The sequence below is a fragment of the Panthera pardus genome, unplaced genomic scaffold (assembly GCF_024362965.1).
Source record: "Panthera pardus isolate Hobbes unplaced genomic scaffold, ASM2436296v1 HiC_scaffold_5, whole genome shotgun sequence".
In the NCBI taxonomy this organism is placed as follows: Eukaryota; Metazoa; Chordata; class Mammalia; order Carnivora; family Felidae; genus Panthera; species Panthera pardus.
The window spans coordinates 17,174,113-17,297,741 of record NW_026526980.1 but is presented as its reverse complement, the minus strand read 5'-3'; the positions used below and the strand labels follow the sequence as shown (position 1 = coordinate 17,297,741).

Below are 123,629 nucleotides of genomic sequence, written 5' to 3'. Positions count from 1 at the left end.
TCTGCCTGCCCATACCATGGTGGGCGACTTCAAAGACCCTCCCACCGACACTCTCCAGTTGCTTTGACTTCTAGGGTCAGCTGTATTGGTTCAACCCAAGCCCACCCCATGAGGAGTCTACACAGAGCTTCTGCTCTGGGGCCCCTGGTAGGGCGACGGGAGATTGAGGGGGATCGGGAGTGACTCTCCTCCCTACGCATTTATGATGGTTTCAACCTTAGCTGGGACCTCACTTTTGCATTCCCTTTGGCATGTGTTCCAAACCTTTGATTCCCCTCAAATCCCTGAGCGTCTCCCAGCTCCTTTGTTTAGCAGAATGATAGCTTTGCTGCTTTGTGGAGAAAATAGGAAACATCAGGGGTGAACCTTTCTTTAACCATTTTTACCTCCTTTCCTCCAGTTTCAGAAATGTCTCTTCTTCCTTTCTGGGGTCAAAGAAAAACCTGTCTCCATATGCCCTTGACCCCATCCTCTCCTGTCTCCCCTGTTTTTTATTCTATTGGTTATTCCCTCTACTCCTCTTCATGTCTCCCCTTCCCAAACCACGCTTTCTAGAAGTAGTCAGCACCCCCTTCTCCCCTTCTTCAGCTTCCATGCACTCACTTGTCTTGGAGGCCAATCCAGCTTCCTCCTGTTTCTATGGGCTCTTGTTGGCCATCACATTCTAAACGGGTGGCACATGCTTCTTCTTCTTTTTTTAGTGTTTATTTATTTCGTGTGTGTGAGAAAGCGAGAGAATGAGCAAGGGAGGGGCAGAGGGGATCTGAAGTGGGCTCTCCACTGAATCAGAGAGCCCAATGGGGGCTTGAACTCACAAACCGTGAGACCATGACCTGAGTCAAAGTCAGATGCTTAACCAACAGAGCCACCCAGGTGCCCCTATGTGGCACATCTTTCTTGATCTCTCCAGAGCACTGACAATTCAGACCACACCCTGCTACTCGATACTCCCTCCCACCTGTTTTCCTCTGATACCACTTGGCCTTGAATTCCTTTCTTCTCTTTCTACCTCCTTTCTTGGCTCTTTGATCCTGAAATGTCGGTGTTCCCAGTGTTTTCTATCCATGGGTCTCTGTTTTTATTCCTCTACCCCCCCCCCTTCCCAGGAAGGCACACGTGTCATCACAAAGGGGCGTAGTCTTCACCAAACTTCAAACAAGGGCTGCCCTTGGATTGCCCCCATTTTTCAAGAGCTGTCAGATACCCTAGGGTTTTATGTGAAATGTTTCAGCTTTAAATATTGGTAATGAATTCAAAATTTTATAAAACTATGCAGGGTAAACAAAACATAGATGGTCTCCCTAGAGCTGTTCTCTTCTTTGAGTGCCCTGGAGGCATTTTATAAAGTATTTTATTAGTAAAGATAACTCACATGGAGGCCTTACTATGCATCAGATACTCTAAGTGGTTTGCACGTATGAACTCCTCTCTTCTCAACGATCCTGTATCAACAATGTGCTATTATTATCCCTGCTTTATAGAGGAGCAAACGTGGATGGACAGCTTCAGTATTTTGTCCTGGGTCTTAGAGATACTGAGTTTAAGAACCAGAATTCAAATCCAGAAAGTCCAGCTCTCCAGCTCAAGTTTTTGTTTTTTTTTTTAAGTTTATTTATTTATTTGGGGGGGGGGAGGGGCAGAGAGAGAGGGAGAGAGAATCCAAACAGGCTCCTCCGTGCTGTCATGGCAGAGCCGGATATGGATGGGGCTTGATCTCACAACCGTGAGGTCATGACCTGAGTGGCAATCAAGAGTCCGATGCTTAACGGACTGAGCCACCCAGCCGCCCCCCAAGCTCAAGCTCTTAACTAGCACAGTCTACGGCTTTCCTCACGCAGCAGACAGGGAAACTGAGGTCCAGAGAGGTTGAGATATTGTCCAAGATCACAGGAGCGGTAACCGCGCAAGTAGAGATTTGAAGTTATCATCACAGAGATAGATGCTTGCACTCTGCTGTTCTGTGATTAGTTACCTGTTTCCCTGCTAGACTGCGTCCCCGGGAACTGGGAGGCAAGCGTTTGTAAAATGAGTGCCCTCGCCTGGCAGAGTCCACTCACTTCTCTTAATAACTTCATTTGCTTCTCCCAACAATCCCTAGTTAAGACAGTAGCACATTTAATCAGCTCTTCCAATGTGCGTGATTTCTTTCAAAACCTCATGAACACACTATTTCATGGGGACTATTATCATCCCCATTTAACAGAAGAAGAAACTGAGGCTCACTGCAGCTCAGTGACTTGCCCAAGATCTGGCAACTAGTAGGTGGCAGAGCCAGGATTTCAGTTCAAGCTATGTGACAACAGGCTGACCCTGAGGCCACAGTGTCGGTTGTACAGATGGGGAAACTGAGGCCCCGGGGCAGCGTACTGGCTTGTGTCCGCGGAGCCATGACTTTTAGGGGGAGGATCCCGCTGCATGCTTCCCCTTCCGACTCCTAGGTCGCGGGGTGCCACTGTGGGGCTGCAGGCGGAGGGAGGCAACCAGGGGCCCAGCCGGGTAAAGCGCGTAGAGAGGCGCGAGAAGAGCCGAACGCTGCATCTAGGGGAGGGCCTCCGCGGCACCATGGCAACGGCGCGGCGGGAAAGCAGGAAGTGCGTCACCAGGGGAGGGACTAATAGGTGACATCCACCAATGGGAGCGCCGCGCCCGCGTTCGCCCCGCCCCGCAGGAGGAGCCGAGGCCGCCTTTCTGCCTGGGCCGCCGGCGTCGGGGGCTACGCCGGGGTACCGCGGTGGGTAATCGGGGCGCGGGGCCGCGAGGCTGCCAGGGATGGAAGAGGGCCGTGCAGAGAGGCGACGGAGGACGGAAGGTGGGGGTCAGGCCCCGGGGTCGGCCCGTGTCTGTACCGGAGTGTGGCGCTGGGGGCCCGGGGGCTTGGGGCTCCTCATTTCCTGATGAGGAAACTGAGGCCCAGAGAGGGGCAGGAAGGCAAAGTAGGCTTGACCCTAGGACCCCCGGCACACAGACATTGTTAAATCGTAGTACCAGGTGGACAAAGCGTTTTGCTCCTAATATTAGGTGAAAAAAAGCAAAATACAGAATTCTGTCCGAACTGAATACGTAAAGTGTCGCCTTTGTGGACCACCTCAGTTATCTCGCCGCCCTCTGCCCTTGTCCTAGAAATCCTTACTTTGTGCAAGTCCACAGCCTCGTATTTTAAAGCCCGGAGGCCAGACGTGGTCAGAATCCCGAATTTCTCGGATTTTCGGGAGGAATATGATGCGTATATTCGATGTTAGGTCATACCTTCAATTAGGGTCTGGGGCAGCCTCTTGTAATCAAATACACTAATATTTTCACAGCTAAATATGTGCGTATTTACATCAAAGGAGGTAAAGAACCGCCATACAGAGTCTCACCTTAGGTCAGGTTTTCAAACTTAAAAGATTTTGGTTTTAGGACGTCTTTTGATTTGAGAATTGTAGGTAGAGCGGTCCTGATTTAATTGTAGGCGCCTGTTTCTCGCTTACCTGGACAGTTCCTGAACTGTTTGTTTTGCCACCCTTATGTCCATCACCTGGGCCCTCCATCTCTCTTAACTCATCTTTTTAACATTTATTTTGGCTGGTATGTAACATATTTACATCCTTTTTTAATCAAGATATATAACATATCTGGGACTTTGGCTCGAGTCATGATCTCACGGTTCGTGGGTTCAAGCCCCGCATCGGGCTCTGTGCTGACAGCTCAGAGCCTGGAGCCTGTTTCTGATTCTGTGTCTCCCTCTGTCTGTCTGCCCCTCCTCTGCTCGCTCTCTGTTTCTCTCTCTCAAAAATAAATGTTAAAAAAAAATTTTTAAGACATATAACATATCTGTAAAAATGTTTGCAACTGTAAATTTAAAGAATAAAAATAAAATAAACACCCATCTATCCACCATCAGGTTAGGAAATCGAACAATTCCATATCCGTAATGCCCAAGTTGAATCCTTTCTTCCCATCACTAAAGACCACCGCCTCCCTGTATTGTGTTACCTAATCCCTTGTTTTTCTTTGTGGCTGTTACTATGCATCTGTAATGACTACCACGTATGTTTTGCTAGGTTTTATATTTTATAGAGGAGGCTAATCTATATTTGTGTGACTTTATTTTTGCATGTAACATTACATATATGAGATATGTCCATGTTGACGTGAGTAGCCCCACTTCACTTACTTTCATTGCTTCGTTGCTATTTTGAATTCCGTGGCCTGATTGTAAATGGAGGCGTTCTTCAACTGATTGTCATTTAGACGATTGCCAGATTTTTGCTATCACATGGTGATATTTTTGCTATCACACATTTCCTGAGGCAGATGTGGAAACGTTTCTGTAAGTTGTACACCTAACAGTGGATTTCTGGGGCTACCCGGGTTTGCTATTAATATCGAATCGTCTGAAGTGGTTTATAAGAAGAGTTTACCCTCTTACCAGCCTCAGCCATTCTGAAGAATTTTTGCCTACACCTGGGGATGAATAAGACATTAATCACCGTGGCTTGAATACTCATTTGCCTGATGACCTTGCGATTGAGCATAATTTTAATGTATTTATTCATCATTTGTGCATCCTCTTTGAACATTTCTGTTGCTTATTTCTTACAGTTGTCTTCCCCTTACTGATATGTAGGGATTCTTTGTTCTGAGTATGAATCTTTTGTGGCTTCACTGTGTGTCAGATACTTTCCAGTTTGTAGCTTTTCTTCTCTCTTTCTCTCCCACCCTCTGCTGTTTTTGGTGAACAGAGGTTTTTAATTTTAGTGAAGTAGAATTTATCGGTATATTCCTCTATGGTTTCTGCTTCCTGTATCTTTTTAAGAAATTCTTCCCTGCCTTTGGCTCATAAAAGATGTTCTCCGGGGTGCCTGGGTGGCTCAGTCAGTTGAGCGTGCGACTCTTGATTTCAGCTCAGGTCATGATCTCAAGGTTCATGGGGTTGAGCCCCATGTCGATCCTGCAGAGCCTGCTTGGGATTCCCTCCCTCTCTCTCTCTCTGCCTCTCCCCTGCTCTCTCTCTCAAAATAAATAATTAAACATTAAAAAATAAAATAAAATCTCGAAAAAAGAAAGATGTTCCCCTGTACTGTTGTCCAAAAGTTTTATGGTGTTTCCTTTCCTACGCTCTTCACCCTCCAAAAGATTTTTATGCGTAGTCTGAGGTGAGGGTTGGGCTCTCTGTGTTTTCACATAAGGGTAATCTGTTGCCCTGGCACCTTTTATTGAAAAGCTTGCTTTGATCTGGAGTTCCATTTCTCCAGCGTATCAGGTATTCATATGTGTGCGTTTCTGTGTCTGAGTTGTCTGTTCTGGCCCTCTGGTCTTCTCTGGTCCATGTCTGTACCGTTGTCCTACATCGTTCCTTACTCGAGCTTCAGAATAAACTGCTAACTGGTGGAACCAGTCCTCCTGCCTTTATCTTCTCCCAGAATGGCGTTGCTGTTTTGCCTTTATGTTTTCCATGTAAATTTTGGAATGATCTCATCAAATCACTCACAGACACAAGAAGCCTATTGGGATGTTGATTGGAATCACACCGATTCCGTTGCATTGGCTCTGTTTGGATTTGAAAGTGGTTGCTTTCAACATTCCATCCTTAAGTATGATGATGGTCACTGTAGGTTTTTGTCGATATCTTTAGTAGATAAAGGAAGTTTCCTTCAATCCAGTGACTGTTGAATTTTATCAATCGTATTTTCTGAATCTATTAAGCTGATAGTAAGCTTTTTCTTCTGTATGCTGTTAATGTGGTGACTCACACTGACTGATTTTTTTCCAGCTTTATTAAGACATTATTGACATAGAACACTTGACTGATTTTTAAATGTTAAACTGCTGCCCGGATAAACCCAACTTGGTTACCGTGTATTATCCTCTTTATGTTGCTAGTTCAGATTAACGTTTTGCTTAGGACCATTGCAGCTATGTTCCTGAAAGATACGTTTTCCTTTCTTTTGAAGTCTCTGTTAGATTTTAATGCCCAACCTATGTCAACCTTATCAGATGATTTGGGGAGGGTTTGCTCCTTTTGGGGCTCTGAGATAGTTTTGTGACATCTGAAATCACTTCTAGAATGTTTGATAGGACTTCTTGATAAATCTTTCCGGATCTGAAGTTTTCTTTGTTGGGGGATAGATTTCCCACAGTGTGTCTTCAATGGTTATAAAACCTGTTAGGTTTTCAGATCATTCTTTAGTTGGTTTTGAATGGATTTCCTATAACTTTGCTTGTTTAAAACTCATGATTATTATAAGTTGTTTATGTGCCTGCAATTAGTGTTCCTTTTTCATTCCAAATATTGTTTATTTGTTAGTCTTCTCTCAGAAGATCTTGTCAGAGGTTGGTCGCTTTTATTGTGTTTTTTTTTCTTAAATTTTTAAAAATGTTTATTTAAAAAAAAATTTTTTTTTAACGTTTATTTATTTTTGAGACAGAGAGAGACAGAGCATGAACGGGGGAGGGTCAGAGAGAGAGGGAGACACAGCATGTGAAACAGGCTCCAGGCTCTGAGCGGTCAGCACAGAGCCCGAAACGGGGCTCAAACTCACAGACCGCGAGATCATGACCTGAGCCGAAGTCGGACGCTCAACCGACTGAGCCACCCAGGCGCCCCTAAAATGTTTGTTTATTTTTGAGAGAGAGAGAGAGATCGATTGTGAGCTGGGGAGGGGCAGAGAGACAGAGGGACCCAGAATCTGAAGCAGGCTCCAAGCTCTGAGCTGTCAGCACAGAGCCCTATGTGGGGCTCGAACCCACAAACTGTGAGATCACGACATGAATGGAAGTCAGAGGCTTAACCGACTGGGCCACCCAGGTGCTCCTATTATGTTTTTTTTTTTTTTTCAAAGACTAATTTTCGTTTTGTTGATCTCAGGTATATGCTAATTTTATTAAATTCTGCTCTTTATTATTTAAGTTTCTTGAAATTCATGAAGAGGACTCAGGGGAAGAAAAGGGTTGAGGAGGGGGAAGGAGGGGTCCAATTTAGGATCTGTCCAGGCTGCATTTCCGGTGAACTGTTCTCAAGGAAGTTTCGCAGGCAGGCAGAGAAACCGGCCATGAGCTGGCGGGTCTTCCTTCCTCCGAGGTCCAGCTGATGTGCTGCTTGGAAAGAAGAGCGAGCGACAGCCCGCCTTGTTGTGTGTCTCCTAGTCCTGTCTCCTTTAACCTCATCTTCTGCCTTAAAGAGAGCTTTTTATTATCCCCATCTTACGGAGGAGAAGACTGAGGCTTGGGGAGATGAAGCTTGTTAGCTAGAAATGTTTTCGTGCCGTATTTGCCCAAGGTAACAGCCAGTTTCTTGTCCGGTCATGGCATCGCCTGGAGTGTGTATTAAAACCTCAGAATTCCAGCCCCTCTGCGGCCTGAACCTCCGGCGAAGGGGCCTGGGAATCTGTATTTTTCACGCACAGATGAGATGATTCTTAAGATGGAGCAGGTCTGGCAGACACTGGTCTCGGCACCACGTGTCTATTTCTAAACCCACGCCCTTTGCCTCCGCACGGTGCTACCACTCCGTGGCAAGGGCAGGCTTTTTGATCAGGACTCATGTGATGCTTTTATCGGCTCTGATCTTTGTGGTTTGTGGAAAGACGATGTTTTAGTAGAGAGCAAGAGATTGAAAAAACACCCCACAGCGACAGTCGTTTCATTAGCGGTTTGGGAGACGAGGAGGAAGCTAGCACTGGTTCAGCCAAGTCTGCTGGGGGTTCTTCAGGCAGCACACACCGTTCTCGTTTTATCGTGAGAAAACGGGGCCTCGGCACACTTGGTCCCAATGAGTCTCGTGAGTGGCCGAACCACGCTTCAGAGCCAGAACCGCCCAGTAGTAAAACTAGCCCACACGTAGGTAGCGCTCATAGGCTTTCATAGGTCCCACCCCTTGAACAGCGTAATTCTCCGGTGGACGTCCTAGCGGTGGGCTCACCTTCTAGGTCAGAAACCGGGCCACTCCCCCTTTCACACACTTGGGTGTGGAGCGGGCTGCGTCCAGGCGAGCTGGCTGGCTCCAGACCCCCCACTCCTTGCCGCCCCCCTCCCCCCCCCCCCCCCCCCCCCCCCCGGACTAGTGCGCTTGCCCCTGACTTGCCTCCTTTCTGCTTCTGTGCTCTTGGGCGGGATGAACTGGGGTCTGCAAGCCGTCACAGAGGGGTAGCTGTGAACGTAAGGAAGCACAGACCCCAGAACTTGGCTTTCGGAGCGCTCAGAGGTGACTGGGTGTCCTTTGCTTCTTTTCTTAGCGCCTTCGTGCACGCAGGGCGGCGCGCGGAGAGCGGGCATCATGACCGACGTCCACCGGCGGTTCCTCCAGTTGCTGATGACTCATGGGGTGCTGGAGGAGCGGGGCGTGAGACGCCTGCAGAAGCACTGCTATCGGGTCCATGGCCGTGAGTACCGTCTCCCTGTCCCCAGGGTGCCCGGGACCGCGCCATCGGTGGCTGGTGACACGGGTGTGAGCCTCGCCACCCGTCAGGCAGCACGCCTCACCTGGGCGTGCAGGTGTCCTCGGGCTCGCGCCAGCCCGTTTCTCACCTCCTCTTTGACCTTTTTTTTTTTGTAAGCACATCTGACATTTAGCCCAGTCGATGGGAACTTGAAGCGGCCTAGCTGTGGTTCACACCAGGGCCCCAGCATCTTCTCCAGCCTGCGTTTCTTCATGTCTCAAATGAAGATAATTAATCATCCCGGACACCGTGGAGGGAGGGGGTTTGGGAGGGTTAAGAGACAAGATGCGTCCAGAGTTCCTGGCCAGGCCCGGGGAACGCGCTCCCTTGGCCGTGGCGGGTGAGAGGGCCGCTCGGCACAGTGGGTGAGAGCACAGCCCTGGACTCAGCCAGACCCGGGGCAAGGGCCGCCCTGCCCTGTGCGGGGGGGTGTGGGCGCTGGAAGCATGTCCTCAGTGGGCTGCTCAGAGGGGAGGGGAGGTAATACAGGCGAAGCACTCAGGCCGGGCCGGGCTGAGTTTTCAGTGACGGGAGGGAGCCGTAGAAACAGCAGAAAGGATGCCAACGTGTCAGTAAGATCCGTATTGGTAGCTCTCGTGGAGTTGAGCGTCAGTGGGGGGAGATCTTGTTGTGTGAAAGAGGAAGTGGATAAATTTCACTCGCTGCACGATGTCACTGCGTTAAGCTTTTTGTAAAACCAGGATTCTTGTTGTTCGTGAACACACACATCTGCACGTAAAGACGTAAGGGTGTACCGGAAGGATATGTGACAGACACACTTGTGAGGTGCTTGCCTTTCTTTTGGTCTTTCATTAAAGAAGAAAAAAAGAGTCGAAGCAAACAGGGTATTAGTAGTGTGGCCTAATAGCAAGCGTCACTTCTGGTGAACGGGAGCACAGGTGTTTGTTTATATTCTTTGTTTTTGTCTTTCTGTCTGCGTGTTTAGTTTTCAAGAGAAGAGCAGAAACTGCATAGAGGGAAGCCAGCCAAGAGGGGTGAGGAAAGGTATGCGTGGGGCGCCAGGGTTACGGGTGAAGGCACACGAGAAGAGGGGCCGCATTTAGGGACCGGCGCCCGGGGCATAGCAGAAGAAGCCAGATCGAGAGAGGTGAAGGGTGGATGGGAGCAGGAAGGGCGAGACAGAGGGTACAGAGACAGGCGCTCTTTAGTGACGAGCGGGAGGGAGAGCAGAGGGTGCGTAGCTTTGGGGGGGACTGGCCCCTCGAGGCATCCCGTGCGAAATTCTGGGCCTGCTGGTCCACGCTGACAAATGAAATGCTTGCAGGGGTCCTACAGTGAGGAACCTTGTGTAACTTTGTGTGATCCCATGTATCCAAACTTCGTTGACCTGCACCTGACATCCTTTGGGAGACCCCAGGCAGGAAAGCATGATGTGTGGGAACAACATATGTTCTTGTGGCGTGTAGGTTTATACATCAGGAACAACCTGTCGTATAGACACCACGGTAATGGGGTTTCTTTTGTACTTAGTTCCGGGGACAGGGTGGACGTCTGGAAGGACTTGAAGCAGGGAAAGCACATCATTAGTGCTGTGCTGGAAAAGTCTCCTTCTGGTGAAAGCATACCCGCTCTACTTGGCCGGCGCTGGGGTGAATAGGGGGCTTTGGTGAGGGCCTCCTTTATGGAAAAGGAACATTACATCTGCCAAGCTAGCTGTCCTTGTTCTGAGAAAACACAAGAGGATTTTAACCACCCACCCCTTGGTATGCTCCAGTGAAGGGCATAAGAATGTTTTTCTTAGTTTTCTGACTACATGGCAGTTCATTTCTGTTCGCCTTCAGTTTCTCATGTAAGTCCTAAATGTGGGCTTTCATGCTAATGGGGAAGTTTCGTAGCTCACTGCAAGGAGCCACATGCTGCCTTAGTACTAAGAATGAAAGTGTTTTTGCCTTTGTTTGACCTTTAAAGCTGTTATGACCTAATTTAGGAAAGTCCTGTACAATATATCTAGGAATTAATTTATTCTTCATGCTTTATGTGCCCTATCCGTGCGTCAAGATAAAGTGACGGCTGGGTCATCAGGATAGAACTGTGGTTCATTTTCCCCTAGCCTTCATTTAAAAAAAAAAAAGAAGGAAAGAAAGAAAAGCTTTTTCTCAAGGAGTGTTGTTATTTTAGAGATTTTAAAGCAAGGAACGTTAGAAAGAAATTATTCAAATTAAGTAAATACTTACAAGACCCACCATTATTATCTGTCTTTTGAAGAGATGCCCAGGAAAGTCCCCTTTTACCAACTGGAAAAACACTTAGCTTCTAAGATAATTATAATTATGAAACAGAAGGGTATTTGAGTCTGCGAGTTATTGTGATTACAGTTTCCCATGGATTTTCATCCAGCTTATCAAAAATACTTCCTATTCTGGGCTCTGGTTTGGGCTGTCTTCTTCCCATCACTAGTGGGAGAAATAATTTCCCCAGTTCTCTTGGCTAGCGAGAGTTCAATTTCGTTCTGGCGTGCTGGCTTTGTAAAGCCTGTGTCTGGACTCTGCGAGTGGCACCGGGGACCCGCGTGCGCGAAGAGGGCACCTTGGGTTGCGAGCCAGAGCTTGCGGACGTGCATGAGGTCACGCAGCACTGCCCGCCGTGGCCTCCTGTGGGGGGCCTCCTGTGCTAGGGACTGGTGACATAGACACACAGCTTTGGCTTTTGCCTTGGGTTTCGTGAGTCATGCGGACCAGACTCGTGATTCCAGGATAAGCCTCCCTTGACGGAAGTAGGGACAGGAAGCCTAGGGAGTGATGGTTAAGAAGACTTGCATTTGAGGATTTCCACTTTTGACCAAGATAGAGTAACAGGGACCGATTTACTTTCCTGTCTGAAACAATTAAGAGACGGACAAAATATCTGAAACCCTAGACTTTGGCCAGCGAAGCACAGTGATACCTCAAGAGACGGGCAGTGAAGGTTTTTTTCCCCTCCTGACACCAAATATGTGTTGTCTTTTCCAGCACCTCCTCTCCAGTTCTCTGGACACCAACTGGATGTTGGTCAGCTCGGTTCTGACACTGTTTACCGGGAGTTGGGGCCAGATCTCACGGTTACAGGGTTTCGCCCCACAAGGCTGCCCCCAGTTCGGACGCCAGTCTCAAGTCTGGGCCACCTATACTTCTGACTGACCGGCTAGCAAGCGGGGAGTCCCATGACCCCTTCCTCAGGTTCAGTAATTTGCTAGAATGGCTCACAGAACTCAGGAAAACACTTGACTTACATTTGCTGGCCTATTATAAAGGATATAGCTCAGGAACAGCCAAATGGGAGAGATGCCTAGGGCAGGGTGGCCTAAGGGGGGTGGGAGGGGGGCACGGAATTTCCATGCCCTTTTTGGGTGCTCTCTCCCGGCACCTTGATGTGGATCTCCAAATGCCATCATTTGAGGGTTTTCATGGAGATTTCGTTACAGACGCGTGGTCAATGATGAACTGGCCATCAGTGATTAGCTCCCTATCTAGTCCCTCTGTCCTTCCCCGAGATGGGGATGAGGCTGAAAGTTCCAGGCTTCCAATCAAGGCTAGGTCTTTCTGGCAGCCAACTCCCATCCTGAAGTTCTTTAGGGACCGGACCTGCCAAGAGTCGCCTCATTAGAACAAAACACTTGTGTTACCCTGATCGCTCAGGAAATTCCAAGGGTTTTAGGAGTTCTGTGCCAGGAACCAGGGATGACAACCAAGTATCTTTTTTATGCCACAGGCAAGAAGGGAATGAGCACTACAGTTGCCTCGGCTCACTTCCCTGAGTTTTCAGGCCAGGGGGCGGGGCGGGGGGGGGGGGCTGCGGAGAACCTGAGCAGAACTAAACAGACTGGCTGAGCTGAGGGGATGGGGATGGGGGCTCAGGGAGACCAAAGCGCTGGCAGGTCAGAGCGGCAGAGGGGGGTGCGCAGAGAGAGCTGGAGGTGGGGGCTGTCAGCTGAGGGCTGAGCTACCCGGTGAGCAGCCTGAGGCTGGGCAGAGATGTGGTGGGAAGGATAAAGAGAGGGGTACCGGCGGGGGGGGGGGGGGGCGGGGGGAGCAGAATCAGTCAGTTGAGCGGCTGACTCTTGGATCGGTTTTGGCTCAGGTCGTGATCTCACTTTTCTAGAATCCGAGGCCCGCGTCAGGCTCTGTGCTGACGGCTCTGTGCTGTGGAGCCTGCTTGGGGTTCTCTATCTCCCTCTGTCTCTGCTCCTCTCTCTCTCTCACTCTCTCTCTCAAAATAAATAAATACATGAATAAATAAATAAATAAATACATAAATACATAAATACATAAATAAATAAATAAAGACTAAGAGTGAAGCAGTGCCTGATGTCCACAGGGCTGGGAATCATGCCCGCTCCAGGCACAGCGGCTTCCCTGGTGAGTTCTGCAAAGTGTTTAAGGAAGAGGTGCTACCAGTCCCACCCACGCGCCTCCAGAAGGTTGAAGACAAGGGAACACTTCCCAGCTCGATTTCTGAGGCCTGAATTATCCTGATACCAGAACTAGACAATGACATTGCAAGGAGAGCAATCCAAAGACCAAGGTCCTTCATGAATATAAATGCTAAAATTTTAAACACACAGTTTTAGCAAATCTAATCCAGCAATATATAGAAAAGATGATTCAATATGACCAGGGTGGGGTTTAGCCCAAGAATGCAGGGTTGGTTTAATATTTGAAAACCAACCCATGTAGTTTACCATATTAACAGACTATAAAAAAGAAAAACCATGTGATCGTGTCAGTAGTGCAGAAGACGCATTTGACAAAATCTGATATCTATCTTGGCACGATGCCCCAAAGGTTTCTTACAGGAAACTACAGGGGAGAAGGAGATTTACAGGACAGGCTTAGAGCAGGAGAGAGGATTCAACAACTCTGCAGAGTTTAAAAACCTCACATGTATTCTTGACCAAAATCCCTTAGCAAAGTAGGAAAAGAAGGAAGGTTCTTTAACCTCCTAAAGGGGTTCTGTGTGCATCCTTCAGCTTCACGTCATACATACTTCACTGTGAAGACTAAATACTTTACCCTAATATCAGGAGCAAGACAAGAATGGCCATTCTAACAATCTCTCTTCTAGCCAGTGCACTTAGGCAAGAAAAAAGAAAAGGCATTCAGATTGGAAGGGAAGAAGTAAAACTGTTGATTGAAAGACATGATCTTCTATGTAGAAAATCTGATGGATCTTCAAAAAAGCTACTAGAGCTGATAAGTAGGTTTGGTAAAGTGGCAGGATACAGGATCAACATCCAAAAATTTGTGGTATTTCTATATGCTTGCAGTGAATCATCAGCAATTGCATTTTAGAAAGTACCATTCAAGATAGCATTAAAAAATACAGAATACTTAGAAATAAATGTGACAAAAGTCTGTAAGGTCTGTGCACTGAAATGCACGAAACATTGCTGAGAGAAGTCAAAGAAGATCTAAATAAATGGAGAGACGCACCATGCTCGTGGGCTGTGAAACCCAATACTGTTAAGATAATCCGTTCTCCTCAAGAGTTGGTCTGTAGATTCAACTCAACCCCAGTCTCATCCCAGCAGCACTTTTTGTAGAAATTCACAGACTGATTCTGAAATTCACGTGGAAATGTAAAGGACCTAGAAAAGCCAAAACAATTTTGAAAAAGACAATCAAACTTGGAGGACTAACACTGATGAATTAAAGTTAATCAAGAGTGACTACCTGATCTTGAGACATAATATATAGCTCCCCTATCAAGACAGTGTGGTATTGACTTAAACTCGTAGAAGAGAGAGTCTAGAAATAAACCCACATGTGGATGGACAGCTAAGTTTTGACAAAAACGTAAAGGCAGTTCAGTGGAAATATTCTTCAAAAAATGATGCTGGTGGGGGCGCCTGGGTGGCTCAGTTGGTTGAGCTTCCGACTTCAGCTCAGGTCACGATCTCACGGTCTGTGAGTTAGAGCCCCGCGTCGGGCTCTGGGCTGATGGCTCAGAGCCTGGAGCCTGATTCCGATTCTGTGTCTCCCTCTCTCTTTGACCCTCCCCCGTTCATGCTCTGTCTCTGTCTCAAAAATAAATAAACTTAAAAAAAAAAATTTTTTAAAAATGATGCTGGCATAATAATTGGATAACCCCATATTTTAATGACTCTCGAGCCATGCTTTGCACCATATAGAAAAATTAACTCAAAATGTAACATAGACCACAACGTAAAACCTGAAACCGTAACGCTTACAGAAGAAAACGTAGAAGAAAACCTTTGTGACCTTGGGTTCGGCAAAGATTTCTTGAGTATAACACAAAGGTATGATCCGTAAGAGTACAAGTTGATAAATTGGGCTTCAGAATTAAAAAATTCTCTTTAAAATACACTGTTTAGGGAATAAAAAGACAAGCAAAATACTGGGAGAAAATGTTTGCAAATCACAGTCCAATAAAGTACTCATATCCGGAATATAGAGAACTCCCCAAATCCAATAGTTAGGAAACATACAGCCAAAAAAAAAAAAAAAAAAAATGAGCAAAAGACTTGAACAGACACTTCGCCGAACAAGTTCTATAGATGGCACATAGGCATGTGAAAAGCGCTCCGCTTCATTAGGGGCAACGCAAAATGAAGCCACAGTGAGATATACTACACGCCTGTTAGGCCAAAATTGAAAAGATTGCGTACTGAGTAGTGACGAGAAAATGAAGGAACCGGAACTCTCTCTGTTGGAATCTAAAATGAGTAGAGCCATTTTGAAAAAACGCAGGCACTTTTATGACACAGCCATTTCTGTTTCAAGTATTTGTTTTTAGACTCAAGAGAAGCGAAGATACATGTCCCTACAAAGGCTTGTGTGTAAATATTCAGAGGAGTTTTGCTCGTAATGGCCACAGAGTGGAAACCTGGCCATCCATCAACAGGCGAGCCTGTAAATGGGCTGTGGTATGATCTGTCTCCTGGAATATACTACCTGGTAGTAAAAAGGAATGAGCTGTTGCTACGTGCTGCTGTATGAATTAATCTCAGAGTGATTATGCTGAGTGGAAGAAGCAGGGGAAGAGATTACGTGTTGCAGCATTTACATGCAATTTACATGCAATCCTAGCCAGTGTGTACCTGGGTGAAGTGACAGGAAGGCCACTGGCTTCCTGGTGATGGTGTAGGGGAGGGTTGTGAGGGGTGAGAGAGAGAGATTACGAGAGTTTGAGGGAACTTTTGGGGGGTGATGGATCTATGTATTGTCTTGATTGTAGTGATGGTTTCTAGGGTGTATACATGTGTCAGAACTTACTAACTTGTGTCTTGAAAGAGGTACGGTTCACTGTATGTCAGTTCTGTCTCTCCAAAGCTATTTTTTTTTTTTAAAAATCTGAATTTGAAACCACTTTACAACTTGGTGGGTGTATAACCTTGGTCAAGTCACTAAACCTCAGGGCTTCAGTTGTCCTAGCTGTGAAGCAGGGCTGGAGATATCTGTCACCCAGGGTTATTTGTGAAGATTAGGAAGATACTGTGTGGCAGGTGCTTAAAGCCTGTAAGTGCCCAAGATGGTGAAATTTAGGGGATAAATCAGGTGCGCGGAATAGAGCTCATTCCTGCGGTCCGGTGAGGCTCTGCGTCCTCTGTGCTGGCCTCTACGGGAATGACTGCACCATCCAGGAAATGTATCCTTTCTGTCCTGTATCCAGGGTGTACCGGAGGAGCACCTTGCTTGAAGTCTGACTCACAAGAGAATTGGGAAGTGGTTATGGAACAGTCACGTAGCCATGGAAAGTTTCTTTGGTTCGGTTTCCTAGAAAACAACGAATGTTGGAAGCCTGAATTCTGAAGCCTTCACAAGTGGCCCAAGGCCCTTGGGGAGGAGGTGCTTAAGCCTGATGATTTGGTCACAGAATGGTGTTGCCCAGTGTGGGGTTTGAGGGTGTGCCAGCCTGGAGGCTGACTCTTGGTTGGAACCTTTATTCCATTTATCATGTGGCTTTACTGAACAGAAGCAGAAGGTTGCCGCGGCCCACAGTTGTCTGACGATTCTGAGTCCCTGGCCTCGTTAAAATGTTCTGGGTCTGGTCTTCTGTGTTTCGGTTGGACAGGTTCGCTTTTTAGGGAATCGCGGGGTCCAGCCTGCTCACCTTACAAACGCGGAAGCGGAGACCCCTGGGAGTCGGGTGGGCTGTCACCCAACACCCAGCTGCTTCTCACACCAGCTCCGGCCCCCCCACGGTCAAATGCTGCCTCCCGCATCAGTGGCGTGCTTGCGGAGGGCCTTCTTCACTGCAGCTCCTCGGGTTGCTTTTTAAACTTGTTTTTTATTTTGAAATAATTCCAAACTCACCAGAAAACCATAAGAATAGTCCAGGGTCCAATAGCCCAATTTGAAGCTCCGTCATTACCACTAAATTCTTCAGGGAATGTCTCCTCCCGGCAAAGACATTCTCCTAAGTCATCATAGGATAACCATTCAAATCAGGGCATCAACGTTGAGGATTCCCTGCCGTCTCATCTGCAGACCCCACTGGAGTTTTCCGGTTGTCTCAATATTGTCTTCTGTAGCAAAGGACCCACCGCAGGGTCACGTGTTGCGTTTGGTTGTCTCTTTAGACGCCTCCAGTCAGGAATCATTCCTCAGTCTTTCCTTGACTTTTATGACCTTGACATTGTTGAAGATTACAGCTTATTTATTGATTTATGTCGATTTATTTTTGAGAGAGAGACAGAGACAGAACACGAGTGGGGGAGGGACAGAGAGAGAGGGAGACACAGGCTCCGAAGCAGGCTCCGGGCTCCGAGCTGTCAGCACAGAGCCCGACGTGGGGCTTGAACCCACGAACTGGGAGGTCATGACCTGAGCCCAAATCAGGTGCTTAACCGACTGAGCCACCAGGTGCCCCAGGTTAATTATTTAGTAGAACAGAGCTGATAGAAATTCAATGTGAGCCACATCTGTAATTAAAGTTTTCTGGCGGCCACATCAAAAGAGGGAGAAAGAAACAGGTGCAATTAATATCCCGAATAGCATTTTAACATGTAACGAATATACAAAAATGATTAATGAGATATTTTCCATTCTGTCATAGCACGTCTTTGAAATCCAGGACGTATTTGACACACAGGACATACCTAATTTGGACGAGGCACAGTGCAAGTGCCGGGCCGCCCCGGGCCCGGTGGCTGCTGTATCAGGCAGCATAGCTGTGGAATGTTCCCTCAGTTCGGGTTCGTCTGGTGCCTCCTCCTGGTTCGGTTATGGGTGTACTTTCTCGTTCGGCAGAAATGGTGTAGAAGTGGTCGTGTCCGCATCCCGCCCGGTGGCGCGTAGCGTTGACTCAGACGCGCCTGCCGGGTCTCTGCGCTGTGACGTCACTCTCTCCTGATTCTGTGACTCTGACTCAGAAGCATTTTGCAGGGAAGCTCTTTGAGGCAAAGCACATGTACTACCCTTACGCCCTAGATGTAGTATCCGTTGGTGTTTCTTCCCCAACGTCCTTTCTTTTCTGGAGCTTGTCAGATGGCCGTGAGTGCCCTCTGTATTCCAGCACTCACATTTTGTCATCAGTTGTATGCTGGTTGTTGTATGTTAAGTGTAGGGGGTCTTTTCATTATCTGTGGTCCTAAGGACAAATTAGGTAGAATATCTACACTTTTAGATGAAACAAATTAAGATCGTTATTTGTTCAGCGAGCAGAACAAATACCATGGCGTTCGAGCGAAAAACCAGTTAACCGAAACGAATGTACCGAAAATAGATAAGTGACCACGGTATGAGAGGAACATTGGGGTTTGACAGATATTTTCCGCTTTTGTCGGACCTCGTGCCTACCTTCATCGTAGCTCTGCTTTTCTCCTGCTGAGTGACACGGCTGTTGGCCTCGCCGTGCCAGTGCCTTCCCAGGACTCCGCGCGCGTTAGCGGAGGGTCACAGCGGCGTTGACACTTGTGGCGTTCATCTCGCGTGTGCAGTGGCATCTGTAAGCGTCTTCTCTTTCCGGGGAGGACTCGGTGGTAGTTAGAAGCTGGCTCCCAATAAACATCCCCCGACTTTTAATGATCCCGTCGTACCGTTTTCCCCCTTGACTGTAAAGAACAGTTGGTAGACTTACCACCGTCACAACCCGCTCGGCTTCCCAGTTAAAGGGGATTCGGCATGTAGTGAGCGTGAAAGGCGACGTCTAAAATGGCACTGGGTGAATTTTTGAACACAGAGAAGTCCACAACTCACTGTGCTTCGACAGGAATCTCGGGTCTCCGCAGGCTCCGTGACCACGAGGAGACAGACGTTGCCCTCACATCCCTGGCTCCTGAAGGACCCGATGGGTCCAGATCCCAGCCCACTCTTGACCGTGTGTAGCTCAGGCGCCCAGGGCGGGATGGATCCACAGCGGCCGGCGCGGATTTCCGCGCGTTCCACGCTCTTCCGAGTGTAGACGTCACTGGTTTTGGGTTGCGTTTTGTACTGGATCCCAAACACGAGGGAGGTCGTGTGTGGGCAGTGGAGGGCTGGGGATGAATCTGGATTGTCACGGGTAAGCTCTGGCCAGAGCAGTGAACCATTTCTTCGGACAGAGGTTTAAATCGGGGACTGGGAAAGTTCTTTCAGTTTCTGAGCCTCAGCTCTCTGTTTGACGAAGGAAGTCTCACCTACCTCATGGGACAGTTGTGAGGGTGTGCAGGGAGACTTCTGTCACATGCCTGGTCAAAGTACTTTCTGGTGTGTGTTCAGCACGTGCCCCTTGCTGCCCCTTCCTTCCTCTGTCGTCATCTGACCCCACGGGCCCGGGGACAATCAGGAGACCCGTCAGGCTGCTAAACAGTGCGATAGAGACCATAGGACTGAACTTCTGGTGCTGCGAGTTTTCTCCAAAAATCGAGAAAGTGTGGTCACGGTCTCCTAGCGGAAGGAAGTCACGCGTGTGGTACTGAGCTGGGAAGGCGCCCTGTGGGCGGGCGGCAGGCCCGCGCGACTGCAGTGTAGAGCCAGGGGGCGCGCCTCGGGATCACAGATGAGCCACCGGGGGCCGTGCGGAGAGGGGCCGCTGGGACCTGGCCCCTCTCTGGCTGGGCGTGGTGACGGGGTAGAGGGCTAGAGTGGGCACCGGGAGACCGTGGGAGGCTGGTCCACACCGCGGGGAGAAGGTGGGGGGGCCGTATGTAGGGAATTGGAGAAAGTGGCCAGTCTCCCCCTGACCGCGCTGGGGGCCCGCTCACAACACCGGGCCGCCTTGCTGACCCCTGCTGGGCACGGGGCCCTGAGCTACGTCTCGCACGTGGACCTGGGCAAAGACCACCCCGAGGCTGCGCATTCAGAACAGAGCGTGCTCGGGCAGGGGAGGCGCTCACCTCACCTGCGTCTCGGTAGAGACTCCAGGGCAGGTAGGGGAGTGGGGAGAGTGGAGGGCTGCGGTGTGGCCTGACCGGAGGCTGGCGGCCCGGGAAGCTGGAGGCGGGCTTCCTAGAAGCGGGACACCCCGCCCCTGGCTAGGGGAACATGTTTGGCTACCTCCGGCTGGCGTCCTAAGTTGGACGCAGGAACGAACACTTAGGGAAGCTGTCAGTTACAGAGCGAGTCCTGGCCACCCCGAGCTAGTTATCACGGGGGCTGTTGTCTGGCGTCCCGGGCCGGTTGCTGGAGATGGCGGTCTGGCCTCCTGCGGGTCTGGCTTCTAGGCGGCAGGCTGGCGCCCCGGGCTGGTTCCTGTGGATAAGGGGTTCCTCCTCTGGGCTGGGTGCTGCGGACTGTGGGTCAGAGCCCTGTTCTTGCACGTTATCTGCCCTTGGCTTATATGCCAATATTTCAGGCTTTTCGTGATTATTACATTGGTTATAGTGATCTGTGATCAGGGATTACCACTCACTCAAAAGCTCAGATGATGGTTAGCATTTTTAGCAGTAATGTATTTTTAAATTAAGGCACACACTGTTTTTGCAGACCTGACGTCATCATGTGTTTAATAGATTCCAGTGTAGCGTGACTGTAACTTTTCTATGCACCGGGAAACCGAAAAATGCATTTGACTTGCTTTATTGCGACGACACTTTATCGTGGTGGTTTGGAACCAAGCCCACGAAAGGTCTGAGGTCTGCCCGTGCTCAGTCTCTCAGAAGAATGAGCGTGACAGTCTGTTCCTTCGGGTTCTCCACCGCCTCTTATCTGGTGGCTCAGGGAACACGGTGGCCTCGTTAGTCATCGTGTCTCTTTACGGCAGGGTCACAGCCCACGTCAGAATTCGAAAACTGGGGACTGTCAGTGGTATGTAGCGGATGGATACAGATTGTTTGCCCTACAGTGTTTTAAAAATTAATTCCCACGTTAAAAAACAAACACTGACAGAGAGACTTCTCACAAAAATCCAAAGACTGGGTCTGTGGCAGGAACAGAGGAAGTCCCGCTCCTCTCGGGGGACGCGTGTTCCCCACGTCACCCGCTGCGCCCGCGCTTGTCCACGTCTGTGCTTCTGCCTGGCGTCTGCGGGCGTCTGATTCTGTCAGGAGCAGCAGGCTGTGCTCAGATGAAAGCTGGGAAGGAGGAAGCCTGCACACCCGGAATGAGGCACAGCCGCTCTGGTTTTAGGGGGTGGGCGGCCACCCCCCGCGGAGCCCCTGCATCAGTTCCTTGGGGATCCCTGGTGGGGGGAGTGGGGGGCCACCGCCGGTCCCAGTGGCAGGTGGCCCACCTGTTGTCAAGGGCGGGGACGAAGTGACATGCGCACGAATGGAATCGGTAGTGAGGTTCTGCTGCAGGCGGCTTAGTTTTCTGTGATGAGTCACGGAATTCAGGACGCTGCCTGGCTCAGCACCGTCCTGAGGAGGCGGCACTGTTCTGTTGCCGACCGCAGCACTGACCAACACACCCCTGGTGAGGGGGCTGGCCGATAGGTGGGTTTACCGCACAGACGGACACGGTAGGCGCACGTCCCCGTCACCACCGGCCGCGGTGTCGTCGTGGGTGTTGGAACACTTGGTGCCTGTGGCCAAAACGCGGGAACTGTGCCAAACAGTGTAAAACAAGTTTTACGTGCTGTTGTTTGAAGCGAGGCCCCAGAGCAGGCTTTCTAACTAAAATAATCTGTTGATTTAAAAAACAAAACAAAGCAAAGAGTCTCTGTGGACTTGCAAACAGATCTCTGAGATTTAAAAACTGTCCGTTACTAAAAGCCTCTTCACCCCGAACCATCAGAGCTCTGAGCGAATCTACCTTGTCAGAGGGCACTGCCCCGTTTCTCTTTTTCGATTCAGAAACCTGAGGGTGAAGGCATCGAGTGATACTGTTGAGCACTGAGGTATTTTTTTACCCTTAAATGGGAAAGTCACACAGAAAAGTCAAAGAATACAGTGAAGCCCGTCCATCACCCAGCCACGGTGGCAACTCATGACTAATTCTGTTTTATCTGCTTACCTCCTACCTCCTTAACCCTGGTTATTTTGAAGTAATTCTCAGACATCGCTGTGTATCTAAGCAACATTTTGTCTTTGTTTTAATGAATGCTCGAGGCCATTTGTCGCTGTGCCGAACTAAAGGCCAGACATCTGATTTCCAGTCTGCACCGTGTCACTTACGGGTCCTGTGATCTTGAGTAAGCCCTTAAGCTCTGACCCTCGGTGTCCGCCGACGTGCAGACCGTGCTGCGTCCCGGCTCCCCCGGGTCGTTGTTCGTGAGGCTCTGCGGAGATCACGAGGGAGAGGAACCGGGGCACCGAGTGAAATGGTGCACAGATACAGAGAGCGACTTATCTAATGTATCTGCCACATGAAAGACAGCTTCTTCCCCCTGCTCTTCTCAGCACCGTTAACCAGCCAGACTTGGGGAGCGGTCTCGTTGTCGGTTCCCAGCTCTCTCCCACGTATCCCAGGGGAGATACGTGGCTCCGGGGAGCCATTTCTCTCCAGGCCGGTGGACGTGAAGGTCACGGGCTGAGACGTGCCCCCCGCCCCCACTCCCGCACTGCCGCCGCCCCGTGTCTCTGCCTGCCAGCCTTTCCCGGCCCCGGGGGCGGGGGGCTGCTCTGCGCCCCGTCTTCAGCTCCGTGCTCAGGGGGGCCGCCCGGCCGGCCCATCAGATGAGAGGCCCGTCACGGGGCGGGTTGGCCTGCAAGTGGTTCCGTCCCTTGGGGTCTTTAATTTTAGGCTGTTATTTCCTCTACCTAAAAATAGCGTTTTCTATCTATAGTGCCTAGTTTGGAACAAAACTGTTTGTGGCTCAGAAGTTAGGGCAGCAGACTTCCTGACCGCCCGCCCGCCCGCCGCCCAAGTGTGCGGTGTGCCCTGGGTTCCAGTAGCCTGCTGGGAAACAAGGACCCAGCTTAGCAGGCAGGGGTTTGTTGGTTAAACTAAAACTGAATTTTAAAAGAAAAGGAAATGGTATATATAGAAGTGGTCAGAGGAAAACAGCCTCCGAGTGAAGCAGCCTCGCTTGTCAGAGGGATGGTGTCCTCTTTGGTTGGTGCTGCCCCAGCCTGTGGACTGCCCTGAGTCCCCTCACCCCCGCCTGTGTTTTAAGTTTATTAGTCTATTTTGAGAGGCAGAGACAGTGCAAGCGGGGGGGGGGGGGGGGGCAGGGAGAGAGAGAGAATCCCAAGCGGGTTCCGCGCTGTCAGCGCAGAGCCCGACGCGGGGCTCGGGTTCATGAAACTTCGAGATCGTGACCTGAGTCGAAATTAAGAGTCGGATGCTTAATTGACTGAGACACCCAGGCGTACCTGAGTCCCCTTTTATAAATTGTCCCATCGGAAGGGCATTTCCTGCTCAAGAAGGAGCTGTTCTGTCCTCTTCCTGGGCCTTGGGCTGTCAACCCCGCAACATGGCAGAGCGTGTGTTCCCAGAGAACACTCGCTCTGCTCTCCAGGGGGCCTGTGGCTCTGTGCCCAGGAGCTTGGGAAGTGGTGTCGGGCAGGCCCGGGTGCCTATCTAAGCCGTGGGAACTCTGGGTAAGTGACTGAACCCTCCCCAAGCCTCTTGTAGAGACAGATGATGCTAACGGCTCACATTATGGGTCTGTTCTCACGGTGCTGAAGGGAGGCGGGCTCCTGAGTGGCGCCCAGCACGCATTAAGGTGAATTCCAGCCACACAAGCGTAGGCTCGCCGTGTGTGGCCCAGTTTTGCCGTAGCCCACGAGGGAGGCCCGGGTACAGCCTGCTCCCACGTAGAGAGGACCCGGAGGGGGGGTGACATAAGATCCATAGACCTTTGCTCGGTTCAGACGTGGTGCTGAGCGTCCTGGTTCGGGTGTCTCCCGCTCCCAGAGGAGACAGCAGGGTGGGGCCAGGGCCGGGCTCGTCACTTCTTGGAGCTGGTCGTCCCATGGTGCTGGTGGCGGGTCGGTGGTGTTGACGGACCCAGGTCCTGACTCAGCTCAACATGCAAAGACAGTGACTTGGAAACTTAGCTCGAGCCTGTCTCTTTTCTCAGTTGGCTCAGGATCCTGAAGGGAGGACTGATGTTATGAATTTTCTGAAGCCCGTCAGTCGTAGAACCAAGAAGTGTGTGATTTCATCTTTTATCTCATGCCCTTTATCATGACCCTGGACTCAGGTTCTGGGGCCAAAGGGACCCTCTGACAGTCCTTTGGCCCAGCGTGTTCGCACGGGTCTACAGAACGTAGCTGCTCCACGGGGGCCTTGGGGACAGGGCGGGGAGTGGGGGCACAGCAGTGAGAACAGCTCACCACAAGACCCGAGATCCAGAAGCTCCCGTCTGGTGGGCACCCTTGACGCTTGACGTGCATGTCAGGGATCTTGGCAGCAAGTGATCGATCCCGGTTCTGGCCAACTTCAAAAGAACCGTGTTGGGAGGCTGGTGGGAAAGGGACACACAAGGGCTGGTTGACAGCTAGGGGCCAGGCTGGGGAACGGGCAGGACCCCAGGGGCACGAGGACACAGGATGACCTTACGGCCAAAGCCTTCCTCGCTTCTCTGTGCTTCCTCCCTGTCGGGGCTGAGCTGGAGCCCCCCGGTGGCCCTCCTCTTGTTGCTTCCTAGACTGGCCCACACCTGGCTGCCCTCTGATCTGACCCCCTCATCTTCCTGCCTCCTGGTTCTCTGGATATGGGTTCCTGGAATTATCCTCCTTCCAAAATCACACATATGGGGAAAGACAGTTTAAAAAAAAAAAAAAAAAGCTAGGGTCTGGTTAGGGATGGAAATTGCTGTCGGCAGCTGAAAATTGTGGGCAGATTTGTAGCTGGAGCCAAGGGATCAGGGAAGGCAGTGCTAGAGGAGGCCTGCACTGGGAGGGGGTGGGAGGGGACATGACCGGGACCCCGGGGCGGTGTGTGTGTGGGGGCGGGGGGAGTGAGGGCTGGCGCTATACAGAGGGTTTGGGGGGTGTGTTCTAGACACATGCGAAGCTGGAGGTGAGGTGCAGGGGGTGATGAGAGAAAGGGGGGACTCGCCTGGGGTCCCCCAGAAAGGTAAGGCAGGACTGGTCCCCTAAAACTCAAATCCAGGAGCGGTGTTACTGAACACAAGAGAAGTTTATTCTTAGGGGATGATCAAGAGGGAGACAGCATGGCACAGGGCCTGAGAAACACGCACAGTGTCAGCAGCAGACAGGGACACGGACGTGGCCTCGACGTAGGAAGCCGTGCGGTCAGGGAGGGTAAGAGGGGAGAGAACGTGAGCCGTGGAGCAGGTGCTTGGTTTCTGCAGTGAGCACGGCAGTAGGAAGTGGTTGTTGTTGGTGTTGTTGTTACATGAAAATCCAGTGAAAATGTTCATGGTTCTGAAAACCGGGGCTGGACAGCACGGCACAGGAGGGTGGGAGAGGGGGAAGGGCCGAGCGGTTCATACCCTCCACGCACACAGGGTATCTGGAAACTCCGACGTATTGGAGTGTTTGTGATCTGCCCACAGGGTACATTTTTTCTGAACGACACCCAGGAGTGGCCTTTCCAGTGGAAAATGTGCAGTGTCACTTTCAGAGGGAGGTGGGACTTGCCATTGTGTCATATTGGGTGGACCGAGTGGCTCCTGCCCGGGGAAGAGCCCTGTCACTTGCCCTGTCGGTGAGGGGTGGCTCCCGAGTGCCCGGTCACCACGCAGCCAGGCTCCTGGGTGGGCAGGCGGGGGGCGAGGCTCTGTGGCAGAAAGGGCTTCTAGGCCCTCACGCTTGGTGTGGAAGAGGAAGAAAGGCGAGGCCACTGTGCACCGGGGGCCGCAGAGGACATTTCGTGGAAAAAAGTCCTGTTTGAGCTGGCTTCCGTAAAGAGTAGGCAGAAACGGGGGGGTGAGGAGGAAGAGGCCTTCCAGAAAGGAGGGGGTGAGCAAAGGCCCGGAGGGAGGAAACGCTGTCCAGGCTCCGATCACAGGCTTTGCAGCAGCTGCGACCAAATTCTGTTGTCCCGCTGTCCTCACAGTTCGTGTCCCTGTACCACCTGTGGATACTGTGGCACCCAGTATCAGTAACAATACTGACTTGTTATTTAAACAAGTTTACTTAAAGAGGAAGCTTTGAGGCCTGCTGAGATTTGCATATTAATGTTATGTCATGGTCTTTGTCATTAGCTCCCGTGGGCCCCCCAGTGTCCTCCCGTACCTGTGTCAGAGCTGTCTCCTTTACGTGGCCCACGTGGCTGTGACCTTCACTGCCACCAGCGTGACCTGCTATTTTGTCAGCCTTGACCATGGGCTTAGAAGTCTCTCTCTGTGTAGGAAGCCTGATACAGGTAAAGCTCAAGTGCCTTGGGATGATCCCCTCCTCTGTGTCTCCCTCCTGACGGTGGCTTTGGTCATCAGCCTAGTGGGTGTCTTTCCAGGCCTTTCTCCTGCAGTGTTGTTTCATTGGTTTCATTGTCGTTCCTAAGGTAAGTGGTATCATATTGTCTGTTTTTATGATGGCTCCTTCTCATAAATCTGTTGAAGTTACTTTAATAAATGAAAACAGTAATAAATACTTCTTGTTTAGAAAAAGGATCACAGTACACAGAAGGGTAATTCCAAGACGCAAAGCCGACTACGTCCTTTCTCTGCTTCCCACTCTGAAGGGCTGCCTGTGGCCCGCAGGGGAAGGTGACACGTTGCCCTGGTCTCCGGGGCCCTGCGCCAGGGCTCCCGCCGCCCCTGCAGCCTGGTGGACCCCAGGTCTCTTCCCTCCACTCACTGCAGCCCCGGGCTCTGTCCGCACACCTCCTCCGTGGGCTGGTGGCCCCGGGTCGGGGGACTGGGCAGCGTGGAGGCGGGACAGCACACGGAGCCGGGAAGGGGCCGGAGCCAGCGAGCCCGCCCTCCTCTGCCCCTTGGCCTGGTCACCGAGTTAGGGGAGGCCGCTAGCACCCGCCTCGGAGGGCAGCTGGCAGGATGGACTCACGACCGTGACAAGCACCCAGCACAGCCTCTCACTGGGGGCCAGGGGTGGTGCTCAGTGCGAGCTGCTGCTCTCGCCCTGCTTGTCGTCGGTCTTCACTGCCGCCCGCTGTCCCCGGGCCCAGCACGTGGGGCCTGGCATGGGAGCGTTCGGTACGCGTCCGGATGGCGGATAAAGGGAAGACGGGATGGAGACGGACCCGGCACACGTGAGGCCGTGCGGGCACAGGCTCCGCGTGGGGAGGGGCGCGGAGCAGGGAATCGGGGGCGGCAGGCCGGGGGCTCCCAGCGAGGACAGGGAGAGCGCGGCAGGCTCGGACGCCGTTTCCCGGCCCTTCCTACGCACAGCGCCCTCCCCGTCTGCACACTCAGGGAGGAAGGGGCCACACAGACTGGCGTTCACCCAAGCGGGCCGGGCCCTCGCCTGCCTCTGGCTTGGCTGGCCTGCGCTGGGGTCGACGGAGTGGTTAAGATGGCCACACTTTCTTGACGCCATCCCGTTTCTCTCCAGGCACTGCCGCCGTGGAGGAGCTGGAGGACTTCATCAACAACATCAACAGCGTCTTGGAGTCGTTGTATATTGAGATTAAGAAAGGGGCCACCGAGGACGACGGGAGACCCGTTTACGCGCTGGTGAGTGCACGCCGGCGCCCTCTCGTGGCTCCTGTGAGGAATTGCGGGAGTGGAGGTGCCCCTGCCCCCGCAGCCCCGGAGCCGGGGACGCGGACACAGCCTGGCCCCGCCTCCCCCTCCACCCCGGTTCCGGTTCACTGGTGCCACCTTACGAATCCTCTGCAGTGATCAGGGCCGGGGGCTGTCACCTCAGTGCTCACCTCCCTGCCCCTGCCCGAGCCCCTGCCCGAGACACCGCAGCACGCGTTTGGCTTTGTTTTGTCTGTCGACAGTTGGCTGTAAGAAGTCATCCCAAATGTATGGAATACTAGGATTAAAGGAGGAAAGCGGTTTCTCATTTGGAATAAGACACAGAGGCTGTGAGAAGAGAAACTGGGGGTGGGGGGGCCCTGGGGACTGAGCCATTCACGTTCCAGGAAGCCCCCCGCCAGAGAGCAAGGGGAAGCACAGGTGGGGCAGAACTGAACACCTTAGGCCATTGGAGGAGACGAGGCTCCCCCCCCCCCCCCCCCCAGCCAGGCCCGCCCAGAGAGGGGCCGTAGCCGGGGGTTCCACACTGTTCCAGGGGAGAAGGGTCGTGGAGCTGAGTAACTGCGGAAAGTCGCGGGCTTCGCGGCGCCTTTTGCATTTGAAGCTCCGTTAAGCGTGCAGACGAGTTCCCCAAATGTGTCTGATTTCGGAAGCTCCCGCACCACCTCTGGAAATCTCCGAGAGTCGGGGATTCTGAGCTAGACACCCAAGTCTGTAACATGCGACTGGTCACAAATCCGGGCCCTGTGGCCGACAGCGCCCACACCGCGGCGCTCAGGGACTGGAGAGAGGAGGGGGCTGGGCAAGCCGGGCGGCGAAGGGCGCCGCCTGACCGTCGCACTGACCTGTCTTTTAGGTGAATCTTGCAACGACTCCGGTTTCCAAAATGGCCTCGGATTTTGCAGAGAACGAGCTGGATCTGTTTAGAAAGGCTGTAAGTACAGTATGGTTGTTTATTGGCCGGGCTTGCGACGGGAAACTTGTCGTCTTCGGCGTTAGAAACGGAAACTGCCGTCGTAGAGGGTCACCACCGCGGCCCCAGACGGCCATCTGCGGGGTCCCTGCCCAGTGCGTCGCCTCCGGGCGCCGGCTCGGGAGGGCGCCGTGGCTGCCTGGGAGGGAGCTTGTCCAGATGTGAACCCCGGTCGGTGGAGCACCGGGCGTCGGGCTGTGTGGTGCAGGCGGACCGGCGTTCCCACCCGGTGCTCGCCGCGCCGCCCAGACCCCCGCGGCGGCGGCGGCGGCCGAGGTGCCAGGGAGCTCCCTGGCAAGGCCGGATCCCAGTCCCCGCCCGGACCGCGGCCCACGGCCCGTGGCCGTGCGTGTTACCAAGGGCACCCCGTGGAACCCTTCCTGTCCGCATCGGAGAGGCACTGCTCTGCCTCCCCGGCTTCAGGGCTCTTCCCTCAGCCCCCTTGTCACTCACCCGGCTGCGCGCCGGGTCAAGGCGGTGCTTCTCATCCCGGGCCGCGTTCCGGGAACCGGGAGGTAGGAGCGTCGAGACATCCGGTCTCGTCCACAGCTGGCGGATCCGGGTCTCCGGTGACGGGTCCTAGAATCCTCCCTTTCGAGCCTCCTCTGACGGCAGTCGGCAGCCGAGGTCGAGGACCGGGCTGTGTGACGGCAGACGCTCCTGCGCGTGCGGAAAGCCTGTCTTCCTGGTGGCCCCGCCCCGCCGTGAGCAGTCTCGGGGGCGCGTGCCCGGCAGCCCCTCCTGGCCCGGGCTCCGGCGTCTCTGCGGCTCCCGAGTGTGCCTGCGCCCTGGCTCGCCCGGGCTTTGCTTTCCCGCCCTCCCTGCCTCCAGCCAGCCCCTCGGGCCCCCTGTCCTGCCCGCGTTCGACTAGACGGGTGCCGCCTCGTCATCCACTCGTTCATCCCTCGGCTTCTCTGCCTTCGGGGAGGTGGGGGCAAGGGGGCCGATTCTGGATCCGGGGGCCTGAGGATCATCCCTCTGGCGTGGTGTCACAGGGTGACCGTTGAGACAGAGGGACTGACCATGGTCACGGCCGTTGACGTTCGCTACTAAACTGTCTTCCTGAAGGATTGTTCCAGGGCTCAGCTCTGCCCGTGATCGGTGGTTTCGCGGCGCCCCTGCCAGGATCGGTGTTACTGCTTAAAGGTTGTTTTTGCCGATCTAATAGATGAACGTGGTACCTGTTGTTTCTTCCAGTTGGAACTGATTATTGATTCGGAGACTGGCTTTGCGTCCTCCACAAATATTTTGAACCTGGTCGACCAACTTAAAGGCAAGAAGATGAGGAAGAAGGAAGCAGAGCAGGTGCTGCAGAAGTTTGTACAAAACAAGTGGCTGATCGAGGTACGGTGTCCAGCGGCTTCCCCAGCCTGGCTCACCGTTCAGGCCGGAGAGCAAATTCTCCCCCAAACCGTATCGTATCCGGTGGTCCGCTGAGCCGGGCCGTCTTGGGCCCCTTGTCTGCCTTCACGCCCGCCGTGACGGTACGAGAAGGGCTGGGGCCTCCCGCTCACTCACGTCACGTGTCCAGGAGGCCCGGCCGGAAGCGCAGAGCACGCGCCACCCGGGCTGGAGCCCCCGGTCCGCAGAGGCGGGGCCGTGTGCACCGTGGGTGAGGGCGCCGCTCTGGCGTTGGGCCCGGGACCCGGTGAGGTGGCCTGGAGCCCCTCTCCTGTAGGAGGGGAGGAGGAGTGTCCCCTCGGGGCGGGGATGGGACGGCAGACGGCCAGAGCCTGGTGCCGGGGTCCCAGGGCAGCTGCTGCCACCGTCAAGGTTACCGGTGGTTGTTATCGACGGCGTTGCGTTATTCGGGGCCAGCGCCCTCGAGCCCTCTCAGGGAGCCGGTGGCCCGCCCGGAGCAGGGAGGACGTGTGGGCGAACTGCCGGAGAGGAGCCGTGGTGCCCGGGAAGGGACCAGACTGCCCTGCACGCTCGCGGTTCGAGACCCCCCCCCCCCCCCCACATCTGCTTCTGCTGACCGGAGCGGGGCAGACGTCTCCGTGCTTTCCCACACAAGGCGAGACCTTCGCCCGGAAACCCGAGCCAGACGGGCGCAGCTCTCGCTCGCCGCGGCCTGTGCCCGCGCACGGTGCGCTCGGGTCAGCCTTCGGCTTCCTCGCTCGGGGCCAGACCGTGGCCGGGGACCACTGCTCGTGGCCGACGCGATCGTTCCTTTCCAGGGAGGGCCCGCCTCCAGTGGCCGGAGCCGCGGCGCTCTGGGCCGTTGCCCTCTGACGGGGCGGCCGTCCTGTACTGAGTGCCGCCGATTACTGAGTGCACGAGTGCTCGGCTCCTGAGGTGCTTTCCTGACCGGAGGGGAGGCCGGACGGGCCACAGAGCTGCGGACAGGGGCGCCAGGGCGGGGGTGCCGGTGCCATGGCCACGGGTCCCCCGCTGCCCCACGGAGACGGAGAGCCCCTTTGCTTTGGTTTTAGCTGAACAAACCGCAGCTCCGTGGTCTGGCTGGCGTCCTGCACCCGGCCCTCGTCTGGGCGACTGCAGCTCCCTACTGATTGCTTTGTCACGGGTTTCCTTCCCCTTGGGGGCGTCTGGCAGTACGGAACATTCTCGGGCGGCTCGGGTGATAACTGACTGAGCTGGGTCAGACCGCGCGTGTTTAAGGACACAGGCTGGCATCCTCGACTTGTTCACTGTGCCTTGTTGCACCTGTAGGCGCGCTATAAATTCTTGCTGAGGGGATGGCCACATAGGTAGGGGACGTGCCAGAGGGACAGAATTTATGTAAGACTTGCCAAAAACTATACCAAGAAATGCTCGCTCCTCAGACGAAGAGGAGATGGTAATTGACCTTCGTGAAGAAACACGCTGCAGTCACCTGGTGTTCCACCCCGAGCCGTTCCGGTAGCCCCCGTGCACCTGCTTTGGCCCCGCGAGTTACCGTGTCGCGATGGCAGGGGCCGGAGGCGGGTGGTCGGGGGTCTGGGGGAGGTCCTGAGTGGCCCAGCTAAACCACGGATCCTCGAAGCGTGGGTGTGCTGACAGCCACGCGTCCGCATGTCGCAGGGACCGGCCCGATGCGAGGCCTGAGCTCAGATTGTAGTGGTGAGGCGAGGCCTGGGAGATCTTGGGAGTCTTGGTCTTTGGGGCGGGGGGTGGGCACCTCACCTGCCCCTGCCCCTCCCTGTGACGGCCCCCGAGGATGAGTAGGGTCATGAACAATAAGCACCGGGCACGGTTTCAGGCGCGGGGTAGATGTTGAGTAAACGTGTCTTGGGCCCGACTGTGAACTCGAACTTTTCACTGGGGCCCAGAGCAATCCTCCGTGGTCTCCACGTAGGGTCGACTTCGTCTTCCCCCGGAGGCTTATCACAGGACCACCAAGCACCTAGCCCCAAGGCTCATGGGACACGAGCGCGTCCCTGCGTCCCTGTCCCCACAAGAGCAGAACCGGGCCTGGTGTGGCATTCACAGGCCCACAGTCTGGGGAGGGAGCTGGTCAGGTAGCTCCCTGCGGGCGAGTTACAGATAGAAGGGAAAGGGGGTTGCAGAATGGCTTTGCCCCAGCTGAGGCTACAGGCTGTGTGGGGGGAAGGGGGGGGGGGGGAGGCGAGCACCGGGGCAGGGGTGGTGCCGAGTTCGCCTTGTGGGGAGACTGCCTCCCTCCCCTCTCCGCCCCGTGTCCTCACCGTGGGAGGGGGCCACCCGCAGACTCGGGATCCGCGCCCGTTGACTCACGGGTTCGGGGAACCCTCCTCCGGTCCCTTTTGGGTCTTGGCCCAAGTCCTTCCACGCGTGAGGCTCTGCCGAGGGGCAGGCGGACGCCGGCCGTGCGAGGGGCACCCGGCCCCGTGAGCTCGCGGGACCCGCGGGGCTGCGGGACCGCAGGGAGGGGAAGGGGCTGGAGAGCTCACCGCCCCCCCGTCGTGCCTGCAGAAAGAAGGGGAGTTCACGCTGCACAGCCGGGCCATCCTCGAGATGGAGCAGTACATCCGGGAGACGTACCCCGACGCCGTGAAGACCTGCAACATCTGCCACGGCCTCCTCATCCAGGTACCCGCGGGCCCCGCCCCCGCCCCCGCCCCCGCAGACCCGGGGCATCCGAAGGGTCTGGGGCCACCACGACAGCGCCCGCCTTGCCTCCCCTCGCCCCGGGTCCCCCGGTTCCAGTCCCGGGGCGCGCTTGATTTTGTTTTCCCCCGGAAGGGCTCTCAGGAGCCAGGTAGCCCGCGTGGCCTGGCAGTGGCGTGGCCGGCGTCCCGCCGCGTCGGGCACTGTTCTGTGTCGCGCTGCCCGCCTGGCGGGGCACGTTCGGGGCTTCCCCCCACCCTCGGTCTCTCTCTACGTCGTCAGCTCCGCTCCCGTGAGCCTCTGTGCACCTGTACCCTGGGCCACCTGGTGATTATTTCCCTGGGCCGGAATTTCTGGAACAGAGTACACGGTTTTGTTTTTTGTGTTTTTTTTTAAGTTTTATAGTTTTATTTCTTCGAGAGCGAGACAGATGCAAGGCGGAGGGGCAGAGAGGCAGGGAGAGCGAGAATCCCAAGCAGGCTCCAGGCCGTGGGCACAGAGCCCGACGTGGGGCTTGAACCCACGAACCGTGAGATCGAGCCCCGAGCCAAACCAAGAGGCGGTCACCTAACCGACTGAGCCACCCAGGCACCCCCCCTCCCCCCACGTGTTTTCGTAAAGCCTCCGACCCACGTCCAAAAAGCGGGAGGCGTGAGGGCCGCGTGTGCCCGGACCCCGCGTTTCTGAGGCCGCCTGGCCGCGCCGCTGCGCTCCGGCCTGTGGCATCCCGAGCACCCTCTGCCTGCGTGCGTGCGTGGGACTCTCTACTAAAAGTTCCTAGAAGCCCTCGCGCTGAGGGCCTAGGGGTCATCGTCACCCGTCTGTGGTGCGGAGTGCGGAGCCTCCGGAGCCTGCCAGCCGTCCTGCCCGCCGCTCGCCGGAGGCGCGTGCCCGTGGAGGCGCGTGCCCGTGGAGGCGCGCGCAGCCGCTCAGCCCTCGCCCTTCTGGTTTCAGGGGCAAAGCTGCGAGACCTGCGGCATCAGGATGCACCTGCCGTGCGTGGCCAAGTATTTCCGGTCCGCCCCGGAGCCGCGCTGCCCCCACTGTAACGACTACTGGCCCCACGAGATACCAGGTTCGCGTCCCTCAGGCGCTCGGGGGCAGGCCGGGTGGGGGGGGGGGGAACACCCGGGGACGGGGAGCCCTCTCCGCCCGTGTGGGTCTGTCCGCGGGTCCCCGGCCCTCCAGGGGAAGCCGCTCCCGCAGTAAGCAGACGCCTGTGTTCGCACACGCTTGCAGGGGCCCTCAGAACGCAGCGGAAACCCCCTGGCTCATGAGGCTCATGAGGGTCTAGACGAGACACCCGCACCCCCTGCCCTGCCCCCGGCAGCTGCGTGCGGGTGGGAGGTGAAGGCGGTGCCCATCCCTCCCCGGCCGCAGTGCGGGGTCAGCAGGGAGGGCCGAGGCCGCCACCTGCCCTGCCGCTCACGGTATCTTCCGGCCCCTTCCGTGTACAGAAGTCTTCAACCCCGACAAGGAGCGGGAGGCCGGGACCTCCAAGGCGAACAAAAAACCCTCGCGGTCCAGGCAGCACTAGCTGGCGGGCCCTGTTCGGAAGAGAAGCGTCAGCGTCTCCCGTCGCACCGAGTCCCCTTGCTGCTTCGTGTTCGCTCCTTAGCAGGTCTGGAATAAAAGTTGCTAAGGAGTCGTGGCTGCGGCCTCAGTCTGTGGTTGTGCGGGTCGCTTCACGTTGTGGCTCTTCCCTTCCTGGGCTCCCCCTTAACTGAGAGCCCGCCTGGGGGGTTCGGGAGCGTCAGGCAGGTAACGGAGAGCATCCCCACCGACTTACTCAGAGAAGGTATTTCTTGGGACGTACCAGGAAGCTTGTGGAGATGACCGGAAGGCAGGAAAACCAGCGGAGAAAAGAGCGACCTTGGAACCGGGGGTCTGGAAGGGCTGGGTAGTTCAGACAGCCCGCTGCCTGCCTGCCTGCCTGGCCAGGTGCTTTGGCCCGCGAGGAAGGGCAGAGTCATCGCACACAGGTGCAGACAAGTCCCAGCTGTCAGGAAGCCCTGAGCACCTGGTCCCTGGGGACCCCCCCCCCCCCCCCAGCTTCTGGTCTCCCCTGCATTGATTCCAACGTGAACTTCCCGAAGACTCCTACCAAAACCCTCACGCGCAATTCTCGAGACCCTGCCTGGCGCTCCAGGTTTTGGACATCGGGCCGTTGCCCGCCTCCCTGCACAGCCCGTCTTCACTCGGTTCCCTGCCGACACCGCTCGCTGGGTCACCGGACCGGTGACGCTCACGGCTGTCCCGCTTCCTGGGGCCTCCCCTTCCGGCCCTTGTCACACAACAGCACGCAGACCTGTCTCCCTGGCCCGGCGCCCTTGTCCGTCCCAGTGCTGGCTGCACCGGGCCCCCTCCGGCCGCCCAGTTCCCTCTGCTCTGCCTGCACGGCTCCTTCCTCTCCCCCAAGGGCTGGGCCTTCCTGCCCCGGGGCTGCTGCACCTCCTGCGGGGAGGCCCCCCTCAAACCTCACTGCCAGTTTGAGTGTCCCGGTCATTCTGGCTTATTCACATGTCTACGGTAAATCGTGTCCCCGTCACCCTGTTCCGTTTCCTTCGTGGCACTCGTCACTACCTGCACCGTCCCCCTCCTCTCCGGACCCCCCGGGCCCTAGTGACCACCAGGGCGGGGCCCCATCCGGCCGGAGACCGTGCGTGCCTGTGTGGGACCGGGTCCCGAGCAGGTCCCTGTGTCTCAGGTGGACGGGTGGGGTGACGGCGGCCTCGTGCCTGCCCCTCCTCGGCTGTGCCAGCAGCCGGCGAGCACTCTTATTCCCAGTGGACCTTCGCCCACGTTCCTCGGGGCTGAAGCAGCCCTCTGCTAGCCTAGCTGGTGCTGCCGGCAGCCCGGGAGCCTTGCCCGGAGAGCACGCGAAGGTTTTATCTTTTGCCGTCTTGCCACCAGACAAGGGACGTCCGCTGCAGGTGGCCGGGCGTCCGTACCGTGTTTTAACGCCCAAGTCCTCGTCCCTAACTTCAGAATCCCTACGTTACAGACGGGCCTCTGCTCGTCAACAGCGGCTTGGGGCAGAAGCGGGGAGCCGGCCGGCCAGGAGTCACGGGTAAGACGCTGGAGCCACACGGCCGCCCTTCGGCTGGGGAGGGGTGTCAGTGACGCAGTCAAGCCCCTGCCGTTCCTCACGGACAGCCAGTGAGCCAGACGCGGTGGCAGCCCTGGTTTATGCCTCGATACCTTTGCCATTTGGTATTAATTCATCTGCAGAATTTGGCAAATAATTGTTAATAACGCCAGACAGGGGAGCAAGCAGTCCCCACAGAGCCCTCGATTTCACTTCCTAAATAGCTCGTCTTTGCCTCTGCCCTCCGTGCCCAGTGCTGCACCCCGACCGCACACCCTCTCCTGCAGGAGTCAGCGTGTGCCCGACCCCCTCCCTGCCAACACCTCCCCTGCGCCATGCATATTCTGACGGGGTCCCGCTCAACTCGAGCCCCCGGACCTACGTGATGAAGCTCCGATGCCCTGGCCTGGTGGCAGAGGACGCGAGCGGCTAGCGTTCCGGCTGCCCACCGACGCTTCCCTGTCCCTCTCGGTCACCTGCGGTGTGTGTTAGCCCCAACCCGGGCGGCCAGGCTCCGGCTCCAGGAACTCGTGGGTCCCGGGCCCGCCCGAATCTTCCCTGGGGCCTCTCAGCCTGAGGGCCCCGGCGCTGCAGGGACGCGGAGCTGGCCCCCGGGCGGAAGGCTCTCTGCGGGACAGAACGAATGAGACCGAGGGGCAGGGAGGGGGGCCGCCGGGGGCCGCGGATGGCTGTTTCTCGACTGGGGAACTGGCTACCGGGCGGGTGCACGTTGAAAATTCGGCAGGCTAGGAGAGGCAGGCACCTCCCTGCAGGCAGGTCAGGCCTCCGTGACAACAGCCGAAACCCGTCTGAGCTGAGCCAGCCGATGAGGACCCTCCCCTGTGACCTGCACCGCCTCTCCAGTCTGCGGGCCGTGGCGCAGTCACGACGAACAAGTAGGTGGCAATCCTAATGATTATTAGCCGCGAGCGTTCACGGACCCGCAGGGGCCCTGCACCAGCACCGTCCCTGGAATTCTCTGTGCTGGGGGCTCGGGCTGCCGTTTCCCAGATGGAGACCCACCCACGAGGTTTCCGCCCCAAATCTGACGCCGCGGTTAAGCCACGGGGCTGGGTTTGAATCCAGGCAGCCGACCTCAGAGCCACCCTGTACCTCTGCCCACACTGCCTGCCCGCGTCCCAACCGCATCCGGCTTTAGGAGGCCCACGGTCTCCATGCAGAGCGTCCTGGGGTCCCGCCCGCCGGCCTCTGCCGCGCATCCCTGGCCGGAACGTGCGCCTCGCCGGGCCCTGCGCCCGCCTGGCACGCAGCGCGGCGCCCGGCGAGGGCTTTGGCACAGGCGGGTCTGGCTTCTCTCTAGACGCCGGGACCCGGCCCCAGGCCGGGCGTGGGGCAGGGAACGCGTGAACCCGTGACTGCCGTTGGCATCTCAGACCCTTCCGCCCTGGCTACGACCACCAGAAGCTGACGGAGAAGCTCAAGTCCAGAGCCCGCACGTAATGCCAGTATTTAACCGGGATGAACAGGATCTCTCCGGGACACAGGATGCAGGACAGGAACGGGGCCTCGGCAAACTTGGGGAACTTCTCCAAGTCGGGGTTCTCCACGTCAACCTGAAGAAAACACTTGCCAGGTCTCCAGAGACACGGCGGGGAGGGGGGAAGCTGCAGTGTCACCGGGGTCCCTGCGTACCCACCTGGCTCGTGTTGTGAAGAAGATGCGTGTCGTGTGGATATAAAGCCTCTGACTCCTGCGGCGAATACAGCCGGATGTACTTCCTCCCCGTCACCTGCGAGACGGTGCCTCGTCAGTCAGCTGCCGCCCCCACTGACCACAGGTCCCTGAACCCCCCAGCCTCCCGAACCTCTCCACGCCTTTCCGCGCGCCGCTCCCTGCGCCCAGACTGCCCCAGCCCTCCCACGCACGCTCCAGGCCAGGCATACGTTGAGCCTCCAAACAGATCACGAATCAGTAACTCCGTGACCGTAGCCGACGATAACTAAGCACCGGCCCGTGGCAGCCACCCTCCAGCTGCTCCAGGTGTGTTCTCTCGTTGAATTCCCCACAACCCTCCACGGCGGTTCAGCGTCACCCCTTTTCACAGATAGGGAAACTGAGGCACAGAGAGGCAAGCCAAGTGGGCCAGGTTCGCCCAGCTGACAGGTGACAGGGCTGGCGTGGATGCCAAGCAGCCCGGCTTCTGGGCCCCGGATCCCAGCCTCTCTAGCATCTCCGGGCAGAGCCTCTGGGCCGGGAGAATGTTCTCCTTTGTTAAACCTACCCGCCTAGAAAAAATCAGGCGGTTCCACAACGGATGCCTCTCCTTTGGCAAGAAACGCACACGCTCCTCTGTCTGGGTCTCCGGACACACCATCCAGTGGCCGGGAGGCCTCTCGTGGACAGAGGTGCTCGCAGGGAGACCACCCTGGTTCTGTCGGAGGGCAGGCAGGGGGAAGGCACTCGATCCCTCCCGAGATGACGCCCAGCCCTGCTCTGCCCAGGTGACGCGGCCAGGACCCCAGAGGGTCCTTCCTGGTCAGGGAACCGCATGTGGAGACAGCCCCATCCGGAGGGAGGGTCCCACGGGGGGCCTGGTGCCATCTCTCCGGTTCATTTTTGCCACATCCCTCTCTGGGCGTCTGGCCACCCATAACGTGGCCAGCCCGTGCGGGGCGGGGCCGGGAGGAGGCAGAAAGCCAATGCTCTGGAGCGACTCTAACCTGGGCCAGGAAGTTCTGCTGAGGGTCCTGATGGAGGGGAGAGACGGTTCCTTGGGGACCAAACCAGGCGTTGATGGTGATCTCTTCTTCGTCCCCGTCGCCCAGGCAACAGTAGTCGGGGATGCTGATGTCCCGCTTCAGCTCCGGGATCTGTGGGTGTCAGAGCAGACGTGGGAGGCCCAGTCCAGGCCCGGGGACACACGGGCCCAGGAGTCGACGGGCCAAACGCACACTGCCTGGCTCGGCGCTAACACGCCTGTGTCCACGTTTCACGGGACGGGGACTTAGAAACCAACTAAAAAAATTAATAGCTTAATTAGGGAAGAGTTACCATTTCATTTTCAGATTTGTTCCTGTCATAGGCATCTTCGTTTTCTGTTTGAAAAGCCTGAGAGCACTGCTCTGCACTTAACCCAGCTTGGGGCGCCTGGGTGGCTCAGTCGGTTTAAGCGTCCGACCCTTGATTCTGGCTCAGGTCACGATCTCACGGGTTCGTGGGTTCGAGCCCCGTATCAGGCTCTGTGCTGACAGCGTGGAGCCTGCTTGGGATTCTCTCTCTCTCTCAAAATAAACAAACATAAAAAAAAATAGGGGTATCTCATGGCTCAGTCGGTTAAGCATCCGACTTTGGCTCAGGTCATGATCTCCTGGTTCACGAGTTGAACCTTCCATCGGGGCTCTGCGCTTAACAGTGCGGAGGCTGGAGCCCGCTTCAGATTCTGTCTCCCTCTCTCTCCGCCCCTCACACGTGCATGCACGCTCTCTCAAAAAATAATAAAAACATTAAAATAATAAGTACATAAACAAGCCAACCAACTTGTAATTTTCTAAAGAATGCACTCTTTTTGAAAATTAAGTTAAAGAAAAACAAAAAAGAAAATGGGGTTGAGGATTTATCACATCTCCGCAGAGGAAGATTTTCCAAAATTGACTAATGATAAAGCAATCACAAGACATACATTTTAAATACGTTAATTGACATGAAGGCCGCTGACGTGGGAAACTTTTGAAGTGTGGTGAATGAGGGTTAGTGTAGAGAGCTCATACAAAATAAAAAGGAAAAATAACAAGGACCCCAATACGTGACTCCACAAATAATCAAAGGGCAAAACCCAGATATCACACAGAAACGAATTAGACATAAGGAAGAGTTCACTCCCGTTAGGGAAGAAATCTGAATGAAACGTCACTGATGCCACGGTTTCCCACTAATCAAACGAGCAGACTGGGCCAGGGATGCGGCCCAGTGGTGGTGAGGGTGTGGGGAAAGGGGGCCCTGTGCAGGGCTGCTGGTGAGGTCAAGATAAAATCATTGCGACAGTGACTGGGGACGGGCGGGTCTTCAGGGTGTTTAGGCTCCGACCCAGCCGGCAGTGAGCTTGAGCAGTGCTCCTTTGTGCGGACGGGCCGGGGGCCTCACGGAGGCTGAGGTCGGGAAGATCACCTCGAAGATCACCTCCCGCGGGGGCAAAAGGCTCCGAGGCTTTGGGCAATTCGACAGAAACTCAAGTCTGGTCCCTAAAGGGGGACAAGGGGGACCCCTCTGCTACTTTCTTCGGCTATTTCCCGAGTAACGCCTCCCGGGTCAAAGGGGCAGCTGCGGGCCGGCTTTCGGCCGTTCTTTCAGTAGCAGCCCCTCCAAGTTCGGGCTGCTAAGAAGCCATCCGTCCTTCGGAATGGCTGGAATGCTCTCCCCGCAGCAGCCTAGGAAGAAATACAGACAGGCTGCTGTGTCCACTGTTCTGAGGCCCCCTGTCCTGTCGGCCAGAGGGGTGGGGGGGATGGGAGGAGATCCCCAAGGCCTCTGGGGACCTCCTGCCCCTCCGCCACCAGGCCGTCACACCACACAGCCGCTTCCCGCTGGGGTCGTGCCAGGCCCTGGGCCTGCGGAATGCTGACGAGCTGACTGGTCCCTGACGACATGATCAGGATTTCTGAAATATGACTGGTTGACTGAATGGTGTAATCAGAGCCACTGAACTCAGAGACCCCCCAAGAGAAAGGAAGGCTCCCAGGATGTGACCTGATAATTAAAGGGAGGCCTGGCATGGTGGCCAAAATCTACAACATGGGGCCCCTGGGAGAAAAGGAAGAGGTTTTTGGGCAAGAGGTTTTGGGTGGGAGCCACTGAGCTCCGTGAAGGCAGAGAAGGCCCCAGAAAGCAGTGCAGGGACCCGACAGGCAGCACTCTGGACGGCAGGGGTAAAAACACATCTCTGGGGACCCGAGATATAGAGCCGGGTGGCCCTCCAAAAGGCAAAATATCCTCAAGGTTTGTGTTAAAAGCAATCGGACACTCTGCCTTCTACTTTTTTTTTTTTTTTAACTATTTTTTTTTTATTTGAGAGTATGTGGGTGGGGAGGATAGGGTGAGGGAGGGAGGGAGGGAGGGAGGGAGGGAGAGAGAGAGAGAGAGAGAGAGAGAGAGAGAGAGAATCTCAAGCAGATTCTATGCTCGGTGTGGAGCACAACTCGGGGCTTGATCCCATGACCCTGGGATCACAACGTGAGTTGAAATCAAGAGTCGGAGGCTTGACGCAGGTCATGATCTCGCGGTTTGTCAATTCGAGCCCCGCGTCGGGCTCGGTGCCGACAGCTCGGAGCCTGGAGCCCGCTTCGGATTCCGTGTCTCCCTCTCTCTCTGCCCCTCCCCCACTGTCACTCTGTCTCTCAAAAATAAATGTTAAAAAAGAATTAAACAACGAAAGAGTCAGAGGCTCAACGGACTGAACCACTGGCACCCCCACCTTCTGCTTCTAAAACTGCTTCCTCTTGTTCCAGTAAAATGGAAAATGGCTGCTCCAGGACAAGGAGCCAAGTTTACCTGTGGCTTCTCAGGTCCCCCTGGAAGGTGTGACTGAGGTCAGGTCTCTGGGGACCGTACGGTTGGACTCCCCTTTCCTTCATTAAGCAACAGAGGACAGGAGGCAGGGTCTACAAGTCCTAATTCGGGAGACCCGGGCAAGAGACCCCAGCCCACCTAGCCCCCACCTGCTCCGGCCTCTTTCATTTCCGGCGCACAGGCTCCTGGCGGCTGGCACAGCCCCCACAGGGCCCGGGTCCCCCGGCGGGACAGGCAGTGAGAGCAGCCCCAGCCCAGCGGCACAGTGGTGCCCGAGCCCCACCGAAGCTCACCAGTCGCCGGGGTCTCAATTCGAGTTCTCCTCGACTGCGCCTTTTCCCTCAACCCTGCCCAGCCACCTGCGTCCAGCCCCCGGCCGTTGGCACCTGTCTGACACCGGCCCAAACTGTTCAATCATCTCCCCAGGATGAGCCTTCAGATGGTTCCAGCCTCACTAGGCAGTTTTGAAAGTATGGAACACCATCGGATTCCACTTCTCTTTGTTCCCTTATTGTGCCCACGTTTAAAAATAAAGTCTATTTTTTCTCACGATGATGACTGTACATCCTCATTATAGACACTTTGCAAACTGTGGAGAAAACAAGGGAAAACTACTCACGGTCTTACCACCCATGAATCGCTGTGAATCTTCTGGGCCCTTTCTTCCTGTTCCCACCAGAGCTAAGGTCCCTCCGTGTCAGGGCACATCCTTTCTCGCTTCCCCCCAGCCGGCGGGCCCCCAAGTTCCCACGGTGGCTTCGTGAGCGAGCCCTGCACCCAGGGCGCTGGGTGACAGGCGTGTGGGGGGCACACCGCCAGGTGGGGGCTGAGAGCGTTTCTGCCAGCTCCTGGGAGGCTGGTGGGGCCAGCCTGTGACGCCCCCTTCTTAGGGCCGACTGGTGAAGGAGAGAAGGAGCTGGTGCAGGACCTCTACCCCCGGGCACTCTCCCTCACGACTGCCCTGGCTCTCCCGACAGATCTCCCTGGAATACCTCCTCTCACTGGGACCCCTCCTGCTCAGAAACCTCCCAGGGGCCCCCGCTGCCTTGCAGATGGGTCCGGGTTCTTGGTCCGGCCTTCAAGGCTCTCCCCGCTGGGCCCCAGCCTCCCTCACTACCTTCTTGCTCTGCTCTTCTGAATGAACCCTCCGAGGCAGGCGGCCGCTGCCGGCACTTGGGGCCCGCTCCAGGGTACGGCCCGAGTCTCGGTGCAGGAGCGCCTCTCACTGGAATGTCCTGCCTCCAGCCTGGCCGGGCCCTGCTCTTCCTCTCCGCCGGCCCGAGACCCCCTCCATTCTCCGTCTTCGGCCAGTCTGTCCTGAGGGTCTTCGATCTGGCCAACCAGCACTGGGGACCCACAGGAGCCGAACCCGGGCCCGCTGGGCACACACGGGCCCAGCTCGGGGCGACGGCCTCGTGAGCAGAGCGCTGACACTGGGTAAGGACGGTGCTGGGACCGCCCAGAGAACCCTCACCAAGGAAGGCAGCGACCCGCTCTTTGTGGGTCGGGTCAGAGCCTGCCACCCGCACTTGGCTCCCCAAGACCCATTCCTCAGGTGTGACCACACCGGCTCAGACTTCCGGCTCCACCCGCTGGGGCCACCTCCTCCCCCTTCCGGGGTCTTGGGGCCCCGGGGTCGGCAGGCCCAGGCTCTCACTGGCCACCTGGCAGCTTTGTCTGCTCCCTGCCCGCTGCTGGAGGACACAGGTGCCACACAAGGCTCTCCTTGCTCACCAGTGGGGTGGGTGATGAGGCTGTCAGGCCCTTTCCTGCCTTCTGGGCTCAGAGCTCAGGAGGGGAGGTGGGACAGAGGGAGAGCGGAAAAGACAAGAGGAGAGGGCGTCAGACTTACCTGGTCAAAGAGCTGGTGCTGAGCCAGGTACCCAACGTCCCTCGGCTGAGCCGCAAGAGAAAAACCAGAAGTGACACAGAAAGCCTGGTTAGTCGTAAGGGACACCCTCCAGGGTGCTGCCGTTAGTGGCCTCTCGGCACCAGGGTGCACCCGGCCCCAGACAGCCACCTGGCAAGGACCCTCGGCTCTATCCTGCTTGGTCCCTTCTGTGACCTGGGGGCGAATGGGACGCTCTCCCTCTGGGGCCGGGCTGGGCCTGGGGGAGACTCCGATCCAGGGCTGCCTCTGTAGGGGCTGCTCCAGGACTCAGCTTCCTCCCTGAAAATGAAGAGGCTGCACTTATAGGAGGCTTTTTCATAAATAAAAATGGACTACACTATATGTATTACTTTGGAAAATTTTTCATTTAATGATAACATCACGAATATCTCTTCAGGTGAGCACAGACATACGTGCCTCATTCTTTTGACGGGTCCATGTTTCATAGACGGGACAGATCATTATGAACTCAACCATCCCCTGCTGGTGGACATTCAGGGTGTTTTCCCGGCATTTCCACAAACAGTCTAACATTCTGGGCCTTCCTTATGTTTATGTTCTCCCAAAAGCAGAACAACCGAGTCAAGGGGCATGAGCATTCTAAATTCCAGTTGCTTCTGCCAGGTTATTTTCCCAAAAGTGAATCCCAGGTTGTCTTCCTGGCAAAACTGTCAGTGCCCGTTTCCTACATGCTGGCCTGCCCTGGGGATGATCATCTTGTGAGAATTTCCACCAGCAGATGGATGAAAAGATCTGTGCTTTCCACACTGGGCTCCACAAGGGTCAGGGGCTTCCTGGGAGGAAGGGCTTCCTGTCTAGGGCTCTGGAAGGGCCAGTGGGGGCAGAGCTTGCGAGAGGCTGCTCCCCCCACCCCCCTCCATAGCCAGGGCAGAAGTCAGCCTGGGTCTAACGGGCTCTGGGGCTCAAACTGTGTTGAAGGACACGAAGGCTCCTCTCTAGAATCCCTGGAGAACCTCTGTGCTTCCAACCCTCTCCCTCATTCCCTTGTCTTCCTTACAACTATGGAAGCTACAACATGCCAGACCAGGGCTACGAGGTGGGCACGGCCGGATGTGATGTGGTCTCTCCTGCCATGGATACTGTGGCCCAGAGACACTAACTTCGGTTAACCGGGCACTGACCGTGCCGCACTTACAGCTTGTCGCGTTTAACTCTCACAAATGACCCTGTGAAGTAGGTATCAGCCATCTCCAACGAATCCCAAAGTCAGGGCACTGAGGATCGAGAGGTTCGGCAACCAGCCTGGGCCACAGAGCCGGCAAGACGGTGCTGGAGTTAACGCTCTCCCGCCTCAACCCGAAGCGCACCTGCCTGCCCCCTGGCAAACTGCACCTCCGGTTCTGCGCTCCGCTCTGGGCTCGGGGCTTCTTCCCGGAAAAGGGGACCGGAAAGGGGGTTCACTCCTGCGAGCACAGGGGCAGAGCAGCATCGCATGCTCTCGTGCCCGGTTCCCTTCTCCAGGCCTCTGGGCGACAAGGGATGCAGTGGGGGTGGGTGTGGAAGGCGGGGGACGCGGGCATGGAAGAGGTCTGTGAACGCAGCGGGACGAGGCCGCGCCCCGGAGAACCGCACCAGGCGCCGGCAGAGGAGGCCGGACACTTGGGAAGAGAAGCTATGGGGCAGGAAGGGTGATGGTGCAGGGTGGGGGGAGATCTGGGGGGCCCTCGGGAGCTCACAGTTACGATGTAGAACAGTGTACAACGGGAGAGACCGTCAGCCAGCATGGTCACCACCTGGGCCCTGTGGCTGCAGCGGACCCACGATGAAACCAGATCAGAACTCACAGGGCCCGGGCCCGGGGCTGCCTTGGGTGTGGGAAGGGGAAGCCACCACTGCCCTTATCTGAGACGGTAAAACGGCACCACTGCTTCGGAGAACAGCCTGACAGTTCCTCAAGAACGGTTAAACACGGAGTCACCACAGAACCCAGCGGTCCCGCCTCTGGTACACACCCGGGAGAGACGAACACTTGTACGTGAGCGCTCACGGCGGCGTTTTCCACGCCAGCCAAAGTGTGTGCAACCCGAACGGCTGTCAGCCGATGCCGGAACACAACGTGGGGTCTCCATGCAATGGAAGGGTACTGGGACGAAGGACTGACGGCGGGCCACGCGTGGACGAACCCAGACGGCACTCTGCCGAGGGGAAGTGGCCACAGACGCCCACGTTTGATACGATTCCATTTCTATGAAATGTCCAGAATTGGGAGACCCACAGAAACAGGAAGCAGGCTAGTGGCCGTCTGAGGACGGGGTGGGAGGGCCGAAGGGGAAATGACTGTTCATGGCTACCGGGTTTCTTTGGGAGTGATGAGAATGTTCTGGAATGAGACACTGGTGATGGCTACAAAACCTTACAAATACACTAAAAAACCACCAAATCGTACCGCCCAAAATTAAATAAAATAAAAGACTTGAAATGAGTCGCGTTGTGCCCGCCCGGCAGCCTGCTCCCCTCGCTCTGGCCCACCCGCCTTCTGACCACAGGCTCTGAGAGACGGATGCCTCCAAAAAGCTGCCCTGCAGTGCCCGAATGTCACACATCCTCCCTGCTGTGAGCCCCACGGGAAAGGAGGTGTGGGGACATACCTCATCCCTGATGTACTTGCTGATGAACTCGTTGACCGTCATGAGCGTCTGGGACCACTCCTCGTCAGTGTACCTGGAACCAACCTCCACCGGGACAGTCCGGCAGCCGGCGACATCCTGGATGTACTCCAAGCTGGGAGACAGACGCGTACGGTCACCATCACCTGCGCGCTGAGCCTCGCCGGGCCCTCCGCTAAGTGTGCTTCACACGGGTCTCCTTTTGTCTTCACGGAATCTCTGGGGGAGAGGCTATCACCCCCACCGCACTGGCGAGGGCGCTCGGGTGCAGACACGTGGGGTTACGTGCCCACTGGCACCACGGAGCTTTGCAGAGAGATCCAGTGAGGCTGGCCTGCCAAAGCTCTTGCTGGGCGGTTCTATCTCCCTGCTGGCCAGGAACTCCCAGTTCTCTGTCTGCTCACCTCGTCTCTAAGCTGGGAAACCTCCTTGGAGCCAATGGCAGAGAGTGCAGCGGGGGCGCAGACAGGCCTGCGTCCTGAACGCCAAGGACCTCTGGCACATTACTTAACCTCTCTAAGCCCTTGGCCCCCGTTTGTAAACGGGGGCGATGACAGTACCTGTCCCACGGGAACCAGGGCGGACAGAGAGGGAGCAAACCTGGCACGTGCTCAATCCGGTAAAACACCCCTGCAGCAGGGCTCTTCCCACAGCCTTGGCGGGAACCGCCCCCTCCACGGACCCCCAGACACAGGTGACCCGGCCACCCGCCCTCACAGACCCCTGCTCCTTCCCACAGGCATTATGGCCACTGTCCAGCAGCCTGAGCCGCTCTTACAACCATGAATCCGGGGTGGGAGACCAGATGCAGATGTGAGGAGGGAACGAGCCCAAGAGCCCCGCCAAGAGAGAAGGGGACGCGTCTTGGGCTCTTGCTTCTGCTCTGAAGCCGCAAGGCCCCCGAGAAGGCCCACAGGATTGCTCAGATCCTGCAAAATGGCACGAACAGACTTAACGCGGCACCGCCACGTGAGCACTCGCTCAGACACCTGCTTTGCGCAAGTGAGCCGAGGATGCCACGTATCTTAGGACCTCCGGCGTGAACTTGGGGCAGCGCCATCTTGTTTAACCTCAGCAGCCCACGCGGGACCGGTCGGGAAGCGCGTGCGAGGCTGCATTTCCCGGGGGAGGAAGACAGGTGGAAGCCAGGTCCTGCAATGGGCAGAGGAGGCTCCCGGGCCTCACAGCCACCCACCTCCACTTCTTCATGCACGGCCACTGGTCGGCCACGCCTTCCAGGATCACAGGCCTCCCTGGAACCAGAAAATGCTTCCGGAAGTGCTGGAGGGACGGGCAGCGGAGTCGCGGCACCGTTCTCTCAGACCTCACGTCTGGAATCCGAACATGGTCGTGCCTCGCTTTCTGTTTAAAAGCAAAACAGAACAGCCGCACGTGCAGCGAAGTTAACATTCGGGGCCATCCGCCGGGAACATGCGTCCGTCCCCGGCAGGCTAGCTCTGCTGTCACGAATGGGAACAGCTAACATCTACTGTCACTGTCACTGCTGCTGCTCCTGGTACTCCTGGCCCTTTCCTACTAGATCACTTAAAGCGTCTGTTCAGGGCGCCTGGGTGGCTCGGTTGGTTACGCGTCCGACTCTTGGTTTTGGCTCCGGTCATGATCTCACGGTTTTGTGAGTTCGAGCCCCGTGTTAGGCTCCACTCGGGATTTTTCCTCCCTCTCTCTCTGCCCCTCTCCTGCTTGCACGCTCTCTCTCTCACAAAAATAAATAAATATTAAAAAAGAAAGAGCAGATAAAGCATCTATTTGATTGTAAAAGGAAGGTGAGGCTTTCACAGAAACTCCGCAGAGGAGACGTTACGACCCCAAATGCCGTCTGATGTTAAAGTACTCTGTCATTACTATGCGTTCCTCTCCCATCCTGTCACTCGTGAGGAGAGGACCGTTGACCCACCGGCAGGAATATGCAGGACGGATGAGCCACGTTTCCACGTTGCCACTCGGTCCCCGCGATGTCTTCTGAGGGACTGTGCCGGAATTTCCCAACCACCTCCCAACTGAGTGACCTGAGCAAGTTACTGTCTTGGGGCCTCAGGTTCCTTCTCTGTTACATGACCGGGAGACTAGGGGTCACACGTGAAGTGCCCAGGATCGCTGGCAGGAGCGTCTGCTCCCTCTGCCCCACACTACTGCAAGCATGTGCATCAGCTCTGCCCCCGCCCCCCTGCCCCCACTGCTGAACGTGTGTGCGCCAGCTCTGACCCCGCCCCCTCTGCTGCACGCGCGTGCGTCAGCTCTGCCCACCCTCACTGCACGTCTGTGCACCCGCTCTGACCCCGCCCCCCTGCTGCACGTGTGTGCGCCAGCTCTGACCCCGCCCCCTCTGCTGCACGCGCGTGCGTCAGCCCTGCCCCCCCCCCCGCCCCACCCCACTGCACGTGTGTGCGCCAGCTCTGACCCCGCAGCAGTGACGACTACCAGTCTCACCCGCAGGCCGTGCACGCGGCCTCGTGCTCACCATCCTTGTTACACCCTCTGCTCTCATTTCCTCTCACGCCCTCGTCAGCGGCACCTCGCTGAGCACCGTGAGCGGGGCTGCCTCCCCCCCTTTCCCCCCGCACGGAGAACGCATTCTGTAACAGCCTCTCTGTGACCCAGACTCCAGGAGAACAGGCCCTTCCGTACATATCATGCCCTCGGCGCCTGGCACATCTAGGCCACCGCTGGTGCCATAAAGCTGCCGAGCAAACCCCTCCCCCTTACAGGCATGGGAACGCAGGGGGCAGAGAGGAGTCAAGACACCTTCCCGACTCACAGGCGGTGGGCAGCTGGTGGGAACGTGGCCCGGCAGGCCGACTCCAGACCTGAGCTCTCACCCCCCCGGCTACACGCACTGCCCACCACCACCCGCACCGTGAGCCCCACCCTGGGCACGGGGCCACCTCTGTGTTCCTTTGGGACAGACTTGGCGTGGGAAAGGGCAGTGAACAGTGAAACTCCCGGGTCAAAGGACACTGGCATCTGCCCCCCCGTGGTCTGCATGTCTGCCCTGCCCTCTGAAAGGTCAACCCACGCACCCTGCCCTTGGCCCCCTGGCATCCTTCGTGGCACCGGTATTACATAAACCCTCCTTGTCAATTTCACGGCCAGACATCGTTACCTCGCTGTTCTTGCCTTTTTTTTTTAACCACAGGTGAGGCCGAGCATTTTCCCACACGCCTAGAGGTATGGTAAGTGAGGTTTGCCTGTCAGCGCTGGGACCCGAAGCCTGGCCTCCGCCCTGCAGGGTAGTCCTCATGCGCTAAACACTGGGAAGGCCACATGCCGGGACCCTGGAAGCGGCACCCAGCAGTCACAGGAACGGGAGATGGCTGGATGTAGCACGTGGCCCAAACGCGGCGGCGCGGAGAGCAAGGCAGCCAGGAAAGGGGTGACGCTTCCAGGGGCTGACCAAGAGCAAGCTGGAAGGCGTGGGCCCATGCGTCCCTCCGGGCTGCTGCTCTCTCGAGCCACAGCGTGTCCACCTCCGTCTCTCCTGAAAGGGCACTGCTTATGCAGACACGGGGGGGGGGGGGGGGGGGGGGGATCGGAAATCACACCAAGCGGCTCCCCTTCCGAATCCACGGAGACGCTATTTTCATGCCTCGAGGCCTCACCCCCCAGGAAGAGCGGACTCCTTCCTTCTAGAAAAACAGGACCGTCGGGGCACCTGAGGTGTGGCAGGCGGCAATCCCACCCAGATACCTTCTCGTGGGGCTGCTCTTGGGCCGGGCCTGGGGCGGGCCTCTTTCCCGAGGGGAGGTGCGCCTGCAGGACGGCCGCGACTTTAGTGAGGATGTCCCCGAGGATGGCCGCCCCCATCAGCAGGCCCATGTCGCAGACTCTCAGGGCTGCGGCCACGGCGCCGGCGTCCCCGGTCTCCTCGCACAGACACACGGCCTTCAGGAGGCAGCCGAAGGCGTACACGCGGCGCCAGTCTCTGTGCACGTCGCGCCACGGCCCCGTGTTGAGTTTCTCCCAGGAGTAGTCCAGGATGGCCTCGCTGGCCTGCAGACACTCGTCCCCACGGCCGCCGCAGAACAGCTCGACCGCTTCCCGCAGCAGCCGCACCACGCTGCGCTCCACCGTCTCCCCGAGCTGTAGCGTCAGCTCCTCTTTAGTGGGGGGCAGGAGCGCCCTGAGTGCCTCCCGGAGGGTGCCGGCTCCCGCCATGGGGCCCTCTGCCGGCCGGGTCGTGACGACAGTGCTGCGGGAAGAAAGAACAGTTAGAGCAGAACAGCGTGTCGCGTGCCCAAACACACACATTTGTAGATTTTCATAAAATCAAACTGGGGAGGGGGAGCTAGAGCTGTGATGACATCCAGTAGCGAAAACGTCACCCACTGAGATTTTTAATGTATATACTAATAGGCAATCTAAGGAATGGGAGACGATATTTGCAAATGGCATATCCGATAAAGGCTTAGTATCTAAAATATATAAAGAACCGATGCAGCTCAACACTCAAAAAGCAAATAAACCCAGTTAAGAGATGGGCAGGAGACATCAACAGACATTTCTCCAAAGAAGACATCCAGATGGCCAAAGGCACGTGAAGAGATGTTCAATGTCAGTCATCATTAGGAAATGCCAATCAAAACCATAAAGAGATTCCGCCTCCCACCTGTCAGAATGGCTAAATCAAAAACACAAGAAACAACTGATGCTGGTGAGGGTGTGGAGAAACAGGAAGCCTTGCGAACTGTTGGTGGGAATGCAAACTCGTGCTCTGGAAAACAGTATGGAGGTTCCTCAAAAAGTTAAAAGCAGAACTACCCTATGATCCCGTAATTGCACTACTGGGTATTTACCCCAAAATACAAAAAAACACTAGTTCAAAGGGATGCATGCACCCCTATGTTTATAGCAACATTATCTACAATAGCCAAATTAAGGAAAGATTCCAGGTGTCCATCGACTGATGAATGGACACGGAAGATGCGGTATATACATATTCAATGAATGTTACTCAGCCGTAGAAATTGAAATCTTGCCGTTTGCAACAACATGGATGGAACTAGAGAGTATTATGCTAAGCGAAATCAGAGAAAGACAAACACCATAGGATTTCACTCATGTGGAATTTAAGAAACAAAGCAAATAAGCAAAGGAAAAACGAGACACAGAGAGGGAGACAAATCAAGAAACAGACTCTCAAATAGAACAAACTGATGGTTACCAGAGGAGAAGGGTGTGAAGGGATGGGGGGAACAGGAGATGGGGACTAAGGAGTACACTTTCCATGATGAAAATAAAATATTAGAAGATTTTAAAAAATCAGAAAGCGATAAAAATAATAAAAATAAAATATAAAGTCACTTTCTATAAAGAGAGAGACCATGCAGACATCTCCCTTACAGGTTCCCACAGCTTTCCACACGTGTCCTTTGTGACACACGTCTCACGTGAATGACTCTACAACGGTCTTCTCTGCCAAGCGTAAACTCTTGTGAGGGCAGGGCCCCCGTCTGTCTGGGGTCACCCCTACATTCAGGGCCTGGTACGATACCAGTCTCACCGTGGGCACGGGATAAATGTGTATTCAGACAGGAACGTATGTTGTCCTTAACTGGAAAGCCTCCAACATCCCTCCTGTCTGGCAAACTCCTATCCAACCTTCCAGGCCCACCTTAAATGATCCCCTCTGGGAAGGCTGCCAACACTCTGATGGCTCACATGTCTGTCTCTCCAGGACTACTGGCAAGCTTCTCCGGGGCAAGAACGTGCCTCATTTCTCTCCATTTCCCTAAAGTCCGGCTCCCGGTGGGCACTCAACTAAGGCTATTGGAGGAATGGGGTCTTAACTTCTCGGGAAGAACCCTGGGAGTACAGAAAAACTACACAGAAAGGAAAAACATCACAGTTGGTGCTCTTCTATACGGACGGCAGGCCGGTCCTCATGCGTAAGCACTAACAGGTGAACAGGTTCTCACAGGTTTGTAATTGCTCACCTCTGATTGGTCACCTGTGCCACTGCACTCTGGGTATACTAACAGCTGTTCCATCCGCTGTCTATCTCATGATGTCAAGAAATAGGGACCATCATGCTTTTTGCAGAGACTGCTCTGCTAGGTAGGGGCCAGCGGACTTTTTCTGTAAAGGGCCAGATGTTACACGTTTTAGGCCTGGCAGGCCACGCGGTCACTGCTGTCGCTACTCGGCCACCGTAGCGTGAAAGCAGCCTTTCGCGGGATGTGAACAAATGGGCATGGCCGCGTTCCAATAAAACTTTACGAAAACAAACCCTTGCTTTAAGCTCACCAAAATCCTTTTCACCCTCTCCCTGGGCACACAGACTACATTTCCAGGTCATCCCTGCCACGCGACGTGGCCACGACTGCCAGCTCATGTGAACACAAGTCATGCAGCCACTCTGGGCCTGGCCCGCATACACCTCCTACAGGATTCTCCACGCCGTCCCTACCCGCTGGCTGCAAGTGAAGGACTCTGAGGCCCTAGAGGATGACACAGCCACAGCGGCCACAGGACTGGGCACATACACCCACGCTGGAATGCCTCATGAGCCAGAAAGAACTTGCATTGTGTCGAGCCGCTAAACTGCTGATGATGTGTGTCACAGCGGGTAGCTGCCCTGACACAGAAACTTCTATTGCTGAAGAAACAGAGAGGGCAGAGTATTCAGTTTTGTGGCTCAGAATCCTTTCCTCTTTCTTAACAACACTCCTCCGTTTCCTTCTGAGGAGTTTCATCTCCCCCGCTGAGGTCGGTCAGGTGGGATGTTGCCGGGCCGTGGGTGTGTGCGCAAAGCCAGGCGACTGGTTCTAAGCTGCCTCCCTTGAGTGTGAACTTTGAGCAGATCGACTGGACTGGAGGTGGCTGGTGCTTCACGGTCTCCTACCGGCCATTTCTGGGCCAGCCTGGTCTAGGGGCTCACAGTTATCGTCCCGGATTTCTGGGTTATGGAGCCCCTTTCGTTCTTACTCTTTTCAAAGGGCAATTCTCCAGCTTTCCATTCCTTCTGTGGCCCCAGTGGCTCTCCAAAAAACATCTTCCTTCTGTCAGCCAGGGTTGGCTTCTTTGGTCAGGGACCCTACTTGACCCACAGGAGTCACTGATATCCCCCACCCCTGGGGGATGGTGATAGGCAAGGAGGAAGACTGATAAAGCCTTATCAGATGTCTCACTTCCGATAAAGGGAAGAAAGCCACCGTTCCCCAGTGATCCCTGCCTCCTGTGACTAACACCCTTATCTGACTCCTTCCTCTGGAGCATGGGCAGGACCTGTAATTCGAATGGCCTTTGCAGATGCCATTAAGAATAAGGACCCTGAGATGGAAAGATTATCCTGCATTGTGTGGGTGGGTCCAACTTTATAGACGAGTCCTTGAAATAATGTTTCCTGGCTAAAGTCAGAGTCAGAGGGAGAGGTGATAACAGAAGGGCCAGAGAGACGCAGTTTTGCCGGCTCTGACGAGGGGGTCACAAACCAAGGAATGTGGGTGGCCTCTAGAAGCAGGAAAAGGCCAGGAAACGGATTCTCCCCTGGAGCTTCCGGAAAGGAATGCTGCCCTGCCAAGACTTTGACTTTAGCCGTCAGCCCCACGTTGAAGGTCTAATCTTACGAAAATGTAAGATAATGAATTTGTACTGTTTTAAGCCACCAAGTTTGCAGTAATTTGTTACAGCAGCAACAGAAACCCGTTATGACTTGCTTCCAGCCAACAAGTGTGCAAGTTTGATACATGTGGCTTTTTTTTTTTTTTTCCTAAGATGGCAGAGGTGATGGATGGGATGCCCCTTGATCGGGTCACATGAGGTTTAACTTCCACCGCCAGCCGACTCTCCCTACTGCCTTCCTGGCTCGTGTGCACTGATGAGCACGTGGCCAGTTGGGAGAGGTCCCCACGCACGGCGAACAGATGATGGCGGCTTCGAGCCAACAGCAAGCTAGGAACTGAGGCCCTCCGTCCAACAGCCTCCAAGAACTGAACTGTTCCAACAACCACAGGGGTTTAGATCCTTGTCCAGTTGAACCTCTGGACAAGAACTTCGTCCCGACGGACACCATACCTCGAGCCTCGTGAGATCCTGACACAGAGGGCCCCACTAAGTCACACCACATTATCTTGACCCAAAGAATCTAAGATAATAAGTATGTGTGGCTTTAGGCAACTAAGCCTAAACTGTCATACAGCACTAGATAACTAATAAACACCCCTATTCACATTTCCCTGACACCCTGGGACACAAAAGAACGGGAGAAGAAAGCAGTTTCTTTTAGCACCAACGTGCATGAAGAAGTCAGCAGCAGACAGGGAAGGGAAGACACAGGAAGGCTAGAGGTGTGGTCCCTGCAGGTAGGCTGGACAGCCCCATCCCTACCTCCGGGCCCCATTTTAACTCATTTCTCGCCAACTCGTGACTAACACCACCCACAACACTGACAGTAACACATCGTTACCTCTTTAAACTTCACAGTCCCATGAAGCCGAAAATATACAAAGTGTTTACTCCAAGCCAAGGATGCCCTAAGCACTTTTTAATTCTCACGGAAACTCAAAGAAAGTATCATCGTCCCCATTTCGCAGATAAGGAAGCTAAAGTGGTTAAGTGACTTGCCCCACGCATTGGGCTAGGAAGAGGGGACACGAGAGATTTAAAACTCAGGCAGTCTGGCCCCCAGACTTCCGTGATCCCGTGGGTGAAGGAACCGAGCCACAACATCTCCGGCCAGCACAGGATGAAGTTGGGAATCTGGGCTGTTTAACCCTCAACAAAACCCTGTAATGAAGGAATGATTATTCCCACTCAACAGATGAGAAAATCCCATCACTTCGTAGAAGCAAAACGGATGATCTTCCTTGTGTGTCATTATTTTTGAAGAACCTCTTCCTGAGCCTAAAGCAACAGCAATAACGTACCAATGCCCATATCATGGTTCTCCCACCCTTCCCCTCCCTCTAATCTTATTTGTCCCTCACAACACTGTCAAGCGGCTAGGGACGTAGATGATCATTTTCCCTACACCCCTACCTTCTTTTGCTGATGAAGAAACTAAAGTCCAGGGGAAAAATGAAGTGACTCTCTTATGTGCCCTGTCGATGCTCCGTGGTTTCTGTACGTTATAATCTTACAATGTAATCACTTACAATCTCGTGATGTGAGGTTTTACAGAGACGAATGAAGTTAAGATCTGGGAGAGTAAGCAACTTGTCCAAAACTACACAGTAACTGGCAGCGTCTACCCAGAACACTTTTCAGCTTCAGGGGTGAGGATTACATCAGCTTTTGGATCTTTGTATCCTAGCTCGGTCCCCAGTGCACAAGGCCTTCCAGCCGGCCCAGTGAATGATGGCACCGAGAGCCTCGAGTGGCACGGCCCTCGCCTACCAGGACGATTTCTATCTCTAGCCTCCCAGAAGATTCATAAATGTCTTGTGTTGGTCTCATTGACAGCTTTCTTGGGAGAGCTTCACAGCCCAAACTTCCAATGTGGCCTTACCCGCTACCCACACACAAAACCGCATGTGTGCCCGTCAACTGGCCTCCCTGGGTGGCTTCATGGCTCATCCCCTCAAGAGTGACTCACATGTCTTATAAAGCAGCCTCGAGAAGTCTCGGGGCGCCAGAAGACCTCAGAGACCTCATATCCTGGCTTCTCGCAAAGGTCGGCAATAAACCTCCCAGAAGACCACTTATTTGCCTGACTAGAAAAATGGCTTCGGAAGGGGTCCTTATGTACCCGCTTTGTAAATCGGTCTCTTAGTGGCCTTAAAAAACGGCTTCCCAGAGGATTTTAAATGGGCTATAAACCAGTTCCCTGGGATGCAGATTATGGATTTTGTAAACTGGCCTCTCGGGGTGACCTTACAAAACACCCCCTCAGAGAGCTCACAAAGGCCCTTCAAAGTGAGCCTCCACAGGTGGCCTCGTGTGCTGCTTTGCCGACCGGCTTCCCAAGGTGGCCTCCCTGCACTGCTTTGCAACATGGTCTCTCAAGGCCGTCTTGTTTGGTCTCCATAAACCTGCCTCCTCAGGCAGCCTATGCGTTACTTTGCAAAGTGGCCTTGGAGAGGGACTCATGTAAATGGCCATGTCAAACAGCCTTCTGGGAGAGGGCCTCAGGTTGGCTGTACAAAACAGGTCTCCTCTTGGCCACATAATATAACCTTAGTAATTAATTTCGAATCCAGAGCTCCTCGGTGAATGGCTTTATCAAACGGTCTTCAGAGATACTTATGTTGACACCATATGACAGAGTCTTCCAGAGGTGGACGCTCCGGGATAGCTCCGAGTTTGTTTTCAAAATGACTTTTCAGACTGGCTCTGTCATAGCCACTTGAATGGCCTCCCAAAGGGCCTCATGGCTGATCTTGTAACACTAGCCTCCCTGGGGCGCCTGGCTGGCTCAGTTGGTGGAGCACACAGCTCTTGATCTTGGGATTGTGAGTCTGAGCCCCACGCTGGCTGTAGAGATTACTTAAAAGTGTTAAAAAAATAAAAAAACCACTAGTCTCTCAGAAGGCCTTGTGTTCGCGGGTGGAAGCAACTTTCCACGGTGACGTGGCATACCGGTCATTATTTCTCTGAATAATCCTACAGCCTGATTCTACTGGCTTCTCGGACCCTTTCATTAGTTAGCCTTTTAAATAGTTGCCGAATCAAACAGCCTTTGGGGGAGGAGCCACATCCTACTACAGGAAACAGTCTTCCAGAGTAGAGCCGTGAACTGTTTCATAAACAGGTTTCTTTACATACTGGACCTTGTCTGAGGGCCCGATGAAACTCACACTTTGTGTTAGTTTTACAAACCAACCAATCTCCCGTGGTTTCTTTAGAGCACCAGGAAAGTGTTAGGTTCTACCCATCAACCCTCTCGGTTAGCTCCTGTTCCCACGTGAAATGGCCTTACAGAAAACGGCTTTCACTGGCTGGGTCAAACCCCTTCTTGATGACCGTATGAAACTATGGTCCAGAGAAGGTGGCCCCATGTGGGCTGTCAGCAGCCCTCACAACAGGCCATCTGATACGGCCCTCCACTGAAGACAGGTACAGGCCACACGAAACTCCTTTCCAAATGGCCTCAAGTCCTGGCTTTACAAATCAAACTTCCAGCACCCCCCATGTACTGGTCTGACAAAAAAAGGCCTCTTGATAATAGTAAAACAGTCTTCCAGAGGAAGGTGTCAGTCAGAGTAGTCTTGCAGCTTTGGCCTGGCTTTATTGACTGGCTTCCCAGAGTTCCCCACTGAACTGCCTTTTATAAAAGGTTATATGATACAGCCTTCCTGGGATGCCGGAGTGGGTCAGTTCACTGAATGGCCAACTTTTGATTTCAGCTCAGGTCATGATCCCAGCGTCACAGGATCCAGCCCCATGTCGGGCTCTACACTGAACATAGAGCCTGCTTGGGATTTTCTCTCTCTCTCTCCCTCTGTCCCTCTCCTCCACTCATGGGTTCTCTCTTTCTAAAACAAAACAAAACAAAACAAAACAAAAAAACACAGCCTTCCAGAGGAAGGAGTCAAGAATAAACTGTGTGAGTCTTTCAGAGTGGCACCGTAGACTCATCTTCTAATTGGCCCCCCAGAATTCCACATAAAAAGGCATAAGCAGAGGTTGTATAAACTGCCTTCTGCAGTCAGGTACAGGTGGGTTAATTATAGAATATATCCTACAAACCAGGATGCTGTATATAGGCCTTTTTTGTTTGGTTGGGTTTTGGCTTGGTGAAGGATACATTTTTCTCTTTTAAAACTTTTTATTCTCATCATTTTCTCCAAAGTTCTTTGTTCTTACATTGTTTGGAACTTTCATTTCTGCAAGCAGAGATTTCACAAGCTGACTACTGGGCGTGCTGTTAGTTTTCTTTCATACGTACGTAAATTTCAGCATTTATTTCATATTATTTAAATATCTAATATTTAGGACTGGTCAAGTCATAAACTGGGGGTATTCAGGCCAACTGAGACCGATGGTCACCCTAATTATAGGCCCTATGAAAAAGCCGGAGTGGCCTTATATTGTCACTTTAAAGTCAGTTCCCTAAAACTCGTCAGGTTACCGGCCTGGAGAGACCTCTTGTTGGTCACAGAAGTCTTTTTTTGAAGGAGGTGAGGGTGGAGGCGTCAGGTACAGAAACAGCCCCAGTGGTCTTGTGTCCTGACTTCGTCAACTGGCATTTCAAAGTGCCACGTGTACTGGCTTCGTGACATGGGACAGCTTTCAGGGGAAGGTCAGGTACAGGTTGCACAAAATAGCTTCTCTCGGTGGACTGTATCTTGCCATCTCTTACAAAAGGCTTATTTGTTGATGACAACAATACTCTAGGTACGGGGGTCGGATAAAGGTGGTCTGAACTAACCTCTCCAAGTGGCTTTTGTCTCCGCTTTATAAATCAACCTGATACGAACTTCATAAAAGGTTTCTTGTTGGTTGTATTTAACACAAAGGAGCCACGTATAGGCTACATTTTTATGCGTGGCTCAGGTCCTGACTTCGCAAATTCACCATCCAGATGGAGCACGTTATGTAAGCTGGCCTTTCGTACTGAACAGCCCAAGTGGGTTCTGCTGGTTACAAAACAATGCCTCCTGGGAAGCTAGGATACTCATCCCAGAATTCTCTTAAATTATCTTTAAGAACCTAAAGCAATTGCCACAACAGACTTTAAACTGGCTGGGAGAAGCGGCTTCTTGGAGAATCTCACCAGGATTCGCAGAGGGTTGGCTTTATTTAAGAGCCCCCCAGGGTCTCACAAACGTCTCCGGCTGACCCGAAATGGCCATCCTGAGAGCAGTATGCTGGTCATGAGAAGTGTCCCGTGGGTGGCTTCCAAAATAGGAGCCTCTACCTGGCTTTCTGGGAGCAGGCTGCCCACTTAGCTTTCAAATCTCTTCAATTTTATTGTGGCACTATTCCACATAAGCTGTGCAAAAAAAAAAAAAAAAAAAAAAAAAAAGAGCTTTCTAGGGAGCTTTATAAAACTTTCCAGAGAGATTTGGAAATATTTCCAGAAAGCTTTGTTTAGCGGCGCCATGGGTAACTTTGGTCTTCTAAGGGCCCCGCTGCCTCGGGTTCGGGCCGTCGGTGGGGCCCTAACACCTGCCTGCCCCCTGACCTTGGGTTTGCTATATGTAACCCTGCTGAGCACGGTGACTTACCTTTGCTGGATCCTAACGCGAGGGGCGTAACGCGACACCGATGCTCAGAGTTAACTCCTATTACTTACAAATCCCTGTCCTTCAGGTACCCCAAGCAGACGCTCCACCCGAGGGCTCACACCCCTTCCCCACCTGGGGCTTCATTTGTCACGGCCCACATTTGGTTTACAGCAACCTAGCTCCAGGCCTATGACAAAAGCAGCCTTGGTCCACTACCTGTAGGTACTGTCACCGAGGAAATAAACACTCGCGCAGGCGCACTAGAGTTCCGCCAACGCGCCCCCAGGAATCGCGCAGGCGCACACCGCTGGCCTCACGCATGCGAAATTACTGGTTTAAGGCGAACACTACGCACGCGTGGAACCTACCTCCTACCCGCGACGTGCAGACTTGGCGCTGCGTTCTCAGGGCGCATGCGCCGCCTCTTTTTTTTTTTTTTTTTTTCCCCCTCCCCTCCCCATTCCCGTCCCAATTTCTCTACTTTGAAGAACTGCCTGGGGATTTCCAAGGCGCACGCGCGAGGCAGTCTTTCCACCGCCAACCCCCCCCCCAACGCCCCGCCCCGCTGCGCCTTTAACACAGCGCCTGCGCAGTCCTCCCCTCTGCGTCTAAGGAGGCAGGGCTTCCCTCCCTCTGGAGTTGCTCAAGTTCACCTGTCTCGAGTTTGGGCCGTGTGGAGTGGCGCAGAGGCTGGCGACGACGTGTTCCGTTTGGTCGGAACACTCTGGCTCTCTCCTCCGAGGAGTCAGGCTTGCCGAAGTATCGATCACTCAGTGCTCGCCTGATCGGGGCGGAGTGCCTAGCCGAGCGCCGAGTGATCGATGCCGTGGCCCCGCCCCGTCGTGTTTACAAGGCCGTAGGGTAGAAGCGACCCGCAAGTGAGGGATCTTTTCCTGGTTTTCGATTCCCACGTGGGTGACGCCTGCGACTTCCTCAGCAAGGATAACTTAGTGTGCTAGTCAGCTTCGCATCCACCATTTCATCGAAACCGTACAACTAAGAGGATTCGTTTACCTAGTTTACAGGGAGGTCAGCCAGTGCCCAGCGAAATAAAGGGGCCGAATCCTTGTACTTTGGGAAAGTCACAGCTCCTAAATTTTTGCATCCACGGCCCGCAGGAGTGAGGAAATCCTGGGTTTCGGAGGGCAGCCAGAATCCTCACTCCTGCCGCCGCGGCCCCGACCCTGAGTGGTGTGGGCATCACTGCGGGTTTTGGTTTGGAGCACACTGCCCGTGGCTTCCAGGGATTCAGGACTTTTGAAGCATTGTACAGAGGTGGTAGAAAGTCCTGCTCATAGTGGGTCTGGAGTCCGAGGAGGAAAGGGAAGGGAATCATTTCCTGCTATCAAAGAAAAAAGTTACTCATGACAACCGTTAAAGGTGGTAAGGCAGGCTACCTGCCGCTGCAGTGGGGGTCTGTGATAGAGAGAGGTACTGCTGGACTCCAAATAATGACAAAGGCAAGTGCAGATTCATAGCCAAGGAGCAGGGTCTAGGTCAGTGGATGGGAAATTTTTAAGAGGAAGCGTCAGGGATAAGGGGAATTCTGCTAAACCGACCACCCAGGATTTTTGCTGCCGGCAGGCCAGGGTGATAAGATAGTCAAGGGTAGAGGATAAGAAATCGGGTCAGATACCAAGGGTAGGGGATTTCTGCTTAATCCAACAGGATTCTTGCTAAAACTGGACTCAGCAAGCCAAGGACAGCGCCCAAGGTCAAGGCTTAGTCAGAAGGAGGACTGAGAAGAGCCTTGTCACTGGTCACCAGGGATGTGTCAGGTATTCTCTGGGGCCCTGAGAACTCCTCGATGTTAATTATGTTAACAGTCCTGTTAGGTGGAGATTATAATGTCTTATAGACAAGGAAACTGAGGGTTGCTCAGGGCCAATTCAGCAGATCGGTGGGTTCTAGGTAGTTGGCTAACATTGTGGAAAACATACCAAATGAACTCACCTCCTGCCCTCAAGGGTCTTGCAGGGAAGAGAGATTAACAGATATTTATTGAGCATTGACTACACACCTTGAGCTTTCAAAGCATTTAAAAATATTAAAATCCTAGATTAACTATTATAATTTCCACCCCCCAGTCGAGTGGTGACGGCATTGAATTTTGTCTGAGCCCCGTGTCTCTGGAAAACAGTGAAGGTTGAAGGAATTTCCCTCACCCTTTTGTGTTCCAGAAAACAGCTTGCTGCAAGGAACCCCTTTTCCATGTGACTTCCAGAAGGCTCGTGGATGCTGCCCGTGTTTACCTGCGACAAGGCCGGGCACAGACCCTCCAAATTCCCACTCTTTGCCTCGTAAGTGATTAGCTGAACTGCTTGTCCCCAGTAATCAATCAGAGCAAAATGCTTGTCAGCCAAATTTCGTTAAATTCTCTCCTTCCTCCAGCCCCTGAACTTTGGTCCACGCCCAGCCTAAGCCAGCAGACGGTCCTTCTTGCGAAGAGGACAGAATGTTCTCTGATCCCCTGTCCCGTTATGCTACTCTTTGATCCCACTTTCTAGTTCTTTTCTGCAGCCTATAAAAGAAAAATCTTTTTGCCCAACCCTGACGATGCTCGCAAACCTTATTGATGAGGGAGCGTGGGCCAAGCCAGGGGCAAAGTACAGGCTAACAGCACCCCCTCCACCAGGTGGGATATGTGTGGTATTCCTCCAACACTCCTGCCTGCCCAAGAATAGGGGAAAGGAAAGAAAGCAAGTAGTTAACTGATAGAGATCACAGTCCTGCAGGACAGGAGTCTCCTTCAGTTTACGGATAACTTAGTAAACTGCAAGAAAAAGGCAATCTTTTCCATAGCCTAATCTCGAGAAACCTATAGATTCTATTTCCTGGAGCCTGAATATCACCCTCATCAAGATGTAAGGGGGTTTAAGTGCTTGCCATGGTGGTGTGGGAAACAAGGCAAATGAAAAATTAAATTCCCTTACTGCCTACAGCCATTAACAAGTCCTTGAAACAGAGTGACCTTCCTCTAGGAGCTCAGCTGCCTTGACGATGATGACACTTTGGTAGGGGCAAAAGAGAATCTTGGCTTAATATTATCCTGACCACCCCCCCCCCTCCCAGGATCCTGTGAGTCTCCTTAAACACATAAAAATTTCGGGGTGCCTGGGTGGCTCAGTCAATTAAGTGTCCGACTTTGGTTCAGGTCATGATCTCACAGCTCATGAATTTGAACCCCACGTCGGGCTCTGTGCTGACAGCTCAGCACCTGGAGCCTGCTTTGGATTCTGTGTCTCCCTCGCTCTCTGCCCCTCCCCCACTCATACTCTGTCTTTCTCTCTCTCAAAAGTAAATAAAACATTAAAAAAAAATTTTTTTTAATTCCTTTGCAAACCTCCTTTATCTGTACCACCGCCCCCCCCCAAAGATATATGTTAACAGTCATATTCCAGACTTAACGGCCCCTGATACACATCTGAAGGGCCTCATGACTGAGGTTTTACTAAGCAGTAATAAAAGATGTTTTCATAGGGGCGCCTGGGTGGCGCAGTCGGTTAAGCGTCCGACTTCAGCCAGGTCACGATCTCGCGGTCCGTGAGTTCGAGCCCCGCGTCAGGCTCTGGGCTGATGGCTCGGAGCCTGGAGCCTGTTTCCGATTCTGTGTCTCCCTCTCTCTCGGACCTTCCCCCGTTCATGCTCTGTCTCTCTCTGTCCCAAAAATAAAAAATAAAAGCGTTGAAAAAAAAAAAAAAAAAAGATGTTTTCCTAGCTAGCCCCTCAAGGTCCTGGAAACCTTGCTTCCAAAATTCCTTAGAGACTTACACTGTCCCTAACCCCCTGCCAACCAGAAGGTATATATATAATCAGTCACTTTTCACAACCCCAGTGCAGCTCTTTCTGCCCACGGGTCCTGTCCCCGTGCTCTAATAAAATCACCTTTTTGCACCAAAGACGTCTTCAAGAATTCTTTCTCGGCTGTCAGCTCCGAACCCCCATCGCCCCCAAACCCCGTCATTATGGTCACAGCTTTCTCTTTAGGACAGTAGACCCCTCCCCATTGCCATCTCCTTGCAAATAAGTCTTCCCTTACTATTTCCGCTTTTATTTTTTTGTTAGTCAGTGGATGGGCAGAGACCACAGGACCCCAGGCGGGACCCCGGGCCTCTAGGAGCCCAAACAGTCTCCACAGCATAGGTCAAAAGAGATGGGAACGCGGGACCCTCTGATTCTCTTTCATGATGATCAGGAATGCGATTGTGGCCCATAACATCAAGTAGGGAATGCCACCAGATCAGGCAGAGACAAACATCCCTTTTGCCAACTTGTGTTTTCAAAACTGGCTTGTTGAGATGAATTACAGGCGCCAATGAGACGTTTTCATAAAAGAAAAGAACCACAGTCTTTCACCAGGGGGCTTCACTTCCTGTCGTCTCTTTGTCAGCCCCCACCCCTCCCCCCACCTCCCCTCATCCCAGGCAGCCTTGGAATTGGCTGTGAAGCTGACAGAACCAATTGAGTGCCGCAGAAAGGCAGGGAACAAACAAAAGGCACCATTTATGTCCGTGTTTGTGAATTTTCTCCATTTGATCAGCGGCCTGCAATTTAAATATATCCAAGTGTGCTGGGAACATTTGTGGCTTAATGATCAGATTTATTGAAAACACACACATACAAACAAAACTCTAAACGGGAAAACAACATTTAGCTTGGCCACAGAAGAGACATTTGACCCCAGTTGCAGTCGTCGCCTCTATTCCGGAGCCTGTTCCAGGATCCGTATGTGCCAATCTATCGGCACAGGTGCCCCTTCCTGTTCTGTGTCCCCAGGTCCCCCAGGGCAGTGTGGAACTTCTTGAAATACAGGTTCTTGGCCGCCACCCCTGGAGTTTTCCCTGTAGCAATTCTGGAGCCAGGCCCAGGATTCTGCATTTTCACGAGCTTTCCAGACAACTCAGAAGCAGATGATGACTACATTCTGCGAAAGGCAGCTCCGGGGCTCACAGATGTCTGCAACGGTGGGTGAGGCAGGTGGTGGAGGGTTCCAGAAGCTGCATAAAGCTGACCTGAGGGAGAAGCCCAGAGGCTCCTGGCCAGGCTGGGTCCTCTCTCTTGCTGTTGCACAGACCCTCCTCCGCCAGTACGTCTTTGGATTGCCCGGGCCACAGCCAGCCCAAAGATCCTGCTCAAGACAGACTCAAGCTTTGCTCCCTTACAGACGAAACACCACTACCTTCCCTTCCTCCGCGGGTCCCAGGAGGCTTTTCTCTTAAACCCTTGAAAGCCAAAGGGTTTTGTTTAGTTGCTCTGTTCGTGTTGCAAATAATGCATTTGGGCACATATTCCAAGCGGGCCCTGGGCTAAGTGCTTGCACCAGTCAGCCATTAGCACGAATAATGCTGCGTAACAAGCCATCCCCGACCTGAGTAGCTTACAACAGTAAGACAACTGAGCATCTGGATGGTTTGGTCGTCTGAGTCCGACCCCGTTGGTCTTTGTGGGGCTTGCTCGTGTGAAGGTGGCCTCGCTCACATGTCTGCCAGTCAGCTGGCTGTTGGCCGGGGCAATGGAGATAAAGGTACCAGTGGTCACTCATCATGCAGGAGGCTAGCCCGGGGCTTGTTCACGTGACCGTGGCAGGATTCCAAGAGAGGGGAGGGGAACTTTGAGTCTCCTGAGCCTTAGACTCACAAACGGCACAAATCATTTCTATTGCCCCAATCGAGTCACATTGTACTGGCCAAAGTATGTCATGCGGCGAGACAGATCCCAGGTGGGTGAGCAAAGAGAATCCAGCACTTGGTGAGAGGAACTTTAAGTCCTAGTGCAGGAGGCTCGAGCACGCACGCGCGTGCGTGCGTGTGTGTGTGTGTGTGTGTGTGTGTGTAGGGGGGGCATTTCGAGGCAGAAATTCTCTCCTGTTTGAGTCTGTGGGCTTGTGACCTCCTTGGCTGACAGAATAAGGCAGGGGGGACTCTGTGGAACTTTGGGGCTGGGTCACAGACGGCGATCCGGCTTCTGCTTTGTTCACCGGGACCTCGCAGGAGCCTGGGGCTGTTATGTAAGAAATCTGACCGCCCCGGGGCCTCGTCTTGGAGTCCTCCCTGCCCAGACACTGGGCACTGGGTGAACAAGCCTCGGGAAGATTCTAGCCCCAGAGATAGGAGCCTTCCCAGCTGACCCCTGGGCATCGTGGAGCACAGACATGCCGTTCCCCACCCCCCAGAACCCACAAGCACCGTATAATGGTTATTGTGTGCTGCTAAGCTCCAGAGTGGCTCAGCCAGATGCTGGGAAGAAGAAGAACAGACACCTTGCCGTGGGGAGAGGGTGTTCCAGGCGCGGAAAACGTCCCATCAGCAGGAGGGCGGGCAGGGCAGGGGACACTACGGTGGTGGCTTCCGGCAAAGTTCCCAAAGTGTGGGTACGCCACCTGGGGCGGCCTGCTCTTCCATCCTGGGTTTGCTGCCTCCGGGCCCAGGGCCCCCTGTTTTTCCACCTCCGGTGCCCAGCAGGCTCCTCAAGCCTGAACGCACAGGGGACCTTGGAGCCCCGCTTCTCTCCTTGCTGTGGGAATTTCAGTTCAGAATGAAAGCAGGGGAGGGAGAAAGCTTGGCCCGCTGGGCTGCAGCCCGAGCTCCGATCCTTCCAGATCCTTCCGTTCCCTGCCACCCTGGCCCCTGCTGTAAAGACACCTCAGCCTGGCATCCTCCGCCCTGCTGGCCCCCAGCCGCGGGTGGTTTCTGGGAGGCGCTCCCAGCCTCGTGTGCTAATCCTTCCAAAGAAGGAGGAGGAAGAAGAGAACAGTGTGTCCTGTCCTCACGCGTAGCCGATTTTCCAAGGGGACTGGGAAGGGGGGACTGTAACACCATGATCATCGTCAGGATTAGGATCGGGATTAGGATTGTTCTGGACAATAGCTGCCATTTCTTGAGGGTTAACCTTCAGCCGGGCGCTATATATCATTTTATCTTCACTTGTGGTCCTGAAGATAAAGATACTAAAACTCCAGTTTAAAGCGGAGGAGATGGGAGCTCAGGCAGGAACCTGCCCAAGATCACACAGCCGGTAAAATGTGGGGAAAGATATGGTCCCAGGTAAGTCCGACCTCAAAGCCCACGCTCTTAAACACGGTTGGCGTGCTATCGTACTCATGTCCCAATCCTCTACTCGTGGCTCATTGGAGAAACTGCCAGAAGCTAATTGCTCAGACCGTCGTGTTCCTTAGGAACCACACCAAAGCTCAGGTACCTCGGACCTCCGGGGGGCTTACATCTAGCCGAAGAGCCAGAGGACCTTGGAGTGAAAGTAATCTGTGCTGCCCATCAGTGCAAGGCCACAAATATTTTCCTGAGCCCTCCTATGTGCCAGGCACTGACAGACACCAATGGGGCTGGGGGTAAGGGTACAAAGAGGAAAAAGGCACATTTTATATCCTCAGGGAACTTGGCACTAATAAGGGGAATAAAAATAAGGCCACCAACCCTAGCACATATCATTGCCATCGAATTGTATGCGACATCTTTTGGTTATAAATTACGGAGATCCCATTCAAAGGATCACGTTTATTGAATCGTGCGACAGAAAATTCCAAGGATTGATCTCTCCGGCTTCAGGCAAGGCTGGACCTAGGTGCTCGGATGATCTTGCATCAGTGCTTGGCCTCCCTCTTCCTCTGAATTGGTTTTACTTCCAGGCAGACTTTCTTCTTATGACAGCCCCTGACAGCTCCAAATTTACATCCTTGGCAACTCCAGGGAAAACAGAGTGCTTCTTTCCTAAGAATTCTGGCAAAAGGCCCTCAGGAGACTCTCTTTCGTCTGGCTTGACTGTCTGTGCTTTTTGCCCGAGCCCATCACCGCGTAAGGTGGATGTGATACTGCGACTGGCCGAGGCTGGGTGTGCTTCCCTTCCTGACTGAGAGTAGAGGTGGGGCAGTTCTGCTCATGGAAGCTGGGGTTCTGTTACTGGAAGAAGGGGAACAGACGCCGGGCAGGCAAAACCCACACATAACCTAAGCCTTGGAGGCACAAAGACCCTTCGTGTGCGTTTTATCCAATACCTTCGTATCATAGATAGGAAAACCGAGAGGACCTTCACATCTCTCTCTGCCACTTGGTGGGGCCCTGATGAATCCCTTCATATCTCTGTGCCTCAGTTTCCTCCTCTCTAACGTGGTTATAATGACATCATGGTGTCAACTGGGAGGATGAATTCATATACATACTGTACCCCACTTAGAACAGTGAAGCATATTAGGTGCTCAATAAACGCTGTTCTCTCTCCCCGTGTCTCTCCCCTCTGGGATCCCTCAGAGTCATGCATCCTGTTCTCTGCGCCTCTGAAGTCCTGCCTTCACCCGTTCGCTACGATCCAGTGTGGTTGTCATTCGTTTTTACTCCCGTGGGGCTTAGCTTCTTCCACTCAACTGAGAGTTCTTCAAGAGCAGGGACCTGTGGATCACCAGCAGCTCTGTGGATCTCTGTTTCCACTGCCCAGCCCCTAGCGGAGCTAAAGACAGATGTGGAGAGGAAATCGATCAATAACCAAAGTCGATGTTGCAGACCGGTTGTTCCATTTAAGTAATGCCGCGTGACGAGCCATCACGGTGTTTAGGGACTTCATAAAACGCTTATTTTGTGCATGACTCTGCAATTTGAGCACAGCTCAGTGGGGCTGGCTTGTCTATGTTCCACTCGGTGTCCACTGAACCTGCTAGAAGGCCAGGAGCTGGGACATCTGAAAGGCCCCCTCGCACACATCTGGCCCCTGGGCCAGGAAGACTGACAACTGGGAAGGCTCAGCCGGGCAGCAAGGGCTGTGGCTCGCTGGGCATCTCTGTCTATCCGTGTGGTCTGTCTGTGTGGTCTTTTCAACAGGATGGCACCAGGGAGCTGGACTTGTGTCAGCACAAGGCAGCCGGGGTCTGCGCCCTAAGAGAGAGAGAGTACCAGGTGGAAGCTGTATTGCTTTTTTAAAAAACCAAACACTTGATTTTAGAATAGTTTTAGCTTTACAAAAAAATCGCTGAGATAACACGGTTCCCACGCCCAGTTTCCCACACTAGCTTAGGCTGGCGTGATGCATTTGTTGCAATGAATGAACCAATATGGATCCACGTAACTTTATAACTGAAGCCCATACTTTATTCAGATTTTCGTAGTTTTTTCACCTGAAGTCATTTTTCTGTCCTAGGATAGAATGTGGTATCCGGGATACCGCATTACCTTTAGCTGTCGTGTGTCCTTAGTGCCTCTTGGCTGTGACGGGTTCTCTTACTTTCCCTGTTTGGATGGCTTTGACAATTTCCAGGCGTGCTAGCGAGGCAGTAGAACGTTGGCAGAATGTCCCTCAGTGGGGCTCTTTCTGATGTTTTTCTCATGATGGGGCTGGGGTGTGGGCTGGGGGGACAAAGACTACAGAGGGGAAGGGCCCTTCTGAACGCATCATATCAAGAGCACGTACCATCAGCACGACCAGTCACTGTCGACGTTGATCTTGACCACTTGTCTGTGGCGGCGTTTGCTAGGTATCCGCACTGTGAAATTACTCGTCCTTTCCTTTCTCTACATGGTACTTTTTGGAAGGAAGTCACCAGCTCTGTGCAGCCTGCACTTAGGGAGTGGGGAGTTACGCTCCACCTCCTCGAGGGCAGAGCATCTGCATAAATTATGTGGAATTCTTCTACATGGGAGATGTGTCTATTCCCCCCCCCCCCATTTATTTATTTATTTATTTATTTATTTATTTATACCATCGTTGGTTTATATCAGTGTTGACCACGGTTATTTATTTTCTACCTTGGGGTATCATCCAACAGTGTGTTATTTATTTTGTGGCTTGAATTGCTCCAGCTTTGGCCACTGGGAGCTCTTTCAGAAGGGCTTCGTGACCCTTTCCTTCCCCCATCATTCACGGTACGTGTGTGCGTGTGCACGCGCGCGTGCGTGCACGCGCGCGCACTCGCGCACTGGCTTACCTTTTCGCATTAGAAGATGTTCCGGGCTTGTTGCGTGTATTCCCTGCCCCGGTGCCAGCATCAGCCATTTCTCCAAGGAGCCGTGTTCCTTTTTTTGGAGAATGGTATTAGAAACCAAGATGTAGGGGCCACGCGGGCTCATTGCTGCTGGGGTGTTAACACCCCTTCTTAACATTGCCTCGGAAGTCATGGGGTTCAGTGCTGTCGTAATCACGGGCCCACTCAGAATCAAGGGCACAGAATAGAAACTCCTCCACCTCTCTGTAGAGGTCTGTCATTGTCACACTGTCAGAGCCGGTGTCACCTTCTTTGGAAAGTACCATCTGTCACAACAGTGACACTGTTGCACGCCCGAGGATTCTCATCTTACTTAAAACATCCTTCATCCCCACTGGGTTTCTATTTGGCTTCAAAGAAACTCTTTCCGTGGTTTGGTTTTGCTCGAAGATGGTTTGCTGTGACAGGGACACACCCTACATAACCCTGGGTCCCCTTGTGAGCCGATCATTGCCTTCTCACTGCTCTCCTCGTCCTTTTGTTGGGATCCAGGAGAACGTCTCAGCTTGCTGCTCTAACGTCTTTCACATACTTATGAAGCTTGCTGATTTCTTTTCTTTTGTCATGTTCTGGCTCACAGCGTTGTTACAGCAGCAGAGACATTTGCGGATTACCAGTACGCAGGTGCACCCCCACATTTCCTGGTCCCCTTGCCGGCAGGCAGGGCCACGTGACTATCCGTGGCCAATGGGGCTGTGCGCGGAAGATTTGAAACCTGTGAGCGGCCGTCCAGCTCTGTCATCTCCTGTTAGGAGATGGCATGACTCCCTCTGCTGAGACTCTCACTGCGTGGGGGGCCCTCTGTCACCCCACATTGGTTATGCTATGTTAGGTCGTTGAGCTCTTGGGATCAACTATTGCCTAATCTTTCTTGACTAATAGGGTGAGTGATACTGGATTTTTCATTTACATAATGAGGCAAAATTTACCCAAAAAAAGTGCTTCAAGGAAAAATAGGTGAATAGTCAGACATGGTGTAAATCCTCGGGGCCAAAACGCAAATGAGTAGCATTTGGGAAAATACTGCCACTGTGTTTTTGTCTTGCCGTCGGGATGGGAACTCTGGTCTTTACTGGAATTGGCCAGAAGATAAATTTGTTCATTCCCATTTGCTCCCTGTCCGTCCTGTGATTTAAATAACAACCACCAAAACCTCTTCATTAAAGCTTATCAGTCAGAGATTACGTGCAAAGATCGGAATCTTTCATCGGATTTTAGAGCCAAATAGCTTGCCTTTGCCTATAGTGTTCTCCTGTTCTCCAGACATTAATCAAGGGTCTAAACTTGGTGAGAGGGGGCTCTTCAAGTCTCTCTGCTCATGGGGTCCTATTGAAAGGCACAGGCAAATGATAACTGCCTGGCAATGAGAGAACACGCAAGCACGGCGGCCAAGAGGGAAGGTTGGAGTGTCATTCCAACCCAGTGGCCCGAAAGCTGGGCATGTGTGTGCCGATTAGTGAGTAATTGGGCCTTGGCACGGTGATTTGCATGTCGGAAACTGCTAAAATATTCACGTACTTGACTGTGTCTCTTCCAATTAGATATAATAAATGCAGATTTGGGTGACCATATGTTTTCTTTTGATGTAATGGTTTTAACCTTTAAGGGGTGTGTGTGTGTGTGTGTGTGTGTGTGTGTGTGTGTGTGTAGCTTTCCAGTTCTTCAGGGCTGGACTGATTGGAGGTAAGCTGGTATTTTACGATTAGCCTATTATTAGAGATTCCTTGGGATTGAAAGAACAGACAGTGTAGCTTTCTAGTGTGAATCCTCTTTTCTTCCTCCCTTCCTTCCTCTCTTCCTTCCTTCCTCCTTCCAACCTTTCTTCCTTCCCTCCCTCCTTCCCTCCTTCCTTTCTCCCTTTCTCTCTCAAGTAGACTCATTTCTCTAAGCCTCACTTTGCTCCTCTGTAAAATGGGGCTAATAATAACACGTACGAGAATTTTTGAGGAATAAAGAAGATACTACCTATGAGCCATTTGGCACAGTGTTTGGCACATGGGGAGTGTTCGGTAGATGATAGCTGTTATTATTATTATTATTGGCTGTTTGTCTTTAGTGGGTTACTTAGCCTTGCTGAACCTCAGTTTCTCCATCTGAAAAAATGGGCTCATTCCATTCCTTACATGAGATTATTGTGATGTGTGGTGATAGGTAGATATTATTTTTACTATATGCTCAGTGAATGCGTGAATAAATGAATGAATGAATTCTGGGATGCATCGTGTATTAGGCAGGGTAGGATTTTTACAGTATAAACTTCCCCCAGGGGTGCCTGGGTGGCTCAGTCGGTTAAGCGTCCGACTTCGGCTCAGGTCATGGTCTCGTAGTTTGTGAGTTCGAGCCCCGCGCCGGGCACTGTGCTGACAGCTCGGAGCCTGGAGCCTGCTTCAGATTCTGTGTCTCCCTCTTTCTCTGCCCCTCCCCTGCTCATGCTCTGTCTCTGTCTCTCTCAAAAATAAATAAGTGTTAAAAAAAAGATTTTAATAAAAAAAAAAAAAAACTTCCCCCAAGTTTCGGCCTGAAACAGTAAGTTTATTTCTCTCTCTCACCTCACCTCAACGCAATGGATACAAATGTCTGCTGCACATACTCATTCAGGGACCTGCTCTCCTTCCAGCCGAGGCCCCACCCTCTGCAGGGGCCTCAAATGGGAGACCCATGGGTGGGAGAGATGGTGGCAGAGCTCACGTAGGCCTGACAACGGTCACTTCTGTTCTGGTTCCAGTCGCCTCTTAGTACAAACCTGGCCGCAAGAAAAGCCGGGGGGCGCCCTCACTGTGCACCCAGGATAGCAAAGGGGATGACTGTGCACCCCGGCCTGAGGTTCCCACAAACCAACTGAGACTCCAAATAATACTGAATGAGTCCTATTCGATGGCATACCGGGTTGACGAGCCAGGGGAAGGTTGGAAGACGGACAGAGGAGAGAAGCACGTGTGGAACAGCAGTGGGGCCCCTGTGTCTCTTTTATGGCTCTGGGTCCTAGACGTTGAAGCCACAAAGTCCCTCCCTCCGTCCTTGGCAGTTCGCTCCTTCGGAATCCATTAGCGAGCTCCGCCGTTGTTTTCCTGATTTCATTAAAAATGCCACCAAGACACATGCTCTGCGGTATGCCACTTCAGTCCTAAGTGGGGCATTTTTGCTAGATGGATCGATTTTTTAAATGACAGCATCTGTTTGCTTGTACACATTTATTTATAATTCTCCCCTTGGCAATTAGAGCTGGGAAATCGGTGAGCGGTAACCAGCTGTTTGCATTAGCTGAGAAGGGAGGCAGTGATTTGATCTGTGAAGGAGCACCAAAGCCCTGGCCAGAAGCAGCCAAAATGGAACAGATGTCCTCAAACACACAATCCCGGGGAGGGCCTTGTAAATCACGTACACCGCCAGCCCAGAGAGACAGCTGCCGAGCTGGGTCAGCCGGAGAAGCCCGTGACAGTGGGTGGCTGCGTCCGGTCCTCTTGGGGACTCAGGGATGTTTGCGGAAGGGCAGAAGCATAGCTGAGGGGGTGGTCCTCGGCGAGCTGGACCTTCCGATGAGTCCCCTTTGTGCCCAGGGTGAAGCCCTATTGCTCCTTTGCCCTCCCTCCCTCCTGCTCTCTTTCTGCCTCCAGCCACCCTGGCTCCTTGTGGCTCCTTGCTGCTCCTAGAACATGCCAGGTGCCCCCCCCCCCCGCCCCCTCCTCAGGGCCTCTGAGGCTCCGGCTTCCCCAGCCTGGAGCTCTCCTTCTCTGGGCTTTTCTCCACTGGCCTCTGTCACGTCCTTCCAGCCTATGTTCCCGTGTTACCGCTCAGCACCTACCACAGATGCCCCCGACATTCGATGGTCCAGCTTAGGACTTTTCAACTTTACTCAGGTACGAAAGCGATACGTATTTAGTAGAAACTATACTTGTAGTTTTCAGCGTGGATCTTACCCACCCCCCCCCCCCCCCCCGCTGGTGACATGCAGGGCGCACCCTCGTGTGACACTAGGCAGGGGCAGTCAGTCACGCGATCTCTAGGGTCAACCACCTGTACTCACGACCATCCGGTACCCATACAACTATTCTGTTTGTCACTTTCAAACTTTATTCAACTGGGGCGCCTGGGTGGCTCGGTCGGTTCAGCGTCCAACTTTGGCTCAGGTCGTGATCTCACCAGTCGTGGGTTCGAGCCCCGCATCGCGCTCTGTGTTGACGGCTTGGAGCCCGCTTGGGATTCTGCTTCGGATTCTCTTTCTCCCTCTCTCTCCCTGCCCCACCCCCACTTGTGTGGGCGTGTTCTCTCTCTCTCTCTCTCTCTCTCTCTCTCTCAAAAATAAATAAACGTTAAAAAAAAAAAGAACCATATTCGATCAATTACAGGAGCTATTCAACGCTTATTTATAAAATGGGCTTTGGGTTGGGTGATTCTGCCCAAGTGTAGGGAGGCTAATGTAAGTATTTCAAGTACATTTAAGGTAGGCTAGGCTGAGTTATGATGTTTGGTAGGTTAGGTTACATTAGGTGCTCATGATTGCAAGGACCTTGTCTGTCTTGTTCACTGCTGAACTGTGCCGGCACACAGTAGGTGCTCAATAGATATCTACTGACTCCATGAGGGGATATTTCACTCTGGGGGGGGGGGGACACTGCACCCTGTTACCCTCCCTGTCTGCAATTCGGGGTGGGGGGACTCACAGAAAGCCCAGGTCACTGAGGGAGACTCCTTGGGGACAGCAGCCCTGTATTCTTGATCTCTGTAGCTCTGGAAGCCGGGTACACAGATAGTGCTCAAGGACTGGTAGTTGAATAAAGAGAGGGCTGAATGACCGGTGACTGTCAACGACGCTCAAGGCAAAAAAAAAGAAAAAAAAAAAAGACATCATCTAGATTTCCTTCTTTTCTTTACTCGCCCAGCAGCACCTCGCTTGCCAACTCGAGTCTCCAGGTCCTCCAGGAGCACGGTGGCCTGAGCCGCCCCCACCTCCCACCCAGATGACCGCCAACTCCAGACCCGTCCTGGCCGCTACTCTTGCGCCCCCTACAGTTTGTTCTCCGCACAGCAGCCAGCGTGATCAAAAAGTGTCGGTCCTGCCGTTGCTCACCCCCCTCCGAGAGGGGCTTCTACCCATAGCCGAGGCCGGCCGCTGGGCTCCTGCGCACGGGTCTGGCCCCTCTGCCCTCCGTCGCCACGCTGGGCCACACGGGCCTCCTCCTCGCTTCCTTTGAACATCACTTGGGAGACTTTGCGCTTGGCTCTTTCCTCTTCCGCGATTGGTTCCAAGCTGGCTCCTGTATCTTGCAGGTGTCAATTCAAACGTCACCTCCTCGGAGAGGCCTCCCCTGACCACCCCATCTAATCCAGTAACCAAGGCCATGCTCCCCCCGCCCCCGCCCCCGCCCCCCACCCCCCAGCAGGAGGAGTGGCCTGAATTCCAGGTGCGGCTGCCCCGTCCCCTCCCCCACCTCTTCCCCGCTGCTTTCCCACCCGAAGCAGCCTCGCATTTTGATACATGACTTTTATCTTTTTTGTTGTTCCTCCTTCCTCCAGTTCCCCCTTTTCCTTCTCATCAAAGCAGGCAGCTGTTGCCTCAGGGGAGAAATAGAGCAGAAGGGGAACAAGCACTAGCTCGTAAGTCTTTTTGGCTTTTCTTCTCTTTCAGGAGAACTTTTAGAAAAGCTGCGGGGGATTTGAGGCACCGGAAACATCTTGCAGCCAGAGTGGGGAGCCTGGGGCTCCCTCCGCAGACTGGAGACGCTTCATCGGGCTGGAGCAGGGGAGGGGCAGGGGAAGGGCAGGAGGGGTAGTGCTGCCAGCCCTGAGCAGTAAGTCCTGGACGTTACCTCCCGGCTTCTCCCTGGGGAGGCCGCAAGGCCCTGGGGAAGAGGTTGCCTCTAAGCCCAGAGATCCCAACCCAGGCCCCCTCCAGCTGAATCCTGCCCACAGCTATGTCTGGTTTGGCTCATGCCCTTTCTTTTTCTTTCTTTCTTTCTTTCTTTCTTTCTTTCTTTCTTTCTCTCTTTCTTTTCTCAGTTAAGGGATTGTATATTTCAAATTTCTCTTGAAACTTCAGACCCACATTTGTCGTTTGTCTCGAAAAAGATATCTGGCCAGCGTGGTCCCCTGTGCTCTCAGGAGGATGCCCCCCACCCCACCCCCACGCACCCCCTTCTTGCTGCCGGGTCTCAGGCAGTCCACTTGGCTCCTTTTCCTGACTAGCCTAGCCCCTGTGGGCATCTGGGTGCCGGGGCCCCGGAGGATGGTGCTGGAGGCAGCTTCAGTGAAGCTTCTAGGGTCTCAAGCATGTTCTGAAGGCAACAGAGATTCTGCTTCTGAAGGGGTCACGTGAACGGGAAGAACGGGCATCTCAGGGGTAACCCACCCCACCCACACTGACATCTTGTGGCTGCGAGGACCGAGGCCCGACCGCAGAAAGGACTGTGCAAGTCAAGAAGGTTTGAATCTGCTTTGGTGTTGGCTCGGCACAGCCAAACAGAGGGCACGAGTCAGAGATTCAGTGGGTTAAGAAAAATTTAAAAAAACTGATGTATATCCTGAGCAACCCAATTTGTGGATGAGATGAAAGTCTGATGCCACACATTGGGGCAGGGTCCAGTTTGTACCCCCAAGAAACAAAAATATCATACTTAGGAGGGCTTTCTCACCTGTCAGGCAGAATAGGGGGCCCTTTATGCCCTCAAACTCCAAAGTGCGGGCCTCAGAATCATCGGGTGTTAAAACCTGTTAAAACACAGACTGCCGGGCCCAGCCTCCCTGCTTCTGATTCAGCAGGTCGAGGGTGCCCAAGAATTTGTCTTTCTAATGAGGTCCTAGATAACGCTTAGGCTGCTGGTCTGGGGACCACTCTTTGAGAAGCACCCATTTAGACAATCGTATTAATTAGTTCTCACAATCTTATTAGGTAGGATCTATCATCTCCTTTTTAAGGAAGAAAAAAAAAGGTTCATTTGCTTTCCTACGAAGTCAAGCCCGGCCACCGGGACGTGCATCCCTAACCTTGCAGAGGTAACATATCTGAGGGGGAAGGGATGGGAAGGGTAGGGGGGAGTGCTCACACCTGACTCCTCTCTTAGGAGGAGAGAGTAAAGAGTTCAGTAGTCCCCCCGCCCCCCTTATCCGCGGTTTCGCTCTCCGCGGTTTCAGTTACCCGCGGTCAACCGCGGTCCGGAAGCAGATGACCCTCCTTCTGACTTACCATCAGAAGGTCGTTAGTAGCCCAATGTTACTACGGCACAACGCCTATGTCATTCACCTCATTTCATCTCCTCATGTGGGCATTTTATCACCTCACATCATCACAAGAAGACAAAGGGTGAGTACAGGACAATCAGATATTTTGAGAAAGAGAGAGAGTGTGTGAGAGAGAGACCACATTCACACAACTCTTATTACAGTGTATTGTTATAATTGTTCTATTTTATTATTAGATATTATTGTTAATCTCTTACTGTGCCTAACTTACAAATTAAGCTTTATCATAGGTACGTGTGTAGAGGAGAAAACCTTTATCATAGGTACGTGTGTATAGGGTTGGGTATTACCTGGGGTTTCAGGCATCCACGGGGGTCTGGAACATATCCCCATGGATAAGGGGGGAACTACTGTAATACTTAACAATTATGCAGTGATCACTCTGCATTACCCGAAGCCCTTGGCATGTATCCACCCCTCCACTCCTCACGGTACCCCACAGAAGCCCTCCTCATCACCCCCATTTTATAGATGACGAAACTGCATCCACTCTGTCCAGTCAGCAGGCCGGGGAAGAGGATGCGCTCACTTGGGAGGCCTTTACTGGGCGGGGTCTGGAAGCGATGACATCACCTCTGCTCACCGTCATTGGCTGGAACCCAGTCACATGATCACACGTGCCTGCAAGGGAAGCTGGGAGATGTAGTCTCTCTACGCGCTCAGGGGAAACCAGAGATGGGATTTGCTCGCTGATTTTGAGGCAAGCTCCGCGTTAATGCCATTGAGGCCCCAGAAGGAGATGCTATGAACAAAGTCACACAGCGGCTGGAGGGACAGTGGGTGGAGGTGGGGTCTGGGGCCTGAAGATAGGTTTTAAGGCCTTGGCTGCCAGTTTTCCCTGCGTGGTATTGTGCGACTCGCTTTTCTCCGAGCCTCACTGTATTGTAATAGGGCGATACTTATTTGCCAGGATATTTGTGTGCGTAAAATGAGATAACACGGCCACCCAGGGCGGGTCCCCTGCGTGTTCATTCGGTCGGAATCAAAACCCGTGTTGGGGGTTCTCATCCAGGACTGCACGTTTGACTCACCCCGGGGAGAATTTTAAAAGACCCGTCTGAATCATGCGTACAGGAGTGAGGTCAGTGCTTGGTATTTTCTAAAAATACCCTCAGGTCATTTTCATATACAGCCAGGCTTGAAAACTACCTTCTATGACACTGACTATCAGCCAGAATGGACCAACTAACATCTCTTACTTAAGGAGTGGAGGGATCCAAGGTCTCTAACTGGGAGAAAGCCTAGAGGGTTGCGCTGGGGTTGACCTTGACACGCTCTTTTGGGGGGGGGGGGGCGCTTGTGTCAAATGAGTGGGTGGGTGGGCCTGGAGCAAGATGTATTTCGTTCATATTTCCGCTGAGGAGCAGCACAGAAAAGTCCCCGTGGAACGAAGTCCTGCTCCCCCTTCCCTAGGATTTTCTCTCCGTCATCGGCTCTGCCCAGACTGGCAGGTGCCAACACTTACAAATCGCCCTGGCCTGTGCTTCCATGTAGAACAGCAAAGTGTCATTATTTCTAGGCTTTTACCAGGTGGAACAACTTTCTGCCAGCTAAGGTGACATGTGGCCGTTGGCATTTGAACAGGTCGCTTTGCAGGACGGGCAAGAGACAGTTAAGTGCCACCTTGGGGCTATTACTCTCAGCAGGAGGAGAATAGCTACATGCTTGTGGCTTTGCTTATTCACTTGGTGTTTCCCTGGAGATGAGGGGAGAGGTTGGGGCCCACGGGGTGTCTATTTATCAGAACACTCACTACGTAGCAGGCACACTGTACCTACTTTACATATCGCTTCACATGGCGCTTTACAAGTGTTAATTAAATCCCCACCACAACCCTCTAAGGTTGGCACCATTACTCTCCTTAAAAAGTTTGGGGCACCTGGGTGGCTCAGTCGGTTAAGCATCCAACTTCAGCTGAGGTCGTGATCTCGCGGTTGGTGAGTTCGAGCCCCGCGTCAGGCTCTGTGCTGACAGCTCGGAGCCTGGACCCTGCCTCCGATTCTGTGTCTCCTTGTCTCTCTGCCCCTCCCCCACTTGTGCTCTGTGTCTCAAAAATAAATGAATGTAAAAAAAAAAAAAATTAAAAGGTTAAAGATGGCCCTTGCATTCTTGGAGGTGACATGCCCCTGAGGGGAGAATGACAGTAAGCAATTAGACAAAGAATATACTGGATCCCTTCAGATTGTGACCATGCTTTGAAGGGCATGAGGTGACAGGGGTCTTCAGATGGGGGGTTAGGGAGGGCATTCCTGGGTAAGCAGCATTGGAAATAGCAAGATGTGGACATCAGGGGAAGAAGGGTCCAGGCAGATGGGATAGCAAGTGCAAAGGCCCTGAGGTAGGAACGGGTTTGGCTAAGTGAAGGAGTAGCCAGAGCTTGAGGAACAGTAGGGGATGAGCAGGAGGTGAACAGGAGATGAATCCGGGATGCAGCCGTGGCAATGAACCTGGATGATACGGTAAGAACAAGGCAGCCACCCCCCAAGGATGTCAAGTGGAGGAGTAACTGGGTTTGGGTTGCACTTTGCGGTAATGGCTCAGGCTGCTGTGTGGACAAAGGAGGGTGAGGGGCTGCAGGGGCTCGTCGGCAGGACACTCCTTGCCCCAGACCAGGCAGAGGTGAAGAGGGTATGGACTAGTGGGGGGCAGTTGAGTCCGGGAGAAGCGGGTGGGTTTGGGAAATATTTCAGGCAGAGAGTGATGGAATCTGCTGAGGCTAAGAAGTGGTGTTGTGCAGGGGTGGGGGTGGGGGGTGGGGGGGTAGGGGAGGACAGGCCCCCTACTGTCGGCTGGCCAGGGGCAACAGCCCAGAGATCTACATACCGTGTGTCTGATATTTAGAAGGCAAGTCAACACTACTCTACCACATGAAATACATTCTGCCCTCCCGTCCTGGGAGCTATTTCTTTGTAGGGACCTGGGAGGCCAAGGTCGCATTAGGGGCTCTACGGCAGAATGTGGTGGCCAGGAGAGACTGGGGCAGTGTCCTCCGCGGTGTGAGGCCCCCCCGGCTGCATCTAGGAGCTGTCCTGGGTTCGGGAAAGGGAGAAATCAGGGCTGACGCCTGGGTTTTTGGATGGAGCACGTCTGAGCCCAGACCCCATCCTCCATTGGGAAACTTTTTTTTTTTTCAATGTTTCCCCCCTCGCAAGACTGAGTTCCTTGTCTTTTCCTCTTCTCCCTCAAGACTCTGGGTTTGCAGGTTTAACGCAGATAGGTCTTTGCTGCTGATGCTGTGACCCCGGCTCAGTATACGGAGCTGTGTATTGGGACCACCGATAACCTGCTTCCCACCTCCCCGCCACTTAGTGAATGATGAACGCATGTGAAGTGCGCGTGGCAGAGACAGCTGGGCATTCACGAAAACCCCTGTGCTTTGCCCCCTGGGCACATGGCCTGCCTTTCCCAGCCCTGCTGGCCGTGGAGTGTGGCCGCGGGACTCGGTTGGGGCTAGTGGGACGTGGCCGTATGTGACGTCATCACTTCCAAACCCGGCTGTTACGACCTCTCCCGGGAGATCCTTCTTTCCCTGCCCCTGTCTGCTGGCTGGCTGGGAGGCTCCAGCCGATGGCTCTGATACCTTAGGACGGGGGTTGGCAACCTACAGCCTGGGAACCACATCCTGCCCACTGCTTGTTTTTGCAAGTCGAGTTTTACTGGCACGCAGCCACATCGATCCATTTCTGTATCATCTGTTGCTGGACGCTTGTGCTGTAACGGCAGAGTTAAGTCATTGTGACGGGCTATATGAGGCGCAAAGCCAAAACCTTTTACAGTCGTGCCTTTACGGGAACGTTTGCCGACCGCTGCCCTAGAAGATGGCCAAGCCACGAGATGGGGAGAGCTTGGAGCCCCGAGTAACCACATAGAAGGAGGCACCTGGTTGCCAGGAACCTCCATGGGGGACTCTCCCTGAACAAGAAATAAAAGCTTATTGCGTAAGCTTGTGGTTTGTTTGTTGTAACAGCTGGCATTGCTTATCCTGACTAACACGAGGCCGGCTACCCTGTAAGCAAACCACAGATGATAACTTCCTCCCATTCTGCATATTTTTACACTCTCCATAAACTACCGTGTTTGGATTAGCTCAGAAAAATGAACTGGGCTTGAGGTAGGCTCTCTCTCGCCCTCAAGCCTTTGTGTGAGTTGCTCCTAACTCTTCTTCCAAGAACATTCATCCCCCGTCTCTTCGCCCATCTGTCTCCCGCTGATCTCCCAGGCCTCAAGGTCACTGACACTGCTTTCAGGCGACCTTCCCGTCCTCCTCCGTGCTGCAGGACTGGGTTAGGTACCTCTGTAATGTGCTCAGGCTCGGCCGCCCTGACTTCGAGTCCTGGCCTGCCACTTACAAAGCCTAAGACTTTGGGCAAGTGGCTTCACCTGTCCGTGTTTCCATTTCCCCATCTGTAAAATGGGAATATCATCTATCTGGTAATGTCGTTGTAGGAAGCGAGTGAACTCAAGTGCTTAGAATGACATCTGCAGGAGGCGCCTGGGTGGCTCACTCTGGTTGAGTGCCCGACTTTTGGTCTCAGCTCAGGTCTTGATCTCAGGGTTGCGAGTTCAGGCCCTGCGTTGGGCTCTGCACTGGGCATGAAGCCTACTTTGAAAAAAAAAATAACCTCTGTTGCCTGGGAAGAGCAGAACGAGTGCTAGATGATGTCACGACCACCCTCTTTGTTGCTGGTCCTACCCTAGCGTGGATCCCACGCTCCCCAGTGATAACCCAGTGATTTCCCAGTGGGCTGTGAGATACTCCATACACAGGAGGCTCTCGATACATGTGGTTAGGCACATGAGTGACGTGGTGGCTGGGGCTCAGTCCTCCGGGGCTTGTAGTGGGGGGGGGGGGGGGGCGGGGATCTCCAGACAGAGCTGCCCAGGCCATGCCTTAGAGAATATTAGGGACTAAGGTAAAGCCATGTATTGAGCGAGGGCAGTGTCTGCTCAGAAGAGCTGGGCTGGAAGCCCTGGAGCCCAGCGGTATCAGACAAAGCTTTTTGTCGCAAATCACCGAAGCCACTCCAAGCTTAAGTAGAATAAAAAGCGATTCAACAGATCACCACGTTTCCGGGCCACTAGCAGAAGACGTGGAAGCCGTGCATGCAAGAAAAAATCCTTACCCCCCCACCCCCCCCACCCCCGACCGCTCTGGCAGGGAGCCTACCTCCCCAGCCACCCCCAGCCCAGTTCTGAAAGCAGGACGCCTCTCCTGTCCCATGGAGACCGGCTCCAGCTGCCGGTCCCTACCCGCTGAGAATTGTGGGGACCAGGCCCTGCCACTCATCGAACAGCACGGTGAGTCATAACGATGCCAACCAACGTTGCCGAATCCCCAGGGGCACTGAGCGCCGGGCCGTGCGTTTTACAGCATCAACTCGATCATCCTCACGACGATCCTGGGAGGTACGTGCTCTTCTGAACTTCACCATACATATGAACGGCTCAGGGCTCAGAGAGGTTAAGTGACTTATCTGAAGCCACACAGCACACTCGAGGATTCAAATTCAAGTGAACTCCAGGGCCCACATCCTTTTTTTTTTTTTTTTTTGGCCAATGGAATATTTTTGATAATATGTTTTTTTATCTTGCTATGTGCTTTTTTTTTTTTTAAAAAAAATGGAAGTATAGTTGACACAGTGTTATACTAATCTCAGGGGTACAGTGTAGTGATTTGACAAATATATTATAGAAGCATAGCTACCACCTGTCACCAGGAAACTATGACAATACCGTTGACTCTACTCCCTGTGCTGTGACTCTCAGCCCGGTGACTTATTCATTCCAGAACAGGAAGCCTGTATCTCCCACTCTTACTAATATTCCACTGTGTGCTCACATCTTCTTTATCCATTGGTCTATCGATGGGCACTTGGGTTGTTTCCATGTCTTACTGAAAGCCTGGATTCTTAGCCACCACATCATACGGCTGTCTTTACTCTGCTGGGAACCTGCTTGGTGGTTCGGACAATGGAGGGGAGGAGGGCATCTGTGCATCCATGAAACCTGGTCCGGGCCAATATGCCCTCTGGGAAGGGTATTTGACTGGGCAGATGTCAAGGGTGCACATTCCCGCTGAAGTGGTGGTAGGTGGAGGGGTGCCTGGAGTGGGGGACAATGAGCTCCAGTGACCAAAGGGTAAGAAATGGAACTAAGTTCCTGTCGCCAAGGCTGATGACATTAATGCTCTGGGATTCTTCTTTCCTCCCCTCGCTTCTCCATCCCTCTTTATCTTCCTTCACTTACCATTGTCACAGCCTCCTTCTCCAATGCCCTCCGCTGATCGCCATCCCTGTTCACTACACTCCACCGTTATCAACACCAGCTCGCTGGCCTGATTACATCATCACATTGTGACCATCACCCAAGGCCCTACCATCGTCTCCATGCACGGCTGTCACCAAGGTGCTGACACCATCACTGAACTCTCAGTGCTGCCATTTCTGCCATCACGGTGACATCGTTATCACCACTACTGTCACCATTTTCAGTCCTACCAGTACTGTCATCGCCGCCCCTATTCTGTGAGCCTGTTCATCATCATCGTTCACCACAGTCCTCATTGTCGTTACTACCGAACTGTCCTTGTCACTGCCTGGCCACCACCACCATCACCATTCTTGACCATCACCACCACCACCATCACCACCACTATCACCATAACCATTACCACCACCACCACCACCAACACCACCATCACCATAACCATCACCATAATCACCACCATCACCATTACCATAACCGTCACCACTACCACCATCACCATCACCACCACCATAACCACAACCATCACCATAACCATCACCACCACCATCACCATCACCATAACCATCACCATCACCACCACCATCACCACTGTTACCACCACCATCACCATCACCACCACCACCACCATCACCATCACTATAACTATCACCACCATCACCACCACCATAACCATCACCATCACCACCACCACCACCATCACCGCCACGACCACCATCACCATCACCACCACCACCACCACCACCACCATCACCATCACCATAACTATCACCACCATCACCACCACCATCACCACCACCACCACCATCACCATCACCATAAGTATCACCACCATCACCATCACCATAACCATCACCATCACCACAACCACCACCATCACCATCACCATAACTATCACCACCATCACCACCACCATAACCATCACCATCACCACGATCACCATCACCGCCACCATCACCACTGTTATCACCACCATAACCATCACCACCACCACCACCACCACCACCACCATCACCATTCTTGACCATCACCATCACCACCAGCATCACCATCACCACCACCATCACCAACACCATAACCATCACCATCACCATAACCATTACCACCACCATCATCATCACCACCACCATAACTATCACCATCACCACCACCATCACCATCACCACCATCATCACCACCACCATCACCACTGTTATCACCACCATAACCATCACCACCACCACCACCACCATCACCATTCTTGAACATCACCATCACCACCAGCATCACCATCACCACCACGATAACCACCACCATCACCATAACCACCACCATCACCACCATCACCACCACCATCACCACCACCATCACCATAACCATCACCACCACCATCACCAACACCATAACCATCACCACCATCATCACCAACACCGTAACCACTGTTATCACCACCATAACCATCACCACCACCATTACCACCATCACCACCGCCTTCACTGCCACCATCACCAGTATTTTCACCACCACCAATATAATTCCGTATAAGTCACAGATATTTTGTGAGTCTCTTCTGTATTTTAAGCTTGTGTTAAATGCCAAGATACGAACATGATTAAGAAAAGGGCTTAATCATGGTGATTTGTGATGGTGATTCATGTTCACCATCATTACCATCATCAGCTGTTCATGGAAACTCATTAATGCCGTATGAATTGCTATCCTTGCCCAAACAATTGTTTTGAACAGAACAGCATCTTGCAAAACTTGTGAGTTCATCCAATAGCAAACCATGCCCCAGAACCCAGCTCCTCCCCTTCCCCGCCTCCCCCTGCCCGGTCTAAATGCAGACTTCGTGTTGGCTCTGCCTGGAGGTCACCGGAGGGACACTGGAGGGACACTGGAGGGACCACCGGAGGGACACGCCCCCCCCCCCCCCCATCCTTACCTGGGCTTCTCCATGCCCATCTGGCCAACCTGGTGCTGGACTTCAAGGCTTCCTGGCCCCAATACAGTGTCATAATTATTATCACGTGTTAGGAGGGTTTTATAAATCGTAATTAATTGTCACTTGGCCGAGAGCAGAAGATGGGAGGAATCTGCTTCCCGTTACCAAGATTTATGAGGTCTCTGGAAGGCTTTGGGGACTGCATGGGGATTCTGAGGAAAACACTCTTTCCTTTGAACCAGGTCACAGAGAGGAAAGAGGCGCTGAAATGATGGGGCTGGCCCCAAATGACCAGTCAGAAGGAAGCTAATTTCAATTTCTCTCAAGAGCCTGTGGTTGCGGGGTTGGATATGCTTGGTGGGTTCTTCTTGGCTCTCTGTACCTTCCTCCTTCCTGCCCTGACATGGCCTCAAGGAGCCCTGCAGAGGCCGAGGGCTGGGAGAGGTCACGCCGTGTCTCACCCCCTGCGACTCTACCCATGTTGTAGTGTGAGGTAGTCTAGTATCTCCTAGCTGCGTGCTCACGGGCAACGTCCTTGACTTTTGGTGCCTTGGTTTCCCCAACTGTAAGATAGGATAGTAACACCTCTTCTGCTCGTACTCCTGCTTGTACTGAGCGTACATGAGATCCCCCCACCAAAGCCAGTGCGGAGTCATTGCTCCATAGTCAAGGTCATGGTGACAGTAAGAGGACCAGCACTAACACAGATGCTACTGATCACAATAGCTGTCGGACTCAGGGGCCGAGGGTTCGATAGCCCCAGGCCCATTCTAACACACCTTGCACTTGAGTGAGTTAAGAGATTGTCACCCCACCGTTCCTGTGTTCTCAGTCAGGCAGCCACTCTCCGTGAAGGGCCTTGCCGGACTCAGTGTAGAGATTTGGGTTCGGATCCTCGTGCTGCTATTTCAGAGCTGTGTGACCTTCAGCAAGTCCCCTCACCTCTCTGTGCCTTAGACATTGTAAAATGGGGGTAATCAGGGGCGCCTGGGTGGCTCAGTCGGTTAAGCGTCCGACTTCGGCTCAGGTCACGATCTCACTCATTGGCGAGTTCGAGCCCCACGTTGAGCTCTGTGCTGACAGCCCGGAGCCTGGAGCCTGCTTGTGATTCCGTGTCTCCCTCTCTGTCTGCCTCTCCCCTGCTCATGCTCCCTCTCTCTCTCTCAAAAATGAGTAAACATGAAAAAAAATTTAAAAAGTGGGGGTAATCATAGTGACAGCCTCATCCAGCTGTGGAACTGATTAAATACTGAAGTTGCGTGGTGCAAGGTCAGTGTGCAATAGATGTGTCCTGTTGGGTTATTAACTAACCAGTCAAACAATCGTATCGGGTTCCAGTAGATTCAGACGTGTCGAAATATACCAGGAACACTGGTGTGTTGGTGGGTGTGGCATCCACCCACGTTTGCATGAGGACAGAGAAACTTCCAGAGAGCCAACCTCTCTGGAGCTGGAGAGAAGCAGGACTGGTTTCTGGCTGAGGCCAAAGAGGCCCCCTAGGACCCAGGATTTAAGGAAGCCCCCGCCCTTAGGTGCCTGCCCTGTGCTCCCACGAGCCTGAGAGTGAGTGCCTCCTTAAATTTTGCGTCTTAGTCTCCCCTGTGTTCCAACCCGGGTGAGAAGCCAGACCCATGATGCTGCCCCCCAGTGGTCAGAGCAGGGCCAGCACGCTGAGCGGCTTTCCTCCTAAGACCCTTGCGACACCACCAACGGCAATAAAAAGAAACATTACTAGGGGGATGTCGTGGACATCTGTCGTGCCCGTGGTTTCTTTTGAACGCCTTTGGGAAGTCGTCCTCCTTAGCGGCCTTGCCTCCCCGAGAGAGAAGCCAAGAGGGCCGTTTGGCGGCCTCCCTTGCAGCCGGGGTGCAGGCCCTACTCTCAGGGCAGCGGGAGGAAGGTTCTGGCAGGAGCGCTCGGGGTCCAGCCCTGGAGGCGTGCGTGGTAGCCGTGGGGGCTTTACGGCACTATCCTTGCTGTGTCATTCCTGGCTCTGCGGCCTCCCAGCCTGATTCTCTGGCTCCTCTGAAGACTCGGTGAAGGGAGGCTGGTGAATGCCTTCGTCCCCTACGCCAGCCGCAGTGCAGCCTGTTGACGGGAACCGAGAACCCCGACTGGCCTAGGGGATGTGGAGGCGCCTCATGGAAGTCCGGGCCAGGACAGGCCCAGAGCAGGGACTTGGAAAACCTCAACATGCTCTTTCCTTCCAACTCTCATCTCGGTTTCTCTCCATCCATGCCCACGCATATGGTCTCTCGGATTTTTTTTTTTTTTTGTTTGCATGGGGGGCCATGGTTACGAGTTCTAGCCTTGAAACAGACCCCACGTCCCTTGGCCCCAGCACCAAATTCTTGCAAGAAATATATCTGATTGGCCCGGTTACCGTGTCCCGGAGTAGAGTTACGTTACACAAACATTCTTGCAGCGTCCCCTCCCTTTGGCAGTTCCCGGGAAAGAGAATTTGTTGTGAGCTGGACAGATGTCCCCAAGGATCAAGAACATTTCTGCGGCTGAAACCAAAGAGGCCACTCTGGTCTTTATGGAGGCCCCACCCTGTGGGTGTCTGTCTCTGTCCAGGGCTGGAGATATGGCTCTGATACAACAGTGAATTAAAAAAATATGCATTTTCCTCCCCCTCTTCTCCCTCCCCCCCAACAGAGCACACAGCAGTGACATCCGCGGAGGGAAACATGGGACCCTTGAGGCCAAAGGATCTCGTAGGCGCAGGTAAATCCCAGCCACCGCGGCAAATCAGGCAAGTGCGCCCAGGGAGCTGCAGGTTACATGCTGGCCTCCTCTGCACCTGCCGTGTGCCTGGCACTGAAGGGACGCACCCACCCTCCCAAGCGCCAGGACCCCGGTGCACCTTGCTGCTTTTCTGTAGCGTCCTGGGCTCTATGTATATGCAAAATTGAAACTGAGAAGAAAGCCTTTGGGTCGGTTTTACAGAAGCAACGTGAAATGGAATGTTTCCTAGAATCTAGACTTCTCCCGAGGGCGAAAATCCCCTGCTTTTACGAATAAAAGGCTTAACTCACTGGGAGAGCAAAACACAGCCCCACGGGGCTGGTCCGTCCACATGCAAAGTCCACGTGCGTGTGCATGGGAGCACACGTCCCTTGTCCTTGGCCACTGGGAATGGGAGAGCTCACAGCAGCTTCCCACAGCCCTCTGTCCCGTTCTCCGCCGCCATCAGCCCCTCTTCTGTCTCTGGGTCTCCAAAGACACCAGACGCCTTCCCCACCTCCCTTGCAGTGACGTAAGCATGTGCCCTCCGAGTGCGACCAAAGTCACGGTGACTTCACCAGCAGACTCATGGTTGAGACGACTTGGTGTCTGGCCAAGATATGAGACTCCCAAACATCCTCCTCTTCAAGCAAACAGTGGAGACCTTTGGGAATCAAACGACCCACATTCCAATGTGGCTTCTGCACACATCGTGTGGCCTCAGCCTGGTCCTCAGTTTCCTCATCTTGAGAGGGGAATGTTAATAATGCTGGCCTCTCAGGCTGTGGGCAGGGCTGGACCCGAGTGTAAACCCCACGAGGGTGGGAACCTTGCTGTCTCAGTCACCACCGTATACCCACATTATGCTACGGGCGCACGGTGGGTGCATGACAGATTCGCACTGAGTGGATGAGTGTGCAGATCTGAGGACCGTGACGGGGCCATGAAATCTCAGCTGACAAGCCCAATGAATACCCAAGTAGGGCCCAGACCAGTGCCAGGTTCCTGTGGGAGACATGGGGAGGGCGAGGGAGGGGAGGAAAGTCTTAAATGGTGGGTCTCCCGCGCCCCCCTCCCCCCCATCAGAGCAGATCGGCTTTTATCCGATTTATGCAAGAGATTCATTCCTGAAGCTATGCATTATTCAAGACTAAATTTCCCAGAGGGATAAATGTAAAGCCAGATCTGCATTATTTCAAAATCTGAGCATACGGCGAGTCTTTATTAATATTTTTAAATCGCCTGATTTCCAAGTCACATAATGCAAATTTGCATGAAATGTGACACGCCGTTTCAGGGTGCTGGGCAGGATTTGGTGGGCAGAAAGTTTCCCGAGGGTTAACAAAGTTCGTGCCCTGGCCTCCTGAATTTGTGGCCGGGGTCTGTAATCAGGGGTGAGGTTCGGTCATAATCATTTGATATTCAAAGTAGTTGAAACACCAACATCAAGGGATAGTTTCCTTTAACAAAAATCACAGCTGATTCAAAGTTATTCCTACGGAGCAGGGTGAGTTATTGAAAAATTAATTGCTGTCCTTTTTTCTCACTGCTTTAGACTCACCGGAAGGGCGTAAAGGAATCTTTTCTCCCATTTTCCTGGGACCTTGCCGCCAAGTGCAGAGGGTTTCACCCCCGCCCCGCCCCGCCCCTGCCCAGTGCAGGAAGGCTAAAGATGCGGACCCTTGGGTTCTGCCCACCTGGTCTAAGGTGGGCCCAGAACTCTGCATTTTTGACAGGCGCTTCAGGGAGACTCTAATATGGTGGGAAGAACCCTGGATGTTTGAGGCTCCCTGGAGAGGAATTTAGCTGGCTCACCCGGGGGGGCAGAGGTGAAGGAGGCTGGTATTGGCGGGGAAGGGGACCTTTCGGCCTCAGGAACTAGGTGGGGAGACGTTGCAGTGGACCTCCAGGTGGCGGTTCCTAGGTGGGAGTGGCTCCGTGGGGTCTGTAGGGGCTGGACGCAGCTCTGCAGCCCTAGGGTGTTGTCCGCAGTGCCTCGCGGGGTGTCTGTCCCCCATCCCCAAGGGCAGATGGACACTGAGGACAGGGGTGTTGGGCACGATGGTGACGATGTCAATAGCAAACGTTCCTCAGTGCCAGGCACCGGTCTCACTTTGTTAAATCTGCCAAGTCACAGGTCTTGTTATTACCCTTCATTTTACAGATGAGGCCACTGAGGCACAGAGAGGTTTAGCGACTTGCCCAAAGTCACACAGCCAGTGAAAGGCAGAGCTGGCGTCCACATTTTAGCGGTAGGCTACAGTCTGCTCTTGGTCCCTGTGTTCCTCAGCCACAAGCAGTAACTGTGAGGATGTGACCACACAAACTGGAGACTGAATCCTTTCTGCTTATTTTGGACCAAACCCTGCGGGGTTTGTAAGATCCACGGGAAGGAGAAGTATCCAGAAATTGAGCACTCTTGGACCTACCACCCATATTGATAATGGAGATACGATTTGATTTGGAAATGCAACGAAATGGGACATATCTTGCACTTGAGGAGTTACAGAACAATTCATACCCATGGCCCCAGTAAGAATGAATGTCGGGGTGCCGGGGTGGCTCAGTCAGTTGAGCTTCTGGCTCTTGATTTTGGCTCAGGTCATGGTCTCAGGGATTGTGAGCCCGAGCCCCGTGTCAGGCTCTGTGCCAACAACACAGAGCCTGCTTGGGATTCTCTCTCTCTCTCTCTCTCTCTCTCTCTCCCTCTCTCTCTGCCTCTCCCCTGCTTATGCATGCTCTCTCTCTCTCTCAAAATAAATAAACATTAAAAAAAAGAATGTCAAAGTCGCTCACTTGCATTTTATTTTTTATTTCAGAGTGAGAAAGAGAGAATGAGAGCCGGGGAGAGGGACAGAGGGAATGAGAGAGACTCCTAAGCAGGCTTCATGCCTCAGCATGGAGCCCAATGCAGGGCTCGATCCAACGACCCTGGGATTATGACCTGAGCCAAAGGCAAGAGCGACCTGGGCCTTGGAATCTCCAGGGACACCTGGGCGGCTCAGCGGGTTGAGCGTCTGACTTCGGCTTCGGTCTTGATCTCACCGTTGGTGGGTTCGAGCCCCACGTCAGGCTCTGTGCTTGACAGAATCAACCAACTGAATGACCCAGGCACCCTGCTTGCATTTTTGAGATGCTTTCTTTCTTAATTTAATTTTTGGAATAAACGCCATGCTGTATAATCTAAGAAGAGATTTATAAAAAAAAAATCAATCCTCTTCTTACCCATTGCGGTCTCTTAGATGACATTTATTTCCTTTGTCCTTTTCCAGTGGCTCTTTAGGCGAATGCAAGCACGTGTGTTTGTATGCTCCTTCCTTTATTACACAAAAGGTAGCAAACTGTACTTACTGTCCTGTGTCTTGTTTTTTCCACTTGCCAGTACGTTCTGGAGCTCCTTCCACATCCGTACACAGAGAGCTTCTTAATCGTGATTTATATTATTTTACGGCTGCATAGGAGGGTATGCTGGGATCTGCCATTCTGGTTCTGGAGAGCTGATTTTTTAAAAAAAATTTTTAACATTTATGTATTTTTGAGAGACAGGGAGAGCACACGCAGGGGAGGGGCAGAGAGAGAGAGAGAGAGAGAGGCAGAATCCGAAGCAGGCTCCAGGCTCCGAGCTGTCAGCACAGAGCCTGACGTGGACCTCGAACCCACGAACAGTGAGATCATGACCCGAGCCGAAGTCGGCTGCTCAACCCGCTGAGCCGCCCAGGAGCCCCTGAAGAGCCGATCCTCAAGCTGTCAGAAATCTCGAGAGCGGGTTGGTGGCATGCTCGTAGCTTGCAGTGGCCAGGGTGGAATTATTTGCTTGGCAGAAGTGGGTCGACTCCAAGGCCCAGGGCTTCCTGCTCAGACAGCCCGGGGGGCATTTACGGCCCTGCACCCCTTGCGTGGGGGCCCTAAGGTTTAGCTGACCAACCTCCCATTCACGGAGCCGTGAGACGTTTCAAATATTCTGTTTTTCATAAATGGTGCTTCAGTGAGTACCTGTTGTCTGCCTGGAGAGGGAGAGAAAGGGGGCCGGAGGGGTGGAGACCGCACACAGCCCCTACCCTTACCCAAGGCTCAGTGTGGCCTTGGACCAGCGTATCCAAGGGCTTATTAGAGATGCCCATTCCCAGGCCCCACCCCAGAACCACCGAGTCAGGCAGGGTCTGCATTTGAAGGTGCCCCTGTGGTCCAGGTGCCCCCAGGCACCTGACAAGGTTCCCTCAATCATCTTTCTTTCCTTTTTTCATGTTTATTTAGTTTTGAGATGGAGCGTGAGCAGGGGAAGAGCAGAGAGAGTTGGGGGGCGGGGGGTGGGGACAGAAGATCTGGGGCCGGCTCTGCAATGACAGCAGTGAACCCGGTGCGGGGCTCGAACCCACACACCGTGAGATCAACGACCTGAGCTGAAGTCCCACGCTCAACCGACTGAGCCACCCAGGCGCCCCCGTTGGCAATGTTTCTAAGGCGGGGCCCGGAGCACCCGGGAGTATCACCCACTCCTTCTCGATCTTACGCGTGGGAAGCCTTTGCTGCTCTTTGTGCAAGGACTTACCCTCTGGTGAGAAAAGACCCCTTAAGGGCACAGTGGTGGAAAACAAGTGTTTACCCCAGTGTTTCTGTAGAAATGGTCAGTGTGACCACCCCCCACCCCCGCCCCAGGCCGCCCCCAGCGAGGAACGTCCTTAAAAAGCAGGAAACCCAGGTTACCTCTTAACCGCACCAGTCTTGGGACCAGGGCTTTTCAAGAGTGAGACCCCAGAGAAGACGGAGAGGGCGCCAGTGTGCGTGAGCTCGCGTGTGTGGCCTGGGAACACTGATGGGAGGAGGGAGGAGAAAGGGGAAACATTGGGCGCCCCCTGCTGGCCGACCTGGGTAGTGACTGGAACGGGTGCCCAGGCCGGGTGGTAACAAGGGGGAAAGGAAATGATGATGATGATGTTGCGGGTGGGCTGCAGCTTTGGAGGAAGGAGACTGTTCTCATGCACGCACACGCATGTGCACACCCTGCTATAAGTGACCGATCTCGTTAGCTGAGGCTGTACCAGGTGGTTCTCTAGAGTGGGAGCACCCCCCCACCCACCCCCGGGGGAGTGGGGGGTGGGAAGCAGAGCCGAACCCAGGCTCTCCTCAACAGTGCGTCCACCTCCACCTGGCCAGGAGGCAGGGGGTCCACGCTTCTGCAGTTGAGAGCAGCTAACACTTATTGAGAATGTATTATGTGCCAGGAGCTGCCCTCACTTCATCGGGTTTTAATCTTTACAATAGCCCTTCTGTCCGAGTGGACTAAATCCTCAGTGGGTACTACTTGAATGAACAAACAAGCCGTTTGAATTGGGTATTATTGCCCTGTTAGCTTTGACATCATCTCCTGCCACTCTCTGTGCCCACTGTGTTCCTTGCTTCCCCTGAGCACTCTAGGCACACCTGCCTCAGGACCTTTGCGTGTCTGTTCCCTCTGCCTGAATGCTTTTCACCCAACATCATGTGGCTGGCTCCCGCCTCTCCCTCGGGCCTGTACTCCAATGGCCCCTTCTCTCTGGGGCCTTTCCTAAACACCTTAAAATTACAGTACCCTCTCCCTCCTTCCCCTATTTAATCTCCCCCAGGTGCTTACTCACATTCTATATGCACTGCTTGCTGACTGTGTTCATTGTCTGTCTTGCCCACTAGGATATATGCTCCTTCAGGCCAGGATGTCTGTCTGCTGGCTCACTGCTGTCCTCTGGGGTCCTGTGACCCGGCCTGGCTCAGACTAGGTGCTCAGTAGATATTTACTCATTGTATGAAAGAATGAATGCATTCTCTTTTCACAGAGGAAGAAACCACGGCTCTGAGAAAGGAGCAGATCACTGTCCAAGGTCATATGGCAAATAAGTGGCAGAGGTGGGATTCAAGTCCAGGCTGAGTCCAAAGCTTGGAAGGTAGGTTTTGATCCCGAGGCGGGGAGCCAGACCAGTCTTTTTTTTTTTTTTTTTTTTTTAATGTTTATTTATTTTTGAGACAGAGCGCGAGCAGGGGAGGGGCAGAGAGAGAGGGAGACACAGAATCCGAAGCAGGCTCCAGGCTCCCAGCTGTCAGCACAGAGCCTGATGTGGGGCTCAAACCCACGAACTATGAGATCACGACCTGAGCCGAAGTCGAACTGAGCCACCCAGGCGCCCCTGGACCAGTCTTTTTAGGTCAGTTGCCTTCAGGTGTAGGGGAGGAAACAAGTTATTCTTCTCCCCTATCCATCTTAGTTTCATGGATGGAGCCCTTGAATTAGACCAAAAAAAGCTGGATTAAGAAGAGGAAAAAGTGTATTAATGTGTGCGGTGCTGAGTCACTCAAAGCTTGGTTAGAACTTGGGCGTCCATGGTGTCTTAACAAAGAACAAGATATTCGTAGACGGGTGACAGGGCAAAAGGGAAAGGACTTTGAGTTTCCAGGGCAACAAATGTGCGAAGGTCACTACAGGGAGGGTAGTTACTGAGGTTGGTTGATTAGCTGGGCTGATACGAGTCCAGAGTTGCCTCCACCGATTGACTTCTGTCCTTTCTGGTAGAGAGGGGAGGGGGGTGCCCTTACAAATTTGTGTTTAGCTTTTCAGTGACCGGGCAGAGGGCAGAGACCGAGAGCTTTTCTGCAACCTGTTTGTTTTCCTCCATCGCCTTGGGCTCAAAATGATCCTTATGCCAGAGTAGAGTATTTTCAGGTGGCCTATCTTGCTACCCTCCAGAGATGAAGGGTCTCAGTGGCTGAATCACGCCCTCTGTGCACCAGCGAGGACAAAGAAGTTTCCAGCGTCCTGCCAGGTGTCTCCAGGTAGCTGCAGGGAATGAGAGGGCGCATGGAGGCTTGTCTGGGACATCATCTTCATTGTTGTTTTGCTTCAGGGGACAGGGACGCTTTATCAGCACTTTCGTGGGGACGTCTGCCTGTGCAAGTGCCCTGTGTGACAACCCCCTCTGCACGTAGACCCCAGAGGCTGTACAGCCTGGCCCTCGGGAGTGAGCCCGGGGCTGTGTCCACACCAGGGCAGCTAGGTGGTTGACTGTTGCAGTGTGCCCATTAGCTGACATAATCAGGGAGTGAATTAACTTCCGCTTTTCTGGCCGTATTTTAAAGGCACTTTTTTTAAAGCCTTTTTTTTTTTGGAGGCGATGCACTCTTCAGAAATTAAATTTAGACTGTGATTTTATTACCCTTTTTATTTAATTTATCCTAACGGTTGCATTCAAGCTGTGAACCAGCTGTTGACTTTGAAAAAACATTGTTCAATTTGAAGGGAGCATTTTAAAACTTAATGTAATGGCTGTAAGTAATCACTATAGCAATTACGCTCCCCGGCACGGTGCGTCACAAGGGGCGAGGTAGGGATTTGGAAGAATGCTCAGGTGGGCAGAGGGATGGCTTGGGCAAGAGGCAGGCCTGTGGCTCTGGGGGAGCGGGCGCTGGGGGATGGGGACGCAGAGACCTGCCTGCCACACAAGTCTGTCTGTCCTCCCGGGGTTTGTGTGGGGACCAGTTTGCCAGGGGCCCAGGTCCAGCCGAGCGCGTGGATCTGCTCAGCTTCCAGGCACCTGCTGTCTCCTGCCAGCCACGTAATCTCATCTGAGAGGCTCTGCCCTGGCCCCTGCTCCTTGCGACGGACAGAGAAATATACGAAGTTCTGAGGCCGGACACTGTTCGGGGGCTTAACCTGGGCACACCTCTCTGCTTTCGCACTGATTCATCTATTCCCTTAATCACAAGTCCATTGCCAGAAAAGCAGGCACGGAATCTTCCTATCCCTTCATGTGGTTGCTTTGTAACGTGCTTCTCCTGTTAAGAAGTGAAGTCTAGTTCTCTAACTCTTGGAGCTGAGCTTGGTCACGCGATGCCCCCAGAGCTGGCATGCTGACATTAGTGCCCTCTTGCTGTCCTGAGACCTCTGGGTGAAGAAGCCCAGACCAGGCTGCTGGATGACGAGAGACCCTGTAGAACACGGTTGGGCCGGCCCAGCTGATGGGCCCGGAAGCCGCCTGCTAGCCTGCGAGGAACCGCCTGAGACCATCCGGCTGCGGTGAGCCGGCCCAGGAAATCTACCGAGTCGTGAGCGAAATCAAATAATGGTTGTTTTGAGCCACCGTCTTTTGGGATGGTTTGCTCTGTAGTAAATGTGAAACTGAAACAACCACCATCCAAGTATGTCATGGTGCCTAACCTTGGCCGTGGGGAGGTAGAGTGCCCCTGATCACGGCTTCTGGCCGGCTGGTCACCTCTTGCCTGGGGTGCCGCATTCCAGTCCATTGTCCTGCCCTGTTCTGCAGACCGCGTGGCCTCCGGGTCCCAGACTTAGCTCGAAGCCCCTCCCTAGCACCACCCTGAGATGGGCAGTGGGCACTGCCGGGGCAGCTTAGTGGTTGAGGGCAACAGGCAAATGGGGGAGGGTTTCAAATCCTCCTTCTCTATTTCTCACCATTTACTGTCATCAGCATCGTGAGACTGTCTGGATTCCGGTCCCACCTCGGTCCCCTGAGGCCAATGGACACAACCTCACTAAGCCCCAAGTTTCCTATCTGTAAAATGGGGGTGATAGCAGCCCATTCGCCGGGCTATTCTGAGGATCGCCTGCCACATGATAAATACTCGCTCAGTACGAGACTTAGTATCATCAGCCCCCGAGTCTCAGTTTCTCTGTCTTTGAAATGGACTGACATCATGCCGCCAATGGCCGACAACCGCCTCGGGATGGTAGAAGAATGAGAAGAGATAAGTGTGTTGAAATGACTTACTGCTGGACCTCATGCGTGGAACGGGCTCCGTACACAGCAAATACTGGCTTTGCTATCAGTGTTGTTATCAAGGAGGGTTACTGGGGGAAGCTCTGGGCTGAGGCTGGCCTTCCGGCCCCTTGCGCTGAGCACTCAGGGGGAGGCTTCAGGCAGACCGTCCCCGTCCTTCCTGCACATAGGTTTTCGCTTCAGGGTCCCTGTGACCACCCACACTTGCCCTGTGTGCGGTTTATGAACTTTTCTTCTCTGGCTTCAGTTTCCTCGGATTGAAAATGGATGGTTTCAGAATGGCAACTAGTTTCAAGTTATGCACTTCTCTGATCGATTGGTAATGCCTGCCCAGAGTCGGGAATGGAGGTCTTGCCCACCCGGGCTGGGCGGAGGGAGTGCCACGATCGATTAGTGATGTCTGCAGTGGATGTGAGAGGCAAGGGTGGAGTGTATTTGCCGCCCCAGACAGCTGATCTCTCAGGAGTCTCCTCGGGATACCAAGATTCAGTCTGTGTGTGCATTTCTGACCTGACAAGACTGTATATCACCTTTAGAGTTGTGGGTGCCTCAGAGCAGAGCTCGTATTATTCATCTTCATATTCTCAGGACCTAGCAAGGAGTCTCCATCCTCAAATGGCCTGGAGGAAAGAGCATACAGTAAAAGTAGAAGGTACCTGGAGTCACATCCCAGAGCGGCTGTTTCCCAGCTTTGTGACTGTGCAGTGGCAATCTCTAGTGTGCTGGTGGCCAAATATTCCGGATCTCTCATTTTTAGGGAGCGAGGTAGGATGGCCAGGTAGGATCGTGGGTTTAGCTTGGACCAGTGGGTTGTGAGCAGAAGTGAGACCCTTGAGGGATCGCTCTATCCTTCCTCCACAAAAACCAGCAGAAATGTTCCAGGTGGGACCTCTCCATCCACCTGGACCCCAGAGTGAAGATTGGGCCCCCTGGGAAGCAGATTCTGAGAGGGAGAGCCACATGCATAAAGTTTACCGGGATCTCAAGATCCATTCTCCTAGGGGAACAGAAGGAATCGGGATGCGGCAGAGATCGGGACGTCGGGATCCACAGTAGAGCTAAGGAGCTGGGATGGTCCGTTACAGATGTCTCAAGCTGGGGCAATGGTCTGAGCTCTTGTATCTGCACGTCAACCACTCATTGGATGTGAGTTACCCCCATAAAGGAGATGTGAGCTGGCGAGAAATGGATCTCTGCAGCTGTGAATGATTCCTGGAGAGGGATGACGGCCGAGGGCTGAGGGCAGCCCTCCCAGCCACTGGGGAATAGCAGTGACCAGCTGGAGCTAGCTTCCTTCGGCCAACAAGGGCTGGTCGTTAAATGTTCAGAAATGCTGTGAGCCAGTTATTAAATACAGCCATCGTTGAAAAATTGTGTAAACCTATAATTAAATACGTTTTGTTAAAAACAAAGGTAATGAATACTCAGAGCACGTTGCTTCTGAATTGCTTTACTACATTTTACTTTTACCTAAGCCTTGAATTGATTCACATCCGTGGTCTCCGTAGGGGGGGGACTCCTACATGCCATACTATCACACATCTCCAGCCCTGCCTTCCAGGGACCGTGGTGACTTGAAATCGGTCACAGTGGAGGTATTTGTCCCACAGACATAGGCAAATGCTACAACTCAGGGCCTTATTCATTGTTGAGTTGAGGAAGTGATGGGAAAAAGGCAGGTTAAACCAAAAAGCGTCGTTATCAGTAGCCGTTACATTGTGAATAGGAAAAGAATTGTCAAGTCATAGCTGAAATGCAGCTTTAGGAAGGCTAGAGATGTAAGGGATCAGGAGAAACCAGCAAAAGCATTCTATGAGCATTATTTGGCTATATGGAATTTACAATAAAGAGTACTGTGTGTTTTATCATTATAGATAAACTATACTGCACAACCTTTCTATCGGCAAAATTTATAATGAATGTGTATATATGCATATATGTGTGTGGATAAATATGTGTATATGTATGGACATGTATATGCACATGTATTTTTTTCCCTCAGAGAACGATTATTTTTTTATTAATTAACATTTTTTGGGTAATGTTGATTTATTTTTGAGAGAGAGCATGAGTGGGGGAGGGGCAGAGAGAGAGGGGGACAGAGGATCCAAAACAGACCCTGTGCTGTCCGCAAAGACTCCGATGTGGAGTCAGCTTATACTGACTCATACACTTGGGCAAAGTGTATTCTCCGGGCTGTGGTTTCTTCATAATAAAACCTCCCTCTGTAGGACTTCGGAGAGGGTTAGATATGATGTCTATGTTACCGCTGGCATCCGGGAGGCACTCAAAACTAGTAACGCTTTTTATTGCTAGCCGTCTTAAATGATTCATTCGTTACTTATTTTAATTTATTTTCAAGTTTATTTCTGAAAGAGAGAGAGAGAGACAGAGCATGAGCAGGGGAGGGGCAGAGAGAGAGGGAGACACAAAATCCAAGGCAGGCTCCAGGCTCTGAGCTGTCGGCACAGAGCCCGATGCAGGGCTGGAACTCTCGAACTGCGAGATCATGACCTGAGCTGAAGTCGGACGCTTAACCGACTGAGCCACCCAGGCTCCCCTTAAGTGATTTATTTATTAACTTATCTGTTTGAAAATGCTCTTGAACCAGTTCCTCTTTGAGTCACCTTTGTGGAGCTGTGGGTGAGGACACAGCCCTCTGCCTCTCTGCCTCTCCCGATTTTCCGTCCCCATTCTCTCTGCCCCTCTAGGTGTCTTTCTCTTCATGTGTGTCCAGCTCAAAATCCCAATCTAAGGGACTGAACCCAAAGCCACCAGTCCCAGCTGGGAGGGGCAGCCCCACAGAGATCCTGCAGGGTTAACTTCCCAGTTACTATTGCTGCAGCGACTGTGTCCCCAGGTCAAATGCTACCCCGCCTACGTCGCCCCAGCAGACGAGGGCCATAAAGATTAGTGTCCTGAGAAACAGCCTGGAGGCAGCACTCTCCGGCCGAAATAGGAACCTTCATACAAAATAAAAACAAAGACTGGCCAGTCCTTACACAGGCTCCAGCGGCCAAGGCCAGGGAGGGGGCTGCTGGGACCAGAAGCTCTGAGGGGCAGCCTGGCTCCCCAAGGAATTCTACAGGGAGGCCGGGATTGGGGATTTACAATTCTGACACCCTGTTTTTAATTTTTTGAGGAACCTCCATACTGTTTTCCGGAGTGGCTGCACCCGCTTGTGTTCCCACCAACAATGCAAAAGAGATCCTCTTTCTCCGCATCCTCGCCAACATCCGTTGTTGCCTGAGTTGTTCATGTTAGCCATTCTGACAGGTGTAAGAGCATATCTCATGGTGGTTTTGATTTGTATTTCCCTGATGATGAGTGATGTTGAGCATTTTTTCATGTGTTGGTTGGCCATCTGGATGTCTTTTTTGGAGAAGTGTCTATTCATGTCATCTGCCCATTTCTTCACTGGGTTATTTGTTTTTCGGGTGTGGAGTTTGGTGAGCTCTTTATAGATTTTGGATACTAATCCTGTATCTGATATGTCGTTTGCATATGTCTTCTCCCATTCTGTCAGTTGCCTTTTAGTTTTGCTGATTGTTTCCTTGGCTGTGCAGAAGCTTTTTATTTTGATGAGGTCCCAGTAGTTCATTTTTGCCTTTGTTTCCCTTGCCTCTGGAGGCTTGTTGAGTAAGAAGTTGCTGTGGGCAATTTCAAAGAGGTTTTTTGCCTGCTTTCTCCTCGAGGATTTTGATGGCTTCCTGTCTTACATTGAGGTCTTTCATCCATTTTGAGTTTATTTTTGTGTATCGTGTAAGAAAGTGGTCCAGGTTCATTCTTCTGCATGTCACCATCCAGTCTTCCCAGCACCACTTGCTGAAGAGACTGTCTTTATTCCATTGGATATTCTTTTCTGCTTTGTCAAAGATTAGTTGGCCATACATTTGTGGGTCCATTTCTGGGTTCTCTATACTGTTCCATTGAACCGAGTGTCTGTTCTTGTGCCAGTACCATACTGTCTTGATGATTACAGCTTTGTAATACAGCTTGAAGTCCGGGATTGTGATGCCTCCTGCTTTGGTTTTCTTTTTCAAGATCGCTTTGGCTATTCGGGGTCTTTTCTGGTTCCATACAAATTTTAGGATTGTTTGTTCTGGATCTGTGAAGAATGCTGGTGATATTTTGATAGCTACTGCATTGAATCTGTAGATTGCTTTGGGTAGTATTGACATTTTAACAATATTTCTTCTTCCTATCCAGGAGCATGGAATATTTTCCCATATTTTTATGTCTTCTTTAATTTCTCTCATAAGCTTTCTATAGTTTTCAGTGTATAGATTTTTCACCTCTTTGGTTAGATTTATTCCTGGGTATTTTATGATTTTCGGTGCAATTGTAAATGGGATCAGTTCCTTGATTTCTCTTTCTGTTGCTTCATTGTTGGTGTATAGGAATGCAACTGATTTCTGTGCATTGACTTTATATCCTGCGACTTTGCTGAATTCATGGATCAGTTCTAGCAGTTTTTTGGTGGAATCTTTTGGGTTTTCCATATAGAGTATCACGTCATCTGCAAAGAGTGAAAGTCTGACCTCCTCCTAACTGATTTGGATGCCTTTTATTTCTTTGTGTTGTCTGATTGCTGAGGCTAAGACTTCCAATACTGTGTTGAATAACAGTGGTGAGAGAGGACATCCCTGTCTTGTTCCTGACCGCAGGGGGAAAGCTCTCAGTTTTTCCCCATTGAGGATGTTATTAGCACTGGGTCTTTCATATATGGCTTTTATGATCTCGAGGTATGATCCTTCTGTCCCTACTTTCTTGAGAGTTTTTATTAAGAAAGGATGTTGTATTTTGTCAAATGCTTTCTCTGCATCTATTGAGAGGATCATGTGGTTCTTGTCCTTTCTTTTATTGATGTGATGAATCACATTGATTGTTTTGTGGATACTGAACCAGCCCTGCACCCCAGGTATAAATCCCACTTGGTCATGGTGAATAATTTTTTTAATGTATTGTTGGATCCAGTTGGCTCATATCTTGTTGAGGATTTTCACATCCATGTTCATCAGGGAAATTGGTCTATTGTTCTCTTTTTTAGTGGGTTCTTTGGTTTTGGAACGAAGGCAATGCTGACTTCATAGAAAGTATAGAAAATTTTTGTTTGTCTGGGAAACTTTTAATCTTTCCTTGTATTCTTGTATTTTGAATGATAGCCTTGCTGGATAAAGAATTCTTGACTGCGTATTTTTCCAATTTATCACATTGAATATATCCTGCCACTCCTTTCTGGCCTGCCAAGTTTCTGTGAATAGGTCTGCTGCAAACCTGATCTGTCTTCCCTTGTAGGTTAAGGACTTTTTTCCCTTGTTGCTTTCATGATTCTTTCCTTGACTGAGTATTTTGTGAATTTGACTATGATATGCCTTGTTGATGGTCGGTTATTTTGCATCTAATGGGAGTCCTCTGTGCTTCCTGGATTTTGATGTCTGTGTCTTTCCCCAGGTTAGGAACGTTTTCCGCTATGATTTGCTCACATAACCCTTCTACCCCTACTTCTCTCTCTTCCTCTTCTGGGACCCCTATGATTCTGATGTTCTTTTTTAATGAGTCACTGATTTCTCTAATTCTTAAGTCGTGCTCTTTTGCCTTAATCTCCCTCTTTTTTCTGCTTCATTATTCTCCATAAGTTTGTCCTCTATATCGCCACTCTGCCTTATCCATTCTTGCCGCCTGGCTATCGTTTCTTCCTGCTCTTTCTTTTGGGGTGAATTTCTTTGTTTTGTCATTTTGAAGGAAGGAAAGGAATTAATAAGGTAAAAAAAAAAGAAAAAATTTAAATTAAAAAGTAAAAAAACACACCCACACCAAAAAATCAAATAAATGATGCTAGATCTTAGGTGTGTTTTGGTCTGGGTGTTAAAGGGGCTTGATAGATTAGAGAAAAAAAGGAAAAAGAAAAAAAAAGGGAAAACATTTGAAATTTTGAAAAAATGAATACCATGAAATAGAATAAAATGAAATTATGGAAGTAAAATAGAAATTGAAAAATTTACAAAAAGTAAAAAATATAGTAGAAAAAATTAAAGAAAAATATTTTTAATAAAAACTGAAAATAAAAATAAATTTTTTCTTTCTGTATTCAAGAACAAGAAAAGAACCAAGAAAAAGAGAAGAACCAAAAAAAAAAAAAAAAAGAAAATTGAATAGATGGACCAGATAACAGACTGCAATACGACTGAGATTATTTCATTTTCCCCTAGAAGTGAAACTGTGAAGCACTTTATAGCCCGTAAACTAAGCAGGCGGAGAGACTCGGGTTTCTCAAGAGCGAGGCTGGCCCAGTTGGATGGGGCTTAGTGTAATGGCTCCGTTCTCCACTAGATGGCGCTGCTTAGCTTACTGGGGTGGACGGTTGTGGCGCTTGTCGGTGTGTATGCGCATGTGCCAGAGTGGCGAAAATGGCGTCATCCAGCCACCCAGTGTCTTATCAGTTCTCCGTTCTCCCTGATCAGCAATCGCGCTCCGGTCCTTTGTCTTCGGCTTCTGTCTACTCCCTGCGTTTACACCGTCTGTGACCAAACGGCACCTCCCTCCTGAGTTTTGTCCCAGATGCGGCTGTTTCTCCCGACCCCTTACTTCTGAGGGACTGTGGCCTTGAGCCGTTCCGCCCCTCTGCGGGAGGGTCTCACCAAGCGATGGCCGGGTGCCGGCCGCACCCAGGAACGTTCGAGAGACCGTGCTGCTGCCGAGGCCCAGAGACCGCGGCCGGGTGCCAGCCTGCCCCAGAAAACGTTTGCACGATAGTGGAGCAGCAGCGTTTCAGGGATTATGGCAAATCACACCACGCGTCTGGCACCAGGCTTCACCCCCAGGGACCGTGTTCCAGCACCAGCGAATGTGGTTTTTCTTTGGGGTCTGCCGAGGTGGCCACACGGACTCTACCAGATGCCCTCCCAGCAGGGGAACCGCCTCTCCCGTGTGGCCTGAAGACCCCCGGACTCCACTCTGCTCCCGGGGATTCGTCCTTCCCACCAGGGCACCACCAGGTATCAGCTGCGGCGTTTCAGCCTCTGCGCTCCCCGTTTATAGAGTCTTAGTGGAATTGAAACCCTCTCCTTTCTCCTTCCTCCCTTTTTAGTTCAGCCCTTGCGGCTGTTTCCACTTTTCCACTTTCTCTCCAGCTGCTTGGGGGGGGGGGGTGCTTTTCCCCATACTCTCCCGCCGCCTCCATCCTCTCTCCACCAGCTCCCTGCCCTCAGCGGCTTCTCTCCCCCCCCTCCAGTTCACCCCTCCGCGCCGTGTACCTGCTGAGTTCTGTGGTTCAGGTTGTGCAGATTGTCGTGTTAATCCTCCGATCGGTTTTCTAGGTGTGCAGGGTGGTTTAGAGTTGGTCTGGTAGTATTTCATGGAGGCCAGATGCAAAAAAAAAAACCTTCCATGCTGTTCCGCCATCTTGGCTCCTCTGTCACCTGTGCTTCTGGCCCGCTATACATTGGGGGTTCCCCCTACCCCATCCTTGGGTTCCGTTGATTTGCTGGACCAGCTCGCGAAACTCAGAGAAACATGTCACTTGCGAGATCACCAGTTTGTTATAAAAGGATGTGACTCGGGAACAGATAGAAGAGCTGCATAGGGCAAGGTATGGGGAAAGGGCACAGGTTTTCCAGGCTCCATCTGGGCACCGATCTCCCTGCAGATCCACGTGGTCCCCAACGCGGAAGCTCTCCTCTGGGTTTTTGTGGAGGCTTTACCACAACAGCCACGACTGATTAAATCGTGGCCTTGGTGGCCATTCACCCTCCTGCCCCTTTCCCCTCCTTGGGGTTCGAGGGGGGTGGGCTGAAAGTCCCTCCAATCACATGGTTGGTTTCCCTGGCAACAGGTGCCCATCCTTAGGTGCTTTCCAAAAGTCACCTCAGTACCATGAAGTCAGATGTGGTGGAAAAGGGGTTTGCCCTGAAGGTCGTGTCCCCTTGATTGCTCTCATCGCTTGGGGAGTTCCAAGGGTTTTAGGAGTTCTGTGCCAGAAACGGGGACAGAGATCAAATTATTTCTTATTATACATCACGATATCACAGGACTCCTATTCAAATCATTTTAGGTGATACAAAGACTTGGCCTTTGAAATACGTTGAACTGTCCGACAGGAATAACACACGAGTATCTCGTGAGGTGGTCTCGAGGAATAAACGCCATGCACTCAGTCAAGTGTAAGGTCCCCTAAAGGTTATTTATTTATTAAAAATTTTTTTTTATTTATTAAACATTTTTTTTAATGTTTATTTTTGAGAGAGAGACAGACAGAGCGCAAGCAGAGAAGGGGCAGAGAGAGAGGGAGACACAGAATCCGAGGCAGGGTCTGGGCTCTGAGCTGTCAGCACAGAGCCTGATGTGGGGCTTGAACCCATGAACTGTGAGATCATGACCTGAGCCGAAGTCGGATGCTCAACCGACTGAGCCATCTAGGCGCCCCTCCTGAAGGTTATTTATGAGGCCAAGGGTCTGGGTATCTCTAAGAGGACCCCAAAAGTCTGTGGGCAGGGATGATGTGGAGAAGTAGCAGAGGTCTGGTCTTTCAGAGAGGTTGGCTGCACGCAGGAAGGACAAGAGGAACCCGAGATTGTTCTAGGCTCGTTCTGCATGGAGTGACGTCAGGGAGTGGTTTAGACTCAAAAGAGATCTGAGTTTTCCTGCCGTGTTCTGCCTTGTTTCCAGTTCTATTAATTATCAGGCCTCCCTGTTGTTATTATTGGGCCCCTTCACACTTGACCTCACAGACCCCACAGCTGCCCGGATGCCAGACTGGCAGGTTCTCAGTTTCTGGTGTCTGCTGCTTCCTGGTATTTGGGCGACCTGATCTGCAGGCCTACAGGAGTGGGATTGCTTGAGTTCCAGGGCTCAGGGACGGTTATGTCTCTGGGACCCGTTCCTGGGCCAAGCTCTGTTCTCCCTGATTCCTTTGTCCCAACCACGGGCCTGGTCTTTCTGTGTCTCCCTCCTGATCCTACCCGAGGCTGTGTTTTTTCCAGAAAGGCCGCCTCTTGTTCTTCAAAGGCGTTACATCTGAGAGCTCCCAACGTGCCACACTCAAAGCAGTCTCATGGGCCTCCAGGAGCAAAGGGGCAGAGGATTCAAGGGTTAGCAACCAGGCCCCAGGACACTGGGCCAAAGGCTGCCCTCAATTATTAAGGAAGCATTCTGGGGGAGAGCGGAACTCTTTGAGCCTCGTCTTGCTATACTGGTAGCTGTCCATGGTGTGGGGCATCGCAGCCTGTGCAGGGGATTTGCCTGTCTCGTTGAAGGTTCCTGGTGCAGCTGCCGTCCCCGAGGCACAGCTGACCCCATTTCCTCATCTGAGCAATGCTGTCACTTACAGGGCCGTGTGTGAAAACACACAACACAGCCCCCGGCTGAGTGTAGGGAAAGGTAGCTGCAGCTGGACCCGGGTCCTAGTAGGAGAGGGTCTGTCCTCGACACGCACCTGCCACTGGGACTTCTGTCCAGGCACACACAGTGCTTTCCTTCCCTTGGCAGCCTGGTGGGGGTAGGTGTCTATGCTGATATGGACACTTCTGGGGTTGGGAGAAACAGAAGACTGGACTCATGGGGAGTTTGCAGGGAGAAGGGCTCTTGTTGAAGATGGTCTGTACCAGGGTGGGTGCTGGGGATCTGGACGCGTTCTTGGGTAGTTGAAACCCTCACGGGCCCAGTGTGGCACCAGGGCCTAGAGCTTCAGCCAGTTGGATATCTAGAGGCTTGAAAGACAGAGACAGTGGACCCACCCTTTGGATCTGGAGGTCACTAAAGCACAACTCAGCCCGACCCCCACCTCCCAATGTCTCCTTGTCCCTTTCTTCTGGCTGCCAATCTGGGCCAGCTTCCTTTGGGTGTGAGATCCAGGGTCTCACTGACTTCATGAAAACCCTGTAAGAATTAGGGTAGCATATGGAAAGCCCTGGAAAGGAGTCGGTATAACCTTGAGCTAGTCTTGGCCCTTTCCTGGGCAGAGCGGTCAGAGTGGACTAAAAGACAGCTGATTTTCTCCCTTTTGGTTCCTTCAAGCTCCATAATTTTTGGGTCCCTTCAGGACTCATGGATGTGAATAGATTCGAAATGGGCACACCAGCATCCAAACCTATCCCCTTCATTGTGTAGACCTGACCCAGAAGGATGAATGTGGAAGAGATCGGGGAAGAACCACCTTTCAGCGGGACCCTATAGTTTTTCCAAAGTTTCTGGAGGAGATGTGTTGAATGACTTCGCCCCACTGTGCCCTCCAGCAGCCACTGGAAGAGTAAAGCCTCAGTGCCACCCAGCAGGAACCATCTCATTTGCATGCCTCAGAAACAATTTTTGTGAATTTAATTAATCACAGTTTACATGCTAATAACCCTTGAAATATTTTTATGGGTAAATAATGGTTATTCCCTGCTGTGGGGGAAATCCGTTGGTTCTAGTGTTCACACAGGTTTTATTCCCCATCGTGTGATTGATTAGAGAGTGAGGCTGATGCCTACCATCACGACAGGAGGAGAGAGGTGTGATTTTCATTTTATGGATGAGGCCTGGAGAAGGCAGGCTCTTTCCCAGTAGATGCTTGAAAAAGTAGTGGCCAGTCCCCAGTGTGGCCACTTTTCCTTCTAGGCCTCCTGGTATAACATCATGATTATGATTCTACTGTATTAATCATTATCTCATGACCACTACCACCACTACCATTTCGCTACTTAAAACCAGTTTTCTCACCACCACCACCACCACCCCCATTACCATCATCATCACATCACCATCACTACCACCACTATCACTATTTTACTTGCCATCATCACCATCACCACCACCACCATTACCCTTATCGCCATAACCGCCACCATCACCACCACTACCAACATGACCACCATCATCACCACCATCACCACCATCACCATCATCACCACTACCATCACCACCATCACTACCACCATCACCACCACCATCACAACCACTGCCATCATCACCATCATTACCATCATCAGCACCATTACCACCATCATCACCATCATCACCACCATCACCACCACTGCCATCATCACCACCATCACCACCACCACCACCACCACCACCATAACCATCACCACCACCACCACCACCATCACCATAACCATCACCACCACCACCACCATCACCATCACCATAACTATCACCACCACCACCACCATCACCATTCTTGACCATCACCATCACCACCAGCATCACCATCACCACCATCACCACCACCACCACCACCACCATAACCATAACCATCACCACCACCACCACCATCACCATCACCATAACTATCACCACCACCACCACCATCACCATTCTTGACCATCACCATCACCACCAGCATCACCATCACCACCACCATAACCATCACCATAACTATCACCATCACCACCACCACCACCACCACCACCATCATCACCACCATCACCACTACCATCACCATCATCACCACCACCATGACCATCATCACCACCATCACCATCATCACCACCATCACCACCATCACCACTACCATCACCATCATCACCACCACCATCACCATCATCACCACCATCACCATCATCACCACCATCACCACCACTGCCATCATCACCATCATCACCACCACCATCACCATCACCACCATCACCACCATCACCACCACCACCATCATCACCACCATCACCACCACTGCCATCATCACCATCACCACCATCATCACCACCATCATCAGCACCATTACCCTTATCGCCATAACTGCCACCATCACCACCACTACCAACACCACCACCATCATCACCATAATCACCACCACTGGCATCACCACCACCATCACCACCATCACCACCACTGCCATCATCAACATCATTACCACCATCACAACCATCACCACCATCATCATCACCATCACCACCATCATCACTGTCACCACCATCATCACCATCATCACCATCATCACCACCACTGCCATCACCACCATCATCATCACCATCACCACCATCATCACCATCACCACCATCATCACCATCATCACCATCATCACCACTTCCATCATCTCCATCATCCCTATTATCATCACCACCACCACAGCCCTTAATGCCACTGTCACAATCACCGTGATTACTGCTACAATGATACAATCTCAACCTTGATTACTTTTCTGTACCTAGGAGGTGCTACTCCATCCCATCCAGAAACCCAGCATCCTCCTTGGGCCCTCCCACCACTCTTTCTTTTTCCCCACATCTTCACACCTCCCACTGATTCTGCCTCCTGCATGTCTCTTCAAGTTATGTCATTATCTTTCCATATTTACATATATTTTTCTATATATATGTTCTCATAATTTCTCAGTTGCTTTCCTGCAAAACTGGCCTATTTCTATCTGGTGTATTGCTAGAATGTCTTTCTAATATGGAAATATGACTTCTGTGCTTATATTTGGTACTCCAACTTGAGTACTATATAAACTATGTTTTTTAAAGAGAGAGAGAGAGAGAGCACAAGTGAGGGAAAGGGGCAGAGGGAAGGAGGGAGGGAGGGAGAGAGAGAGACAGAGAGACAGAGAGAGACAGAGAGAATCTTAAGTAGGATCCATGCTCAGCACAGAGCCCAACATGGGGCTCGATCCCATGACCCTGGGACCATGACCTGAGCTGAAATCAAGAGTCAGATGCCTAACCTACAGAGCCACCCAGGCATCCCTATGTAAACTATTTTTATAAAGAATATTCTATGGACTTCACATGGGCTTAACCATTGTTTATTTTAATGTTGCTCAGCTATTTACAAACAAGACTAGGTATCAATTCGGTCTTCATGTGAATCCGATCCACCATCCATTGTAAGATACATAATTATTTTTTTTGATGTGTAATTATTTTACGTAGCATGAAGACAGAAAAAGTGCTGTCAGTTGTAATTTTAAGAGGCTATAGATTTTAAGATGCATCCCAATTTCAGAGTCAACATGTGACAAAAATTATGTTTTAGAGTCAATGAGAAAAGTTCATAAACAGCTGTAAGACTAACACAAATTAGAAACTATGTACAAATAAAAGTGATAAAATTCAAATCAGTGTTATTTCGTTAATATGATAGATGATGTTGTTTTGTTGAAGCTAATTTGCCACTTACTGAGGATAAATTGCTGTTTTGGCACAGGTTCTTTTGAGTTCCACTGCCTTTATTACTTTGGGTGGTGCGGAGACCCAATCTTCCTACCCTTTTCTCTAGGACCACTTCCCTGTCATAGCAAGCCACCAATTGGCCTTTAACTGCCACAAACACATCATCCGCATATCAACTCTACTTCCTTTCTTTCCCCCTTGTCCTGGGACAATTAAAACATTATTACTAGACCCCAGAGTGATCCCAGGCAAAAACACCACGTGACCACTGCAATTCCATGCTGGTTGTCAGGGAGAGGATCCAGAACGTGCTGATATTTTGGTGAACACATCAAAGTTTTAAAAGTTCTTGCTGAGCACTCACATACATCCCTAAGTATAAATCAGCAGATTCTGGGGGATCCTTTTTTTAAAAAAAGTGTATTTATTTATTTATTTATTTATTGAGAGAGAGAGAGAGAGAGAGAGAGAGAGAGAGAGAAGGCAGGGAGGGGGAGAGAGAGAGGGACAGAGAATCTTAAGCAGGCTCCACACTGTCAGCATGGAGCCTGACGTGGGACTCGATCTCATGAACCATGAGATCATGACCTGAGCCGAAATCAAGAGTCAGGACACTTAACTGAGTGAGCCACCCAGGTGCCCCTCGGGGATCCTTGAATGACAATTTTAGACGCTGGTCCTCAAGATAAAGTCTCCATTTCTAGAGTGACCTAGCCCTGCCTCATTTCTGGCTCTGTTCTGTGCTTTGCTGCAACCTTAATTAGCTCCTTGCCGGTCCTAGACTCCATGCACTCTGACATTCCCGGGTCTTTGTGTATGCTGTTCCCTTTGGCTGGAAGACCTTTCCTCCCCTTGCCCACACGGAAAGTTGTCCCACATCTTGACGCCCCACTAGTTAGGCATCATTTTACAACTGCTTGCGAGAGCGGACTTCATCTGTCTTGACGATGCTTAGTACAGAGATGGGTACAGATTAGGGACTAAATATATTGAGTAAAGAAGTTTAATTTTTCCTTTATTACAAAAATTACGTAGGTCTGCCCCCAGACGCCTGCTCCTTCCCCCGCCCTCTGCTTCCTCTGTCATTCCTGTTCTTCCTCTTCAGTCCTCCTTACCCTTTCTTTTCTACCTGCCCCCTCCCAGCCTCCCCCTACCCACCCTCCCTGCCCTTCAGGTTCTCTCTGTCTGTCTCTGTCTCTATCTTGGAATCCCTCGCGTTGCTATTTTAGCTCAGACATCCCTCTCTTGGTTGGACCCAGCCAGCAGAGCCGGGGGCTCCTCTGAGGGCCGTGGAGTATGCACAGACTGGATCTCCTGGAAGAGAAGAGTAGTCTGGCAAGGTCTTAGAGAGTAGGGGTGAGGGTGGCACCCTGGTGCGCAGGGAGCTCCCTTCCTGGAGAATCCCTGGGTTCCTTCTTAAACGTGCCGAGTCCCTTCGGAGCCCCACACCAGCAGAGTGATGCAGAGAACGTACCTGGCCCCTTTGAGCCTCCATTGCCCGTTACCGAAAGGGGGTGATAATAACCCGGGGGCAGGACTGCGGGAAAAGACGAAATGAGCAAACGTGTGAAAATGCTGTGTGTGGCACCCGGCCATAGTAGGTGCTCAATAAATGCAGGCTTCCTATCTCTGTTTGTCTACTGCCTTTGAAAACAACAAAAAGCCTTTTTTTTTTTTTTCCCCCCCAGTGACAGTGTTAGAGGGGAAAGTGAGAAATCTGGGTCGTAGTCTGTGCTCCAGCATGATGGACTGTGGGCACATCTCATCTCTCTGAACCTCCATTTTCTTATCTGTGATGGAAGGATGACTAATAATAAGGCTCACGACCTCACAGTTGTTGGGAAAGGACTGAATGGAATGAGCTAGTATTTGAGTGACAGATGATCATGGCACGTGGCCAGCGACACTAACAGCGTTCAGTGGGCACCAGGCGTGGCCATGTAGATCTGGTCTCCCATTTATTTCCAGGTCGCCAGCAAGAACTTTTCCCCTGACTTGGGGCATCAGTAAGGCAGAGTGCTTTCACTTCTCTGACCGGTGGCTTCGGCGTGCACCTGCATTATCAGCAGGACATTTATAACATTTCTCTCCAGGTTTTTTCCCCCTGCCTCGCCCCCCTGCCCTGACCCTGAATGATCCCTGAACCCCAGAGCATTTCTTGGTTCCGGAGGGAATGTGTCCGCCTCCAATGCAGACACAGCAAGAACAGGAGTCCTGTTGGCCCGCTGCCAGAGTGACTTCCTCATCCCGAGGTGGCCGCTGTTCGTCTAGGTTCTGAGCAGTCTTGTGGATGCCACGACCGGTCTCTGGCTGTGGATCGAGAGAGGATGATGCGATTTCTTTAGTGCTGCATTTGGCCAAGAGTTACATTTATTTGGCCCTCGGGTTATATCTCCATGGCCAATTCACATACACAGTCACTTTCTGGGTATAAGTTGGACCTAGGAGCACTTTAAATATTATTATTATTATTGTTAGCTTTTAAGTAGACTTCACACCCAGCACGGAGCCCAACGCGAGGCTTGAATTCACGACCCCGAGATCAAGACCTGAGCTGAGATCACGAGTCGGACGCTTGGCAGACAGGGGGCAGAGACAGAATCCCAAGCAGGCTCTGTGCTGTAAGGGCAGAGCCCGACGTGGGGCTCAAACGCACAAGCAGTGAGATCACGACCTGAGCCGAGGTCAGGAGTGGGACGCTTGACCAACTGAGCCACCCAGGCGCCCCCAGGAATTGAAATTTTAAAAAAGGAGAGACAGAAATCTAACTCAAAACTACTAGAGGCTAAAAGGAAGCCGTGTTGCCTTATACGGTTGGGAAGGCGGCTGAAATGTGTTTCTCCAAAATATGTGTCTTGAAGCCCTAATGTCCAGTGCCTCAGAATGTGACTGTATGTGGAGAGAGAGCCTTTAAGGAAGTGAAGTGAAAGAGGCCATCAGGGTGGGCCCTGAGCCGATCTGAGTGGAGTCCTTATGAGAGGAAGTTCAGACACAGAGAGACAACGGGGATGGGCACACACTGAGAAAAGATCACGTGAAGACGCAGCGAGAAGGCGGCCATCTGCAAGCCAAGGAGAGAGGCCTCAGAAGAAACCACACTTGCCAGCATCTTCATCTGCGACTTCTGGACTCCAGGACTATGAAAAACTAAGTTTCTATTCTTTAGGTCACCCGGTCTGTGTTATTTTATTGTAGCAGTTCTAGCAAACTATTACAGAACATTCTATAAAATCTGTAATACCCTTTTAAAGTATCCTAAGGGGCGCCTGGGTGGTTCAGTCGGTTACGCGTCTGACTCTTGGTTTCAGCTCAGGTCAGGATCTGAGAGTTCTTGGGAAGGAACCCCACGGTGAGATCGAGTCCTGCGCTGGGCTCTGCAGAGAAAGCACAGGGCCTGCTTGGGATTTTCTCTCTCCCTCTCTCTCTGCCCCCTTCTGCTCTCTCGCTCTCCCAAAATAAATAAGCTTAAAAAAATAAAGTATCCTAAAATAACCATTGAGGTAAATTTATGTTGTTTTCTGAGAATTACTCTGGGCTCTTCTTAGAGGGGAGAAGATATTCAGGTTCCCTTGATAAAAATCTGGAGAATATCCTTGTCTCATAAGTATTACGCTTTGCTCTGAGGGTGCTGTTTCTTGATTCTGTTCCCCATTCTTGGGGATGCACCACCACAAAGTAGGAAATAAACATGGGTATAAATTTGAGTTAGACGAGGAGCTGGCAACAATCCCACAGCCAGTGTAGTATATTTAACCCATCGCACTGTGACTCAGGTATTCAGGCTCCATTAGTTTCTGCCACGAGAGAGTCTTTGTAATACCATAATTTAAGATAAATATATATGCTTGGTCCTCACCCCTCTGACGCTGAGCTCTTAAAACCCTTAGAATTTCCTAAGTGATCGGAATGATCAAGGTGTCTTTTGTTCGGTTGATGGGTGGCTTGTGGACCACACCTCAGGATGGGAGCTGCTTACTGTGAAAACCAACCACGGGATTACAGGGTTGGAACTTTTTCCATCCCCTGGCCTCTGGGGAGAGGAAAGTGATGGAGGATGAATCAATCACCAATAGCCAGTGATTTAATCAATCGTTTTATGCTATGAAGCCTCCATAAAAGCCTAAAAGGACAGGGTTCAGAGAGCATCAGAGCTGGTGAACACGTGGAGATTTGGGGAAAGTGATACCCGAGATACCCTCGGAAGCTCCAAGCCTTTTCCCTGTACTTTGCCCTATGCATCTTTTCCATCTGGCGGTTCCTAAGTTACATCCTTTTGTAATAAACTGGTATCCGGTAAGCAAAAGAAAAAAAAAAAAAGTCGGACACTTAACCGACTGAGCCACCCAGGCACCCCTAAATATTATTATTACCTCCTGCTTCCCCTGTGACCTAATTTACTGGGTAACTATTTGGATCTAATTATTTAAAAACAAATTTTTTTTTTTTTAACGTTCATTTCCGAGACAGAGAGAGAGCACGCGTGGGGGAAGGGCAGAGAGACAGAGAATCACAGAAACGCAGACAGAGACGCAGAAGCCGAAGCAGGCTCCAGGCTCCCAGCGGCCAACACAGAGCCCGACGCGGGGCTCGAACTCAGGTAGGGAGAGATCACGCCCTGAGCCGAAGTCGGCCGCTCCACTGACGGAGCCACCCAGGCGCCCCGATGTGACCTAATTATTAACCGGCAATTATTCCACTCTTCCCAACCTCACAGCTCTTGTGCTACCCATCCTGAAGAAAAGTGCCCGCACCTGTCTTTCTACCAAGCCTCCCTCAGTGTGTGATTACACGTTGTGATTACACAGTGTCGTCTGTTCCTACTCGTGCTATGTTGTAACTGATGGCACTCCCTGCTTTCAGTCGAGGGGGGAATCCACAAGTTTCATATTCTAATGACAGTCCTACTGGACCCCTAACACTGGAGCAGAGAGCACCTTGCATCACTCACAAGGTTTTTAAAAAAGTGTGGTCTAGAGGTAATGTGGAAAGAACATTTGGGGGGGGGGGGCACCTGGGCGGCTCGGTCGGTAGAGCGTCCGGCTTCAGCTCAGGTCATGATCTCAGGGTTCGTGAGTTTGAGCCCCACATTGGGCTCTCTGCTTCCAGCACAGAGCCCGCCTCAGAGTCTCTGTCTCCCTCTCTCTGCCCCTCCCCCAGCTCACACATGCCCTCTCTCTCTCTCTCTCAAAAATAAACTTAAAATAAAAAGGGAGACATTAAAAAAAAAAAAGGAGTACACTTATCAGAAACAGACAGAAACTGTAACAGAGAGAAGTTGTATCTGTGGTGGAAATCAGTTGCGTTTGCCTGATTGCTCCTTCGACTCTCATGGAACCCTAATTTTCTTTTTGGGAACCACTCCTCCCCCACTCTTAGTCCACATGGTTTGGGCAGGGCCGGTCCTATCCTACTTCTGTTCTCAAGGGGTGGGAATCTGACCCAAGTCTGGCCAGACGACTGAAACCCCCTGGCTGAAGTGAGTGGTTCAAGGATCAGCACATGACCCAGGTAGGGCCGATGAAAGCCCAACCTGAGATTTTTGCCAGAATCACGGGGAGAGAGGCACCCTCTTTCTGCTGGGAATGTCATCTACAGAGAGAAGAGCCAATAGAGAGATTCTTGAAGATTTTTTGAGCTCCTTGATCCAACTGTGCCTGAAGCCCAAACTACTGATGATCTTTCAGGAGCCAGAATATACCTATTTTCTCTTTAAGTCAGTTTGAGTTGGCTGTTGATTTTTGGCTATTTGTCAGAATACAGTACAGAGTGTTACATTACACTAGAGACATTACACTCAAAGACAGGCAAACAGGCAGACAGATGATCTCTGATAATTAGGAACTTCTTTCCACCTCTTTGCAGGGCAGAGCCGCCCCACGCCTCCCTGTTGGGCCCCACCCCTCCCTGTTGGTTGCTTTGCTTGTGACTGATGCCTCCAGGGCAGGGAGCCAGTATCAGGCAGGCTGCAAATATTACAAAACGTCTGGGGAAAACGGCATTGTTCCCAATTTATGTTTTTGCTTCCTTTCCCGTCTCTTGCATTTTCGCTTTTATTTAAGGCTGTGTTCAGTGTTGTAATTACTTTTTTAATCGGTAACGTCTGTGTCTGGGGCGTGTGGCTTCCCTGCCGTTGCCGGGATCTGGCGCTGTAAACAAACATTGGCACTTTCGCTGGGAGGCTCCCGCTGAAATATTGCCCTAAATAAATAAAAGGCAAATTAGATATTGGAAAATAACTTTAGATTACATTTGAATTCTTGGGGAATTACATATTACATCTGCATTCGGGACAGATGAGTTCACCATGAATAATACGTCTGGAATGAGCACCGAGAGAGGAGAGCCATGCTGGGCTTTGGGAGGAGGGGGAACCGGAGCAGGTCTTTCCAAGGATACTGAGGCATAAAACAGAGGGGGCTTCCCGAGGGGCAGTCACAGAAATGGGGAGAGCGGGACGTGTGAGTCCTCAGAAACCTTGGACACGCCTGACGGATCTGCCAGAGAAATGGGGGCTCCCTGGATGGAGAGCCACTAGGTTAACTTAACTAGGTGATTTCCCCGTGGATGCAAGGGGCTGCTGACATTACCGGGTCCCTACGATGTCCCTGTGATGTCCCTACGATGTACGTGGTTGCCAGCTTTGGTGACAGGGGCCTGGGTACCAAGGCTGCTTTTCTCACTAACGCCGCTGACCAGTAGGCAGACTGCGGTCTCCTGACTCGGTTACTGAGGCATTTCAGGGCAGGGAGGGATATATGTCTTAACAGCAAGGGCTTTGGCATCAGTCTGACTTGGGTTCAAATCCCTGTTCTGCCACTTCCAACCGGGTGCCTTCGGCCAAGTCACTTACCTCTCCAGGCCTCAGTTTCTTTAGCTGTAAAATGGAGAGCATACCAATAAGCTTGTCTCTAAGAGCTGCTGAAGGATTAAACGTGACAGTGGATTTTGCTCGCTTAGCATGAAGGGTGCTCACCGAACGGTAACGAAAATAATTCAGTCTTGTTATCTGTACAACCGTCTGGTGTAAGAGGACGTTGAAATCGAGATTCTAATTAGGCACCGAGATAAAATGGATGTGCGCTTTCCCAGTGAGGTGTCCCTGCACCATAGGCGGACTCTTGGAAAGGTGTAGCCCAGCTCCCAACCACCCCACCTGCTTCAGAAGGAGGACAGGCTTGGACCCTGCGGGCTCAGGGATTGGTGAGCCCGGCCTGGGTGGTTCAGCCACTCGTCCCCCCCAGAGGATGCCTTCGGTGGGGAACCTGCCCTCTCGCCCCAGTGGCTGTCAACCAGCTGAACAAATTCGATGCCCAGGCCACCCTCCAGAACAATGGAAGCAGACTCTTCCGGGGCAGGGCCTGGGCATCAGCAGTTTCTCCTTTTTTCTTCCTTTTCTCTCTCTTCGAACAATGCAGTACCTTTTAGTATATTCAGAGTTGTGCATATACATCACCACCAGTTTTTCCGTTTCCTTCAGACATGACGGGCACACGGCACTGTGCAATATCACCCCAATAGCTGTAGTTCACCCCCATCACGTCATCGAGATGCAAAAAAGAAAAGGGGAAAAATGTTTACCACTAGTCATTTAAAGTCACCCCACTTTTGGGGTGCCTGGCTGGCTCGGTCGGGGGTCGGTGTGACCCCTGATCTTGGGGTTGTGAGTTCGAGCCCCACGTTGGGTGTAGAGATTACTTAAAAATAAAATCTTTAAGGGGCGCCTGGGTGGCTCGGTCGGTTGAGCGTCCCACTTCGGCTCGGGTCATGATCTCGCGGTCCGTGAGTTCGAGCCCCGCGTTGGGCTCTGTGCTGACGGCTCAGAGCCTGGAGCCTGTTTCGGATTCTGTGTCTCCCTCTCTCTCTGCTCCTCCCCTGTTCATGCTCTGTCTCTCTCTGTCTTAAAAATAAATAAACATTAAAAAAAAATTAAAAAAAAATAAAATCTTTAAAAGAATATAAGTAGGGGCTCATGGGTGGCTCAGTCAGTTAAGCATCTGACTCTTGATTTTGGCTCAGGTCATGATCTCATGGTCATGAGATCGAGCCCTGTATGGGGCTCCAGTCTGGGCATGGAATCTGCTTAAGATTCTCTCTCCCTCTCTCTCTGCCCCTCCTCTGCTTGTGCTCCCTCCCTCCCTCTCTAAATAAATACATAAATAAATAAAATCATTTTCATTGCTGTAAAATGTCATGCATCTCTTAGCTGTCACTCCCCAATGCCCCCCTCCCCCATCTTCCCCTGTCCCCCTGCCCCTAGCCACAGGCCACAAAGAATCTACTTTCTCTGTAGATTTGTCTATTCTGGCAATTTTACGTAAATGGGATCATCCAGTACGTGGTCTTTTGAGCCTGGCTTCTTTCACTGACCATCATGTTTACAAGGTTCATAGGATGAATCAGAACTTCATTTTTTCTTTTCTTTTTTTTTTTTGGCTGGGTAATATTTTCCTATATGGATATACCACATCTCATTTATTCGTTGATCAGCTGACGGAAACTTGGGCTGTTTCCACTATACCCTCAGCAGCATTCCTCTATGAGATTTTGTGGGGACACATGCTTTCCTCTCTCTTGGGGACAGCCCTCAGGTGGCATAGCTGGGTCCCCTGGTGACTCGATGTTGAGCGTTTTGCAGAATGCTTCCCGAAGTGGCCTCCCTGCTCTATGTTCCTTCCGGCAGGGTGAGAGGGTCCCTACCTCGTCACATTCTCACCAGCACCTGTTACTGTCTATCTTTTGGATCCTAGCCTTCCTGGTGGGTGTGAGGTGCTCTCTGCCCGTGGTTTTGGTTTGCATTTCCCTCATGGATAACGCTGTTGAGAATCTTTTCACGGGCTTCCTGGCCATTTGCCTACCTTCTTTGGAGAAATGTCTATTCAGATTGTTGGCCCATTTTAAAATGGGGTTACTCGTGTTTTTATTATTGAGTTGCGAACGTTCTTTATATATTCTAGGTACGAGTCAGACATGGAATTGGTATTCATTTTCTCCCATTTTGCGGGTGGTCTTTTCCCTTTATTTGACAGTGTCCTTGCAAGCACAACATTTTTAATTTTGATGAAGTCCGATTCATCTGTTTTGTTGTTGTTAATGTGATTTTGGTGTCACATCTCAGATCCAGATCCAAGACCACAAAGATTTCTCTCATGTTTCTTCAAGAAAATTTTTTTTTAATGTTTATTTATTTTTGAGAGAGACAGAGTGTGAGCAGGGGAGGGGCAGAGAGAGAGGGAGACACAGAATCCAAAGCAGGCTCCAGGCTCCGAGCTGTCAGCGCAGAGCCTGACGCGGGGCTTGAACTCACAGACCGCGAGATCATGACCTGAGCCGAAGTCGGACGCTCAAGCGACTGAGCCACCCAGGTGCAAACCCCCCCCCCCCCCCCAAATTTTTAAAAAAGATTTATGTTTGAGAGACAGAGTGCAAGCAGGGGAGGGGCAGAGAGAGAGGGAGACACAGACTATGAAGCAGGCTCCAGGCTCTGAGCTGTCAGCACAGAGCCCGATGCGGGGCTCGAACTCACGAACTCATGACCTGACCTGAAGTCAGACGCTCAACCGACTGAGCCGCCCAGGCGCCCCTGTTACATGTGTTTTTTAAAGCTCCCTAGATGGTTCCAATGTGCAGCCAAAATTTCATGATGATGTCAACAGCGAACATGGCTTCTGCGATTTTATGCCAGGTTCTGGCTTATCTCAGTTATTCCTTATAATAATCCCAAGGGCTGCAGGACCCAGGGGCTTTTTATAGGTGAGGAAGCGGGGGTTCCCTTGGCACACAGACAGCAAGTGGGAGAGCTCAGCTCTCGACTCCAGGCCGTGACTCCACAGCCTTGCCTCTTAACGCTCTGCGTTAGGTTCCTCACCTTTCCAAGCAAATCGCCCGTAAGTCATGGTGCACGCAGTTCCCTTTGCCTGGAACCCTCCCTTCCTCCCCCATCTCCATTTTAGCATTTGGTACCTTTGCTCTTAACTTTTCGATCGTCAGCTTGGTGGCACCTCCTTTCAATGGCTTTCCCCGAGTCTCTTCTTATCACTCTCAGCGGGAATTAAGCTGGCATTCCTGTCCTGGGCTCTCTGTGCTGCTGGGCCTGCCTCTCATACAGCACGTATCCTCTATTACGATCAGCAGCGTGGTCACTTTAAAACACTCATCCCTCTGCGTGAGTCGTGGCTGGCTCGCGGAGCAAATGACAGTCCGTGGCTCCCAAGGCTGAGTCAACCGTGGCCATGCAGCTTCTGCTGGGATCACTACAACAATTGCTCCTGGAGCCCTGAGCCCCCTTGTAGGAAGTCCAGTGACCCTGCGACTGCCCTGCTGGAGAGGCCACATGTTAAGGACTCTGGTTGACAGTCTCAGCTAAGCCTGTTCTTCAACCCTCCCAGCAAGGGCACCAGAGCTGGGAGTGAAGAAGCCAGTGTGGAGGTGGATCCTTCTGCCCCCATCATTCGGGTTGTCCCCAACGAGGCCTCAGATATCAGGGAGCAGAGAAGATCCCTCCATCCCTCCATCCACTCTTTCCAAATTCCTGACCCACAGAATCCGTCAGCATACTAGCTCTCGTTTTCCGCCTCTGAGTTTCTGAGTGGTAAACTACGCTGCAGTAGACAACCCCAGCAACTGGCTTGTGTATCTGTTTTCTCCCGCTAGAACATGAACTCTCTGAAGTCAAGGTATTCATCTTTCTATTACTGGTTCCCAGTACACGGCCGACTCAGGATAGGTGCTTTTTTTTTTTTTTTTTTTAACATTTTTATTTATTTATTTATTTTTGAGACAGGGAGAGACAGAGCATGAACAGGGGAGGGTCAGAGAGAGAGGGAGACACAGAATCCGAAACAGGCTCCAGGCTCTGAGCTGGCAGCACATGGCCCGACGCGGGGCTCGAACTCACGGACCGCGAGATCATGACCCGAGCCGAAGTCGGATGCTCAACCGACTGAGCCACCCAGGCGCCCCAGGATAGGTGCTTTTTAAGGGGCGTAGAGCAAACTAACGAAGTTATGTATGGTCCAAATGGTGCTGAGTGGGGCTTTGCTGAGAACCTGTCCCACTAACATGACAGCTGTGCCCCAGACTGGACTGTGGGAATTACACGTGCACACACCTGGAGTCCCAGAACTTTCCTTTCTAGGGATTTATCCTTTAGCTACCCATTTACATGCCAAATGGAGTACACGCAGTGATGCTCATCACAGTGTTGTTTGTAAGAGCAAACGTACCCGTGAAATTATTCATAAAAAGTATTAGCAGGAAGGGGAACCCTGGCTGGGGATGAAGGTGAGTTTTCACTGGATGTTCCGTAACGCTTTTTGAATTTTGAAGCATGTATTCCCTCTTCTAAAATAAATATTAATATATGTGCTGCGCACACAGTTTGACTTGGAACAGAATTAATATTCTTCTTTAAATAGACTCAATTTTTTAAAATAAATAAATTTCCTGAAAAGGGAAGCTTACTCTGCCACATCCCACAGGGAACATTGGTATCATTTGCCACAGAGAGGAGATAATCACGAGAATGAGCGTGTTGGGAACAAACACTCTTTCGTAGGCTTAGTGAAACGTCCTGCTTGCGTCTGCAGGCTCTGAGTCCGAGGCCAGCCCTTTACTGATTGATAAAGGAGATTAGCCGTGTCAGAGAGATGCGAGAGGCGTGTTATCACCCAGCTCGGGCCAGATGGTTGGGGTCGCGTGACTCGTTCTGGCCAACGGCCCGTGTGTGGAAGCTTCCAGTGCCCCTTTTGGGTTCTGGCAGTTGGTGGCTGGTATTCCCCTCCCATCTCTCTTTTGCTTGGAGGCCGTGTGCTCCGGAAATCAGAGCTGCAGGGGCATCCAGACTTGGCATGGGCGAGAAAGGACCGTATTATGTCAGGGCACTGAGATATCGGGGCTTACTTGTTCTGCGGCATGGCGTAGGCTGTTCTGACTGCTGTAGTCTTGGGGAAATGCCAGCTTTGAAGAGCTCTTTATTAGTGTTAGACTACCAGAACCACACCGCCTTCCCAGCTGGGCCCCTGATCTTCTTCTCCTCTGTCTCTCCTCCTCTCTTCCCCGTACATTCCGCTAACCTGCTGCCCCCAATTGCTCACCATCACTCTTGGCTTTGCTTACAGACTCACGGTCCATTAAGCTTCAAAGAGGCCTCTGCATTATTTTAGTCAGGCTGGTTCCCCAGTGGGAGTCACCTCCCCACACCTCTGATAGGATCTACTTGCATACGTGCCGGGACAAGAGGCTCACTCCCTCTCCAGGTGGTTCCTTCCCTCACTGGGCAACTCTGTCCACGAGGAGCTTCTTGGGATCCATCAGACAATGCTTTCGCCTCTGGCCATTTCTTCTGGCCCCCATCCAGAGTCCCACAGAATGGCTGTCCCTGACCCAGGACAAGCCTTGGAAACCCAAAACCCGTCAAAATTTCTCTTTTCCAGCCGTTCTCTTCCAGGGCGCAAGGAAGACACATCCTGTGGGGCTCTTGGCCATGTGCCCTGCGGTGGGAATACAGCCAAGTCTTGCGTCCAAGACTTCGTCATGGCTTGCCATTTGAGCCCCACTCTCCTGGGTGGAGGGAACTAAATCTCAGTCTGTTTAGAATTCCTTCTTTGCTGTGGGATTGCTTTCAAGTTCTGCATGTGGGGAGGATTAAGGGGTTGGAGAGGGAAACGTATCATCCATGGGGATTCTCTGCGAGTCCTGGAGGGCCGGCCACATGTGCTGCTGTGGCTATATGGGCTCCTAGCCAAAGATGAGGGCTACTTCTTACCACCCCTGTGTGCTGACTTCTGGGTGTGTGGGGATCAGGTGGGCTCTTCATGCTACACTCTGTGAGAAGCCACAGGAAAGCCAGGGAGCCTTTCCAAGGCTTTCCGAGGTCCTTCACCACGTCCCCCTTGCTCTGGGCGCCTGGGACCCGTTCTGTGGCTTCTCTCTGTGCTTCTATGTGGAGGGCCCTCCAGACCTTTCTCAGCCCAGAATGCCCCACTGAGCCAGCCTCTCAGACTCTGCCCGGGAACGGGGGTATAAGGTAGGATGCAGCGGGAGGGAGGGACTCAAATCAGAGGGCCGAAAGGTGTCTCAGCAGGAAGGAACCAAAGCAGTGAAGGAATGTGGTTTTGCAGAACCCACAGTTCCAGCCCAGGAGATGTCTTGCCTGGTATAGCCCTTATGGGAGCCAGTTTGGGCCAGACTGGAGCTAGGACCTGTGCAGAAGCCTGCCCTGAATTATCCTGAAGTTCTCTTTAGCCCATTGTAATACTAAGCTCTCCTCCTATGGCCATGTTTCCGCTAGGTTTTGCACAAACGATGTATACATTAGCATGTCGACGTGCTGGGCAGGCATGGTTGAACCAAAGTGTTTAAGTCATAGAGTATGTATAAGTTCCTTAATGCATAGGAAAGCTCCCTGCCCCCGCCCCCCAGTACACTGAATAAAAGCTTCCTGTACTAATCCCACAGGGAGATATGGTGCTTGGAGACCTATCTCCCTGTCTCCTTACTTGTAACAAGTCATAAAGAGTTCCTTGCTTCCAACGCTTCCTTGGGTTGTGTTCAATTTAATGTACCCCAAGTGGTGAGGCCCTTGGGTCTGGTTACAGTGGCACAGATCGGCCTACTTCCCCCACCTGGGGCTCAGCCAGGACCCCCTTTCTCAGGGACACGGCAACCTCACATTCCCTTTGCTTTCTGTCCAATCCTTCTTCCCCAGTCATGGTGCCCGGGGCAGGGGGTAGGGGCAGGCGGCGTAGGAAGCCCTACTTACCCCGTCCCATTCATCTTCACAAGGACCCCTTTTATAGCAGATGGTGAAACTGAGGTCCAGGGAAAGTGAAGGGTATAGCAGAGCCAGGATTTAAACCCAGATGTGTCTGCAATATCCAGGCACTTCTCCAGGAATCACACCTGGGAATGTCAGTCCACTGCTGGAGTTCTGGGGTCCTGAGAGGATGCGCGGGGAGGTTTGAGGCAATAAAGCCACCATCACATCCTTTAAAAGACACTCAAGTGTTCCCTCTGACTTCAGAGGCTTCAGAGCTGGTGTCCTCAGGCCCTCCTTCTAAGTGAACAGACAGCTCGTGCATTAATTCCATAAACATTTGCCGAGTTTCTCCCATGTTCCAGGTGTGGCAGGAGGGGCTGGTGCTACAGCAGTGAACAGAAAAACCTGCCCTGGGGCGCCTGGGTGGCTCAGTCGGTTAAGCATCCGCCTCTTCATCTCCGCTCAGGTCATGATCTCAGGTTTCCTGAGTTCCAGCCCCGCACCCGGCTCTGTGCTGAAGGCACAGAGCCTGCTTGGGATTCTGTCTCAGCGTCTCTCTCTGCCGCTCCCCTGTTGTGCTCTCTCTCTCTCTCTCAAAATAAATAAATAACCTTAAAAAAAGCCCTGCCCTTGGGAATTAAAGTTTTATAGATGGAAATAGACAAGACCCCCAGGCCAACAAATAAATGAGGGGACTATTTATAAATAAAATTCAGCCTAGTAAATGTGAAGATCCAGTTGACTTTATTAAATGATTGATGAATCAGGAGGCATCCCATCTAGCAAGTGGAGGGGAGCAAGGAAAGCATCATCTAAGCAAGGAATGTCCTCCTAAGGGGGCCGGAAAGGGGCCGCCAGTCTTGACCAGGAAATTCCACGTTGACTGGTTAAAGGTTACGTTCCTGGAGGGTCGAAACTGCCGTTAGGTGAGGCAGGTATTAAGTCTTGGTTTGCTCAGAAGGCTAAGTGATGCCATTTAGAGGCTGTGGGTTGTTTTTTTTTTTTTATTTATTTTATTTTTTTATTTTTTTTTATTTTTGGGACAGAGAGAGACAGCGCATGAACGGGGGAGGGGCAGAGAGAGAGGGAGACACAGAATCGGAAGCAGGCTCCAGGCTCTGAGCCGTCAGCCCAGAGCCCGACGCGGGGCTCAAACCCACGGACCGCGAGATCGTGACCTGGCTGAAGTCGGACGCCTAACCGACTGCGCCACCCAGGCGCCCCTGTTTTTTTTTTTTAAACAGGTCTCAATTTTGGATCGGTACAAGTCTGCTGAAGGAAATTAATTAGGCTGTGTGATATTATGATATATCATAAT

General features: G+C 52.5%; 2 protein-coding genes and 1 long non-coding RNA gene across 9 annotated transcripts; 2 read left to right on the top strand and 1 right to left on the bottom strand.

The window, feature by feature from the left end:
- The first annotated feature begins 2,623 nt into the window (after positions 1–2,623).
- NSMCE1 (NSE1 homolog, SMC5-SMC6 complex component) lies at positions 2,624–33,964 on the top strand. Of its 3 annotated transcripts, none has more exons than XM_053894518.1 (8): positions 2,624–2,731; positions 8,217–8,363; positions 27,166–27,287; positions 28,174–28,251; positions 29,488–29,634; positions 32,185–32,301; positions 33,274–33,394; positions 33,777–33,964. In XM_053894518.1, the coding sequence occupies exons 1-8, from the start codon at positions 2,632–2,634 to the stop codon at positions 33,854–33,856; spliced, it is 912 nt and encodes a 303-aa protein (XP_053750493.1). In that variant the 5' UTR covers positions 2,624–2,631; the 3' UTR covers positions 33,857–33,964. The 3 variants fall into 3 exon arrangements, with proteins under 3 accessions (XP_053750493.1, XP_053750495.1, XP_053750494.1); XM_053894519.1 differs by having other exon boundaries at positions 2,666–2,809; XM_053894520.1 differs by lacking the exon at positions 8,217–8,363 and having other exon boundaries at positions 2,664–2,809.
- Positions 33,965–36,304: 2,340 nt separating this feature from the next.
- KDM8 (lysine demethylase 8) lies at positions 36,305–59,359 on the bottom strand. 5 transcript variants are annotated; one of them, XM_053894516.1, is made up of 9 exons: positions 59,226–59,359; positions 49,154–49,655; positions 47,364–47,513; positions 46,644–46,810; positions 45,431–45,563; positions 42,783–42,827; positions 38,089–38,238; positions 37,065–37,157; positions 36,305–36,981 (listed from the first exon to the last, which is right to left on the bottom strand). In XM_053894516.1, exons 2-9 carry the CDS (start codon positions 49,619–49,621, stop codon positions 36,817–36,819), a joined length of 1,371 nt encoding a protein of 456 aa, XP_053750491.1. In that variant the 5' UTR covers positions 49,622–49,655; positions 59,226–59,359; the 3' UTR covers positions 36,305–36,816. The 5 variants fall into 5 exon arrangements, 4 of the variants coding, with proteins under 4 accessions (XP_053750491.1, XP_053750490.1, XP_053750492.1 ...); XM_053894515.1 differs by lacking the exon at positions 59,226–59,359 and adding an exon at positions 58,573–58,933; XM_053894517.1 differs by lacking the exons at positions 42,783–42,827; positions 59,226–59,359 and adding an exon at positions 58,573–58,934.
- Positions 59,360–59,395: 36 nt separating this feature from the next.
- On the top strand, positions 59,396–61,126 carry LOC109256514 (uncharacterized). Its single transcript, XR_002075689.2, has 3 exons — positions 59,396–59,601; positions 60,241–60,350; positions 60,753–61,126. It is a non-coding gene; the product is annotated as an uncharacterized LOC109256514 (long non-coding RNA).
- Positions 61,127–123,629: the final 62,503 nt, after the last annotated feature.

Excerpts from the sequence above, each read along its gene's own strand:
- NSMCE1 (XM_053894518.1), top strand. The coding sequence starts at position 2,632 with ATGGGAGCGCCGCGCCCGCGTTCGCCCCGCCCCGCAGGAGGAGCCGAG. Across the intron at positions 2,732-8,216 it reads GGCTACGCCGGGGTACCGCG|CGCCTTCGTGCACGCAGGGC; the intron begins GTGGGTAATCGG and ends TTCTTTTCTTAG. Across the intron at positions 28,252-29,487 it reads TGGATCTGTTTAGAAAGGCT|TTGGAACTGATTATTGATTC; the intron begins GTAAGTACAGTA and ends TGTTTCTTCCAG.
- KDM8 (XM_053894516.1), bottom strand. The coding sequence starts at position 49,621 with ATGGCGGGAGCCGGCACCCTCCGGGAGGCACTCAGGGCGCTCCTGCCC. Across the intron at positions 46,811-47,363 it reads CGTCCTGCATATTCCTGCCG|AAAGCGAGGCACGACCATGT; the intron begins GTGGGTCAACGG and ends GCTTTTAAACAG. Across the intron at positions 42,828-45,430 it reads GCAAGTACATCAGGGATGAG|CCGAGGGACGTTGGGTACCT; the intron begins GTATGTCCCCAC and ends CTTGCGGCTCAG.